Genomic DNA, 144,179 nt, shown 5'->3' with positions numbered 1-144,179 from the left:
TACTCACCCATTTTTTTCAGCCATTCACACTCGTCTGATTTAGTGACCTTCGGATGGAACAAGCATTTGATGAACCAGCAGAACTGCGGATGCGACTAATGCCTTGCCACTGACCACATCAAAACTCGCCGCTACTGATACTGGAAGCAGGTCAACAGAACACTTCTAATATGTTGTTATTTATGCAATTACATACCGCTCAATTTGCTATACGTTGGGAGTACTCGCGATAATTGTGCGCATTGCGTTTGCACTGACATTCAGCGAGTATAATGATGAGTAATATTAAACCAGTTGTTGCCCATGGGGGTTGAAAGTATCAGTAACGGAAATATTTTCATTAATCTTGCACAAATACGCTGTACGAAGTAGAAAAAAAATGTTTTAGGAAAGCACTAACTGTTGGTGTTTTACGTTAGAAAACACAACTACGTGTGATAAAGTGGTATGCTGAAATGACAGGCTCAGGAATTTTTAACCAACTGGTGTTCTTTAACATGCACCTAAATATAAACACAAGAATTTCCAGCGTATCACCATCATTAACACCCGGCCAAAATAGCCAGTATTTGACCCCGCGATATTCTGGCCATTATTGAGCACCATAACCAGTAAACCACCGTGTAGGTACGAAATAAACAATGAGCAAGCCGCCATTGTGAACCAATCTTGTCTCGATCTACTGGAATTGAGTGAGTGAGAAACAAGTTGAGGGAGTGAGTGAGTGAGTGAGTGAGTAGGAAGCAAGGTTGCAGTTGTGTGAACGAGCGAGCGCTTAACTAAGTATGTGTGTGCGATTCTCGGGTGTGCAAGTGATCACATTGAAATAAATTATATGACTTTTTTATGTGTCCTATGCTTTGACAAAAACATGAAATGTTGATAGTCAAATGAGTCCTACTGGAAGCATCACAACACTGAGCGTTCTCATTTCAAACAGCAATTGAGAAACAGACCCACTTGAGCCGAGACTAGTGAGTTTCTTTAAACGCTGCATTTATTACATTAAACGCAGCATGCTTATAAGCATAACGTCTATCCAGACGTACCCTGTGAAGTATGCAGACGTTTTAGCAAAGAGAAAAACAAACATTGAATTTGATGAATAGAACATGCCGCCACATGTCACATAATGATTGCCCGAGCTCCTTCGACAAGCGAAAGAGGAGCCGCAGCCGTCACATGTCTTCGCTACTTCTGTTTCAGAAACTCTAGACAAGCACTTGTTTCTTAAGACCTAAATTATATCGCGGGAACATCTTGTAGTCCGAGTTGAGTACAGCGTTAACTTTGCAGTCAGTTTGAAGACCCTACCACCCACCTCTTGCCTTCTCCTAAACACATCTACTTGAGCACGGAAGTAGACCTTATATTTGAATGTTTATTGTTTTAATGCTGTGATAATCCTTTTTCCTTAAACCATGTAGAAAGCCAAACACTTAGCGCTGAAACTTTGGCCTTGGACACTACTATACTACGCGCTACAGAGAACACAGCCATGCTCGTTTGATCCAGGTATTTCGAGGAAGTGCTCGAGAAGCTTCCTACTTTTGCGCTTATCTCTGGAAATTGTGAAAGCCTCTCAAGTACGGTTTAAACGAGCACTAAAAGGCTGTGACACGATGAAGCAGTGCCGAGATACTTCACTGTACCGCGAAAGGAAGCGTTTTTTTTTTTTTGAAGCAGTGCGCAAATTGCAGAGTCAGTTGTCGCTAAGTCGCAGGATTTTCAAGCCCGAGACACAATGTTTTAATATGAATCAGGTTTTTACAGTGCTCGAAGCTCTTCAAATCTTGTTTCTGGCTGACAAGAAGGTCAAGGCGGAACGTTGGTGGTACCTTATAGCATGTAAAGCGCTAGAAAAGACGAGGAAAAAAACATGCTTGTTTGTACTTGTGTTTGTTTGCGCTCTTATAACGCAGGCACTTTTAATTAAAAAAACATGACCGTCGGTTGTGGTCAAGCTTGTGAAGATACCCGTACTATGGACAGCGTATATGGGACATATCACTACAGCATTTGTATTATAGTTCAAATTGAATAATATGTGGGGTTTGATGTCCAAAAATTACCATATGATTATGAGAGACGCCGTAGCGGAGGGATCCAGAAGTTTCTACCACCTGGGGCTCTTTACCTTGCACCCAAATCTGAGCACACGCGCTCACGGCATTTTCGCCTCCGTCGAAAATGCAGCCACCTCAGTCGAGATTAGATTCCACGACCTGCGGGACAGCAGCCGAGGGCCTTAGTTACTAGGCCACCGTAGTGGGGCTATTCTATTCCTTAGGTGACTATTATGATGCATCAAAAGTACACTTTCCTGTAGTGCATCAGTAGCTCGGGTAGGCAAAAGATTACTAAGTCACAAAAAAGAGTAACTTCTTGAATATATTTAGGGCTCAAAGTGCTTGAAGAGATTAGAGTGAAGCTGGAGGTGACAATTCCGTTCGTCCATGAAACTAGTAAATATTTAGGAGTGTATGGAAATAGGAGCATTGGTTAAAAACACACACACACGAAAACAAATATTTTTCAGTATAAAAGGGTTGATTTTGATTCTTATTCGAGATAGGTGCCATAAAGTAAAAGCCATAGCCTACTCCCAACTATCAAATAAGGAAGTGAGAAGTGATAACTGCTGTTTTTTGAGAATGAGGTATACTTGTCGAGCATTGTTCTATTTATAGCAACAACAACACAAGATTACGCTGTTAAGTGGCCATACATTCATGAAGGTTGCTGTCATTACAATTTAACAGACTTCGCGCCTTACTGCTGTTTTTCCTCTGCGTAACCAGAAAGTTACTGAGAAGGCTTCAATTTAAATTTGTCATAACTTCCTTTGCGAATATCAGTAGCTTTTGAGCCACACCTTGTGGGGAATTGGATTGTTCTAGCCTTGTTCTATACTTGATTTAGAAAAAAATCTTGCGGGAGCATTTTTAAATTTTGAGCGAGTGAGCAAGCGAGCGAACAAATGAGTGACCTCCTTGTGCGTTTAAACTGATAGTTGTAGCTACATACCAGTATTTTACAAGTGAGGAATGTGCAAAATTTGCTTGATGGCCGCAAATACACGCAGCTTTCTTCGCGTAGCATACGCACGCCTGTAGTATGCGTGTACGAACGCCTGTGCTTGCTGGCCATGAAACGCACATACCAAGAACTTTTATTTGTAGCCGATGTCGTCAACTGCGTGGATAAGTTGGCGCGGGGACATTGGCTACTAATAAAAATTCAGTAGATCCCGCGTACCTTTAGAATCAACTTTTGCGCGAAGCACGTGGAAGGAAGACGACCGTGTTGTAATTTTTTATTTAGCGAGACTTTATAAAACGCTAAATATATGTACAAATGTTGCATGCTCAGACCTATGTTGAAGAGTGGCAGTTGTTTGTATGAGCAGCTATTTGCACTTCCTTGTTCAACAATGCCAACAGAAACATGAGTGTTAGAAACACCAGAAACGATAAGCTGATATGAAGCGCTAGTGACAGCGAGGATGGTATCCCTGGACACTGCTAAATACCAACTTCAGCGTATGTCAACTAACTACTATTGACGTTCACCCGATGTGACAGCTGTATCGCAGGAGTACATATGTAATGTTTATAAAGATGGATAGCAAGCTCCGCAATCAAAATTGACGTTGCACGACCATTAAGTTCATTTAGAAAATTAGTACCGAGACCTGGCGTGGCTTTTTAATAGAACGCTTGGCTGCCTCGCAAAATGCTTGACTCATATTTCTGCTGGGATCCTCACTATTCATCGCAATCGTCAGGACAACGCTCCCAATGTCCAGTTTTTCTTAACTCACGCGGTGAAATTGCCCTTGTGTGTTTTCGTCATTGCTGGGCACATGCCAAGTGTCAATCACCTGTGGAGCACACCTGCTAGCGTGTGCGTGCCACTGCCTGGTGGGAAGTGTTTGACGACATACGCCACGGGATGATGACATTATTCATGTCTTTACCAGCACGACGTATTTCTGAAATCATCTCACCTCTCATTCAAATTTTTGTTCACGCAAAGTGAAGGGAGTCATCACGAGTGAACCCAGATGTAAGCGGATAGATAGATAGATAGATAGATAGATAGATAGATAGATAGATAGATAGATAGATAGATAGATAGATAGATAGACAGAAGGACAGGCAGGCAGGCAGGCAGACAGAGAGACAGACAGACAGACAGACAGACAGACAGACAGACAGACAGACAGATAGATAGATAGATAGATAGATAGATAGATAGATAGATAGATAGATAGATAGATAGATAGATAGATAGATAGATAGATAGATAGATAGACAGACAGACAGACAGACAGACAGACAGACAGACAGATAGACAGATAGATAGATAGATAGATAGATAGATAGATAGATAGATAGATAGATAGATAGCAAAATTTTTTGCAGTTCGCAAACAAATGCTTCGCATTCAATCATTTCAGTGTGAAATGTCACTCGTTAAAGTGTGTATGAAGACCAATAAATCAGGTCTGCAGCAAGTAAAGATCCTTGGCAAACTTCACGAATGAATGAAAATTTGCCCTTTACATTTATTGAGTTTACTGGAAAAGCTACATATTCCCCATAACTGCAGGCTGAACCACTTTTGCTGTAAGCAGTAGTTGTGTTCAATTGTTTATTACATACAGAGAATATATCTACCGAGACAGCAGTGTTCCCACAAAGAATCTGAGAATGTGCAGGAACTCTTTGTTTGCCGAACTCCATGAACAATAGTGAGAGCTTACAACGCCTATTTTCATGTCTCCAGGGCTTTTCACATGACATTACTCATTCTCTTCTAAAGTAAATTGCTTTCATGCCTATTCAGCTTCATCACTGTGGGTATTTTACGTGGTGGTACTGTGTCTTCGAAGATTTCTATTGTATCATGAGCGAGAGCATATTTCCAATCGGAATCCTTATTCCAGCTTCGTTGCATTTTTCTACTGTGCGAAATAATACACAAGGAATCATCCACAAAAAAACATGTATGGTTGGTATAGGCAGACTGTCAAACTGCGTCACATGACCGCAGCCGAAACTGGCAGCCTGGCATAAGTGACGCAGCATTCACCCTCAAAACCAGCAGTGGCGTACAACCGCATGCCAAAGCTCACGGGCATCTGCGCTGGGCATCAGTGACAGCAGCGGGATGTCTAGCATTCACTTACATGTAGGGCGCCGAAAGGAATTCAATTATCGGCCAAGTCCGACTTGCACGGATTAGATTACCTGGGGAAGGAACGCGTGGCCCGACCACTGTCTGCCGGAGACACGCCACAGAATATATTGTGGACGACAGATCGGTTGTCTGCGGGAAACACCGAATCGCGCTCATTTAACAGCTTGGGGCAGAGTTTCGTGACAGAGGTAAACTGAGCAAGTATAAAACGACTCACAGTTGCTAGTAAAACAATAAATGTTTAGGATAGCAATACTCTGACAGGCAACCAGACAAAATGGGAACACGCGATATCGCTAACTGGAGGCTACCCTTCTAATATTTTTTTTTACATTGTGGATAGCGTGAGGGCTCGCCAATGCTTGATAAATGCGCATTTTTGTACCGGCATAACAATGATAAAACGCGTCTGATGATTCAGGCATGGCCTATCGATAATAGTGGTAGCACATGCGTGAGTCAACGGTCAATAAACTTGTATGAAAAAGTAATGCAATGCCCCAACAATTATCTTTCCCGAGGATCACCATAAGCGCCAGTTTGATAAGTTCGCGTATTGCATGGCCAGGCGCAGATAAGTTCTCGTGCCTCATTGCTTTTCTGCCAATTTGGGCTTCTTGAGTTAGTAGGCGTATGGGGTGTCACGACCTCCTTCTTTTTTTTCGTGTTTGAATGCTGTGTTCTGTTTAGTCTGAATTAGACTATTCGTTGAATAAAGGTGTTATTTCATAGGAGGCAGGGTGTTTTCCCTCTTCTCTATCTGCGAAATTGTGTGAATTGAGGACAACCTAATGAAGTTGCAACCTTAACCCAACAATTTTTCACCTATATAAAAAGACGTCGTCTGTGTTATCCAGCTTACGTTTCTAGTTTTCAAGTCACGGGGTTTATTGCCAGCAGTACCGGCCGCTTCGTGTCTGTTTAGACTTCTTTACTTTCTAAATATCTCCGAGTCACAGATATTTCTTAAGCTCTCCATTAATGTGTAGCTAACAGTCATATCGTGGTTTAGGGATGTAAAATACGCACAATTAGGATAAATATTCTTCATGCTTTCCTCGGTTTCTTCTAGTACACTGCAAATATTCTTTTATTATTTCAACAGCATATATAGCAAATAATTTGTAGTTACTCTACCAATGTTTACTATAGCTTTATAGCATAAAACGCATAAATATATATCAGAAAGAGGGGTGGAGCTGTTTCTTTATATTATAGAGATTATTTACGTGCACTCATTGTTCAGCAGATACGCTGCTGCGCCATGGAGCTCGAGGACACAGGTTTGTTTTTCAGTGTCAGTGGTCGTATTTTGATGTGTACGAATAAGAAATCACACTTGTTTAGAGACTGAGGAATGTTTAAGAGGTACATCTGTAAATCAATTAAGCAGATGTCACTAAAGAAATCAGGCTTTTCAACACAACTCGAGAAACATATTGTTAAATGGACAGTTTGTTCATCTGTAATAAATTTATTTTCATTATCACTTCACACTTCAGTATTGGTATTTTTAAGCTTTGTATGAAGCTGCTAAAGTATATATATATATATATATATATATATATATATATATATATATATATATATATATATATATATATATATATATATATATATATAGGCAGGCATGGTGGTTGAGTGGCCGAAGCGTTGCATATAGTCCAGTAGATCCTCCGTGAGTGGTCACAACGTGGTTTATTTCGACGTTTCGGCCTAGAGTCTCGCCTTCATCAGGATTAAAGATACAGTTTGTTGGTGCTCAGCTTTATACAATCTCAAATCAGAGGGCAAGGAAAGAGGAAAAAAAGACAGAAAAGAAAGAAAGGAAAAAAGAAAAAAAAGAAAAAGGAAAGAAAAAGAAGAAAGAAGAGAAGAAGAAGAGAAAATTAATATACCGTGGACTCCCCTCGGGCCCCCCCTTTCCACTCTTCCCTCCACTTCCCCCTTCATCTCTCTCCCCCTTCACCCCTTCACCTTTCTGATGTCAGCGGTCTGTGTATGTTTTCTTTCACTAACGCATTCCTCCCGATCAGATGGCGCCTCCTGCCACTGGCGGTTCGGTGTGGGGCAAAAAAGAGCTTTTTAGGAAGTCCTAAGCCTTTAACTACTCGGAGTCCCGTAAACGATTCGTCGTAGAAGGAGGGGTGCCGCGTATTGCGGCAGAGGCTGGTAAGCGGGCATTTTAGGAAGTTCTAAGCCTTTAACTACTCCGCGCCCTGTCAACATTTCGTCGTAAAAAGAGGGGTGCCCCGTATTGCGGTAGACTGTGCAAGCGGGTGCAATGCGAATTCCTTGCCCGCTTCTGGATTACGCGTGTAGTGGGGGCCTCCCGGCTGTGCACAGGGTGGCTGTTGGACATGTCATGCATGGCACACTTGATTGGGTAGTAAAATAAAACAGAAAACAGACGACAGCTGCCCTTAGGAAGAGTAGTTACACTTGGAATTGTTTGGAGTAGTTACACTTGGAATTACACTTGGAATCATTGTTTTGACCGTAGGAACAGAACCAACGGTAAAAACAATTCTAGATGGAAGTACGGAAACGGCACTTACTTGTAATTGATGCAGTTTTTCGTGTATTTGCATGTGCACCTTGGCAGTTACATTCGATGAAGTTTTTTGTGTATTTGCATGTGCACCTTTGCATTCAAAAGCTAACGAAGCAACCAAAAGATATTAGTGCCTAAAATTCCCGACGACCAAAATCAACACTTTGCGCAACACACACGTGATGTATGTGTCAGATGTACGAAAACACACACACACAAAAAAAGTGCTTTGTATTGCAGGGATACGAGAGATGGGTGCCAAACAGTATTTTTTCATTCGTTCTATTTGTGTAGGCCTAATTGTTTGTTGAGTTGTGTATTTGATTTTCAGTTTAACATTTGCATAACCTTTTAGTGAATGGTTCGCCTTCTGCGCGGTTGAATTTCACGCTACTGTCTCTTCTCTCGCCAACCATAATACGTACTCACGCTTTTCGTGCCCTTCACAGCCCAGCCAACGTGATCTAAAATCTATCCCGCGTTCTGAACTACAGCTTTAGTGATAAGCTACCAGTGCGGGTCATGCTGAAGTACTATTGCTTTAAATCCAGGTCTCATTTTACGAATAAAAATATATATAATGTCGTAGTACTTAAAAAAATATACGTTTTCAGCATATGTTACAGGGTCAGAATATTTGAAGGCAAAGACAGGATAAGCATATATTTCTAATGTAGGAACCAGCCCATTGGCCGCATACACTGTAATATTGATGGCTGCAGCCCTGAAATTTCATTATTATTGTTTTTTTTTATTTCATAAAGAGGATGGTGTATAAAATGACAGGCATGCAAATAACGGAGCGGTATCTCTTTCTTAACATTTTGAATCCAGCGCCTACATTAGAAAAATCAACAATGTGCGTGAAGAGAGCTAGCTGAAAATCAGATCGTACATCGAAGGTAACACCCACTGTTCAAATATTGGAGCACAGAACAGTGGAGTCCTCTTCGATGCCCTATGAAGCCTAGCTCCTCTTATTTTGCTTTATTTCTTTATTTGTGGGGCTCGCAGAGTTCTGATAACGTCCGGTGGGTCAATACAGAAAGCTGTACCACCACGTAACGTTGCCATAAATGGGCTCACAAGAGAATGGGCTGTAGAAAGCGCGGCGAAAGGACGGCAGCACCGAATGGGTGTGCCCTGTTTCTTCGATCGTGCTCATGTTTCTGTTTGCAGGTTCATTCTGCGCATTATGGTGGCACGCCGGAGAAAAATGATGCTAGAGCAACGGCAACCTTTCGTGTAATGTACAGAAACCAACATTTTCATGTCGCACAAGGCCGTACTTGGGTTTTAGGTCACGAGTTAGAGGTCTAGATTTCTATTGCGGGGAGAGTAGTTTGGAGTATAAATTAGATGGCCGTACAGCATCGATGTTGGTATATAGTCAATATGGACACTACCATCTTTGAGGCTAGCTGTAGTGCTTCCTATTATGATTTTAAAGCAATGGTCCTGACAGACAATTTTCGAGACTACTTACTTAAAGGTGGTTTACCCTTGAATTGTTTGTAGGAGAAAAAAAACAGGCACTACCGACGCTGGGCCTACAATTAATGAAGCCAGCTGAGCAAACGCATTGATCATTTGCAAAAGAAAACCATTGCCACCTTGCTCTCGGGTTACCGATATTTCTGTAAGATATACTTTTGTTCTCATATACATTTTTACTTCCGACAAGTACTTCTAGTATAGAACTTGTTGATAGCATACTTGTTGACTTTCTAGCAACACAACACCTGCGAAGGGCTGATATTCTTTGTACTCTTCGGTTTTCCTTCTTCTGACACGTCAATTAACGAAGCGTAGATGAATTGCTCCCTGAAATAGGTGTGACTGCGCCGGCTTGCTGTGTTCTAGCGCACACTGAAAAGCGTGTAGTGCATCCTCTAATGTCGAGAACGTGTGACAGAAATGCCCCTGGTATGGCAGGTTCTACAAAAAAAACAGCCCTGTTTGTCTGGTATGTTCCAGTCTTATACGTTGCAAAGTTGTCGCGAAAGCCAACAGGAACGTCTTCTTGAAGGGGAATTTGAAGGTAGTGTTTATAGATACTGTAGGAATCCGTGGGACGGACCCTGTTGCAAAGAGAATTTAACAACTAACAGGCATGGTTGTGAAATTGCACGGCTCACAGTAACATCTTTCTTGCCTGCCCATTCAGCATCAATTTTGAAGACTGTAGTATTTCGTGGAATAATTGAAATAGGGTATTTATTACACACTACTAAAAGCATTTCAGGTGAGTACAGCTGTACCGTATAACGAAATGACTTCTAAGGGACGTACAAACAACAGAGCACATAGCATGATGTAACTTGCAGCACTGTGATACTGCCACAGATCACAAGAGACCAGACTAATAGACACTGGAAATCGAGCCACAAACGCCAAAAATAAACAGGCAAACCACAGTTTTAGGCCTCCAACTTTTGATTTTAAGCAGAATAAAGTTTCCCTAAAATCGAAATTTTTCATGAAAGATGTACGTGACCTGCGGCTGGAAAGCAAAACAAAATGGTATAGTTTATGATGGCACAAACGCGCCATTGGTTTAGCAAAGCCATGTTCTTCTCCTTTTCGCCACACGGTGACATAACACGGTCTGCCCTTTGTTGTCCAACATGGTGGCTTACGTTTATACCATCTAAGAAACGCACTCCTGGGTCTCTTATTTACAGCATGGGTGAAAAAGGTGGCACAGGAGCAAATACCTCTAAGACCTCTAAAATGCCACAAGGGTCTTTTAGCTTCGTAGCCACTGGGTCTAAGCGTACAAGCCCAATTTCTTCTTGTCTGCGAACACCTCAAAAGGTCCCTCACCAGGTTTCAGCATTTCGAGCAGGTGAAAGAAAGGCATGTTTTGGGCACTCGAAATCTTGTATGCCAAGATTGGCAACGCTACGCGCCCCTGATGAAGGTGAATTGCCGTTCTGAAAGCCGCTTGCCTTTAACTTCACGAGTGCACGTCACTACGTGGTGGAGGTGCCGTAAACAACAAGAAATGGTACTACGTACGTCACAGTACATGACAGTGGGAGAATTATTCGGCGCGAAATGTGTATGTGGTGCAATTTGTTGCTTGAATAGAATGAAAATAATTAAAAATTTATAAATGCAAATAAAATGCGCGTGCGTTTTCTTTATTTTGACATCAAATCGAACGAAATGCAAGACTAAGCTGCCTCTATTTGATTTATGTTTATGTTATCACCGTTCTCGCGTCGTACTGGGCCATCTTTGACAACGCTTCGCGTGTTTTTGGTTCTTCGTTCTGTTAGAGCAGTTTCAGTGCTGCGACACTTTGTATCTTGATAAGGATAAATGACCTATTTCAGCCGCTCTATAAGTGCGCACATAGAGGGATCGATCCAACAGTAGACTACCAAGGACGGTGAAACGACACAACGCCGCCAGCGTACACAACTTGATTTGGACATCCCATGCGAATGTTGCCTTGCGTGCGCTGACATCTTTATGCGTCTGCGTTCAATGATCTTCTGGCTCTGAATTGCTCCCATACTGGAGAGGGCAAGGAAGGTATTGGACTTGCGAAGTTTACATGGGTCAAGGGGCCAAATTTTCAAGCTTACCTCATCGCACCATGCTTTCGGCCCTCATAGTCAACAAATAAAAAAGTGTTGTCGCCAGTGTACTTCGGCTAAACAGCCCCAACGACACATGATGGCACAAAATACGAGCTGCTCAACTGAACCCCTTCTACGCTGTACTCCCGAAGGAACTCAGACTCCAAATCAACGCCGCACGACGTGTCACACGCCTATACACACCATGCATTAAAACATTGCATGACGGATTGTTTATTTTTTTGCCGCAGTTGATGCAGTGATCATTGGCCACATCACTCCACTGTGGCAGTCTCTGACGAGTGGGCAACGCGTCCCACCGTAACAGCTAATCACATTCTTTAACGACTGTAGCATGTAGTTGTTCCACCAACTCTTCCACGTGTTGGGCTAACATGTCTGTTCCTTTTCGTCGATGATGGGCGACCGATGAGCACTTGGATAATTTGAGCGGGTGCTAACTTTGCAAAGGATTCTTCGGCAGCATCACCATCGACTGAACACTTCAGGCCCGCTGCTGCTTTGTGAAAGGATTGAGGGTGTTTCGCTTGTGGCATGCGGTACCCCTCTAACGTGAAAGCGGCTTCAACAGCTCCCGTCAAGTGCAACAATAAGCCACGATGAGAATAGTCATTGTTCTGAAGCTGTTTCTAAACTGTTTTAGCTGCAAGATCTTTTGTAAATGTCGGAAGAACTGGTAGATTAGGTGCTCCACAAAATTTTGAAATCTTCAGGAACTTTTCTTGCATTTTGAGTGCTTTGCTTCTCCAGAGGAAGGCCCTAAGCAAAGATGCAAGGCGACTGGCAAGAAGTTGTGGTGCGAGCGCAATGTGCTCAATATGAAAAGCTTTTGCGCACGCTTTGGTTTTGACCTTTGGTGTGGCACGCTTTGGTTTCGACGCAGCTTTTTGCCTAAGCAAGACATGCGTCGCTCTACTGCTGCATTCTGATATGTGGGGTTTAACGTCCCAAAAGCACTATATGATTATGAGAGACGCCGTAGTGGAGGGCTCCGGAAATTTAGACCACCTGGGGTTCTTTAACGTGCACCCAAATCTGAGCACACGGGCCTACAACATTTCCGCCTCCATCGGAAATGCAGCCGCCGCAGCCGGGATTCGAACCCGCGCCCTGCGGGTCAGCAGCCGAGTACCTTAGCCACTAGACCACCGCGGCGGGGCATACTACTGCTGCATTCGCCTAATTCTTTTTGCGCAAAACTGCACAGAGCCCACTTAATAACGCTGAGACTCTTACGAACGGATGTATACTCAATTTTGCCCTTTTTTCTCAAGCTTTACCTCGATACTAGCCCTACCAGCTTGTGTTCTCGTTGTGGGGAAGTAGCTAACCTAGAGCATATGCTGTGGCGATGCCCCTAGTGACTGGGTAGTGATCACGATATCTAGGCCTAGTGGTGGTCCACCTTCAGAAGCCCCTAATAGGGGATCAGCTTTGAGCTGTCTAGAGAGCCCACGATGCCGCTGTGAGGCTCAGCCTGCCGTCCCAGCGAGGGAGAAGAGCACTGCACGGAAGTCACGTTTCTCAGAACCACACAAAAAGTTCTTTCATTCATCCAACCTCCCTTTCCTGAAAGTACACCACCAAAAACTTTTACGGCGTTCACGTATAGAATACCATCTGGCAAAAGGTCACGAAAGCCACTGAAATTAAACGTTGCTTTTGTTCGCAATTAGGCAAGCACCCAATAAATTGGCTTACTCTGGACAGCTTCAAGAACGCGCCGTAACTGGCTTGGTTTCTCATTAATGAAGATTTGTCATCCACAATAGCAGTGATGCTGCCCTCAGACTGGTCATATGGCCTTGAACATTATGGTACTTCACAACATTCATAAGTAAGGGTTATATAGAAAAAATAAAGAGCACCGGTGTGATCAAACATACCTGGCAAACACCTCTGTCAACTCGAAAGCTTTTGTCTCCACGCCATTGATGACGAGCCTGCTGCTCATGTTGATGCAAAGAAGCTCTATGCAGCGGGCTTACACCTCTGGGAATCCGAGTGTTCTCTGAAAGCTGTATAGGTAGTCATTTCATGCCCTGTCAAAGGCCTTAGCTTGGTTCAACAACAGAAGGTGCCGGTGACTTTTTTATCGTTGATATAAAAGAACGAATCGGTGATAAAGATAAGTATTTAAAAAACTGACCTACCCGGCACTGCACACGTTTGCAATGGTGACATTACATTGTGCAAAAAAGCCTTTAGCCTTAAACCAATGATCGTAGCAACGAGTTTGTAGTTCATGTTGAGGGTGGTTATCATTCTCCAAGACAATGTATTGTCAAAATTCATGCCCTCTTTTCGCCGCAAGACGACAAGTTCCTCTATGAAGGCTTTTGTGCGTGAACAGTGAACCCGGTGGCCATGTCAGTAAGGGTGTGCGCAGAACGCTGAAAAAATAAAACATTTTCATTATTCCCACTGAACCTTGCACCAAGGTTATGTTTATTTTTGTTAGATCTTGCGAAATTTTTATTTTGTCGCCTCAGCCCACAAGACGCCTCAGGACAAAGTGTGGGCGAGCATTCACGAAAATCTCCGATTCCTTGATGCTGTTTACAGTCTTTGGGGCTATGATCTGCAGAGTAGAGCATTTGCAAACGCGCTCAAAATACTTCTTGATTTGATTTGACACCTGTGACGATGCTTCCGCTCTCCGTCCGCGCGGTGGTGACACTACTGGGCTTATGTTTTCTTACCTCTACTTGCGGCGCGTATGCCAAGTTAGCTAGTTGATCCGCAAAGAGGGGCAGTTCCTCTGTGGGCTTGAAGGTCCCAGACTTTCCCCTTAACAATAGGTCATATTTATCTTTTTTCACCCTGATTTACCCTTGAATTGTGCAGATTGAGTGCCTGCGCTCTCAGCCATTCGAATACACCTCAAAGATTTAGGAATTGGTGATAATAAATGCGACCAGCACACAAGCACTGCCTTATGCGCAACCACACGCCATCTCGCCTTCAATTAGTCCCGTGTTCACCACGTAATTTGTGGTGCATCTTCCAAAGACCCATAATTTTTCATGCGCAATTTGGTTGCCGCCATCATTAGGCATTGACAGATTTGTTCGCCACAACTTCGACCAATGCGTTCTCAGCTTGGCATTCAGAAGGAACAGCGCCAGCACGTGTTAGCTGAGTTTGCGTTGCCTAGCGCTAAGTAAATCACATCGCACGCATCTAAACCTGCAAAGAGTTCGTTAGGAATATATACTCTGTCGATCCGGCTCGAAGACGTACTCTCAATACGCGTAGATTCAGAGGTGTTCTCGTGAAAAGCTGTCCATGCATTGACGAGTTACAGCTCCACATAGTTTCCGCAGCTCCTTCTAATAGAAAGTGCTTTGTCCTTGACTACGGCGTCGGGTGTCCGGAATTAAATTGAAAACGCAGAGGAAATAACTTACCAAGACGCACGGTGCTGAGTCGAAATGGAAAGAACTGGCTCCCCTTTAAATCTGATTTTATAAGCCTGACTGGCAGCTCACCTCTTCACGGGTGCGTAAAACTGAATCGAATTCTTCGATCGCTTATCCAAATGTCAACCGCAGTAAGACGGCCTTCTGCATCGAAAAGGCATTATGCCCCGCCATCTGTACCTCGGATTGAGAGACACAAACCTGGTGTCACGTGACTTTGCATCCGTTAAGGAGAAGAATGCTTCAGCCAAAAACTTTGCATGGAACGTCACGACATCGGGTCGTATTCAAATATTCGTCTCTTATCGAAAAAGCACGTTTATCCTGGGCGAGGAAGGTTCATTATCTCCTGTTTTTTAACAAGTCCGCTAAAACCACGGTCATTAAAATTCCCCAAAGAAAGTCTATCTATTAAAGTAAATTTAGAAAGAAAAGAGAGTAAACTCGCACATGTACAAACAAGAACGCACGGATTTTCGACTGGGAAGAAGAAGAAGTTGTCACAGAGAACAGCCTCTGCTTCGAGCCCTGTGAGTTTCCTAATTTTTTTGCCAAGATTTTTCAATAATCGACACACCTCGGAGGGGCGTTCCTCCTTAGAATGAAGATCAAAACCCCATCCAGCAACCGGGACCAGGCCGACCACATCTTAGTGCGTCTGACGCAAGTTCTCACCCCGGCCCAAGCGTGGCCCACGTTGACAATTCTGATGACTCCTCCGTTGAAGATATGGCTTCGGACAGCGACTACGTGGTGGTACCAAGCCGACGCCTGAAGAGGAAAATCAGCCGAACATCGCCGACTGGCCGGCAAGCACAGACAAAGGCGAGTAGCATGCGGTCGTACACCATTTCGTATGTGCCGACATCGAAGACAGACATCTTGAACTCTCTAAATAGGCAGAGCCTGTCAGAGTACTTTGAGCTCATCGCTCCAGGGAAAGTCGTAGAAATACGCATAAATACCCGAAAGAACATACTGTCCGTGGAGGTCACTACGAAGGCCTCATTGGACACGCTGAAAGCGATTGTTTGATTAGAAAACATTCCGGTTCGCCCATTCTCCGCGTACGACGAAGAAACAACAACAGGAGTTATATACGATGTGGATGAGGAGATAGTAGACTCTAGTCTCGAGAAACTGCTGTCATCGTCGGCTCCCGTGCTTGGCTTCCACCGCTCTGGACGCACGCGATGTGTTAAAGTAGTGTTTCAGTCGAAAACGTTACCCACACATGTAAAAGTTGGGTACGTGAGGCGCTCGGTACGTCCTTACGTACCAAAACCTCTGCAATGTCATAAATGCATGAAATTTGGGCACGTTAGTGCAGTTTGCAAAGGTGCAGTAAATGCAAGCATTGCGGTGGCCTTCATGATGGTGATAACTTCAATGCTGTGGCCAAATGCCCAAACTGCTCATGCGCCCACGACGCAACATCAATGGAATGTCCCAAAATGAGGAATGAAATTAGTATCCTGAGGAAGATGGTTCGAGACCACTCCACTCACAGAGGAGCTGCAAGGGATGTACGGTGCCGTAAACATCGTTCGCGACACCGACGCAAACGAAGCCGCAGTGCTCATAGCTTATCGAATTCAACACACAAAACCGTGCCCTCACCACCTCCTAGCCTACTTTTGTCGGCCAGAAAGGAGGATACAGATGCTCAAATGCCAATACAGTCCACGCAAGTACAATGTAACCAGTCATTGGCTCTCCCCCCGTCGGAGACTCAGTGGCCTTCACTACCGTCAAGAGCTACGCTAGCGCCATCATCACATGGTGCCCCTACCCCTAATGAAGAAAACAAGAAGATGGACAACGCAGATGTCAAGGCTATGCTTAAAAATTTGATTGGTTTGATGCGTAAGATTCTCAGCAGCCTAAACACTCCCACTGCTAAGGCGGCTGTGCAGCTACTTGAGGTTTGGAGCCTCTTCTGCTGGTTTTTAGTAAGTGAACATGACACTGATGTTCGAAGAACGCATGCGCCAGTCGCTTGTTATGCTCGTGGCCTACTTGGCCGTCTGTCAGACTTCAGACAATGGGTTTTTAAATATCAACTTCCTGTTGTCGTTATATGTGAACCGAATATGGTTTCAACTTTTCGTATATCTGGATATATCCAGATTTGGTCCCACAGTGATCAACGTTTGAGCAAAGTTCTCGTTTGTATACGCCGTGATTTGACGTTTTTGAGACATGAAGTTGCGTCGCATACCAGCAATGATTACGTGAGCCTGACTATAACACATAAAAAGCGGACATTCTCACTAATAGGAGGATACATACACCCAAGCGCACAGATGGACTGCTTCCACCTGGGGACCATTCTTCAAGCAGCACAAAGGCTACACATTGTGATCGGCGATTTTAATGCACACCATGCTCTCTTGGGTAGCAGTACAACGATATCGCGGAAAGGATTTAGCTAATTTTATATGCAACTATGGACTAAGCGTACTCAACGACGGATCACGGACATTTGTTCGTGGCACGTCCTACAGCAGCTGCCTCGACCTTTGTTTCGTTTCCAGAAGCCTTCTGTCTTCCGCATGTTGGTGCAAAGCTTTGCACACTCGCGGCAGTGACCACGTTCTAACCTATGTTCAGTTCAGGTGGTTTCGCCGCTCGCACACACGCTACATCCGTCAAACTGACTGGACACTGTACAAGGCACCTGTCAAGTCTTGCTGTGAGCACACGACTGATCCATCCGAGGTAGAGAACATCATTGCTTCTTCACTGCGTGACACATCCAAACAGGTTAACCTACCGATGCAGAGATCAGCAGTTGACTCCCAATACGAGGCCCTTCGTGCAATCCGTCGCCGTGCCGAACGCCGATACCGACGAATTAAGTGGCCTTCAGACCTTTCCGCTTGTAGTCGAGCTCAACGACATGTTCTTTGGCATCTTGACAAGATTCAAAGGCAACGTTGGAGAATTTTCTGTGGATCTATGAACCCCAGGCAACCTGTATCTAAGATTTGGCTGGTGGTACGAAGTTCGCAGACAACTCCCCAACAACGTCAACCATTTCAAGCTGTTTCTCTACATCAGGGACGGACAGAATTTTGAGATAGCCAGTGACTACTGTAGCCTCATCGTGGACACCACTGATGGTCTTGCCACTAATGAGCCTCTTACTACTATTGCGCCTCCATCGTCTGACGAGCGCCTTGATGTACGTTTTACAATTTATGAGCTTGACGCTGCGATTTCTGCCTTCCGCCGATCATCGACACCAGGACCTGACGGAATCACGTATGCTGCACTCAACTATCTTGATACAGAAGCACGACGTATCCTGTTATATCAGTATAATACCTCATGGGAGTCAGGAGAAGTCCCAGCTAATTGTAAATGCAGTCGCATTATTGCATTGCTTAAGCCGGGGAAGTGTCCTTATGAACTTTCCTCCTACAGACCAATCGCGTTAGCCAGCTGCACCGAAAAAGTGATGGAAAGAATGGTAATGTCACGATTAGAGTGGCTTTTAGACAGTAACAACTTCTTTCCTGCATTTATGAACGGCTTCAGAACAGGCCGATCTGCCATTGATGGTGTGGTCGACTTGATCACCAGTGTTGAAGAGGAAAGAAGCCGACGCATACTAGTGGAGACGGTGTTCTTAGATATTAAGGGTGCCTACGATAATGTGCTGCAATATCCTATTCTTGACGCACTGGAAGATTTCGACATCGATGGACGACTGTACGCTTGGATTTTTAGCTACCTTAGGGACTGCACCAATTACTCGTTGACAAATAACAGAGACACCGATCGATATAAGGTTCATCGTGGTGTTCCCCGAAGTTACGTTCCGTTTGGTTCTTTCCGCTCGCCTCTCGCTTGTCGCGCGACATTTGCTGCTGCCGCCAAGGAAGCCAAAGACGAGAACTTTTCATCTGCTGGCACCTTGAGGAAACGACCGCTCCAACATCATCTGAATATAGAGACGTTTATTAGTTTTTTAACCCTGTCCCTGCACCCCTGGTTTTATTCCCTGTCTCCCCATTCAACTACTCTTACAGTCCAATTGTAACGCACCATTCTTAAAATCCAATCGGAACGCACGGATGTGTCTCTCCTCGACCCTCGGTTGGCTGCCGTTGGAAGTGCCAGGCCCGGATTTTTCCTCACCACAACCTCGAAGACCCACCGCCTCTTGCCCACTCATCGGTTCTCCGCCGTCGCTCAGGTTTCTTTCAACCCGGTTCCCGGAATGATCGACGACGGGCGTCGCCGGGTCGTGGGGAAAGCGCCTCCGAGTAAGTTCCCGCGATGCCGGGCTGACAGGCGATCAATAAAATTGGACCGTGCACAAATGCAGTCGCCTCCGCTGATTCTGGTTGTCCGGCGAATGCGCACGTGCACTTTCCATCCTTGCAGCCTGGCCCGGCCACCTGCAGCCTGGCTTGGTCTCCTGTAAGGCGCCATAGTTGAACCCCTTGGGGTACGGGAGTTGTCGCGTCCTTTGTGGCCAGCAGACAGTCATCGTCCCGCATTCCGGTGGCCCTGCTTCCTTGTTGGCGAGGGGTCGCCGGCCGCGGGGTGGGTAACAATAAGGTATTCGGGGAAGGCACGAAGTTCGAGCCCAACACCTCCCCTCCAACTGTGTTGCACTGTATCTATGACATGCGACACAAACACCACCGCATATGAACACATGTTCACTGGCTCGACACTTGAGGCACCAACTGTCCCTCGTACTTCGTTGACTCCGTCGTGCGCACGCGCTAACAAAGCATACACCCCCTCTTAACTCGCCGTCCTTTTTATGCGTCATCGTTAGGAGTCACTAACCGCGACATTGCGTCGGCATTAGCGTTTATAGACCCCTTTTTGTGTTCAATTTGCCGGTTATACTTCGGCAGTGCCAACGCCCAGCATGTCTGCCTTGCGCTCTGCGTAGTGGTTAGAGTCAGAAATTTGAGTGGGTTATGATCGGTAATCACCTTGATTTTAGCGCCAAACAGCCAAACATCCAACTTCCCCAGTGCCCAAATGATTGCATAAGCTTCCTTTCCTTATGTGGCCCATCGGGTCTGAGCCGGGCTAAGCCTCTTGCTCAGAAAAGCGATAGGGCGCTCCTTGCCCACCAGATCCTGCTGTGCCAGGCACGCACCAATGGCGTAATCGGATGCATCCGTGGCGAGGACAAATTCTTTCCTCGAATCTGGTGCCTGTAACGCCGACGCCTGCACTAGACAGTTTTTCACCTAGTCAAAAGATTCCTGCGCCTCTGTATTCCAAGGTAATTTCTGCGGAATACGTCGGCCAGTTAGGTTAATCGGAGGCATAACGACTTTGGAGTACTCGGGCACGTAGTCCCTATAATATTTGGCTACCCCTAAGAAACTACGAAGTTGTCCCTTTGTTTCGGGAGCCGGGATCTCCTTTACCCCCCTGACCTTCTCTGGGTCAACCGTGCTTGCCTGATCCCACAATATGCCCCAAGAATTTTACTTCTTGTTGTGCCAACCGACATTTGCTTACGTTGAGCGTCAACCCTGCCTTCGCTAGGGACACAAGCACCTTGTCTAAACGTTCCAGGTGCTCGTTCCAGTTCTCAGAGTATATCGCTACATCGTCAATGTAAGCACAAGGATAATGTCTATGCAGAGCCAGTACACTATTGATGACCCTCTGATAGGTACTGGCGGCATTCTTTAACCCAAAGGGCATCAATCTCCATGCGTACTGGTCTGAGGCAGTGGCAAAAGCAGTACAAACCTGCGCGTCCTCGGCGAGAGGTATTTGCCAGTAACCCCTGAACATGTCTAGCAGACTTATGTACTTAGCCTTCGCTACTTGGTATAACAGATCAGTCGCCACGCTCATGGGAAATGCATCTGTCTCTGTTATTTCGTTGAGTCTCCTGTAATCGCAACAGATGCGGATGCCGCCGTCCTTCTTTGATACGCAGACCAGTGGTTACGCGTGCGGACTTTCAACCGGGTATATCAATCCCCACTGCTGGAGCTCATTGACCTGCCTCTCTACTTCGTTCACCCACGCCACCGGCACTCTGTATGGGTATGCGCGCCTTGGTTGCTCTCCTGCTTTGATTCGTATTTTATGGATTCCCAATTTCCAGGTGCCGGGTTTGTTTTCGAATACCCTCGGGTCCCTCGCGATTAAGTCTCGCAGCTGTTCTCTCTGTGTGGGCTCCAGGTGTGCTACCTCATCAAGCTGCAGCGTCGCCTGCGCCTCTAGCCCGCATGGTGGGACCGGAACCTCTCCAAATTCCTGATCGCCTTCGAATATCACTCCTACTGCAGTTACTCAGGCGTGATATGCGTGAAGCTTGTTAGCGTAAATGGTTCTGCGTGAACCGTCCTCGAGCTCAACTAAATAACTGTACGGTCGCAGTTTTTCGATCACTGTGATTGATCCCTTCTACTTCACCACTAGCTTCCCCTCTGCTTCCTTCTCGAGCCATAGTACTTGGTCCCCTGTGACAAACTGTTTGTCTGTGGCCCTCAAGTTATAGCGTCCTATGTACTCCTTCTGAGTGACTTCACTCTGTCGGGCGGCTCCTTCGCTAGCTTCTTCCAAACTACTTCGGAGCTTCGCGAGATATTCCGCTGCTGGCATACCCAATGATACCGGCACTTAATTCCCAGTCTCCTGACCAAGTCCTTTTGAGAATGCATAGGGGCCCGTTCGACACCCGCCCCTACATGAGCTCGAACGGTGACCGCCCTGTAGTCACATGTGGGACCTCACAATATGCCCATAACAAAAACGGAGTCATCCTATCCCACTCGCGTCCATGCTCGCTGACTATGTGAGAAAGCATTCGTTTGAACGTGCCGTTCCAGCGCTCGACTAAGCCGTTGCTTTGCGGGTTATCGGGCGTGGAAAATCTCGGTGTTGCCCCCAGTCTTTGCAACATCTCCTGTGTCAACATTCACGTAAAGTTGGTGCCCTGATCTGAGCAAATTGTCTGTGGCACCCCGTGTTGAGAAAATATCTGCAGTAACGCGTCACATGTAGCCTTTGTCGTTAGTGAACGAAGGCATACGACATCTGACCACCTGGTATGTAAGTCTACGACACAAAGAGCATAACGGTGACCTCTAGCCGAAGGGGGTACCATAGGACCAATGCAGTCCATGTTTACTGTCTGAAACGGCGCGGTGGGCCTGGCAAGGGGCTTTATCGGAACCCTATCTATCTGCCTCGTCGGCGATTTCACCTGGCATACATGGCACGACCTACAGTACTCCTTTACATCTCGCGACATCTGCGGCCAGTAAAATGAGCTTTTCACTCGTTGTAGTGTTTTCCGCTCTCCTAAATTACCTGCCCATGGTGAATCGTGAGCCATTTTCAGCACTTCTTTGTGCCTGTGTGATGGTAGCTCTAGCTGTTTGCAGATGCGACCCGCAAGGTGTTCCTGATCATACAATAGCTCGTCTTCAACGAGCATACCATGCGTTCCGGCCTTTGCTTGCGCCTAAGCATCTCGCAAAGCCAGGTCTGCTTCCTGAGCCTCACGAAACTCCTGTCGTTTGCTTTTGACTGGCTCGGAATCTTTGCTGTTGCTCTCCGCGGTTATGACGCCTGCCATCGCCCGTTGCTCCTCGCATGCCTCATCTGATAGCTCTACTATAGCTTCGGTCTCCTCGACTGCTGAACACTCGTCTGACACTATGTCACGTTTAGCCCTTCCCTCGAGAAGCTGTGCGTAATTGTTGGGCGTGATCAGCGCGTCGGTGTCGTCTAGCAGCTTATCTGTGATTGCACAAAGCAGGGCCGACTGCACCGCCTCGGACGTCACGTAAGGACTTCCTTCAGTAGCTATGAGCGGCACGTAAGCCAACTCAGCGGTTACCTGTTGCTCGAACGCTCCCGTGAACCTTATATGCGAACCCATACCATCGTACTGAGGTACCACTGCCTTTCTGATGACGCTCACCACCGCTCCTGAGTCTACCACGGCGTTTAATGATCGATCTGAGCTCTTAAGCGTTACAGTTTCCAGTGAGGGTTGTTTCTGCTCTTTACGCTGCGACAACCTGTCCGTCATTGCTATTTCTGACCCGAATGCAGAAGCCGTCACCCTCGCGACTTCTGGACCGTTTTGTTGTCCTTCTGGCCTAGTGCCTTGCCTTGCACCTGAGCCCTATAGGGGCAATTCCTGGCAATGTGGTCGGCACCCTTACACTCAAAACATCACCTTTTCCGTTTTCCGTCCGTGGGTGTATCTACCGCTGTTTTAGCTTTCTTTTGCTACTTCTCTACCTTTGCCTTCTTTTGTGCTGCCTTGCACTTTTCGCTCTCCTCGAATCTCTCCGCGAGCCTAGCCACGCCACCGGACAGCAAAAAGGACTCCTGTTGCTTATAAATGACATGCGCTCTCGCTTCCGGGCTTAAACATTCTTTCAAGCGATCCGCGACGACTAGCTGCTTTAGTTCCTCGAACGTGCCTACCTTTGAACCCTGGACATAATAGTCGAAATAATTCTCAAGGCTTACGGTAAACTAATACCAGGACTCCCTTTCTCCCTTTTTCGATCCCACAAACAGCCTCTTGTACTCCGCCTCCGAAAGCCTGAGACCGTCCAAAATGCTTCACTTAAGCTTAACATAAGCTTTGCGCTCCTCTGCCGTAAGCCTGCACAGCAGCCCGCGTGCCCTTTCACTCAACTGTGGCAAAACCAGCCCGGCCCACCATTCGCTCGGAAATTCATACGCTTCGAGCGTTGCCTAGACTTCCTTGAACCACATTGGCGCAAGCGCCTCTTGGTTCGGCAATGGTGCCAGTACACCTTTTAACAAGCTTGCGAATTTCAGTCGCCTGTCTTCCTCTGACCTTCCGCCAAGCGCTACGCTCTCATCGCTCTCGTTGGACTCTGCCCCATTACGGGCTCGTAGCCGCTCGCTTTCCAGCATCAAGCGCTGCTTCTCCGTTTCCGCCTCAGCATTTTTTAATTGAAGCTGGAGCAGCGCTAGCTGCTGTTTCGACGCCGTATAAGACGGGCCACTACCTTGACCCCCCCGTGCCGCTGTAGGCGACCCCCAACGCCTGCAAGTTTTCTGCCCCGTCCCCGTTCATTTCCAAGTTATCTCTTTCTCTGTCTCACAAGTTGTAATGCTTTGTCATCGCCTGCGCCCAACAGAAAATCAAGAGGTACCCGCCTGAAGTAGCCTTGTGGTGCGCTCTTCCTCCTCGGAATCTGGTGGACTGGCCTTGCTTCGTTGATCCTGCAGCGTGGTAGTTTGAAGGTGCTTGTCGTCAGCCTCGGCCGATGTCGCTCCCCGCTGTCCTCCTCAGTTCAGCCACGCAGATCCCGCCGACTGCGTCAGTTACGTTCCGTTTGGTTCTTTCCACTCGCCTCTCGCTTGTCGCGCGACATTTGCTGCTGCCGACAAGGAAGCCGGAGACGAGAACTTTTCATCTGCTGGCACCTTGAGGAAACGACTGCTCCGGCATCATCTGGATATAGAGACGTTTATTCGTTTCTTTTTTTTCCCTGTCCCTGCACCCCTGGTTTTATCCCCTGTCTCCCCATTTAACCACTCTTACAGTCCAGTCGTAACGCACGGATGTGTCTCTCCTCGACTCTCGGTTGGCTGCCATTGAAAGTGCCAGGCCCGGATTTCTTCTCACCACAACCTCGAAGACCCACCGCTTCTTGCCCACTCATCGGTTCTCCGCCGTCGCTCAGGTTTCTTTCACCCCGGTTCCCGGAATGATCGACGACGGGCGTTGCCGGGTCGTGGGGAAAGCGCCTCCGAGTAAGTTCCCGCGATGCCGGGCTGACAGGCCATCAATACAATTGGCCCGTGCACAAATGCCGTCGCCTCCGCTGATTCAGGTTGTCCGGCGGACGCGCACGTGCACCTCCCATCCTTGCAGCCTGGCCCGGCCCCCTGCAGCCTGGCTTGGTCTCCTTTAAGGCGCCATAATTGAACCCCTTGGGGTACGAGATTTGTAGCGTCCTTTGTGGCCAGCAGACAGTCATCGTCCCGCATTTCGGTGGCCCTGCTTCCTTGTTGGCAAGGGGTCGCCGGCCGCGGGGTGGGTAACAATAAGGTATTCGGGGAACGCACGAAGTTCAAGCCCAACACCCAAGGAGGAGTTCTCAGCGAGATCTCATTCATGTCACAATGATCGGCCTAGCAGCAGAACTTCCGAGCACGGTGAAGATCACTGCATACGCTGATGACATATGCATATGGGCATCCGGAACTGCTCGTCTGCAATTGCGAGCTTGGCTACAGCGTGCAGTGACGATGACATACAAATATCTACGACGTCAGGGGCTCACTCTTTCAATCGACAAATGCGCAGTGCTTGCGTTCACGCGCAAGCATATGTCGCAATACCCGTAATTAATAATGGGACAGCGATACCTGCTGTGACGCACCACGAGTTCCTAGGGGTTGTCGTACACAGAGATCTATCGTGGACGAGGCATGTCGCAGTACTTAAATCTTAATTGAAGAGCTTTGCTCTCGTTCTTCGCCACGTAGTAGGAGCAAGATGGAGCCCATCAGAATCATCGCTACTTCAATTGTACAAAGCTCTATTTGTAGGATACATTCGATACAGCATGACGGTGCTCTCCAATATGAGACCTAGTTGTGTGAAGACGATAGAGAGCGTTCAAGCTCAATGATTACGAAGATGCCTGGGTCTACAGCGCTGTACTTCAACAAATGGGACAATCGCAGAGGCTCGGGCTTGTCCCATCAGTGTATACATGCTCTGCGAGCCACTTAGAGTTCACCTCCGATTACTGAGCAGACACAGACAGCACCCTCTGTCAGTACTACCCGCCACTCACCCAGATTGCAGTTTCTGAAGAGTAATATTGCGGCATGAAAATATTATACCATCAAGGTTTTCTCCACCAAATGCCCCTGCAGTGTCTCCATGGGTCCTGCCTAAACCACCTGTTTCTTTTACGATACCTGGAATTATGAAAAAGTCGCTCATTTCTTCTGTTGCCCTCAGACAACAGCCTCTATATCACGTCTATCCAACGTACAGTGATTCTCTGCACGTGTACACCGACGGATCCACCACACTAAACACCTCCGCCGCAGCCTTTGTCATCCCAGACATGGATATCGCTCAACGATTCAAGTGGACCATAAAACCACATCAACTGCCGCAGAGCTTGTCGCTATCCGGGAGGCAAAGAGATCTATTTTCGGAGAGCGACCTCGAGCCTGGACGATTTTCTGTGATGCCAAGCCCGCTTTGCAAACCATTAATTACATCATGAAGCAAGGTCCGTATCACAGCTTGGCAATAGAAATCACAGAACCTATTCAGGTTGCTCCAACAAATGGTCATCTTATAACTTTCCAGTGGATTCCCGCTCATTGCGGCGTGATGGGAAACGAAGAGGCAGACGCTGAAGCTAAAAATGCCTTAAGCAGTGTCCCTGAAGTACGCATTGCGTTTTCACGAGCTGACACGAACGCCCTGCTTCGCTGCGTGATGCGCAGCTACACACTTCAGCACTGGACCGAACCGGAACGGCAACACCAGCGACTTCACAAATGGGACCCGGAAATGAGGTTCCGCATGCCTCCTAAATTGAAACGGCAACTCACAAGTATGATCCACTCCATTCGTCTTGGTGTACCGTACGCCAGACGTTACGCACATATCATCAGTCGCAGTGACACCGGTCCTAATTGTGAACACTGTGATGTGCCAGAAACACTTGAGCACATGTTTTGTGTCTGCCCAGCATACGGACGTGAACGACAAACTCTGATTTCTTCTACTGAACTATATCGCAGTAGGTCATTAACTGATGATACCATGTTGGGCCTTTGGACAGACACCAACAGTGCAACTACGGTCACAAGAGCAGTTATAACCTTTTTGGAAACAACTGGACTATGTGCGCGGCTATAAAATGTGTCTCAGCTAGAAAGAACGCTACGTACTCACCTCTCTATCTCACCATCGTCATGCATTAATCTTTCTTTTCCCCTTTCTCTTCCCCCAATGTAGAGTAGCAGGCTAGAGCAAGCTATCGCTCAGGCCGACCTCTCTGCCTTTCTGTAAATAAACTTACCTCCTAGAAAGAAAAGAAGCAAGAGCTTTTGCCATCAAAACAATGACTCGGAGAACGCCATAGATTTTTCTCTGTTATGGTGCAGTAGATGAAGTCAGCGTGATGATACTCACCGCGAGAAACTCGCACTGCAATTTACATGCGTGCACAAACAGAACACAGTTACAGTAAGCAACAGCAATATTATCAGCAAAAGCTTTTACAACAGGCAACGTAACCCGCATGGTGAAAGTACTATAACCGAACACAGCAAACATAGCAGAAAACTGACAAGACGGCATGTCAGTGTTTCATCCAGACCTAAAGTATCACAAGAAATACTATAGTCATTCCGCGTGCTTCAGAAACAACAGGCGCATAGTGACCGTAAGGCAGAGAAGCAAGCATTTTCAAAAGTACGGGTGAGACGAAGTGAAAGGCGCATATGTGTAGCACAAATAAACAAAAACACCGAGTCGTCACCCACATAAGATGATGCATCTAGCCCTGATGAATACACTCGACGCTTTTTCAACGTTCCGGCGGTGTTGACATATCTTTTACTGCTACATCTACAAGACCTGATCGGACACTGTGAACTTGTGGTTCTTCAAATTTTGTCGGGAGAAAACATAATTTCCGAAGACTGAGATATCCGTCGTGCCTCTTGCGAAAAGCTATCGCTGTCTAGTTTTGTTGATGGTGATCAGCTGCAGCAACGTATAAATGTCATGCCAGATGCTTATTCGCACGTTTGCAAAAAATTTGCCCTTGACGTTTTAAATTAGCTAGACATCATGGTCTTCCCTTGGTTCATGGATGCAATCTTGGCGCTTCTTTAGGCTCTCAAGCCACCATTCATCAATTTCGTCAGGGGCACTTGTCGTTGTTGCAGGAGAAGGGATATTGGTGGCCAGCATTTCTTGTTCTCCAACGCCCGAGATATCTGGGATGCTTCCTCTGATGGTGTGGCGTTTGGTGATTGTTCGTTTTTTGTGTTCTTGAGGTCCTCTGCTGAAGTAGTAGCAGAGGCTGTTAGCGTCATCTAGGGCGTCTCTGAGCCCACCTGGTGACGTTGTAGCAGATGACAGCTATCCGGTGTCCCCAGCCAGCGCAGCAACGTCGCTGTCACTCGCTGCGAATGGCCACGCGGCATCCACGCCACTGGCCTCTTCTGCTTTGGCTTTATGAAATGCGTTGTGGGTGGCACTCTCGTCATACCAATAGCTAAGAATCATTTTTCGCCACGCACTGCTTCTGCGTTGCCAAACTTTCATGTTTCTGGAGGCTCTAAATTGGGTCGTCCTCATCGAAGGAGACTCTCAAAGTTATGGAAATTCTTTCATTGAATCCAAAGTGCTATTTTCTGCGATTGCGTACGACTTGGGCCAGAAGCAATCTTCCCTCGCGTGGTTTTCGCTACACCACCTACATTTGGGCACACAATCCCGGGTATAGCCCAAGGCGCCACATCGTTGAGAGAAAAGGGTTCTGAAAATAGCCGCAACGTGACCTCCTTTGCTGCAGCGCGTGCACACTATACGCATGCAGTGGTACTCAAGCATCACACGATCTTCTTTTATCGAGAGAAAGTTGGTGGCGGGCTTTGCTATCTGAATGCAGATGATGAAATAACTTCGTCACCCTGCCGTTGCAAAGCGACGAAGTTATTCCATTTGCTTTTTCTGGTAGGCACCGTTTAGTCGATGGTTCCAGTCTGACTTCAGCGCCAGCGTACATACCCTAGCAGATTAAAAAATTAGCAGATTCCACGTACTGTGAGAATTGATGATATTCGCGAACCCCGAATGAGGAAGGTTCATACGTAACTTTAATAGGGAGTTTTAGAATAGCGCACCGCGAGCCCTTGCGGTGTTGTCGCTGCCACTGCGCACGCGTCGTAACGCGAGTCACCGTCAGCGTTCGCGTCTCGCACGCAGATAATGCAAAATAGCGTGTGGCGATCGTGGCCCGCGAGGCCCACAAAGTGCTGAAAGTAGCTTCCGTTCACTTGAGTTTGCGGTCGGGGCGAAAGTTTCTAGACTTTTTTCTAGGGGCAGCAAACGCTATTCGAAAACTCATTTGACTCCTTCTATGCCCGCAACACCCGCATGCCCTGCAAATGTTATTCTAAAGCTTCCTAATATGAACACAATGTTACGAGGCGGACGTATACAAATTTTCGTGCAGGATAGTCAAGCCATGATTATCATGTTTGGATGTGCCATTTAGGTTCATCGTCTATTCCCGTCACAGAATACCAAACCTAGTATCATGTGACGGGATATATGGAGCGGGCAGAACGCCTGCGAGCGCACTGTTAGCCTAGATTGTAGTCATGTTTTACATGACACGCATGTCATGATTTTCATGTTGGGACGTGTCACTTACCTTCGTCGTTCATTCAGGTTACGTAATACCAAATTTCGTATGTGTGGAGCTAGTGAAATGGTCACGAGCACGCTCTAATTGTAGCATGTAGTCATGATTTATGTGACACGCATTTTATTATTATCATGCTTGCACGAGTAATTCACCTTCGTCGTATATTCGCGTCACCGGATACCAAACTTGGTATATGTGGAGCTAGCGAAACGGCCACGAGCGCTATGCCCGTAGCATGTAATTATGTTTCACATGATACGCATATCATTATAATCGTGTTTAGACGTGTCATATACTTTTCTCATCTATTGACGTCGCGTAACACCAAATTTAATACATGCCGAGCTAGCGAAACGGCCGTGAGTGCACTATTTGCGTGGCATGTAGCCATTACTAGTCATAACATGGAAATCATGACATGCAATTCACAATTTTCACAATATGGTCTGTGACTTATGTTCGCCATTCATACACCTCATACCATACCAGTTGGGCAAGGTGTCATGTGAATGAAACCACCGTAACAGCAGCAAGACCTTGAAATGTAAATCATGACATTCATCGGAAACATTTCACGATTTTTATGTTATGACTAGTCAGTTATGCTTTTCATACAATCACCTATATCAATTTTGGCATCAATATCATTATCAAGACGACCAGAAGAACCAGAAGTTGGAGGGGGCTAGATAGATAGATAGATAGATAGATAGATAGATAGATAGATAGATAGATAGATAGATAAATAGATAGATAGATAGATACATAGATAGATAGATAGATAGATAGATAGATAGATAGATAGATAGATAGATCTACTCAACGTACGGCGTCGGTGAAAATTAAACGTTACGCATACAACTGACGCCCTGCATCTGTCGGCGGATCGGGGCCGCAATTCGACTATTCTAGCAACCATAGGTGGTGCAGCGGAAGGTCGAAATGGTGTACGAGACAGTGATGTCGTGAGCGTTTATGTCAGCGTCGTAGAGCGTGAAGACACGTTCATTGGTTTATGACTACTGAGAGACTGAACTGCTTTGCTGTTTTATCACCGTGTGACCGCTTCGGAGCACGTCTACATGGCGCCGCCTGCGTCGCTGGAATGCCCGAATACACGGGGGACCCGTGTACGCGTCTAATTAAGACGATAGTCTTTTTGGGGGTACTATGACGTGAAAATTGTGGACTGTCAATTTTTCTTTTTTTTTCTGTTTGACGTTTGTCTGTTTGTCCGCCGTAACGATACCTCGAACAGTACAAAGCAATATTCTAAACAGCCAACCCCATCAGCAGCGCCCACCAATATTGCTCAAGTTTCAGCGTTTATTCTTGCGAGATTGTCAATTAAAAAGCAACTATTGCGCATATCTGAGGCACCATAGCAACATGTCAATATTCTGTATGTGTGTCATTACACTATTGAAGGCACACCTAAGTAATTCTAAAGACCGTAGCGTTAGTCTCGCTGCGATGACAGGGCAACGCGATTCTCAAAAAAGGCAAATGTTTCCAACGCTTTACTAAGACGACGCGGTGGTGTCACCTGTTTTCTGCGTGCCTATAACGGCGAATGTCAAAGCCTTGCGACGGGGCAGAGAGGCACGAACGGTGAGAGGCGAAACACGCTGACTTGCACGCTTGGCACCCCAACTGCTTCTACTTGTACCTTGCGACCTTGTAACTTGAACTCCTGCTTTAAAATCAACATGGTGGCTTTTGCTGTGCACCAAACAGCAACGATAAAACTCCAAGCTCCGAGGTGCTGCAGAAACAGCACACTTCACTCCCCATGTCGGCCTCGAGACAATTCATGATCTCTTTTATGGACGTCATCAAAATTGGAACGGTGCTTTTCACGCAGTTCTCCTTGAGGAGGAGCGCCACAGCCTTTAGGCTATCCGTGTTGGTCGCGGGAGGGGCCGAAGACGATAGAACCAAGCCTCAAAGCCACTGCCAGGCAGAGTCGTGTCTGGACACCCGAAGGCGACACCACCATGACCCTTGTATTGTTGCAGAAAGCTGAAAACAAGACGCTCCGAAGAAACTGAAACGTTGGACGGAGCAGAAAGTAGACATTTTGCTTTAGGTGTCGCACGATTCATCGACCTGGCCAATGTTTAAGAACTTGCTCAACGCCCAAGAATCTGAACTGGTGGCTGCGCTCATACTTGTGAACACTGTTGATGAAAAAGTAAATATTACGCATACCTGAGTCGAAGAGAATAGCGCAAAAAACGTAGATGGTCCAATAGGAAAGCATTTGATTTATGTCAGAATGAATTAGGCATTGTGTTCTTTCATTAGAAGATAAATAGATACCTTACTTCAAAGAACCTAGTGTTTCTTACACCACTCTGAAAATACAACGCTATACAGGAAAGAAGGCCGGCAGAAGCCTGTCGTATTTCTATCACATTTCCAGCAGTTTATATAAACAGGCGGCCAAACGTTTTATTGAAACAATATTTATGTAGAAATCATTAAAAACCAGGACAAATGTAGATCTAGCACGTGGTATCTGGGTTTACGACAGTTAAACTTGACCATTTTTTGCAGGTTTTGATTGACACAGATCACTCATAAGGGACGCTAGCGATCATATTGGGAAAACTCGCAGCAGCAAATTAAAAATGTATTTTTCTTCTTTCTGAAGTACAAGCTTACGAGTTTCGTACGATGGGCCATATTCTCTTTGTTTGCATAGTACTGTGCAGAATGTCTGTCAATGCTATAGTCCAATAAGAACATCTTCGACAATACGGGCCGTACTGATGACAATATATTTATTTAAACAACAAAGTACAATACTTACAGTCTGCATTTTTAGAAACACGCTCACAACCGACTTCGAAAACATTAAAAGAATATTCGAGAATTTGAGTTTTTTTTGTCTATCTATACCTGGTCCTTACAAGGATAATCGTTGGTAGTTTTTATTTGCTTGGGCACTTGTCAGAGAATTCAGGAGAATACGCTAACTCCACCACAATCAGTCCTGTTGAGAGCGCAGCCAACGCTTAGGTGGCCTTTTATTCAGGATACAGTCACACGGTTTTGTTACGTGATGAGAGTTTTAGCCCGTGCCAGTATACTCATGGCTGGTTCCGCGTGCTTGGCTTTGACGCTGGATTTAGGCAGCCTGTCACATCTGGCAACGTTTCTATTTTTCACATTTTATCACACTTTTTGAAGTGCGCCTATTTCGACGGCCTCTGCACCGATTGATAAACTGCGCACGGTATCTTGTAAAATGGAGACAGCTTGAGCGAATAGGTTGCTTTTGGTTCTATGGTAATTCTTTCTTTAGCTGGCTCCAATGAGCATGTTCTGAATAGCGAGTCATTAAAAGTATCTGTTTCTAAATCTCTACAATTAGGACAAATCACTGCATGTTTTAGTTCAACATGGCTGTTGACAAAGTGTTTTGGCAAGGTGTTGTAGAAAAAAGATTGAAGCACGATTGACAATCATTTCTGCCATTTTATTTGGGGAGAAATGGTCGTACATATAGCGAAAGTATTCGCATGCTAGAGACCTACAAGAATTATTGCGCTATCGAAGAAGACCTAATTACGGCTAACGAATTGCGGCTTCAAAAATGAAAACGCAATTGATGACATAGGGTGTCATCTTTTTTTGTACACACTTTTCATTCCGCAATTAGAACATGTACTACAATCAAAACAATCTAGTGGCTAAAGTACTCGGCTGCTGACCCGCACGTCACGGGATCGAATCCCGGCTGCGGTGATTGCATTTCCGATGGAGGCAGAAATGTTGTAGGCCCGTGTGCTCTGATTTGGGTGCACGTTAATGAACCCCAGGTGGTCGAAATTTCCGGAGCCCACCACCACGGTGTCTTTCATGCTCATATGATGGTTTTGGGACGTTAAACCCCACATACCAATGAATTACAATCAAGACATTTTGAATATTATCAAACAACCGGTACAGGTCATACTAAGATTAGTATTCCCATACCTAAAGAACAATTTGGCTTTCTTATGCATGCAATAAGTGTGAAAAATATGTGCGGCTGGTGGCGAATGAATATGCATATCTTTGTGCATAAATAAATGAGTATTCTGATTACCACGAAGCTTTTTGCTTTTTTTCTCAATAAATAAGGTATCGCTAAATAACGTGGATGGCAAAATAGGAAAAAACGATATATGTCGCCAAAAAACTGGTTTACTAAACTATGACAGCTGGGTCTGTAAGTAATGACTTCCTGTGCACATTATCTTGTGTCGCGTTGAAGTTAATCGTCGCTTCAGTGAAAGTAAGCGCAAGAAAAAACCAAGGCACTGCGCCCAAGGCTGTGGTGTGCGGCTGTCCCCGGCAGTTGGGGAAGCCAGCAAGGCTTCATTAGGCGCTGGTGAATACGTTGCTGCTCATCTGTAGTCATTAACCTTCGAGATTTGAGGTCGTCCCGCAGCCATCTCATAGCCCTCACATTTGGTGAGTACTGTCTCATCAGCAAATATGGCGCAGACACAGTAGTGTAGCACGCCCGTTAAAATGGCAGGGAATAGAATAATTCAATTGCTTTACATTGAATCAATGTTTTGATTTTGTCAGAAGCACTTCACGTTAGCGTTCTGAGGGGAGAGTGGTCGTGGGGTTGGATGAGTGTAATCCTGAAGCAATTAGGAAATGGAGCAGGCATACTTTAAATTGACACACTAGTTTAGAATATTTCATCATTACCTTACTGGCACGTACTGCATATAGTAGTTCTAAATTGGTGATGTTTATTGGTAATTGTTTAACATAAACATCTGCTCTGAACTGCTGCTAACTTCGTATGACACCCTCTTTTCGAAAATGGCGTAGCTTGCATGCAGCGACAGAAGGTGTGAACCTGTGAAACTGGAGTATTCTGAAAACTAATCCGATTGATTTGAGGTTGTTTCTAGGTCTTTGCTCTATGTGATGCTGGTTCTTTGTAGGATCCATCTAGGTCGTTGTGAGGATTCAGGAAGGTGATCTTATTTGGTGCGACGTTGATACCCCTTCGGAGAGGTTCGAGTTAAGTAACAAACGCACTAGGGTGGCCCAAACTTCAAAGAAAGAATCTTGCACTGAAACCGCATGTTCGCTCTCATCCTAGGTCTGCGGCCTTTCCTCGTTAATGTAGCCTTTCTATCGCTTCAGAGTCTCCTTTCAGTAGCTGGTTCCATTCCTAATTTCTAGTCTTGATTTTTTGAACGTACTCAATGTTTTCGGCTCACTGCCGTTGCTTCGCATACACTCTTTGAGCGGACTGTTCCATTTTTCATTTTTAGTGAACCAGTGTTGAGTAATGAGATCAGGCGAGTTTCTGTGGTGCACACCCATTTATGATGATGACAGTTATCACCGGTTGGCTTGAGCAGCTGTTAAAGAAACAGAAAAGGCCACCTTGCGCCAACTAGTATAAAGTTCATTTTTCAATGCTTCTTGATTTTGAGGTGATAGTGCAGGAAATACAATTACAGGCCTCTCATCTATGTTTCCACTCGCGGGCAAACAAAGAGCACGCACACTTGAGGGGCTACTTTAACTTACTACTTGTTTTGTGGTCTTCTGGTCTGTCGTAAGCTTGGCAGGGTTTCCTGACTTTTGCAAGTGTGACTGGTTACGTCACCGAAGTAATCAATTATTGCCAATAATAATTAAAGAGCCAGGTGGACAAATGGCTTTCAGATGAATGAGGACAACATGAAAGCAGGTGCAAGAAATTTGGGTATCATGGCGACGCGTCTTTTATTGGTACAATGTTTCTTCTGGAGCCTACTGTTGCTTTCATCAGTCAACTCATCCTGGTGTATTTAAAATGAAATAATTGCGGAATTTGGTGCATGAAACTTTTAGATGCGGAAGCATCTTATACTCGCGCCTCGTAGTGCGCCGTCCGCGCCGTCCGCACCGCTTTTCGAACATTCGACAGCTGACGCGCGCGCATGCGCCGTCGCGCCGTCGCCCACTCTTCCACCATCTGTGCATCCCTTCCTCCTCTACACACCGCGCGCGCTTCACTCCTCCACCATCTGTGCACCCTTCCTCCTCTACACACCGCGTTCGACATCTACAATTCTCCTGATTCTCCAGTGGACGCGCATGTGGCGTCGCGCTTCGAGAACATTCAACAGCTGACAGTGCATGCGCCGTCTTGCTGTATATATGCTCAAGGTCGGCGCTCGCTCGCTCAGTTGCCGCTCGTCGGTTGGTTTGTACGGCGCGTCGACGTCCAAGTTCGCGGTGAAATGAATTCCAACGAATCCACAAACACAATTATCGACGTCCCTTCGACCAGCGCCGCCCTTTCGCATACGTGTGTACGTGTTCACTCATTTAACACCCCCTCCTACAACCACGTTAACCAATTTAGCCATCGACCCAAGTAAGTCGCAATTTAACAGCCCATTTCACAACCACGTTAACCAATTTAGCCATCGACCCAAGTAAGTCGCACTTTAACACCCCGTTAACCAATTATATGCTCCGCATCCTCCTCAGTGTTCCCCCGAGGGAAGCTGCGGGCATTTTTTTACTTTATTGCCTTCCGAAGTACTGGCTTACTGTTTTGCATTCATTTCTCTAAACTGGGCCCTGTGTATGGGGATATGTGCTCTGATAAGGAAATGGCATACGAGTGTTTGTGCAACACGTAAGAAACGTGTGTTAATTCGATAAAGCGTTTTGAGTACCAAATGAGTCAGTGGTAGCCCTGTATACGTAAGCATCGATTAAGTCGTTGTACTACTATCAAATACAAGTCTTTGATATCTCCAATACAAAATACAAACATGCGTCCAACCTTGGGCTTGGCCCCGCGCTCACCGCAGAAAGAAACTCTTCCTGCGTTGACCGCAGGAGGTGAGTGCTATCGCCAGTCTGACTCGATTACTCTGAGCCGCGGAAACGAGATCAAATGAATAAAAAATTTATGAAATTCTTCTTGTAGTTGTTGTGCACCGGTGTGGATAACGCATATAACCATGTCAGATGGGAGCCGAGTGCGTGCGATAACGGGAATTTTGGACTCCGCAAATTGCTTCAAACGAGCCGAGGTTGAAATTGCGTGTGGTGCGTATTCATCTGGCTGGTATGGAGGAGAAACGGATGTCGTATGTACTTGAGTGTTATTCTCGAGATCGGGGCAGCAGGCTGGCTAGTTATAGCTATATTCAACAAGATATGTGGGGAACTGTAAAGCGATATTTTTTTGTTGCGGATTAGTCTGTGATGCGTTCAATCAGGCATAATAATAAGACACCTGAACCAATTTTTTGTAGCGCTGAAACAGTTACGTGTGATTGTCCTGATGTCGTAGTTGAGGTGCATATATATCAATATTTAGTGCAACGCTACTCAAATAAAATACTAAATTAGGGAACGATTTCTAACACTGATCTGCAAGAGCAGTGCGCCTTCATGTACAAGTAACCAAATTATTGCCGTGCCGCTTCCCAATGCATGACCTAAATTTTACCATTTATTCCAATTGTGCTGGCTAATGGTTAGTGTTGATAGGGGTGTGCGCGTTTTTGTTAATCAAGCACTAGCACGCCCCTGTTGATTTGATGCAACAACAGATGGTATATTAAATTGCCATTTCGAAAATAATGATGAAATAAGTTGGGAAAATCACGACAATTATTTCACAGCGATGCACTGATACTGCACCCTCCGCTTATCAATAAAGTAGTGGCAAGATGATATGAGTCCTCTAAACTTATCACCAGATCACGCTCGTACCCTGTGTTTAACAAAACTTTCACGCATGCTTGCCCTGATAGCCGCCTCGATGGACCTTGATGAATTCACGGGAACAAAAATAATCCCGCCTTGCACTGAGCAAACCTTAAGCGGCACCTGATATTCTGTCGCTTACATTGATTAATCGATTACAAGCGGTTTCAGACCTCAAATGTATGAACGAAAATGTGGGGGGTGCCCTAGATGTGAAAGCTAGCGGTGGTATTACTCAATGCTAAACAAACTGGACCATGTTGCGTTCCGTATTCTCATTCTGTCTACGGTTCTAATGTCTGCTGCATGAATCAATACTCGACCTACCAGACCATGTGACCATAAAAGAACACCTACAATTGTAAAATAAAGCAAAGCGTCTACTCTTTTGTTGCTTACTCGTGTTTTCATATTCCAGTGGCATGATAACATATACGTACATGGAAGCAAAACCATACACAAACGTGCGTAGGGAACTTCACATCGACTGCAAGCGTGATAACAACGGCAGCCAAGACCTGGCACATAAAATCCACAAGTCGATACAACGAAGCCAGTGTTTGGCCATTCGTCTTGCATAATGAAACAATATCTACTTTTTGTTGCAGTAGAAGCGGTGACGCATAGGCACCCAAACACGATGATAACTCCAAATAAATCAATGTGCCCAGAGTTGGCGGGAGTAATTGTAATCCGAACTACTACCGGTAAAAAGGCATGAGAGCCTGTCTTGCTGGTTGGACTGGTTCATCGGCCAGGACGTAGTTCGGCAGCCACATGGTAATCTTGGGCCACAGCTTTTTACCGATAGGGCGCGCCTGATGGCTTATACGGACCAGCCTTTTGTCATAGAAGAGAGCTTTCTGGTGGCCACGAGAGTCACTCGATCCAGGATGTAAAAGAAAATGTCATAGATTTCTTGCTAATAATTCGGTTCAATACTCGAAAACACATATGTTATATGTGAGGCACACCATAAATCGGAAAGGCGTGAACTCCTTAGATGCGCATAAAAGCAAGAATGTGCACGTTTCTGCTATTTCGGGTTCATTTTCTGGCATTTCGTGGTTCAATACAACACCTTCTGTAGTGCAATGTTAAACGGCACTTTAATGGAGAGAGGCCAACCATTCAGATCCTCTGAACTACAAGCGCAGGAAAGACTACTAAAGGAATCGTGCTCTTCACGCCACATATATGTTGCACAAAGGCCACTGAGTGAACAAATTGAAGAAAAAACTTCCTTCAGGAAGGAATTCCGTCTTTCGTCTAACAAGTGACTTGGTAAAGCCAGACGTGACAATCTCTGGCCCCTGCAGTGCATGTCGTAGGGTACATGTTGTGTGCGTAATTTCTGTCCCTACAACAGACTGCATGACGCACGAAATGTGGTGACGAGGCGGTATTGGGTATGCTGAGCTCATGAAGGCATATCATAGTATTGCCTTGCATTCTACTTCCACAGACAGAATTTAACACGATGCAGTTCTTCGTGTGCAATTTTTCGTAACTAAATCGCAAGCTCATGCTGTAATTTTGAAATAATCGAGGTGCAGGCTTGGGAGAAAGTTAAAACAAACAGGAGACATCTCTCATGTTTCGAGGTTTCAAAATCTGCGACAGCAAAGCTTCTGTGTCATTACACATATCAGAGATCGAACGTGCGAAACAAATGCAACCTAAACGTGCGGGCACACACATACGCATATATAAAAAATAAATTCCTCCGATTCCCGCCAGCATATGTAGTAGTAGATATATATAGGCTGGCATTTCAGCGTTGTAGGACGTGCTTTTCGGTGGCTCAGTGGTTAACGCCTCGCATTCCCGACGCAAAGGTTCCACATTCAATTCCGCGCGCCAGACTCTTTCTCAGGACTTTTTCTTTCTTGCATATATATCAATTGTACAGAAGCCGCCGAACACTGAAGTGGGTCGAACTCTTATGTGCTTTCTAGTGGGTCTGCCCAAGGAGAACGCCGCTCGCGCGGAGACCCCGTGTTTTGGCCGTTACTGTCGCCATTGTGTAGACTCGCTGTGTGCCGGCTAATAAACGCCATAACAAATTGGTGGAGAGTGCTACGATCCCCTTCGATGCCCTTGGAACTACGCTCACGTACGCTGCAATCTACCATGTCCCACGACGCCTCTCAGCAAACGCCTCCTCCCATGCCACCCCCATGTACCGGTGTCCCCAGGATCCGCGATCCACCCATCTTCACGGGCGCCGATGGCACTGACGTGGAGGACTGGCTCGCCATTTACGAGCGCGTGAGCGTCCCCAACAAATGGGACGAGGATGGCAAGTTGACAAACTTGGTGTTCTACCTTGCGGGCGTTGCAAGTTTGTGGTACACCAACCACGCGTCCGAATTTGCAACCTGGTCCGGTTTCAAGACTGCTATCACCAACGTTTTTGGCCGCCCTGCCGTTCGCAAGCTGCAAGCCGAGCAGCGCTTACGCGAACGCGCTCAGCAGGCCGGTGAGTCATTCACCAGTTACATTGAAGATGTCCTGGACTTGTGCAAGAAGTCGAACGACAGCATGTCCGAATTAGACAAGATCCGGAACGTCATGAAGGGCATTGACGATGATGCCTTCACGATGCTGCTTGCCAAAAACCCAGGCACAGTAGCTGAGGTCATCACGCTGTGCCAGAGCTACGAGGAGCTCCGCCGGCAGCGTTCGATGACCCGTCGCTCCACATCACGAGATGCAGGGCTTGCAGGCTTGGAAGCGAGCTGTGATCAGGTGGCATTGCTGGCAGATCTCAAGTCCTTCATACGTGAGGAAATCGCGCGGCAGTTCTCTCTCCTGCCCTTTGCCCACCCACCGGCTGCTCAACAATCGGCCCCTACCATTCTTCCACCCATCCGCCGAGCGACTGAGCAGGAAATAGCGGAGGTCATGCCTGCGTACCACCCACAACAACTTCCGGCCCCTGCACCCCCAAGTTACGCCCAAGTGGTCGCAAGGCCGTTTCCAGTCGTTCAAGCGCCTGCACCAGTGACTTACGCCGAAGCTGCCGCACGACCTCCGTCCTTTGCAGCGGGTATGCCGGCTGCATTTGTTGGCGCAACCCCTCAGCCTCATTTTCAGCCCACCATGCAGCCTTTCCAGACACCGTTCCGGGCGAGACCCACCCCGGCAAATCGATGGCGCACACCCGACAACCGGCCCAACTGCTTTGCTTGCGGTTACGCCGGTCACGTAGCCCGTTATTGCTCTCGACTACAGCCGGCTCCCACTTCTCCTGTTGCTGGCCACCTTAGCCGTTCGTATAACGAGGAACTGCCGTCTGTGCCACTGTCGTCTCGCCCAGGTCCGTCCGCTCGAAGGTCGCCGTCTCCACGACGTCTGTCTCTGTCCCCCATGCGGCCAAGTTCTTCTGCTCATGAGCGGGAAAACTAGTCGTCGCAGTCCCAGAGGCAAGGAATGCGACGCTATTGCATTGTGAAAGCCCTCAGAGCCGCCCATCTAATGTCATTGACGTGCTTGTGGACGGTGTTCATGCATCTGCTCTTATTGACACTGGAGCTGCGGTATCAGTTATGAGCGAAAACCTTTGCCGCTTGCTTCGAAAAGTGACGACGCCGATTTCTGGACTGTCCCTTCGTACCGCTAGCTCACATCGTATTAATCCTACAGCAGGCTGCACAGCTCGCGTTGTCGTTCAGGACGTTCTGTATGTCGCCCAATTCATCATCATTCCTGCATGCTCTCATGACGTCATCTTGGGATGGGATTTTCTCTCCCGCAACGACGCCGTCATTCATTGTGCCGCCGCCGAAATTGAACTCTCGCCCTTCTCGCATTTGACGCCAGAAGACGGTCCCTCGACACTGAACAAGATTCTTGTGAAAGACGATACTATAGTGCCTCCAAGCTCGACGATGGGCGTATCGGTCTACTGCACCGGTCTCTCCGACACAATTGCACTTGTTTCGCCATCCTACCGTGCTTCCAGGAGGAAAGAGTTGCTAGTACCTTTCGCGACCGTGCAAATCACCCAAGGCAACGCCGCTATTTTTGTGACCAACTCATCCCCGTACACTGTTACTTTGGTTCAAGGGGAATGTCTCGGCAGAGTGGAAGCAGTCGACGACGCACAAGTCCTGGACGTACCCGAAGACTCGCGTTGTCCCGATTCACGTACCATCAGTGCTGTTTCTACTTCTGACCCATCATCTCCTGATGTATTTGGCCCATTCATTGATGACAACCTTACGTCAGTGCAGCGTTCCCAGCTTCTAGACCTGTTGCAAGAATACCGTTCTTCTTTCGATGTCGGGCGAAGTTCTCTCGGTCGCGCGTCCACTGTTACGCATCGTATTGACACTGGTGCCCATCCACCATTACGGCAACGTCCATACCGCGTGTCGCCTGCTGAACGCCGGCAAATTAACGAGCAGGTTGACGATATGCTCCGACGCGACGTCATTCGGCCCTCGGACAGTCCATGGGCGTCTCCTTTTGTTCTTGTTGCGAAGAAAGATGGTTCTGTGCGGTTCTGTGTGGACTACAGACGGCTCAATAAGATCACTCGCAAGGATGTCTACCCACTGCCGCGCATCCACGACGCAATTGACAGCCTTCACGGAGCCCAATTTTTTTCTTCTCTCGATCTGCGCTCGGGGTACTGGCAAGTACCCCTGGCTGATGACGCTCGACCGAAGACTGCCTTCATCACACCCGACGGCTTGTACGAATTCAACGTCATGCCGTTTGGTCTGTGTAATGCACCTGCGACATTTGAGCGCATGATGGACACCGTACTGCGCAACTTGAAATGGCACACGTGCTTGTGTTACCTCGATGACGTTGTTGTCTTCGCTCCAGATTTCTCCACCCATCTCCAACGTCTAAAAGAAGTTTTCGCACGTGTGAGCAATGCCGGCTTGCAACTAAATCTGAAGAAGTGCCGCTTTGCAGCACGCCAACTCACCATCCTAGGGTACGTCGTGTCCAAGGATGGCATTCTTCCTGACCCAGCCAAGCTTCGGGCCGTGGCCGAATTCCCAAAACCTGCGTCCGTCAAAGAACTGCGTAGTTTCGTGGGCCTGTGCTCATACTTCCGACGCTTTATACGAAACTTCGCCACGATTATATCACCGCTGACGAAGCTCCTCGGAAGTAACGGGCCCCTCAATTCGTGGTCGTCAGAGTGCGACAACGCGTTCTTGAAGCTCCGCCACTTGTTGACGCCTCCTCCCATTCTCCGCCACTTTGACCCGACGGCCCCAACAGAAGTGCACACGGACGCCAGTGGTGTAGGCCTCGGCGCTGTCCTGGCGCAGCGCAAACCCGGGTTCCCTGATTATGTTGTGGCATATGCAAGCCGTACGCTCACAAGAGCCGAGACAAACTACACCGTCACGGAAAAAGAGTGCCTGGCAATCGTCTGGGCTCTTACAAAGTTTAGACCTTATTTGTATGGTCGCCCATTCGATGTCGTCACTGACCATCATGCACTATGCTGGCTGTCATCATTGAAGGATCCCTCAGGCCGCCTCGCCCGTTGGGCTCTTCGCTTACAAGACTACGACATCCGCGTCCTCTACCGCAACGGACGCCAGCATGCTGACGCCGACGCCCTCTCGCGCTCCCCTCTGCCTGAAGCTAACGTGCTCTGCTCAGTATCCTCGGTTGTTGTTTCTGCCATTGATGTTGACATCATCGCTACCGAACAGCGAAAGGATAATTGGATCGCCCAACTGATCGACTTGCTCTCTGATCCGTCCGCAACGCCATCCACGCGTGCCTTGCGTCGTCGAGCTCACCATTTCGCCATTCGTGACGGCCTCCTACACCGACGCAATTTCGACGCCGATGGCCGGCAGTGGCTACTCGTGATACCCCGCAGTCTGCGGTCGGAGATATGTGAATCCTTCCATTCTGATCCACAGTGCGCGCACTCTGGGGTATTCAAAACCTACCATCGCATTAGACAACGCTACTTCTGGCGCGGGATGTACCGCTACGTCCAGCAGTTCGTTCGCTCCTGTCTCGCTTGCCAACGCCGCAAACCGTCCGCACACATGTCACCAGCCGGTCTGCAACCGCTACCTTGCCCTGACCGTCCGTTTGGGCGCATAGGTATCGATTTGTACGGACCACTTCCTCTGACGTCCACTGGCAACCGCTGGGCCATCGTCGCCGTAGATCATTTAACGCGATACGCCGAAGCCGCCGCTCTCCCTGCGGCTACTGCGCGTGATGTTGCGTCCTTCCTACTACATCGATTTATATTGCGCCACGGTCCACCCCAGGAGCTTCTCAGTGATCGAGGCCGTGTCTTCTTGTCAGAAGTCGTCGATGCCATTCTCACTGAGTGCCATTCTGTCCATCGCAAAACTACTGCTTACCACCCGCAGACGAATGGTCTGACCGAACGCTTTAACCGCACCCTCGGCGACATGCTGTCGATGTACGTCGCCGCCAACCACACGAATTGGGATACCATACTGCCCTTCGTCACTTACGCCTACAACACCGCCCCTCAGAGCACGACTGGTTTTTCACCTTTCTTTTTGCTGTACGGAAGGCACCCGTCACACACCATCGACACGATACTCCCGTACACGCCGGATCCATCTGAGTGTACACCTAATTCCGAGACCACCAGGCTTGCTGAAGAGTGTCGCGAGCTTGCCAAGACTATTACGACGCATGAGCAAGAGCGGCAGAAGAGTATTCGTGATGGCTCCGCCACTTCTGAGCCCACGTTCCTTCCTGGTTCCCTTGTATGGCTCTCAATCCCGACCTCTGTAGCTGGCCTTTCTTCCAAACTACTCCCGAAATATGAAGGTCCCTACCGTGTGATCGAGCGCACATCTCCGGTCAACTATCTTATCGAGCCAATTGAACAATCTTCGGACATGCGCCGCCGCGGGCGCGACATAGTCAACGTGGAGCGTCTGAAGGCTTACTATGACCCGCTCGTAGTGACAAGCTGTTAGGTCGCCAGGCGACTCCCTTTTCGACCCCGGGGTAATTGTACAGAAGCCGCCGAACACTGAAGTGGGTCGAACTCTTATGTGCTTTCTAGTGGGTCTGCCCAAGGAGAACGCCGCTCGCGCGGAGACCCCGTGTTTTGGCCGTTACTGTCGCCATTGTGTAGACTCGCTGTGTGCCGGCTAATAAACGCCATAACACTATATATATATATATATATATATATATATACAGTGCGTGACGGTGATGCCGATGTCGACGCTGGTGGCTGAAGGTCAGCTGAGATTGTCTGTGTATTTCCTATCGCAATAAAATGTGTCGAATGAAAGTTATTACCGACGCAGAATGAAGGCATTCTGAAGCTTTTCTTTCAGCCTGCAGCGAGAGGCGATGCATATAAGTTTTAGGATATTCTACAACACTGCACGTTAATATTCGTGCATTGCCACAAAAACCTTCGAAGAATAAACAATCAAATCTGCATTTACGCGGGGTTGTGGTTTGTAATAAAGTATTACCATCGTGAGATTATTCCTTGCGCTTTGGTAGACAAGTGTAATCAATACGTGATTTTGTACCAAAAGCACCAATCACGTTTATACTGGTAATTAACGAAGCTTGGGTCCACAATGAGCTAATTGCTGCTACACTTCTAATAGTCGTGTTTATTGAGGCTAGATATTGACATTTGTCCGTGTTGTGTCACTTGGGTCTCGTCTTCCAGTTTGGAGCTATCTGTAGTTGTAATAAATTACAGTAAAGCCAAGTTTCGCCTTATTTTACGCAATAATTTATATACAGTAACTCCATTGAATTGAAACAAAAGTAGCGTATTTTCACAAAAGAAAACAAAAACAAAAAGCCTCGCAAGTTTAGTGAAAAACCAAATTTCTCTAAATTTGGCATAATTTTCTTCTTTTCCTGGTAGTGGAAGGGTGCTAGTTAAAGAAAATGTGCTATATACACTTATTTTGTCAGCGTATTTGCCCTCGAGGGAAAATTCCAATATATAGCTATACCACAATCGAAGATTCCTTTGGAACATACCTTTACACAACAGCCGCATTTTTCCATCTGTGGTAAATCTGAAAGACATCTGCATTTTTTCCTGGTGTTCATCTCTACAATTTCACTCTCTGTTCAATCGGGAAGGGGTGGGATGGTAAGAAGGCATTGTTTCTCATGCGGAGATGAAACACGCTACTTCTTCGGGTTCCGAAATGAAGCGAACGTGTCGGTTTTCCCGTGGTGCGATCGATGTCGAGGAGCCAAAGTTACGGCCAGACATAACGAAACCAGCAGTCGTTGAAGCGTTTCTGCTCGGACTCCTCGTAGTCCCTTTCAGCACGATTGAGTTTCGTGAAGCTTGCTTTCACCACGAGCCCCTGAGACTACATGGTAATATGGAATGCCGTCCTGAGAAGTATTTACGGGCATGAGGGTGACGATGACGTTCTTTCAACTTTTAAATAACAGCACTGCGCAAGCGGCTGTTTTCTATTAGCGATAATAAATAGTGGAAAACACTAACCAACTCTGACATTACTCTTTACCTACTACACTCTTCCTGGTACACCTTAAAATTAACACTATTCATCATTTTACACACTTCAGGGCGCGATAGCGGCTCTACAGAACAGGTTACCATCCCTGGCTTTACAATATTAGCTGTTCGCTTGCTAACTTACGCATAACTAATTAAACAGCCGAAGACGCTCAACTCACGCCATTCGGTGAAGGTGGATCACCAGCGCGTATTATAGGTGCTCTCTTGCCTCCACGATTTTCAGCGTTGTTCATAAGCACTGATCCTTGTGATTTCCGGGAATGAGCGGCGAATCCATACTTACCACGCACAACCACGCCAATGCCTAGCCTCTTCGGTGGTGGTGTGTAGAATTGCACACGTCAAATTCGGAGGGACGTAGGGCACCATTTTTTTACCCAAATTGCTTCAAATTTTATGTGCATAGTTTTGACGCCATAGTCTGGCGCCAGACACGACCAGCGTCCGTCGGCGCGGCCCGGCGGCAACCGGCGCGAAATGCTACATGCTGCATTTTGCGCAGATGCGTTACCCAGACAACACTGCGCCCCACTCTTTTCGTGACGAAGGGATGCCAGACGCGCTGAAACACGCATGCGTCAAAGCAACGCAGCGCGGCGCGCGTCTGCGAGTATATGGCAGGACCGGCTCCTGGCGTGGCAGCGCCGGCGTGACGCGACGAAATTAACGCCAGCGAGCACGCGCACCGCATCACGTCGAAATTTATTGGCGCCTCGACTGTGGCATGTAGTCATGTTCTCATATGACACACACCTCATTAGTACTATGTTTGCACCAGTCACATAGCTTCATCATAATACCAAATTTAGCTTCGTCATAATTACAGCTGATGTTTTCTCATAACCTCACACAAATCGTAAAAGAATAGTCACGAGTTACCCCTACGTCACAGTCATTGTTAGACTTGGTTTTCTTATCGAGTAGAGTGACTGATTATGCCGTATCAGCTGAAGACGGCATGTCAGACCACAGAATGGTTGCGGTTGACGTATTTTTTGATACCGGCTTTCGAGCAAAGCGTCTTGTGTATGCACATATCAAAAATTACGATCGTGCTGATGATACAGCAATCCTGGACTTTTTAGAAATGTCGCTTGGCGAATTTCAAGAGGCATCAAAACTTGAGTCCGTGGAATACATCTGGAAACGTTTTGAGAAAATTGTAGGTTACTGATCAGACAACTTCATACCCACTCGCGTTAAAAAGACAAAACGAAGAAATCCATGGATAAGTAAGAAAAAAAATGGCCGCATATCCACGGAGTGAATGATGGAGAGTGGGGCGAAGCATTCGTCCGTCCATGCGTCCGTCTGTGTGACCGCCCATGCGTCTGTTCGTGCGCCCGTCCCTGCATTCGTTCATGCATCCGCCCCTGCGTCCGTTCATGCGTCCATCCATGCACCTGTCTGTGTGTCGGTTCGTACATCTATTCAACACTCCAAGTCCCACCATCTCGCATCTTTTTATCATATTGTCACGTTAAAGAGACAGGAGACGTTTTTAAGGCGTCCTCACAAAAGTCCGAAGAGCGGTCGGCTCAGCGCAGCCAAAAACAGAACAATGGCACGAGGGGAACTGCCACTTCGTCTGCCTCTTTTGCGCTGGCAGATCAAGCGCGCGGCAATGCCCCTCCTCCCTGAAGAGCATCGCCTCGATGCTAAACGAAGCGTGTATCGTAAAAAAAAAAAACATTGTCACAGTGTGTGGTACGGTTTTAACCGCACCACGTGCACAATCTCGGGTTTTAGCAGCGCGAAAAATGCACAAAAGACAAGAAAGGGACGAGTGCTTGTCTCGTCCCTTTCTTGTCTTTTGTGCATTTTTCGCGCTGCTAAAACCCAAGTATGCCATACCAACTAGCCCAGTCAACCGCTCTATCACAATCTCGGGTCGTAGCTGTCGGCGTCGGGGTGGTTGGCTTCCGTCCGGAAGGACTTCGTAATTGACGTCGCTCACTTGTCGTAGCACTTTGTACGGGCCAAAATACCGACTGAGAAGCTTCTCAGAGAGACCTTTGCAGCGCACAGGGGTCCAAACCAACACCTGGTCACCTGGTTTATAATCGACTTGTCTGTGGCAGCGGTTGTAGCGCTGTGCATCGACGCCTTGTTGTTTCTTGATGTTTACGCGGGCTAGTTGACGTGCTTCCTCGGCTCGTTGCACGAAACACTCAGCATCTTCGTCGAGATTCTCGATGTTGTCAATGTCGCATGGGAGCATTGCGTCCAACATCGTCTGAACGTCCCGACCGTATAGAAGACGAAACGGAGTGAATCGTGTGGTCTCTTGCGTAGCGGTATTATACGCGAATGTTACGTAAGGCAGTATTTCATCCCACGTCTTGTGCTGTACGTCTATGTACATAGACAGCATATCAGTCATCGTTTTGTTAAGCCGCTCGGTCAGTCCATTTGTCTGAGGGTGATACGCTGTTGTCTTGCGATGCGTGGAGTAACTTAACTGAAAAACTTGTTCAAGGAGCCTTGCTGTAAACGCTGTTCCTCGGTCTGTGATGACACAGGATGGAGCACCGTGGCGTAATACAATTCTCTCGATGAAAAACTGAGCAACTTCACAAGCCGTGCTTTTAGGAAGCGCCTTAGTTTCAGCATAGCGGGTTAGATAATCTGTAGCGACGATTATCCACTTGTTGCCGGAAGATGACAAGGGAAACGGACCCAGGAGGTCCATGCCGACTTGATCGAAGGGTGTTCTGGGTGGCTCGATAGGGTGAAGTAATCCCGCAGGCTTAACAGATGGGGATTTTCGGCGCTGGCATTCGCGGCAGGCTTGAACGTACTGTTTAACACAAGCGGCAAGTTTCGGCCAGTAGTAAGACTTTCGTACCCTAGCGATGGTTCGGGTGATGCCCAGATGGCCCGATGGAGGCTCGTTGTGGCAGGCAAATAGAATTTCCTCACGCAGCTCTGCGGGGACGACCAACAGGTAAGTTTTGTTGCTGGCGGCTGCGTTCTTCTTGTACAACACGCCCTGTCGTAAGCAGAAGGATGACAATCCGCGAGTTATATGCTGGGGCAGTGATACGTTGCGGCCCTCTAGATGTTCAATGATAGGTCGCAATTGAGCATCTGCTCGCTGCCGTAAAGCCAAGTCTGTTACGCTTACGGAGCCAAGGAAAGGGCAGTCCTCTTCGAAGCTCTGAGCGGCAGGCTCAACTGGCGCGCGTGACAACGTGTCCGCATCTTCGTGTGCACGACCGGACTTGTACACGATAGTGACGTCGTACTCCTGCAGACGTAGGCTCCACCTTGCCAGTCGTCCGGAGGGGTCTCTGAGGTTCGCAAGCCAGCACAGCGAGTGATGATCCGTCACTACTCTGAATGGACGGCCGTAAAGGTAAGGTCGAAACTTAGCAATTGCCCACACGACAGCAAGGCACTCCTTCTCCGTGGTACTGTAGTTTGACTCCGGGCGTGTTAGGGTTCGGCTTGCGTAGGCGATAACCTTTTCAATTCCCTCCTGCCGTTGGACGAGTACCGCGCCCAGACCGACGTTACTGGCGTCGGTATGAATTTCTGTTTCGGCTTCCTCGTCGAAATGTCCAAGAACAGGTGGTGATGCCAGGCGAAGCCGAAGCTCTGTGAATGCTGATTCTTGTTCAGCACTCCAAACGAACGGCGTATCGTCTCTAGTGAGTCTAGTTAATGGTTCGGCAATTTTCGAAAAATTGCCTATAAAGCGCCGGTAGTACGCGCATAGACCAAGAAACCGCCGCACACTTTTCTTATCGGCAGGAGTCGGGAAGGCTGCGACAGCGGCGGTTTTCTCAGGGTCAGGACGGACGCCTTCTGCGCTTACGACATGTCCAAGGAACTTTAGTTCTTCGTAACCGAAATGGCATTTTTGCGGCTTTAACGTAAGGTTAGCCGTCCGAATCGCCTCAAGTACTTGTCGTAGTCGCTTCAGATGTTCGGAGAAGCTGGTTGAAAACACGACCACATCATCCAAGTACACAAGGCAGCTTTGCCATTTTAAGTCAGTCAACACAGTGTCCATCATGCGTTGGAAGGTAGCTGGCGCAGAGCAGAGTCCGAACGGTAGCACCCGAAATTCGTAGAGGCCATCCGGCGTGACAAAGGCGGTTTTTTCGCGGTCGCGCTCATCAACCTCAATTTGCCAGTAGCCACTCTTTAAATCCAGGGAAGAAAAATACTTCGCTCGTCGTAGTCGGTCAAGCGAGTCATCAATACGCGGCAGCGGATAAACATCTTTTTTTGTGACGTTGTTGAGCTTTCTGTAATCTACACAGAAGCGAAGCGTACCGTCCTTCTTCTTAACCAGAACGACCGGTGAGGACCAGGGACTGTTCGAAGGCTGGATAACGCCGTCGTCGATCATTTCTTTCACTTGCTGCTTGATAGCTGCGCGTTCTGTCGGCGAGACGCGGTATGGCTGTTGGTGAATAGGTCTTGCGTCGTCGTAAGTGTTTATCCTGTGCTGTGTAATTGGCGTCTGACTCACTTTAGACGACTGAGCAAAGCACGCCCTGAATTCAAACAATAGCTCTCGCAAGGCCCTCTGGTTCTCTTCTGGCAGTGCACTGTTCATGTCAACATCTATTACGGTTTGTCCATTGCGGCTACTGTCTTCACAGGCAAAACACTCAATGACGTCCTCCAAGGCTTCAGCGTAGGCGACCGCAGTGCCCCGGAAAAGGTGACGATGCTCATTGGTGAAATTTGTAATCATGACCTCGGCTGTACCGTTCCGAATGTCAATGATGCCTCGTGCCACAGAAATTCCAAGCGCCAGCAGCAGGGAGACGTTGCACTCTGCCACTGTTTCACCGTCACTGGTTCCTTCGGAAGTCACCTGAATTAGGATACTTGCACGAGGTGGTATTGTGACACTGTCGTCGGAAACACGGAGGGCGGTTGTACGGCGGTTGGAGTCCCTTGACGTAGCGTTGACTGTCGAAAAGGAAATGCAGCGTCGCCGTAGGTCGATTACGGCGCCATATTCCCGAAGAAAATCGAGGCCGAGAATTAATTCGCGGGAGCAGTCACGTAGCACGATGGAGCTGACCAAAAACGTGCAGCCTCGTATTTGTAGCCTGGACGTGCACAAACCAACCGGCGTTACAACATGTCCGCCAGCTGTACGTACATGCGATCCTGTCCAAGGCATTATCACTTTCTTCAAGGTACGTGCCAATTGTCCGCTAATAATCGAGTAGTCAGCACCAGTGTCTATTAAGGCAGTTAAATTGCGACCGTCGAGCAGCACAGGTATGTCCATTGAAAAGTCGCTCAGCTGGGATACAGGCGCCGGCGTAGTCGAATTTCCGTTGGTCCGATGTCGCGTCGATTGGAGGGCGAGGTCTTCATCACGTCGAGAATCAGCGGCCTCGCCTCGAAAGGTCGCTGGCGTTAGTTTTCCAGGCGAGGGCTCGGAGACCGTCCTTGCGGCCTTCGATTTCCGTTGCCTGAATAAGATGACGACCGCGGTGACGGTGAGCGCGACTGACGCCTGAGTGGGACGTTCTGCCGAGCGATAAAATCTTCAATTTCTGGTGGTCTCTGTCCAAACCGGGGGCGGGGTGAATTGGCAGGAAAACCCTGCAGCCCAAGTCGGCGGTACTGGCAGTCTCGGTAGAGGTGACCCGCTTCACCGCAGTGGTAGCAAAGCGGTCGTCGGTCGGGCATGCGCCATATGTCGGATTTACGCATGACGGGTCGAGTGTCTGCAAAATAAGGGACCACCTGTGCGGACTGCAGTGTGGCGTACGGGGTTGCGGCTGGTAGTGGGACTGGTGCAGGTGCGTTGTGTTCGAACGTGTCGGTATAAGTGGTGCGCTGGAAACCACTCACTGGGGATGGTGTCGTGGACGACGGAACGGTGCGTCTCAATACGTCTGCGTAGGTCACCCCTAGAGGTTCACTTGAAGTTGCGAACGCCTGAAGTGGTGCAGCAACCTGCGTTGGTGTCTCGCGGCGAGGTGTGCCGAGCGCATGCTGAACTTCGTCACGTATGATGGTGGCGATGCAATTCGTGGAAGGCTGCTGCTGCGCCTGGTTCAGCTGTTGCAGCTGTTGTAGCTCGTCGCGAACAACCGAACGTATCAGCTCGCGAAGCGCTCCCACGTCGGTCGGGAACGAGCCTAGCCCGGTGGTATAGGTAGCATTCACTTGCCGATCGTACTGGTTCCGCTGCTGCAGCGCCTTTTCCATGGCGACGGCTTCAGTGAGGAACTCCGCGACCGTTCTAGGCGGACTACGAATGAGTCCAGCGAAGAGCTGCTCTTTCACACCTCGCATCAAGTGTCGCAGCTTCTTGTCTTCCGGCATGGTTGGATCGGCGCGAGTGAACAGATGAACCATATCCTCCACGTATGTAGCCACACCTTCATTAGGCATCTGCATGCGGGACTGGAGGGCCCTTTCAGCGCGCTCTCGACGATCGAGACTCGAGTACGTTTCGCGGAGCCTGTGACAGAACTCATGCCACGACGTTAGGAGGCCCTTGCGGTTCTGGAACCATGTGCGAGCACCATCCAGAAGACTAAAGTACACATTCTTGAGCTTCGCTACTTCGTCCCACCCGTTGAAATCCGCTACGTACTCGTACTCAGCCAGCCAATCTTCCACATCTTCATAGAGGCCACCACGAAAGGGACTCGGAACACGTGGTTTTTGTAGCGTGTAATGAGTGGGTGCAGCTGCGGGTGCAGCGGTTGGAGCAGCGGCGGCTCCAGCGGTAGGGGAAGCGGTGACAGCAACAGTATTCTCCATACCAGTCGACGTACTTGTACTGTGAGGCACAAACTCGGGGGACAGTCCTCGAATCCTCCGACTGAAACGGTGTACCGGCGTAAGCTCTGGGTTTTGGGTCACGTTCCGGCTGCTAGAAGGAGTCTGTTGCATAGGTGAGGTTACCCCGCACCTCCACCATTAAAATGTCACGTTAAAGAGACAGGAGACGTTTTTAAGGCGTCCTCACAAAAGTCCGAAGAGCGGTCGGCTCAGCGCAGCCAAAAACAGAACAATGGCACGAGGGGAACTGCCACTTCGTCTGCCTCTTTTGCGCTGGCAGATCAAGCGCGCGGCAATATATTCCCCATATAGAAGCACCGCCATTCAGTGGACATTCAAAGGACTAAACGAGAGGTGGCACACGCACACTTTCTTACGGCTTGCGCTTCGGGTCTACTTCCCACCTTCAACCACCTTGAGTTCATGGTATATACTAGTTCACTGTATTCATGGCACTGCGGCCCAATGCTCGCTAAACCTTTCTAAAACCAAGGAGGTTACGCCCAGCGAGTATAACGTAGCAACCTTTTTCTGTCAGATAGTGCTCAATGTACGTGCCAGTGGCTGCTAATGTGAAATGAGAGACAGGATGATTCAGCTTTTAATTTCATACGGCTTGCGCTTAGTATCTGCTTCCCCCCTTTAACCACCTCGAGTTCATTCATGGTATATACAAGTTCATTGTATTTGTGACCCTGCGGCTAAATGCTCGCTAAACCTTTCTAAAATTAAGGAGGTTACACCCAGCGAGTATAATGTAGCAACCCTTCCTTGTCCAATAGTGCTCAATGTACATGCCAATGGCTGCTAATGGGGATCGCAGCATGCGCGTTGACTAAAAGCCGAATGCTCCTGTCTCTCATTCCCCATTAGCAGCCATTCGCATTTACATTTAGCACAATTTTTTATTGTTCAAAAACGCACAGAAGAAATCTCTCACCGGCACCACCTTAGAGGTCAAATGTTATACCTAATTCGGGTATGTGCCACTGGTGGTTACGTTCTACGAGGGACGCACAAGCCACGCCATAAGGAGCGTCTTAGCGTCTCACGTCGTCGTTAGCGTCTCACGGCGTCTCTGGGCTGGCGGACGCCCGTCATGGCAAGCCAGCCCCCGAAGAAGGCGCTAGCCTTCGACGTAGTCGTCCCCGAGGGGACTAGTCCCGAAGACGTCGTTGACGCGACGTCTTCAATAGTAGGAATCGAGGAAGTATACTGCGTTCAGCACTTTGGAGGCCGGAACTGCCAAGTTACCGTCAACAGTGAGGCCGCACTGGCCCAAATCGTAGACGCGTCGCACCTCATCATCCGAGGAGAGCGCATCGCCATCGTACCCCTGGGACCCCAAGTGACCAAAGTGACCGTCCTGTTCCTGCCGTGCAGCGTACCCAGCGAAGTCCTCGCACAAGCACTCTCTCCCTACGGGAAGGTGCTGCACATCACCAGAGGACTCATGGGATCGCGCCCAACCGTGACCACTGGGACGCGATACGTCCGCATGGAAATGAAGGCTTCGTCAACGGTGCCCAACTACCTCTAGGTCGCGGGCCATCGAGTAACCTGTGACTATAAAGGCATCCAGCGAGTGTGTCGTCGATGTGGAGACAGTGGGCACTTTCGCATGAACTGCCCAGCTCCGTTTTGTGGAAGGTGCGGCGTTTATGGCCACGACGGGAAAGGCTGCTCGCTGCCGTGTCGCCGTTGTGGGGACCCGCATGCCACCGTGGCCTGCACCATCAGGCCATCGTATTCCGAGGCGGCATCCAAGGATTCCCCCCCCCCCCCTTTAAACAGGAACGCCATCTAAGAACAAGTGCGACGATTCGTCAACGCGAGCCGTGGTAACCGACCACGACCAAGGTGTGCCAATCGCGACGCTGCACCAGACGCCCACTGCGTTTCTAACAATTCCGGGCCTGGTAATCCCTCCAGGTACTGAAAACTTAAGTTCGCCGCGTCCCGTGGCCATTTCTGAGGAATCGCAGGCCAAGCCCTCGTCAGACGAAGCGCCTCGTGAGGACGGCGTCTCGGATGGGAATATTGCATCTGAGGCTCCTCGCGTTGCTGCTCTGTCGACAACAAGTTCAGGTGTCATCGAGGAGTCTACATCTCAAGACGACGACGCCTGCATCTACGAGGACTCCAACAGCACCGCGAGTGAGGCGCCCCTACAAATTGACGAAGACACCAGCCCCAGTGACATAAGCCAGGACAGTGGAGACGTTTTTGTACCATCCTCGCTCAAAAACCCGGACACCAAACGCCACCGGATAACTACTCGTGACTTAGAAGCCCCCACCAGAGACAGAAGTCCCCTGCGGACTTCGACGCGATCCCGGAAGCCCCGAGCCTCCGATGGATCGCCTGGCCGGAAAAAATGACTCAGCCACTTGCGGGGCATTGGTTCCCGCACCTGATAAAGGTACCCCTGCATTTACGCGATCTTATACTATGTTTTCATTTTCCCCATGGCTCTTACTCTAAAAGTTAATACTTTTAACGTTCAAGGTTTCCGAATTCCACAAAAACAGGCTGAGGTATTGGCTTTTGCACGTTCAGTGCACTGTGATTTGTTGTTCGTGCAAGAAACAAACTTTTTCAAGCTTTCTGATGTACTCGCTTTCAAGCGCGCGTTCAATTTTGATTGTTTCTTTTCGTAGGCCAGCACGCATTCGACTGGCGTCTGAGTCCTTATTTTTAACCGAGGTCTTTTACGTGACCATCATGTTTCCTTCGATGCCTTCGGACACGTGCTGGCGTTCGACTCCACCTTTTTCTCGTTAAGAATAAGATTTGTTGCCGTGTATGCCCCAGCGGCACGCGAGAACTCAAACGCATTCTTCCAATCTCTTGATGCGTTTCTTTTAAATTCCCGACATGTGGTACTTTTAGGGGATTTCAATTGTGTCTTAGACTCACACGCAGACGTTCGAGGTACGGGTCGCGGCCGGTCAAACTGGAATGCCAGGGAACTCGAACGTCTAGTGCAGCAATTGGCATTGAGTGACATTCATCAAAGTGTGCATGGCAGTAATTATGCATATACTTGGCGTCGAGGAGCGTCGAGCAGCGTCGAGCAGCCGAATTGATCGCGTGTATGCATTCCCGAGTCTCATTACCTACGTTCACGACACCGGGGTAATATCATTGCCACCAACACCAGTATACATTAGCGACCATTGGCCGGTTATGTTCTCTCTCCGCCTGCCAGCGGGGACGCCAACGGTTCACAGACCATGGCGTCTCAATTGCCGCGTCCTCCAAGACTCTCAGGCTACGGAGAAATTTTCCCGAGCGTTACGCGCATCGCTCATTGGGGCCGATGTAGCTGATTGGGATCGCCTCAAAGAACAGTGGCGGCATCATTGCAGTGCGTCGGGCAGAGGACTTTGCACCCGTATGTCGAAAGATGCGTCATTGTTAATCCAGAAGATACGCATTGCTAATCGAGATCCCAGTCCTTCCACTGTAATGCGGGCATGGCAAGAGGAGCTCGTTGAACGGTACCAGCGTATTATGCGCGCTTCTTCACTCTCGGCTGCAGCTTGGCGCTGTAGACGTGCACCCTGTGCGCACCCTGAGGTGCTAAGGTATGCACGCAGAGCTCTGCTTTGTCCACCAGGCTCGCCTGCCCACTCGCTGAACTCTATCAACCCAGCTGCTGCGGGTACGCGCGACTTTCAGGAATTCACTCAACACTTTGAGTCAATGGCTAAATCTGGTGCTAATGTCTGTTACCAAGGATCCGTTTCTTCGCATCCTCTGCTAACAGATTTACCTCATGATTCCAACATGTCAAATGACGTCCTCCTATCACCGCCATCCGATGACGAAATCAAAGGCGCATTAGACGCAATGAAAAAGGGATCGGCCCCAGGGCCTGACGGACTCCCTGCAGAGTTTTATGTACAGTTCTGGCCTATCATTGGTCCAACTATGTCACGCGTCATTCGCAAGTGTTTCCAAGATATTACACTTCCAACTTCTTTCTACAAAGGCCGTATAACACTAGTTCCCAAGAAAGACCCAATGTCCACGCGACCAGAAGATTGGCGCCCTATTACCCTGCTCAATGTAGATTACAAGCTCTTGGCTAACATTTTGGTGCGCCGAATCAGTCCATTTCTTGCAACATTAATCGCTCCCCACCAGGTCTGTTCTGTTCCGGGCCGAGAAATACACACCCATACGTGGTTAACGCGTAATATCATTCAATACACCAATAGCCGATGTGCGCAAGGAATGTTGGTTTCATTAGATCGAGAGAAAGCTTTTGATTTCATAGAACATGGCTACATACTAAATATTTTACATGCATACGGATTCCCGGATAAGTTCATTGACCTTATCAACGCGGTGTACACTAATTTAGAAAGTACTCTTTACTTAGATTCCCGTGAGAGTCACGCATTTAGAGTCACGCGTGGGGTCAGTCAAGGGTGTCCCCTCTCCCCAGTGTTATTTATCCTTGCATTAGAGCCCTTCTTAAGGGCCGTTGAACATCACCCGCAGATTCGTGGCTTACCTCTACCCGGTAACACTCAAGTAAAGGTCGCTGCATATGCAGATGATATCACTCTATATGTACATAATGAACAGTCGCTGCAGCATGCTCTTGATACATTCCATGATTTCGGTATCATCTCCGGTGCAAAGTTAAACTTTTCTAAAAGCCAGTATTTTTTCATTGGCAACCCCAGTGGTCGTATCAACATCACGTCGCCTTTACAGTGGTCTCCTGAGATTTCAATTCTCGGAGTTACTTTCACTGTATTTGGTATACAGGATAGCATCTGGTCATCCATTGTATAATTTTTTTCCAAGTGATAATAAAGCAGCCAGGTGTTTCGAATTCCCCCTCTTGTAACGCCGATACTTAACTCAAACGGTGTACCTAGGAAAATTTCGGTACCTTTGCCATTCTGTTAAACCACCGCTCCACGTCTGCAGGAAAGTGCAAAGCTGCATCTGTTCATTTTTTTTTTGGTCTGGTGGCACAGAATTGTTATCGCGTCCAGCGTTAGCTCAACCGTGAGATCAAGGCGGTTTTGCATTCCCCGACGTTTCCGTCACGGCTTCTACATTGTGCCTCCGCACTCTATTGTGAATACTAAGCAATGATGGCATGCCCGCTCAGACACTGGCTCGCTACCATCTGGGGCCATCACAACGTGTCTTCTTGCCGGATAGCCAAATTAACAAAGGTCCCCAATCAACTGAATTACCATCTTTGTATCGAGCCCTTCTGGCATTTCACTGACGTTTGGAAGCTACGTGCCCAGAAATAGAGGTAGCCGATTCTAAAGTGGTGGACACAATGGCCGCCCTTCTACGGCCCTTGGTGCCCCAGCATCGTCAATCTGTATTGAACCGCGCTTGGAAACCAATAACTGCCGCAGTGTTGCCAGGGCATCTCAGTGACTTTGTCTGGAGGTTGGGCTGGGGCTTGCTCCCCACGCGAGATCGGTTGCAGCGATGGCAGGTAGTTCGCACTTCCACTTGCCCCAACTGCGTCATGGTAGAGACCAATCGACATGCGACGTTTGAATGTGTGGTTTCCCGCCTTTTTCTGGCGTGCGGTTAATGCTGGTTTTCGGGGACAGGGTGTGCGAACTTTCATGTCCAACGGCCGGTTTCCGCATAGCCGCTTCTCCGCTCTCTTAATAGTTGCGGGGCTGTTCAGCCTTTGGAGAAACCGATGTGAGGCCGTAGCTGCCAATTGCCGCCGGCGTGCCTTGTGGCCGATACTGGGGAGAATGAGACGAGAGATCCTCGCGTTCCTCTCCGAAGAGCTTTTTTTCCTCGGGGAGCAAGAGTTTCTGCGGCATTGGTCGTGCCCTTTCGTCAAGGTGGAACACGAAAGGATACAACTCATTTTTCGACCGACTTGGTGCTAAGCAGCGCCCGTTGAGTTGTTATATATGATTTCATTTGTTACAAATTGTGTTTCATTTGGATCTATTGTATCGTTATATCCTTGTATAGTGATATCACATTGAATTTTTGTGTACATGTATGCCAACATAATCATGTATATTAGAGCAAATGTCGTCACTGTAACGTAGTGATGTTAGTCGTGAAATATAGATGTGCCGAAGTGTATGTGCCCTGTTACTGGAATGGTATGAAGCCTTTGTGTTCTGTACATGCTGTAAATAAACTTTTTCTAAACAAGGAGCTTCGCCCCTAAAAATTTAAATGAAGCGTAAACTAAAAAGACTGCGCAGGACTCATAGGGCATCGACCGAAATAGTATGTGCTAAAAAAACTTGAAATCAGAGATAGCGCAATTCAAGAAACATTTTTTCAATAACACACTCACTAACTTTCTAACGAACTCACCACGTAAGTTTTGGATGTTTTTTTAAGGAAGCGAATGAGGGAATTGATCTTATTGTAGATAAAAAAGAAGTAATCACAGAAAAGTCAGATGTAGCTGAAAGACTCAATCAATTTTTTCAATCGGTTTTATGTAAGGATCAGGGTGACAACGAGGAAATTGAACAGGGTTCTATAGTTAAACTTCAGGAAGATGATATAAATACTAACCAAGAAGGTATATTCAATCAACTACTTCTTTTAAATACCAAAACGTCATGTGGACCTGACGGTATATCGAATCAATTTTTGCGACGATTTGCAGAGCGGCTGTCGTACTACCTAGTGAGCATTTTCGAGAAATCTTTAAAATGCAACTCGTTACCTCAAGATTGGCGTAGAGCATTTGTTGTCCCAATTTTCAAAGGTGTTGACAGAACGACATTGAACAATTATAGGCCTGTCTCACTCACGTCGGTATGTTGCAAAATATTTCAACATATAGTGGCAAAAAATATTCGGCCATTTTTTGAACAAAATGAAAAATTATGCCCCTTTTAGCATGGATTTCACGGTGATTTTGCAACAGTCACACAACTGGCTGAAACCATACATGACTTTAGTATAGCTGTCGATGCCTGTATGCAAATAAATGTTATATGTATCGATTTTTCAAAGGCGTTCGACAGAGTTTCCCACCGCACGCTGCTATTCAAGCTTTGCAATGTCGGTATTAGTGAGAATGTTCTCAGATGGATCAGAGCTTATCTCAGCATTCGACAACAAGCAGTTCGAGTGGGAGATGCTATGCCGAGAAATCGAGAGGTGTATTCGGAAGTGTCTCAAGGATTTGTATTTGGACCCCAACTCTTTCTTTTATACATAGATTATATATCATCAGTTGTCCAACCACCAGTAAAAATTAAGCTATTTGCAGATGACTGCCTAATCTATTGTCCGTAATCATGCAGCGAAGATCAAGTGAATATCAATCAGTGCTTACAAACCTTAAGCTAATGGTGTTCTAAATGGGGTATGGAAATCAACATAAAAAATCCACTTACACACACATTACAAAAAAGAAGGAAGTGCTTTCGTTTGCATATAACATTGGTGATAATATGCTGGTGAAAGTCTGTAACTTTAAATACTTGAAGTAACTATAACAGATAAGTTGAGCGGGCGTCCTCGTGTCGATAACATATGTCAATCAGCATGTCAAAAATTGTGCTTCTTACGAAGGAAGTTAGGCCGAGCCTCAAAAGATGTCAAGCTGCTTGCCTAAAACACGTATGCGCATCCGAGATTAGAATACGCTAGCGCTGTATGGAGCCCACACCAAAAGGTCTTAAAAAATAAATTGGAACGCATTCAGAGAATGTCAGCACGCTTCATCTGCCCCAAATATCGAGGAAAGGATTCCGTTACTGATATGTTAAAATAATGTAAATCAGAATCGCTAGAATTAGGAAGGCGGAAACAGAGGTTGAAACTTCTTTTTCAGATCCTGCATGCTGAGGTGAAAATAAACAGGGATGATTATTTGAAGCATTCTTACAAAAAGTTTCCAAGAACAACATGCACTACATTCGTACAACCAATACATGCTCGAAGAGATATCTTCCGATTTTCCTTCTTTCCCGATGCTAATAATATGTGGAATGAATTACCGAACGATATGGTGCAAATAAAAACTTTGAGTGATTTTGAAGTTGCTCTTGATAGGCATTTTGTTGAGAATGTATAGTTTGCAGAGTTAATGTATGTGTTTACTTAGAAATATTTCATTGGTCATGGAGATCATGTTGTAAATATATTGTGTGAAAAAGCATGTGATTGTGTTTCTCATATAATTATGCTATATGTTACAGAGTTCATCTTACGATTTTTCAAATATTCATTTTGTGCAACTCAGTTCTTCACCCTTCCTGTAACGACCCTCAAGCGAGGGTTAACAGCCCCGCCGTGGTGGTCTAGTGGCTAAGGTACTCGGCTGCTGACCCGCAGGTCGCGGGTTCAAATCCCGGCTGCGGCGGCTGCATTTCCGATGGAGGCGGAAATGTTGTAGGCCCGTGTGCTCAGATTTGGGTGCACGTTAAAGAACCCCAGGTGGTCAAAATTTCCGGAGTCCTCCACTACGGCGTCTCTCATAATCATATGGTGGTTTTGGGACGTTAAACCCCACATATCTATCAATCAAGTGAAGGCTAACAGTATGACAAATAAATAAATGAAAAAATACATAATACCAAATTTGGCATATGTGAAGCTAGCGAAATGGCCGCGAGCGCATCATTAGTGTGGCATGTATTCATGGTGTATGACCACATGTCGGGATTATTATGTTTGGATGTGTCTTTACCTATGTCGTCCATTCGCGCCGCGTAATACCGTGTTTGCTACATGTGGAACTAGCTTAATAGCAGCGAGCGCATCATGAGCGTAGCATGTAGTCATGTTGTTACATGACATTAATCTCATGTTTGGAATGTTTGCACCAGTATCATACCTTCGTCATCCATTCACGGCCCGTAATACCAAAGTTGGTATAAGTGAAGTTGGCGAAACGGCCGCCAGCGCATCATGAGCGTGGCATGTAGTCATGTTAATACATGACACGCATTTCATATTTATCATGTTTGCACCAGTCACATACCATCGTCATCCTTTCACGTACTGTAATACAAAATTTAGTATATGTGACTCTAGCGAAACGACCGCAAGTGCATTATGAGCGTGGCATATAGTCATGTTGTTGCATGACACGCATGTCATGATTTTCATGTTAGGATCTGTCACTTGTGTTCGCCATGCAATCATTCCATACCATACCAGTTTTGCAACATGCCATGTGAACTAAACCACCACAAGAGCTGCAGGAACAATAAATGTAAACTATGACATTCATGACATACGCGGCCTGATTTTCTTGTTATGACTAAACAAATATGTTCTCCATACAGTCATGTTATACCATACCAAGTTTGGTATTGATACCAATATCGAAGCGGCCAGGAGAGCTAAACGTCGTAGGTGGCCAGATAGATAGATAGATAGATAGATAGATAAATAGATAGATAGATAGATAGATAGATAGATAGATAGATAGATAGATAGATAGATAGATAGATAGATAGATAGATAAGCTCAAAGTCGCCGAAGTTCGCTGAGAAATGCTTCGCATTTAAAAGCGATGGGTACTGGTGTCCCAAGAGCATGTTAATAAAGTTTGTGGGCATCTTGTTTTTACCTCTTCTGATACAATTATTACATTACATAGTGAGTACAAGCCATCCACAGATGATGTCAATACCTGATTACGAATTAAAAAAATTCACCGCAAGTGAAGGGCAAGAGTGTTCCCACAGGCACTTAATTTATATTTCCCCGCGGTAAGGAAGTAGTCACTCTTCTTTTTGGATCTCCTTTCTTATTAGCTTTTCTTTTTTCATTTTACCACTGGCAGAAGGGCTGTATCAAATCGACTGATTATTTATTATTACCCTTGTGTGACTTGACCATTTTACACAGGTTTTTCCCCCTACTTTTCTAACAATGTGCAGGCACTTCAAAGCGCCTGATCGTGCGCGAAGGTCACCAAACGGAGTTGCCGTGCGACCTACGTGATGCTTTGTCCAACGACTCGCTGGCCTTCGTGCACTGGTACCACTAGCCCGAGCGGGATCTTCACAGCAGTTCCTCCGGAGTGGCATCACCACTGGGATACGGCTTCTGTGCAGCCGTGGCCAGCCGCGAGTCCATCTACACTGTGGACTTCGGACCTGATCCGACACTCAGCGCAGAGACGACGGCCGGAGCCACGGGTGGAAACGGAGCTGCAGGAGGACGAGGGAACAACTTGCTACAAGTGAGTGACTCGCGCCATGAGCTCTTACTATTCGTTATACCTCTGCGGTTTTAATGTTAACACTGCACTTCATGATTTCCCTGTGACTTGTCCATGGCAGAAACCTTTGTCGATAGTCAGGGTCGATGGAGCAGTGGCTACGGATCTTGGCTGCTGTCCAGCTGGTCTCGCGGGCTAAGTAGTAGAGCCCGCTTAGTGTCCACAAGTCGGAATGTCCGGAGCCATACGCTACAGCGTTCCTTATATTCATAAAGTGATCTTCGAACGTAAAAGCAGATATTATTATTATTATTATTATTATTATTATTATTACCTTTACTGACAAGCGTGTAACATGTTTAATGTAAGCGTTGAAAATAATAGCAGGTGCTTTTATTGACCGTATAAGCAGAGAAAATACTAGGCCATTTTCTCGCTAGATTCTTTTTCCTATCAATCAGCCATCTCGAAAATAACTTTCATAAAGTACATAGAAGGTCAATTTGAACCCTAATTCAAATGAACACAATCTGTGCCATTCGCTCACGCAGGTGAGCCGCTCAGCAGGACACGGCTGCATCGGGCGGGCCTACTTTTCGATCATTGGCCACCCGGCCAGCCTCAAGGTGAACAGCGTTCGCTTCGAGGATGCCGGTCTGTACACGTGCACAGCCGTGTACCGGGATGGTGCTCGTAGAAACTCGACGGTGCGGCTACACGTCGTCGGTGAGTACCACAACAGAAGCGTCTGGAAGAACGCTAGTCTTCTTTGCCTTCTCCATTGCTCATAGTCGAAAATATGGTTCGAGAAGTGTAAATTGACCCCCTCCCCTCCTCCTCCTAACACCCTCAGACACATCCGTTGGTGCGTTTTTATGTGCTGAATGTTCATTCTTTGAAACCACACTTGCTACACCCATCAGCATGAAGTTACCATTGTAGAACCTCGTAAGTATTTAACACACATAATCATTTACTTCACGTAACTTCAGTTTTTCACCTTAAGAAGTCTTTGGTAGGGGCACTACATAAGGGCTGGGGAACCTATTAGTTCATAATTTGCATGAGCATAACCAAAAATACAAAAGGAGAAAAAGAAAAAAAATGCCAGATTCCACGTACAGTGGGGATCCATGAAATGCGAAGCATGAATGAAAAATGTTGATATGTCACTTTAAAATCAGCAAAACGTTACGAGGTGAAGGTAAATGATGCCGTACATGAATTTCGCATCATGATTATCATGTTTGGATGTGTCGTTTACCTTTGTCATCGATTCACGTCACGTCACACCAAATTTAGTATATGTGGAGCTAGCAAAACTGTCACGAGCATGCTATGAGCGTGGTAAGTTGTCATACCTTGTTGGGCTTTTATTTTGATTGATGCAGTGACTGCAATAGACGCATATGTGGCAATTGTACACACAGAGACAACTTTGTAAATGCGAAGGGCGGAGATTCTGAAACTGGATACGTAAGCGTTCTGGCTAGTTTGAAGTCGGGTGTATGACAACGTTTTGCCTGCATTATCGTTAAGAGATGACTGCGGGGTAGTTGATAGCCGTTGTTATACTCTAATGCATTTCCAGCTCATATTTGATGTTGATTATATATTACCCTGAACAATTATGAAAGTGCCAGCCAAAGATTGGTACAGGATTATAATAAGAACAGCTATGTATGGTAAAAGATCTGAACAGAAGAAAACGTGGATGAAGACTGAATTTGTAAAACATTAAAACTGATTCATTAAGGAAACACGTGAAAAATTACTACGAGTAGCCGACGCGTGTTTTCATTTCTGTATGTGTGTGTTTTGCTATTTGCCATGATGAAATGGATGCAAGTTTCAGCAATATGAGTATTCCGCCTTAGCGCTTTTACCGCTATGAAGAACTAGCAAATGCATTGGTGTTAGGCGTTCACAATGAGAATCTGAGGGCCCGGAAATGGTTCATTTCTTTTTCGCAGGCCACACTCCTCAAGGTGAGCACAATGCGGGCATCTTACGCATGCTTGGTTGTTCGCATAATGCGCCATTCAGCAGGTTCGTGGCTTTCACAAAGGCGCCGCAAGTACTTGAATCATGCGTACTTTTAAACCAACATTTCTGCCTTGTGCTGGTAGTTTGTAAGTTGTGTGGACAATCCTTCGCTACTTCATGTACTAAGTTACTTATTATGTTCGTAATTACCTTCACAGGATGTTTCTTGATAACTTTTTGTTCTTGTAATAAAGAAAATTGCTACGAAAAAGTATTAGGAAGGAATGGTTGCATTGCAAAGCCGAGAGTGCCGATAAAAAGCTGAACGGGAATCATTCCGGGCTCGTCATTGCCTTGTTAAGTGAAGAGGCGTACAAGCGCACAGGTTTAGTGCCACATTGCTTTCTTGTTTTGATTGCTTTAGTATGCCATTGAAATGTTCTAATTATTATCCCTGAAAAAAAATAATACCAGATCATTGCAAAATGTTCTGCGTCTTATTTTGTGGCGTTAATAAGAACCCGAAAAACCCTGATTTTTTTTCAGCTGCCCCTAACGTATACATTAATAGCATTTAGCAGCTGGCGATAGACTGCTTGTGTCAGCCCCGACTGTTATATGGCAAAACATGCCGTTTCTGTGCTATCGCAATAGAAGCCACTACTGCGAGCATTACTGGGCAAAGGTTTTTTGCTTCACCTACAAGAATGACGTAAGTTACTCTAGTGTTTCTTTTTAATCTAGTAGTCTAAGCATCACGCGAACACAAAGTTTTTAGAAATTTCAACGCATCTCAGCATTGTATGCACCAGGCTTCATAATTAGAATAAAAGTTTACCATTGCTGTGTATTATGGTTTTAAAGTTCGACAAAAAATTTACAGAATGATGTTTTAGGACACCTAAGATCAGAAGCGCATTATTCCGTTTTGAAAACGGTAATATTGTAGCAGGGGGAATCAATCGGCTGTTTGAATTCGATGCAAGAGAAAATGAAAAAGAATTGTAACCTACCAAAGCCCGAAGAAGTTTTTGTAGTAATGTAACAATAATTGCTCACAGCAAGTCTTATGCAGTGTCAAACAGCCGAATAGACTACAGACCTATTCACTGTTTGCAAACACAGGCAATTGTTGACATCTGGTTTTTTACAGCGCTCTGCCTTATTAGCATGGGTGGGTAAGAAACGCGTTAGTAGATAACCCGCTGGTTTTCTTCACTTTTGTTCTTGTTATTTGGCAAAATATATTCAAATAGCTGTTCTATTGAGCTAATAAAAGCTGCCTTGAACATTATGCATGTTCTTTTTATCCAAAGCACTAAGAGGAGACTCTCCTTACTCTTGAAAAAACGTGAAGACGTTTGTTCTGTTTTGACTTCGGAAGCTAAAAAGTGAGGTCACCGTAAGTTTTGTTGGGCCACAACGCTTGCAATCTTCAAATTGTCTATATTTATAAGCCTACACGTGAACTAATATAAAGAATTTCACTATATGTAACTCTGTATATGAACGGCCCCGCCGTGGTGGTCTAGTGGCTAAGGTACTCGGCTGCTGACCCGCAGGGTGCGGGTTCAAATCCCGGCTGCGGCGGCTGCATTTCCGATGGAGGCGGAAATGTTGTAGGCCCGTGTGCTCAGATTTGGGTGCACGTTAAAGAACCCCAGGTGGTCGAAATTTCCGGAGCCCTCCACTACGGCGTCTCTCATAATCATATGGTGGTTTTGGGACGTTAAACCCCACATATCAATCAAATCTCTATATGAACTGTTTAGCACCAACTCTACCTCAACACCCCACCCCCCCCCCCCGACATTTGTGTATTCGATAACTGCAATGTAATGGTCTTATCATTTCGGAATCGTGGACGAGAATTTTTGCAAAAAACATGAACAACAAGGAAGAGAGCACTGACAGGCGCAGACTAACAGATGAAGTTTATTTCCAGAAAAACACGCTCGTCAAAAAAAAAGCACGGACACCTGGTTACGATAACAGGGTAGCGGTTAGATACCATATCTTGAGTTTACGCAGGTTCCCCGATGGCCTCGCAACATGTATTTCAACCGACCTGATGTGAAAAAGGCCTTAAACAATCTCTTTCACGGTCCTATCTGTAAGCTGCAACAACTTTTTGTTTGTGCTTTTTGGGCTCATTCTCACCCAGAATGCGATACCATTTCGCCCAACGCTGCGTTCTTCATTTCACAAGCAGGCCGAGATCGATTGTGCTTGAAACGCATTCATGGTTGCCGGTAAATTTGGATGCGCTTTATTTTTCAACGGCATCTATGCACATACGCAGCGCTTCTTGTCGTGTTATGGAAATTTTAGAATTTAAGACCTGAATATGCTGGTCACGTTTTATACGTAACATTCGGCTTATCTCAGATCCACCGCTCTGTATTACATGATATGTGATGTTGTGCTGCAAATGCGTAAGACGCCAGTTTACTTCCTGACCACGGCGGCTGCATTTCTATGCCAGTGAAATGAAAAAAACTCCGGAGCCCTTTCATTCAGCGCAGATTGCGGGAACCCAATTGCTCATAAATATTCCGGAGTTCACCACTATATGGTGCGGCAGAAAATCATAACTTGCACGTGCCCTGAATTCCATTTATTTGAAATGTAGCCATGTTTCAACTAGCATTCTCGTCCCTTTGATGGCGTGGGAAAAAGAGATTATAGCGCTGGCTCACTTTTAAACACATAGCTTACCATAGGAAGGATGGCTTAGCGTGTAAAATCCGCAAGTGATGTGAACTGAAGTACTCTTCAACGTGATAGCATTAAAGAAGAGAGTTTAGCAGATCTCGAGGTGTCCATGTCATCGACTTTTTTCATTGGGAGCTAAATATCATCTTGATTGCGACCGACAAAAGTCGAACAAAAGAGGCAAAGAGTAACTCACAAAACGTCACAGCTTTGCCGCAAAGGCGAAGCAATGAACGCGATAGCCACAAACCGGAAGGCCACGCGAAAAATGACAAACAGACCAAACGTGTTCACGTTTCTCACTCACAAATTACCCACACAACGTACGCACATATATATACAAACGAGCACGAATAAGCGTCACAGTTATTGCTTGGCTGTCTGAAAACCCGTCTTTTTCGCAAACGCAGACTGTGCAAAGAGTGAGGTGACCTTTGTGCGCCCGCTAACTACAACAGAATTGTTCCGTTGAAAGCCCAAGGCGCGTGACTCTCTACACCACGAGATAAGGGCACGCGCGTGAATGTCCTCCTTCCACCTGTCCGCGGGGTAACGTACGTGTGAGACATGACAGTGCGCCGTCGCGTCACGACAATCTGGTGACGCTCAAGCCCCTACTATGCGAAGCGCGCTTATTGCACCATCTTGCTGGTAATGCTGAAAACACTACAGTTCCCCAGAGATGGCCATATTGGCAGCGGTAAGTACACAAATAGCTTGCCGTTCGAACGTTGAAAGAGGTGCTCCTTCGAGGCTCAGTTGCTAACGCCTCGTACTCACAATTCAGAAGCCGGCATTTGATTCCGTGCACCAGAGTCTCTGGTTTATTCTTTTTCTTACGTTTTCAAATAAATATAGATACATATACATATACCGTGAATGGTGACGGTGCCGCCGCTGGCGACAAAATCCAGCCGTGAGTGTCCATGTAATTGCTATCGCAATAAAAATTATTTTAAGCGCTAATCAATCTTATAAGCCGGATGTGTACCAATCATGTGTTCTACCACAGATCAACGCAACAGCTTAAGGCTGTTTCGAGAAAAAATACTGTATTTATTTTGATATGTTGTAGAACAAAAATGAAATGTGAAAAAACCTTAAGTTCAATTGAGAATTGAAGCTAGACCATCTACGTGACAAGAACGTGTCGTATCGCAAAGCAACGCTATTGCTAGAGGCTACTTCGATTAGAAGAAGACACTCAAGGAATGTCATGTAGTAGAAGAAGTCTGCTTAACACATGTAAGATTTCATGGCAGATGCATTGAATAGCACCGTTGTCAAACAAGTCAATTGCAGCGAGTGGGTGCTTTTAAGGCCCAGGTACTACAATGCGTTCCGACTTGTTCAATCTTCACCAGTGGCAAAAATATCAAGCGAGTACACAACTGCGTAAGTTCGCCTGTCGTTTTGCGGGCGCGAAGTAGGCATTTCTTTAAGTCGTAAAAGGAAGAAATATGACCTAGTGGACACTTATAATAACTGCAATTGCAATAGGCATTTTATGATAGCTTGAAACGAACAATGTTACGCGCAGAAGGACTTGAAATAGTTGGTGCTTGTTGGGATAGTTGGTGCATGATATGGCGTGAATGTGCTATGAATTTTTTTAATAAAGGTATTGTAGCGCCTGTGTTAACTGGTTCTGTGTGTCTGTTTTGTTTTTCCGCCCTAAATTATGAATATTGTCACACACGGAGTTCTTTGTTTTAATAATACATGGTTCAGGCATTCCATGACGACCGGAGCAATGTTAGCAATCAAAAAGCCAATGCGCACGGTGTCCCATTAAGCTACCACGTGTACTCATGATCGCGAAGCTCGAGCGTCCTACAAGGTTTCGATCACGGACCAAGGCACACGAGAAGAACAAAAAAATTCAACTTCAGTGCATTACAGCTAATCCCATTTGACGTTAACCCGACGTGACGGCTGTATCAAAGCAATACATATGTAATGATTATAAAATTGGGTAGGCAGCACTGCAACCAATATTCACGTTTGACGAAGATTAGCGCCTATTTGAAAAGTAGTTCTGAGACCTGGCGTAGCTCTGTGGTAGAATGCTTGACTTACACGCAGAATGGTTGAGTTCGATTACAGCGTAGACCCTGACATTTTATTCTGTGAATTCGCGGCGTCGACGCTACCAATGGCTGGTATTTCTTAACGTAACCGCGATAAAATTGCCATTTGTGTTCTCGCGTCGTTTCTTGGTAGATACTAACTGTCAATCAACTGTGGCACATATCTGCATACCAGCGGCACAATACCCGCCCAAGGGTATGTGCCATTGTCTGGCGGGAAGTATTTGACTACGTACGCGACGGGATTGTGATATTACTCAATTCTTGACCAGCGCGTCATATTCCTCAAACCATCCTACCTTCTCAGGCTAATTTTGCTTCACGTCAAGTTAAGGGGCTGACCACGACAGCACCCAAACGAAAGCGGCTAGATAGATAGATAGATAGATAGATAGATAGATAGATAGATAGATAGATAGATAGATACGCTCAAAGTCACCGAAGATCGCGGAGAAATTCTTCTCATTTAAAAGACTACGGTATCACGATTTCACAACTTCACAATACAGCAACTTTAGGTACACAGTGCAGAAGTATTCCCGACCGTACAAACAAGTGTCTTCGTGCCGTATGTGTGATATCAAGCAAACGACTGCTCGACGCGTTTGTGAGGCCCTTATACTTGCAGTATCTGACAAAATTGGGCAGACCACTAAGAAATACCTTGACTCACGCTCATTTATGGATATATTTATCGCCAAGTTGTCATCTTTAGCCTTGGAAGTGTGTGATGGAAGACTGCAGATCACAAAGCCGAAAGGCTCTGCATAGCCCACGTCTTCCGATATACCCGCCCTTTAATTTCCCAGCTGAATGTTTGTATCTGCTGCTGTTAGATCAATAAATCAAAAATACTGTCTTACAATAGACGCCGAGTGTGTGTCGTGCTGAAAACGTGCTACGTGCAACGAAAAATCTAATCAGTAACAAACATGTAATCTAATGAAAAACTATATATATATATATATATATATATATATATATATATATATATATATATATATATATATATATATATATATGCAAGAAAGAGACGACGAAGCTTTCACGGAAGCATCTTTATCTAACGTTTTCAGCTGAGGGACCAGCATTCGTCGTCTGATCCACCAGCTGAAAACGTCAAGTAAAGACGCTTCTGTGAAAGTTTCGTCGTCTCTTTCTTGCATACAATACGTCGGCTCCAGCGTGAATGACGTTCAAAGAATCCGGTACACACACACACACACACACATATATATATATATATATATATATATATATATATATATATATATATATATATATATATTCGTGGGTTTTAGCAACAAACATTTCTCGTTGCTCAAATGAGAACGGTCGTTACGCCGTGGTTTAAGGTGACGCAAGTCTAGAAAGAAAGAAAGTATATTCAGAGACATTGTTAGGGAAGATAATGGACAAAGGAAATGAGGGGAGCGAAACTGCCCCACCAAACCCAAATAACAGTGGCCTGTAAGAAGGAGCACAATCGACGGGATATTAATGTGCATCTCATCCTGGCATTTTTTTCTTTGACATGAGCCGCTTTATCGTCTTATTTTTGACCTGGCTTAGTCTGCAGTCACTGCTTTCAGATCTATCTTACCATCATTTTTTTGTACACGCGCTATTGATTTCCCTTGGACCTATTCAATACTAAAGATACATTTCAGAGAATGAGAGCTCAGGTCGTGGCCCCTTCTCGCGACGTTATGGAGTGTACGTGAAGAATACGAGGAGCCAGATAATTGAGAGGGTCATGAGGGCTTATTGCACTATTCGAAAGAAAAATTTCTCCGACATCGGCCTGCTCAAAGGCTGAAATAAAGAAGGCTTGCCGGGTTCGCAGTACTTGAACGCAGGCTATAACTTCGTACGTTGGAACCCTTATCACCGTTATTGGAAACTTCCTCCGGTGCGAAATTCAGGTCGGAGCTAAGAAAACATCTTTATTTCAGAATGTAGCTTAGGAGGATGGCTTCTGTCCCTGCCACATCTTCGACCCTTGCGATCAGCTTCAGCTCATCCTCGATATGGAGCTAATCAAATCTGTCTTTCAGGGATCGTTAGCGTGGTATGGGCTTGGGATATTTCATTTGAGATTCTTTGAAATTTTCTTCCGCATATTACAAGGACCCATGTTCTTCGTAGAAGTAGGAATGCGAAGACTATAGAGTAGGAGGTGGGACATGAATTCTTATTGGTGGACCGAGTGGTCCATCCTTTAAATAGTGACATGTGTGCTTGGGAGAAGGGGCGTTGTCTCACGGGTTGGTTTATGAAGTTGGATGATTTTATGGTATTTGACAATCATGACACGTAGTTCATGATTATCATGTTTGGACGCGTCATTCCCCTCCGTCATTCGTTCGCGTCCTGCAATACCAATTTTGGTATAAGTAGAGCTAGCGAAATGGCCGCAAGCGCATCATGAGCGTGATGTTGTTACATGACACGCATATAAGGATTATCGTGTTTGCACCAACCACATACCTTTTTCGTTCATTTATGTCCCGTAATACCAAATTTGGTATATGTGAAGCTAGCGAAACGGTGGCGAGCAAATTATGAAGCGTCCTACATACTCCGACGTAACTGTACGCGCGCACGCTGTGAGCAGAAACGCTACGCTTTCAAAGTGCGAGTACTGTCTGACGCCAGGTCCGACCGGCGCGACATGCGGCATTTCGCGCCAACGGCGTTATTAAGCCACCACTGCGTCTGCCTCTCTTCGTGACGGAGGGACACGAGGCGCGCTCAAACGCACATGCGTCAAAGCAACGCAGCACGGCGCGCTCCTGTAAGCATATGACAGGCAGATAAGCCTCTTGAGTGGCTTCGCCAGCATGACGCGACGAAACCAACGCCCACTCACACGCGTGCCGGGTCACGTCGAAGTGTATTGGGGCCAGAGTGTGACATGTAGTATTGTTTTTACATGGCACGCATCTCATGATTATCATGTTTGCACCCGTCACATACCTGCGTCATCCATTCATGTCTAGTAATGCCAAGTTCGGTATATGCGAAGCTAGTGAAACGGCTGCGTCCACATCATGAGTGTGGCATTTAGCCATGTTCTTATATGACACGCGTTATGATTTCCACGTAAGGATCTGTCGCTAGTTTTTGCTATGCAGTCATGTCATACCATACCAGTTTTGAAAAATGTCATGTGAACGAAATTATCCCAAGAGCAGCAAGACAATCAATGTAAATGAGGACACTCATGACATACATGTCATGATTTTCATAATATAATTCATTATTTATGATCGTCATACAGTTGTGTTATGCCATACTCATTTTGGTATCGGTGCCGTCATCGAAACGGCCCGGAGAGCTTAAAGTTGTAGGCGGCTAGCCAGATAGATAGATAGATAGATAGATAGATAGATAGATAGATAGATAGATAGATAGATAGATAGATAGATAGATAGATAGATAGATAGATAGATAGATAGATAGATACGCTCAAAGTTGCCGAAATTTGCTAAGAAATGCTTCACATTTAAAATACAACTTAGAAAAAAAAGGAAGTCACTCTTTAAATCTCAGGACTTTCCCCTCACAATACATAAACTGTGTCTAGTATGAAATAACAAAACGTAACAGGTGAAGTTTAACGCACTGTAGTTGTAAAAGCGTGCAAAATGCATAACTAAAAATTGATTGTTGAAAGAAAACTAAGAATGTGGCGGCATCAGGACGACAGGCAGTTCGCAGAGCTTTCAAGCAAAGTCACTAATGACGAGGAGCATAAATAACAGCTCCATGCTGTTTAGCGGGAGACACTGTCATTCACGTACACATCAAGCAAGTTTGAAGTTCTGGCCAATGTTATTGTGATACGCATATTATCTGCGTATTTGTTTTGCTAATCTTCAGTAAGTGGGTTTCAGTGCTCAGCACAAGGGCAACCTTTGAATGTACGGAGGCAATGCCAAAGCTCATATGTGCTTAGCTCCATCTTAAGAATATAAATCACTGGATGGCTGAAATCATTCTGGAGTCAGGAAAAAACGGCTCCCCTCTTGATCTATACAGCTGAACCCTTCAATGATGTAACCAAGGGATATCTGCAGTAGAAATAAATCTGGCGTTTCAGAAAACGTTCATAGCATTCAGCGCATTAGTACTTTCTCGACTACAACGATATTTTAGGAACAATCCAGCAAATATAAAAGCTCCAAATAATGATCCGCAACATTTTCGTTTTTTCAACCCATGAGCTAGTTGCGAACCGAGAAGTTCAAAAACTATTGCACAGGCGCGCGCACGCTGTGAGCAGAATCAATAGTTGTTATCCAACATAGGTCCTTAGACCCTAAGGTCTATTTTGGATAATGATGGCGTTGGCAGAACAGCTGTAAACGCCATTGGTCTTCCTGACGAGGAGGTCCAATCACTAGCAACTTGTATATTAGTTGGCAGAACAGCTGTAAACACCATTGGTCTTCCTGACGAGGAGGTCCAATCACTAGCAACTTGTATATTAATAATTATTGTTTTATTCTCTCTTTCAGCAATGGTTGTAATAAACCAATTATAACAATTTCAGAACGTTAAACCCTATCAGTCCGCATAATCTGCTGCGTCTACGAAGAGCGCATTCTGGTCTCTACCGAAAGCTCGTAGTTGGAGACTAATGACCTTTCTCTACTCTTTTTTCGACACTAATTAGGTTCGGCAAGCATGTTCTCGGGTATGTTAGCTACGCAGAGCTATTCTCTGACTGGGATGGGCAGGGATTGTTGTTCTCGTGGTGGCTGTGATAGACTACTCCAAGTTTGTCCAGATTGCGCCTGCCTGTTCGGGTCCTAATTAACCTCTCGAGTTACAAAATTTGTTGTTCCTCTATTAGCTCAAATTGCTCGCAATACGAGCGCATAACGTAGACAATGCCATCTAAAATACCGACAAACGCTTACTACCTATTGAAAGGTCAATAGAAAAGCCGTCACAGTTGGTAGTAACCAGTTATCCGTCTCTTAGCTGTCTTTGTCTCCATTACGCACTCGTATTTCAAGCAATCATGAATCACCAAGTTTCCCGACCAGTCATTTTGACAAGTTAATTTTTATTCGCTCTTCATGCATATTCTGCATGCCAAACTGTAGTAGAAGATCTGTGCTTGTGCTGCCCGCAAGGCCCAGTGTAATCTTGTACTGCGTTCTTATTAGGGTGTTACGCTTGATCTATTCAGCAGTGTACGAATCGTGGTAGGTGGCCATTAAGGTGTGTGGCTAATCACGAAGGAATAAACGAGCTTTAAGATACTGGCGTCCTACATGCCCTGGTGTGCGTTGGCGATTCTTCTGGGGAGCCTCATCATGTTCGTGGCCTTAATCTGCGGACTCGTGGTTCTTGCTCCGTAGGCACCTTTTGATTCGGAGTCCGGGCACCTTAACCTGCTTGACCCTAGATATTTCTCCCGCTGCTTTGGTGGGTGCGCAAATTTTTTTGTACTCTGCATGTCGGCTAGAGCACTAGGGGGGGGGGTTGTCAATTAAGCGTCAAGTGATATAGGAGAAGTTGAAATTTTTCCTAAGAGCAAGATTGACCAGCTCCTACGAGGTACTGTTTCATCACCTCAACCACAGTCTGTAGCCACTGCTCCGTTTCTTCGTTAATTCAATCGCATACCCAAATCGCAAAGTCGTTTGCGTATACGGCGTGATGCATTCGATCTATGCAATTAAGGCACTTGGCGAGGCTGATCATAACGAGATTTAAAAAAAAGGCATCAGCTACATCACGAAGCTTTGTTAATGCTGACGCTGCCAATGCTCTTGTCTTTGGTCGCAAGTTTTCCGAGTGTCAAGAAGACACTCCTGCTTGTGAGAAAATCCTTTGCGTAGTTGTACGCTCCCTCAATTGCCTATGTTTGCCCCGCCGCGGTGGTCTAGTGGCTAAGGTACTCGGCTGCTGACCCGCAGAGCGCGGGTTCGAATCCCGGCTGCGGCGGCTGCATTTCCGATGGAGGCGGAAATGTTGTAGGCCCGTGTGCTCAGATTTGGGTGCACGTTAAAGAACCCCAGGTGGTCAAAATTTCCGGAGCCCTCCACTACGGCGTCTCTCATAATCATATGGTGGTTTTGGGAGGTTAAACGCCACAAATCAATCAATCAATCAATTGCCTATGTTTAGCACAGCTATCCTGCACTCATTTCCCAAAAAGAGTAGTGGCAACTCTCTTTGCGGGAGCAGAGACTTGTTCCAGATTTCACTCTCGTTTCAGGAGTGCTAATAACTCTCTTTTGTACAAAGTAAGCACACAATCTCGACAGAGTGCTGGTACTCAGGCTGAACAATAGTGAACAAGCTCCCTCGTCAGAGTGCATTCATGCCTCTGAAAGAAAGTTCATACACCCTATGCGGGAGTTGCGATACTTTCTCACAGAGTTTTGCAATCTGGTAGGGCTAGAGAGCATCACATCTTTCCTAGAGTAGAATCACCCGTGCTGCACTAGAGCTAATGTTTATAAAACAAAAACTCATGTCGAGCATTTTTGTAAGCAGTGAACTGCATAAATTGCTCTAACCTTACGTCGCATATGCAGGTCAGACATCAGCATACAGTTTATGAAAGTACGCAACACCGCGTAAACAACGACACCTTACATACGCCTCTATTTTTAAATGCGAAGCATGTCTTAGCGAACTTCTGTGACTTTGCGCGTATCTATCTATCTATCTATCTATCTATCTATCTATCTATCTATCTATCTATCTATCTATCTATCTATCTATCTATCCATCTGTCTGCCTGTCTGTCTGTCTGTCTATCTATCTATCTATCTATCTATCTATCTATCTATCTATCTATCTATCTATCTATCTATCTATCTATCTATCTATCTATCTATCTATCTATCTAGCCGCCGAAGACATTTAGCTCTGCAGGCCGTTTCGATAGTGATATCGATACCAAACTTAGTATGGCACAACATGACTGCTTGAAAAACATGTTTGAGTGGTCATAGCATGAAAATGATGATATGGGTGTCATGAATGTCATGATGTACATTTCATGGTCCTGCAACTCTTGCGGTGGTTTTGTTCCCATGGCATGTTGCAAAACTGGCATGGTAGGACATGATTGCATGGCGAACACTAGCGACAGACCCTAACATACAAATTATGAAATGCGTGTTATGTAACAACATAGCTACATGCCAAGCTCATGATGCGCTCTGGGGCGTTTTGCTAGCGTCACATATACGAAATTTGGTATTACGGTATGCAAATGGGTGACGAATGTATGTGACTGGTGCAAACATGATAATCATGACATGCATGTTATGTAACAGCATGACTCTATGCCACGCTCTTGATGCACTGGCGGCCGTTTCGCTAGCTTCATATATACCAAATTTGGTATTACGGGACGTAAATGGATGACGAAGGTATGATACTGGTGCAAACATGCTAAACAAGAGATGCGTGATATGTAACAACATGATTACATGCTAACGTCATGATGCGCTCGCGGCCGTTTCGCTAGCTTCACATGTACCAAACTCGGTATTACGTTACGCGAACAAAAGACATAGGTAACTGACACATACGAACATGATAATTATGACATGCGTGTCATGTAACAACATGACTACATGCCACGCTCATGATGCGCTCGCGGCCGTTTCGCTAGCTTCACATGTACCAAACTCGGTATTACGTTACGCGAACAGAAGACATAGGTAACTGACACATACGAACATGATAATTATGACATGCGTGTCATGTAACAACATGACTACATGCCACGCTCATGATGGGCTCGTGGCCGTTTAGCTAGCTTTATATACGCCAAACTTTGTGTTATGTGACGTCAATGAATGACGAAGGTATGTGACTGGTGCAAACATGATAATCATGAGATGCGCGTCATGTGAGATAATGACTACATGCCACAGTCAAGGCGCCAATACATTTCGACGTGACGCGGTGCGCGTGCTCACCTGCGTTCATTTCGTCGGGTCACGCAGGCATTGCCACGCCACGCACTGGTCCGGCCATATACTCGCAGGCGCCCGCCGCACTGCGTTGCTTTGACGCATGCGCGTTTCACCGCATCCGGCGTCCCTCCATTACTAAAAGAGGGAGATGCAGTGTTGCATGGGTAACGCATCGGCGCAAATTGCAGCATGTCGCATTTCACGTCGGTTGCCATCGGGCCACACCGACGGACGCTGGTCACACCTGGCTCCAGAATATATAGAGTGCTCGTGTTTCGCTAGCGTAGCGTCGCTGTGTCCAGCGTTGGCGCGCGTCAACGCTACAATGGAGTATATTCGGCCGTTCATGATGCGCTCTCGGCTGTTTTGCTAGCTCCATATACCCGATTTCGTGCTACGTGACGTCAATGGATGAGGAAATATATGACCGGTGCAAACACGATAATCCTGACACGCGTGTCATGTAGGAACGTTACAACATACCACGCTCATAGCGTGCTCCCGGCCATTTTGCTAGCTCCACATATACTGAATTTGATATAACGTGACGTGAATAGATGACTACAATGAACGACACGTCCAAACACAATAATCATGACATGGAAGCCATGTACGGCATCATTTACCTCCACCTGGAAACGTTGTACTGAATTTAAAGTGAAATATCAACATTTCTCATTCGCGCTGCGCATATCATCGATTCCCACTGTACGAGGGATCTGCCATTTTTTTTCTTTCTTTATTGCCTATGTACATACAACATTCACAAACAAATACACATCAAAGAAAGCTCTACAGATAGCCATTCACACAGCAACTGGTATGTACACTCATGATTTCTAGCCTCCTTCTAGTGCAGGTGGCGGTACTTTGCTAATACGCGTTTCGAAAGCAAATATACATTAGCATGTGTAACTATGAGGTAACTGTTAAGTACTCTGTAGACACGTCGAACTTTCATTATAAAATAACATAACATACAACGCCGTTTTTAATACTAAATTCCAATCATACGCTGGTATTCTGTTATATCGGCCCAATGTGGTGAAGCTACTTGTGCACAAGCCTGAGAGTTTTATTTAGGTGCTTACAAACACAGTTGAGATGTCCTCTCAGCAGGGCTGGCCGAAAAATATTCTACGAACGCTACGATCCAGCGTCCGATTCGACTTGCGATGCCGCGGTGTGAACTAGTAGACAAAAAAAATGCTGGTCGGCAGAACTTCAACTCAAACCCATCTGTCTAGATCCTTATGGTTTTGCTTACCTCTTCCACACTTTAATACAACAATGACAGGCTTGCGGATTGCTCAAACGTCAACCTTCACGAGCCACCACCGCCGAGATCAGTTCAAGCAAATGAGACCCGTACAACTCGTAGCGATTGTTGGCCTAGCTTACCAGCCGATTTCGTCATAGATGACATCGGCACTTCTGGGTTCAATATTGTGCTATGCCGAAGGGTAACAATGACTGTACGGTAGACTCTTGTCATCGGTTAACTTGAATGAGCAATTATTTTTTGCGTATGGTGTGCCGAAAGAAGCGATCAGCATCGATGCGACGCGCTTTGAGCCTGCGGAGCAGCGCAAACGGGCCACCACCGACAGCCACCGGGCGCAGTCGTGCACACTTCGCTGACACATACGTGAAAAAACATGGTTGTGGTTCGGTGCACGTTCAAATAACACAATGAGACACTTTCGTGCACATTCAGTTTGGTTTTTACCTGTCGGCTATGTAGTTCCAACTATAAGGTTTACAGATGCAAATCAGTATGCTCTAACACGACCGCTGTACACGGTCGCTTGCGCACGAAAATACACTTATAATTCAATCAACTACGCGCATACTTATCGAGCATTACAGCCGATATAAAACTTCAGCGCACGTCAACCAGCAAAAAAAAAGCGAGTAACGGCTGTAGTTGCACTCGGCAGGTAATCATCTCGCCCCTGGTTCTCGGTAATATTTTGCATATTTTCTTTATTGTGAATTCTGAAAGAAACTTGGCGTGTTGGCATTAGTGGCATGTAATGCGTGCACACCAGTAGTTCCCATATTATGAAGAAGCACGGTTTAGTTGGATACGAAAAATGCGTATCTGTTCATACTACGAACTGGAAGCGGGATGATGTGTTTTCTTTCAATCAGTATTTTTTTTACCACCCAGTCAGCGTGGAAAACGTGGCGTAGTGGTAGAGTACCCGCCTCGTCATTCGTAGGAAGCGAGTTCGAACTTCTCAGGGAGAGTTTTTTTACCTTTTTTTGTGCAATTTCTGCGGAGATTTACCTTACTCTAGAAGCAATTTGTTTTTGCTATAAGCTAACGTTCGTCACGCTTTAGATTTTGCGGCTGTTTCTTGTTTTAAAGGTGTTGTGTTGGTGCTTCGGGAACTAAACAATCATGACCATAGACGCATGCTCTTTTTATCACTGAAAGTTATCCTATTACTTGACGCTTTTAACTTACATCTGGGGCATCTGCGCTCCGAGACGTATGGTTACGAGACAGCTATATTGCTTTGCGGTGTCGATGGTAACATGCAAGTGCTCGATTGTACTGTGTTTGCAAGGACATGATCCAGATCCCATTCACGCCTCATGGGCACAAGAGTTGCATAGATTCGGAACACCAGTTGAGTAGCAGAGAGTTCGCAGTCTCTTCTACTCTGCATTACACAAAAGAGTGCGTTCCGCGGCCAACTCTGCCCTACTATATTTAGAGCGCGAGAACAGAACGGCGACAAAGACAAGAAGGACGTGCAGGACACGTCTTGTCTCTTGTCTTCTTGTCTTCTTGTCTCTGTGTCGTCGTTCTGTTCTAACGCTATAACTATCGTCATGCCACACCAAGTAGCCCAAGCTGCCACATTTCTGCCCTACTCCCCCACGGAGTTAAGAAACTCTGGGCAGAGTAACACAGCCATTCTGCTCTTGCAGTGCCCGCTCAAAGTCTGTGAGTGTGTGTAGTACGGCTGCGTGAGCGGTAGCGTTGAAGGCTTTCTTGAAGTTAAATCCTAGAAATGCCCTGTATAGTACCTATCGTCTTGCTGTCAAGTATGTGGCGTCTGGTTTGCAACATTGCGTCCTGCGTGGGGATATGAGCTCGAAACTCGAGCGTGGGGTCCGGGTATGCTTGGATGTTGTGAAACTGTGCGTTGATACGACTCAGAATGGAGTTTTACATCAACTTTCCAACGCAGACGTAAGAGATTTCGGGTGAAGTTTGACAGCATTTGTGGTTATTCTAGACTTCTGAATGAGCCCCATACCTGCTGTTTTCCTTTGATCAGGCATGTACGATCACGTCCAGCATTCGTTGTTGTACTTCGTCCGTTCAAAGATGGTCTTGTTCTCCAAGTTAGGAAGAGCGTTATTGATTACGCTGTCGGGTCCCGCAGCTGAATTAGTGTTGAAGTATTGCACAGTAGCCTAAATTTCCGGCTCGTCAGAGCCTCTGCCCAGAGCACGGTGGTCCAGAGGGAGGTTTGGTATTCGGTTGTACTACATGTTTGGACAGGAGAGCCTTCAGAGCACGGTCTTTTTGATATATGTATGGCAGTTTGGATCAACGTTGGAACAACAAAACAAGCAAATGAGCCTCTTTTGTTCCAAGTGTCATGGTTCAATATATAAATGAGAATATTGAATATATGATGTTTTAGATGGGTATTTCTTCTTTTACATGTTGACAAAGTGTTCAATAATGAATTGTCAGCTACGGCTGCATGAGTTGCTTTAACATGCTCCTTGACCAACTAGCGGAATCTTTTTTCTGCGTCAGATGACATCACCCACAATGATCTTATTCAGTTTTTACAATTTGTTTATAGAAAAATTCTTTAGAACCCTGTATACGTGGTTTTACAAGAAACTCGGAAAAGATATAAAAGTTGGGGAACCATTACTAAATATGACTCCTCGGATTTTTCAAAATGAGCATGTTTGATGTGAAGCACGATGTCTGAAGTAATATTGTTCGAGTCAGTGGCAGTCTTCACGAAAAAAATATTGCAGCTAGGTGCGTGGTGGTGCGAACACCAGAAAAATGTACTGCTTTCTTCACGTCCAATGAGTTTTGAGATGCGTTGGGCTGAATTGAGGACACAGCAGTGGCGCAATGCATGCAAAAGAAAAAAAAATAACAGAGTTAAAACCTCTCCATTTCTCCACGAATGTGAAGACTAGGCAGACCTCGTATCTAATTAAAAGTTGTATTTGACTTGTATAAACGAAACACTGTCCGGCAGGGACGTAACATACGCTCTCTTTTGGCTGTGTTGTCAGTTATGTCGTTCGCAACGTCGTATCCTAGCATACGCACCATTTGCTGCGTAGTGAGTGACGTCAATCATGCCGTTGCAGCCACGGCCTTAAACACGTGCGCATGCGTTTCTCCTGAAACCTTCCTCATGTGCATGCCATGGACAACTCTAGAAAAACGCTGACAGTAGACATGTGAGAGCTCGCACTCACCGGGCTAATGGCGCAGTCCTGGCACAAAAACCAGCCCAAGCGGCCGAGTGCCGGCAGCATCAACGTACCGGTATCCAGTTGCCTTCCAGGCCGCACTAAATTGGGAACAGGATTGCAAACGCCGGTAGTGGGCGGATCTTGCAAACCACGTCACCGAGTTAGCTCACGATGTCGAACACTTGAAGCAACGCAGTGTTGCGGCCTCAATGCGCTACTTTTGGGAGGACGTTCGCCGCAAGGAATACCCACTTTCGGCGGTAGTTTTGTAGCGTGAGCTACACTGGCCTCGCTGAGCCAATTTCGCGTGGCACTGGTCTGCGCATGCGCAATGATACTCCGCCGCCGCCGAGCGCGGCTCGCCACCGGTGTGCGCGCAATTCGATGCGCTGCGCAGACGATCAGTGGTGTCACGCACCGGAGCCGGCACCTCCCTCACACTCGGCCGCAGCCGCGCGCGACTCGCCACCGCCGGTGTTCGCTCTCCAGTGGAGTGCCGTCATAGCCTTGGAAGACATATGGACGCCGACGCGCACGCCTTCACTGTGCAGTCGCCATCTGACACTGCGCTGGAGCCGCTTGATAGCGCCTCTGACTGGTGTTTGACACTTTGGTATAGCCACGGAGAAGGAGAGTGCAATTGCTGCTCAACGGTGCAGTAGAGCGGAGAAGCTTAACTCATCGGATCCCGAAGTAGTTGCCCGGTAAAATAAATATACATGTGCCACATAGTACGTATACCGTGTGGGTGTCATGGAACAGCTGTAAGCCTGATATCTGGAAACCTAAGAATAATCAGATGAACCTTTGCTAACGCTACGTATATCCTGGCATAGCTGAGCTAAGCCACTGCCATTTTTCCCCATGGCACATTGACTTCAGCGGCGACGTCTCTGATCGCATGTTATTCATACAACCAGTAGAATTAAGGCATTGCGAACGCGTTTGTTCACTCATTACGCTCCTCCATGATCATAATCATGCGAGGCACAAAGCGTGGCGTGTGAATTAAAAACTGTGGTAAATCCAAGCCAAACGTGTGTCTAACCTCATTAAGAGGCACGAACGTGGGTGAATGATTTCAGTGCCCCATCAGGATGAACTCCCTTCGAAACACCGGGGCAGCAGGTTTTCGCTTTCGTTTGATATTTGTTTGTACGCAGTGCTTTGGTGGGGATTTGTTCTTTAGCATAGTTCCGCAAGTAATGCGTGAATACTTGGAATAGATCAGTCTAACGTCTTGGTGTTGTATCAATTTCATTGGATCAGTCACAACACGTTCAGTGGGATCCACGACCAAACAGACGCACTTATAAGCAGACGCAGTTATAAGCCGACACTTATAAGTTAGTGGTTTGGCCGGACGAGAAGCGTGTGTTAGATTTCATTAAAGATAGCTTGAAGTATGGTTAGGGGCATTAGTAATATTGGTTATGCAAGTAGTCCAAGTGATGTCATTGCAGATAGCAATACCTGCGTAATTTACAATACGCTCTGAGAAGGTATTGCGGCCAATAAAGAAATATTTGAGAGCCGAGCAGTCATGGCGTCTCGATTTTATACGGATACTTCAAATAAATATACGCACGCTGAGAAATAGATTACGTTTCTTGCTTCGGTATGGCTGGAAGCATTTTTTTAGATGACATAATATTTGTTGTATCAAACTGCAGCGCCGCCGGAGCCACCCGTAATACGGGACGGTGAGGGCAATGAACTTCGAGGAACGATTGGCCCCTTCAACGAAGGAAGCACGCTGGCATTGGTTTGCGTCGTGTATGGAGGTGAGTTCAATGCTTTCTTCATGCGTTTTTCTAAGCAAGTGTGTTACACTTGACAAATGAACAGTGCTTTCAACGAAGAAAAATAAAAGCTAACGCAAGCAACTTGCCATGTATGTGGTGGATGGTAAAATAAGCTTTATTGTCAATTAAAAAAGCTCAATGGTGTTCAGCCTACAGACAAAATTAAGTCAATGAATGATCGAACAGAAAACAATAATGAAAGTTTTATGTGAGACAATTAAAGTAGAAAGAAACTACACGTAGCTACCAGCTTTCCCTGAAACGCATTTATTAATATATATATATATATATATATATATATATATATATATATATATATATATAATGGCACAGCGCCAGCACTATTCACGGACTACTCACAGTATAATGGTTCGAGGTCCTACATGAAAAATTGTTGCGATGGAAATATCTGACGCACGCGCACACCTTAACAAGTACCAGGACATGGCCGAACAAGTTGCTGTGGACTTCGTCTTGACAGCCGCTATTGAATTCACAAAAAAAGATCATTTTTTTAACTTGAAAACAAGCCTATCTGTTCAAATGAGTGACCAAAGCAATACATTTTTTGATGGTGACTTTTGCTTATTACACTTGTGCAGCCGGGATTTCTTCTTGCTCGAAGTCTCAAGTGAAAGGATACCTATAGTGTATAAGGAGGTAATCTTTCACGCCTCGTATTGTTATGTTTCTCATTCTTGACCCCGTAGAGGGCAGTCATATTACCTGCCCAATATGACCTCCAGATGTGAGCGGCAGCGCAACGTAAAACTTGCGCAGCATCTTGACAAGATTTAAGTTTGAGGCCAACGTGTACGGGAGTGACTTCAATTCCAGTACTCGTGAACATTTCGCCATATTAGCTAGTGAATAACTTGGGTAGTAACTAATAAAACGTTGAGGCATTTTGTGAATATTACCCTTAGACTGAAAGGCCGTATATGACTGACAACTCCTTCGCTTTCAGGCAAGCCTAAGCCAACGTTGGTGTGGAGCGGCATGCCCGACGGCATGATGGCCAAAGTGTGCCCTTCTTCGGAAGCTCAGCTCACCACCTCCACTCTGCTCATCCACTGTCTCAGAAGGGAGGACCTGCGTTCGACACTCTATTGTAGAGCGTCCAACAACATATTCTCGCCAGCGGACACGTCCGTCACGCTGGACCTCAACCGTGAGTAACTTCGGTTCGTCCTGTCCGAAAATAAAGTGGATACGCACGTTGTAAGACACAAATCAAGCGCATTGCCTAAATATGTGCGCACGATGACGCGTATTCGCGAGGGCTCATTTTACGGGGTAAAAGCAGCAGAATAAAAGTGTAGGTTACGCGCGCCACATTTTCAACGCGAATACACAAAGACGCTCATCTTTTCAGCCCTTCTGTAGATGGAACTCTCCTAACGGGAAAAGTATGCGAATGCTTATTTGAGGTTGTGACATCACGACGCAGACTTTAACGATGTGTTCGTCAGTGCGGAGCCACGAGTCATAGCTATGTTAACGACATTGTCGTCATCAGTCTGTTGTACTGAACAATGTGGTCAGCTTAACTTTAAGAGCGAGTTCATCTGACCTCGAGGGGAGTCCCTTTCAATCTAGGTAAACCTCACTGTTGCTGCAATCGATTCGCGCAGCTGACCACCACCATGACGTAAGCTTTCACTCCCGCAACGCACCACGTGCATCATTGTTCCTTTACGTAACTAGGTCGGCGCTGCGCGCCCTGTCATTTTGAGGTGCGCTACTCGGCCGACATCAGTATTCCACGCACAACTCGGCTCCGTCACACTGGGCGTGCGAACTACCTTGGCTGCAAGAACGGCTACGTTGTTTCAGGCGGGCAATGGGAAGCAACTACATCACGAAATGTCTGAGTGGAGGTCATCATGAGGATGCCGTGGGGGGAGTTTTCCCGCGCCCTTAACACAAAAAAGGACCTAGTTGGCTAAGCGGCAATTAGTATACAAGCAAACGAATAGTTGAAAGCGACAGTAGTAAAAGAAGTGTAAAAAAAAGCTCATGAAGGTGAGTGAGGTGCGTCGTACAGGGAGCATTCTCTTTTTTTGAAGTCATCCGTTTGTCTTCAAAATTTGTGGTCCCCGAAGAATGATTTCAGAATTCAGCCAAGAAATGAAGTTCCCTTATATTTTTGAGGAGTCGCCTTGAATACTATGGAGGAAAAAGGTAAAATTTCTATTTTCCAATAAGATTTAGGCAGTTCCTGAATGTGTGTGAAACAGCTAGTCCGCGTTAGATGGCTTGAGTGGAACGGTGTTGGTTGATGCACTACCTTAACATAGCTGTCTTTTTCTTTCAATGACAACATTTCGGCGAATAGTTTGCCTTTTAATGGTTTTTGGAAAATATTCCAGAAGCAAGCTCTCGTGATCATTTCCAGGCAGTTAGCCGGAGAGCTGGGTGCGTCGGACTCGATGCACACTAGGAAAAGCATGCAGCGTGAACACGACGGGGATACCTGACGAGAAGGGAAAATTTTTATAGTGAAGCAGAAATATTAAAGGCCTCGCGAACCAACGGATGCGTTCATCAAAAAGGTAGGTGACGACCGCATATGTGAACCTCCTGTCTGTTTACTACATGTGGTCTTCAACACACGGGCCGCATACGACCTGCAGACGTTTTGCAAGCGGCCCATTGTTTTCCACGGAGTGAATTGTTTGTGACGTAGCTAAAGGTTGCCGTAATACTGCGACTATTAACGCTTTCACCGGGTAAGGCACAGAGATGGGTCTGTTCTCCAGCCTTTCTTTATTTTCATCTGTCCTCATGAGTTGAACCGTAAACGTGGAACAAATTATGTAACATATCGTAATGGCCCAGATTAAACTCATTCAAGACATCTCTATCTGTATGGTCTTCGACGCCTGACGCTGAATAGTCTACAGAAATTATTCATATATTATACATCAGATATCCGTTCTTTAAAAGTGCAGCTTTATGTCCTCTTCTTCCACTTCCTTCAAACTTTGCTATCCCGGAATCTGCGGGACAAAATTTTGCAACTGTGGCTCGCTAGTTGAGGTGAGCTTGAGACCCCTTTGGCATGCCACCATAAAGCCACCATTCTTTACACAGGAACGACAGAATTTATCTGCACTCCTGCATGGGTGTACAATATCGCTAGTGCTGATGCTACGTTATGCAATGAATGTAATAAAGTGAGGGATGTAGAGCACTAACTTTTGTTTATCACAAGCCTTCACATTAAAAAAAGAAGCTTGTGGTCAGTATGAGAGGATTATATTTAGCCCAGAAGTGCGTCAGCGAAAAAATATCTTAAGAAGTATTGTTTATTTACTGAGAACAGCGCAACAAGAGAAAAAGGAGAGCAATAAACACAGATGAGCGCTGAACTTGGAACAGAACTTTACTTCCGAGACGAAGCAATGTGTAAAGAAAAACGCCGCATGACAAAACATTGCACATTAACACTTGCAAAAAACCAAAACTGGAATCAGCCTACGTCACTTTCAGGGGTCATGTGTGCGGGATAAACAGTGCACTTGTTTTTCCTTCAAGGCTAAGGGCGGGATGCTGACGCAGATAGTCTCCCAATTTCTGCTGCCTCAATTTTCTTATGCGTTATTTGGGAACCACATCACCCCACCGCTCGGCACCGGGAAAATAGGGGTTTGCATTAAAGAGCGCCAGACGCTCTGAAATGAATGAATAAGTGCCGGCTGTCTATTTAACGGCCATTATTAGTTTTTTATATTCTGCTTTGTTTCGGAAATAAACTTCAGTTGTCAGTCCAGCGCTTGTCTGTGTTTCTTCCTATCCTTTGTTCCTCGTTGCGCCGTTTTCAGTATGCTGGATGACCAACTCGCCCAAATATTTGCTCATTGAAGTAGTGCTCATTGTGCACAACGAAACCTCATGAATTCTGCTCACTTTACGCCGAGCGATTATATGACAGGGTTCACTAAGTATGAGAGCTGGGTTATTTGGTGACATTGTTATGTCGTTTGGCGGAGTAGCGCACTTCTGACATGGACAAAGGAAACATGACGGACGTGACACTCGCTACCCTTATAACTAAATTTCTGCGCTAATTCATCATATGGTTTAAGAATGAAAAGATACCTCAACTGCCTTAAGCACTCTGCATTGAAAAATAACAGAGAGGATTTTATTCATGTTTTGACGACTCACGATACAAGCCTAATCGTGAGTATTGTCTTTTCGATGCTTCTTTTGTTATGTACAAAGTACGTGGGTAGTATAAGCATCAAGCGCTAAGTTACCGGAATATCGCACGTTTCGTGCACACGATGTTGTATTCATTTGCGAAGTGTAACCAGCAGTAAACGAAGTAAAATCTGTTCATCTCGCTTGCCAAGCGAAGCTAGGCAAAACGGGCACGCTACAAGCTGACAAATTGTAGTCAGGAAAACATCGCGAACGATGTCTTTGGTAAATGGACTGATCAAGAGCTAATGCCATTTTCTGAACTACAATTCTTAGGCAACGTTGTTACGGCATCCTAAAGAAGCAAGCAGACAAAAAAGAGAAGGCAGGCAGGTTAACCAGAAGGACGTCCAGTCGGCTACCCTACTTTGGGGAATGGAGACAAGAAAGATGAGAAAGAGGGAGAAGGCAATGACTGACAGTGGGGCATGCGATATTTGCGGCACCGATGGAAATATCGATCGCCTGCTATGCCGCATTCCTCAATTCGCCTCAGAAAGACAAGTACTTACTAAAGCAATGCGATTGGATGATCAGCCACTTTCTCTGCAGGTGCTATTGCAGCACAGTTCATATCTGTTGAAATCCCACAAGGCAGTATGAACCCTCGTGCTTTTTTTAAGGATGAGGGGTTTATGTGACCGCCTCTCACTTGTGGTGAAGTATACGCGCTGCGGTGACTGCACTGTGTATCTATCTCCCTTTTTCTTTTCGTTATAGATTTTTAAAACATCCTATTGTCTAACTCGTCTTTCCAGCCTAATTTTACTTCAATGGTAATTTTCCCGAAGCGGGCGCTGGGATTTTCGACAACGGTTGCTTGTTTCTGGAGAAAATCTTTGGTGACTGCATGCAACTTTCTGCTCCATAATTACACTTCCGGGCCAAAAAAGATTCAGAGTAAACCTGGGCCTTTAGTTTAGCGTTCTTCCTTTAAACGCGTACATTTCTAATTTGAAATGTCCAGAAATAAGTCTTTGTTATTATATTTTTATCTTACAGCCTCTATCAGGAATGCGAAGAAATTTCGCTTTCAAGTGGTGGAAAAGCTTTACACAAAAAACTGATAAAAAATTACACCGCTTCAGCTTAACTCACAAGAAATAAGTATTCCGCACGTTTCTGCTAGTACACATGTTTGTAATTTGTTAATACAGAATAGCAAGATATATACACGTTAAAGCTCGGACGATTGCGCCTCTTACAGTAGTGCATAGCATGGCACCATCTACGCTCAGTGTAACGTTAACGCACATCTGTTAATAAACTCTTAGACCAACAAATAATTCACGGCTCCAAACTTCTCATTGTGATATTTTTTCCGTCTTTCACTGAAAGTAGCGTTATTGATTCGTTAATGTCTCTCTTTTTCTCGAAGTGCAGAGCGCCGCGCGCACAGTTTGTTCGAACGCAATCGTGTAAATAATAAAATGGCTGTGGAACGAAGAGGATGTACTAACAGCCCATTTTGAGACTATGATTCATGGCACAGCGGGTTATGTATGCAGCAAGACTCTACAAATAATGAACTTCTGCAACAGAATTACTTCTTTCCTTGGATAATTTCTGTTACAGAAGGACTCGGTGACGCTCATTGTAGCAACAGAGCCTTTTAGTAGATTGCACGCAAGGTGTGCTAAAAAGAGTTGTGCTTATTCTTTACGCATAACAAGGAAATAAAAAGCTTGACAATCTACAGAGTCATCTGCTGTGTACAGTTGGCGCCACAAGTAACGTCCTCATGTTGTGTGCTTTCCTCAAAACGAGGTCATGATTGTCGGAAACAGATAGTGGAAACGCAAGGTTTCGAGTTGACCGACTTGTGACGTGTCATGTGAAGTCGAGTTTTGTTGTCTTGTCAAAAGCAGTCACTTATTTTCGTCAATAGCACCTCTGCAGGATATTGCAGTTGTATTCCGTCTGCCTATGAAGTCTGTCCTGGCAAGAGGTCATTTTCCGATTGAGTAAATACGGCATACTCAGTACAGAAAAGTCTGAACTCTTTTAATTTTTGTCGACAATCTTCGTTCAATAGGACGTTTAGTCGTTGGTTCCATCATTAACGTCATTTGTTTCAGCGAATGTGCGCTTGAGGTTCGAATAATAGAAATCGAATGAAATGAAAAAAAAATTATCTTTTGTCTTGCAAGACGCATTTAGGGTGTAGCGGGCGTGTTTTACATAGGGGCAGGCATATAACTATTCATCTGTACTTGTTATTTTACAAACACAGGAAGCCTTTCATGATAGGTCGAAGCTTTCAGTTTCGTGGTGCCTGCGCTTGCAAATCACCAGATCTAACGAAAACAATGAGAGCACTTAAACGCACAAAACCGATATTGCACAGAGCGGTCCACTGTTACAAGGAACGTGCAAGTGCGTGGGTGGTCGTTCGGAGAGCGCTAACAGCTGGTGAGATTTCAAAATGCGGCGAATGCGCGTTGGTTCATTGATGTGGTGCGTGCTCCGTGTCATCTGTACGTCTCTGCCGATGCACTTGGCTTGCGCTAGCGAGCCATGAGCCTTCGTGCTTTTTCGTTTTGACGCTCTATAATAGGTGAAAGAATTTATGTTTTATATTAGTGACATGATTAGTGACAAAAGCCGCACATTCAAAGAAAAAATAATGTGCTCAAGGTCACAAGGCACGTTAGTTTCTTTGCCACCCCTCCCTGCTTAGTTTCCAGCCCTTTCGTTGGGAAGAGAGAAGAGATAATGCAATTGTAGCATGTGACAAGCCTTTCTAACTCTACTCGCACTGTATGGATTCTTAAAATTTTTGCGGCGTGGTATTCGTGAGGTAATAAGCTCTTCTAATGTATTCATTTCACGGTTACTTGAAAAAGCGTTTTAGGGCCACTTTAACGCATTTTGTTTGTCAGGTGTCTCGACAAAACCAGTCTATTCGGCGATCAATTGCTCGTGCTGTTACAATCTACTGCGTGCACGCACGCGCGCGCGCGCGCGAGCCCTTGTGTGTGTGTGTGTGTGTGTGTGTGTGTGTGTGTTTGTGTGTGTATGTGTGTGTGTTTGTGTGTGTTTGCTTCTGTGTGTGTGTGTTTGTGTGTGTGTGTTTGTGTTTGTGTGTGTGTGTGTGTGTTTGTGTGTGTAACGAAACATATCAATAAATATCCACTTATCCGTTCGAGGGCGCACTAGGCGCTGGATTTCGCAATCACAATCAACTCTTAAAGGCGAAGCCTAATGGTCCCCCAATTTTATTTGTTTTCATGTTATTCCAAATTTCTCAATGTGCAGTGCGCCCCACATTAGTGAAGATAAGGCGCACCGATATCCCCATCTCGGCGGCGTACCTGCTGAGATCGGCTGCGAAGTGTGGGGATCCAGGCCATCACCCATGGTCACGTGGTGGAAAGGACTGCGCGAGCTCAATCACACGTTCGTCTACTTGTCCACGGATGGCAATATGACCACGAGTGTGGTGGCGTTTACGCCTTCGAGAGACGACCATGGTTCCAGTCTCGCTTGCCGCGCCAAGAACCCGAATATGGCCGAAAGCGTCGAGGAGGACACCTGGACCATGAACATCCAGTGTGAGTGAACTGGTCGTACCTCAACCCAAACGTTGTAAAATAGGAAAGACAAGCAACATATCACATGTTGAGCACGGTTTAACATTATTAGATAGCAACCACTGAGTGGCTCAGCAGGCCAGCGTGTCCAGCGAACGAGTGGTGACGCTATCTTCCCATGTGCGGCCCGCTCGCACAACCAGCGTTTTTTTTTTCGAAGCAAGCCACTTTGCCGCTCATTTCGTCTCCTCAGCGAAGCATGTGCAGCGAACGAGTGGTGCGAGCGTTTTCCAAACAGAAACTCTGCTCGATTGACACTCATTTCTACTTCGGTGTTGTTCAACAGGTGAGGCAGCAATGCACACCGGTATAAGGTTACACCCCCGAAACAAGCGTGCCAACACTCAGCCTTATAACTGTTCCTTTCGTGTAGCGCTCCTCTCCTCCGCTGGGTCCGCTGACCCGCTGAGTCGCTCAGCTATTAAAAACTTGTGTTGTGACCGTGAAAGAAAAAGAGCACGTAGCAAGAAGCAGTTCATACTGTCCTAAGGTGAAGTAACTTCTACTGTGTAAATCGCAGGTCACAGAGCTGATTCAATGCCTACGTGACGTCATAGCATCTCTCAGCCTTGTAGGAAGACTTAAGTTCTATTATTACAACATAGTCTGCGCGGCTCAATTACCGGTGGTTATTATGCCGTCAAGGCTTACTATTTGTAAATTTCTGTAGTTATTCTGATGACTCTAGTCAGTTATTACCACCAAAACGTTAATTGGCTTTGAGGAAATGAATAATGAATGCGTATTGTTGTCATTATTGATAAGTATTTGTTAATGTATTGTGATGACTAAATGTAATTGTGCCGACCATTTCGTTAAAAAATGTTATATTATCTTAAAAATGACTTTTTGTAAAGTTGCACAGAGGCTCCGAGATTGTTCCGACAATTACAAAGCGCGAAAAAAAAAGCAGTAAGTCTAAATGAGTTTTTCTCAATATTTCAAATACCCTTTACTGTGAGCTGCAACGAGGATAAAAACTGTAATAAACATAACAAAGCACTCGGCGTTTGAAGTATCTTGTTTTAATTCGTTTTTTCACACAGTGACAAAAAGACTGCAAACAAATACTGTTTAGAATGGCTCTACAAATAAGCAGATGCATTAGAAAATCAACACTCTAGGAACAATCCAACGACAACTGTTTGTGACGCGTATGCCATACGATGTTAAACCTAATATTACCCGTAGCAGGGAACAACTTGACTGAGCGAGGAGCAGCGTGAATTGAACAGATTATGAACGACTTTAGTTTTAGCATAGATAGGTGACGCCGTTACATTTTCGACACAGTGAAGTTGAAAAAAGGATGAAGGATCAGCCAAGAGAAACACGTGATATTCAGGATGCCTTCTATATTTCGCGTCAGTTTTTTCTGTCTGGTAATCGCTAACATTATTGATATAGTGTTACGTAACATAAACAGGGCCCTATTCATTAGCGTAATCGTAATAATGTGTCACGTTTCTTCTCAACCACTGTTCCAGACAAACCAAAGATCTCGCTACAGTTGGGCACCAAGCTGAACCTTTAGAACATCCAGGAGAACAACGATGTCTATCTCCAGTGCCGCACGGACGCCAACCCTCTGGTTGACGAAGTTTCCTGGCAGTTCAACGGCAACGAGCTGCAGGCCTCTGAAAACGCCCTCGTCTCCAAAAACTTCCTCGTCATCAAAAGAGTACTGACGCAACAATCGGGCTTGTACTCCTGCAGCCCCGAGAATTCCGAAGGGCGGACACAGGGCGAGACGCTTGAGCTGCGCGTTCAACGTGAGTGTCTAACCTATCAAAGAGATTTTCCTTCAATGTAGCTCTCGTGCAGCAGGCAGCAAGGATAAAAATGAATGCTTTTATTTACGAAGTGCAGGACTACACACAGCTTTCATCCACCTCGATGGTGCTGTAGTTGTGACACTCGACAAAAGACGTGAAGATCGTGGAATCAACACGGCAGTGGCGGTTCTATTTCAATGGCTTTACTGGTATGATTTAATGGTATGAAATATAAAAGGGGTACTGACACAAACTTTTGCGGCCGAAGTATCCGGCGGCGTAGATTCCCGTGAACATGTCTATCATCTGCAAAATACCACTTCGAACTTGGAAGGTAATTTATATTATATGTAAAGTTTGTGTGAGTGCTTTACTCTATCATGCCATTAACACCCTCAAAGGGGATCCTTTGGAGACCCCAAACTTCCCTCACGTCACCACGCTGCAGTCAATAAAACAAGTTATGATGGCGTCATAGCCGCTATTTATTTTTTCCCAGGTTTGTTCATGCAGCCTATTTTTCGGCGGCTGGTCGCGAATGCGTGGCGGGGCACAGGCTTTGAAAGTTTTGTGTGTGGCGATACCGCAGTCCCGTTTATTATTCGAAAGTCATTCTTAACGCGGACCATGCGGAAGTGTAACAGTTTTGTGAGCTGAAGTAGTGGAGACCTGCACACGCTAGGGGGCGAGAGTTGCACCCGGCGACTTCTCGTTCTTTGAGCTCTCTCAAGCAAAAACTGAAGCTGGTTGATAATGAGGGGCCTGTGATTATTTATCTGTCGCGTGCGGCAGCAAACAGTGTGTCGTGTTAGGACTAATATCACATTGCAGAAGAAAAATGGGAGGCCACAGTTTTTAGATCAATACCTCTTTAAAAGCACGGGATCATTAGCGTAGGGGACGCTCTCCGAAATTTGTGACAGTAGTGTCAGTGATGGCCACAAATTAATTCACCTTTAACGTGTACACGTAGGGCGCATAATCTCATCACGCACACCAGCTCTATACGCGAAACAATAAAAATACCGCAAGTTGACTACACCTAAATTATGTCATTATATATTTTTAGTACATATACAATAATTATCTGGACCTAAACAGAACGCCATAATACTGCGTTGCATGTCATTGACTGCATTAAATTTATACCCATTGGAACCAAGAAGCGATTGAATAACCAACCCTTTCATGGTCCAAGGGCGAAAATGCCTTTCGTAAACGGAGCACTATTGCCCCTTTTTTGCCTTCTGTACAACGGCGTTGCTGAAAAAAAGTGACAAAGAGAAAAAGTGACAATAACGTGTAGTATCTGCAACCGAATAGCCCTAGCTGAATCCTCACGCTGACGTGCTTTGCAGTGAAGGCAAAGCAAAGGCAAGCTTTGAACTAGCCTATTGTAGAAACAGATAGAAAAATTGCTCTATGGAATGAAAAAAAAAACTTTATTTCATAGCTCTACCTCGAAAAAAAAAGTATCTCATAGCGCTGACGCTTGCGTCCACAAGGGCCAGCGTCGTAATCAGTGATTCTAAAACCGCGATTCATAACTTCGCTAACGGAAGGGTCTCGAAAGAGGCGTTAAGAATCTTAAATAACTTTCGCGGAGAGCGCGACGTTTATGTTATATGGACGCCCGCCCACTCCTCCCTCCCGGGCAATGAAACCGCACACACCCTAGCTCGAGAGTTAGCGAGCCGAGCAGGGGCAGGAATGACGCGGAGCCCGCGTGCGGAGAGAGACCGCATGTTCAGTTACAACGAAATTACCAAGCACTACAGATTAGGGAGGCAGCATTACCCGCCACCACACTCCTCATTAAATAAGCAGCAGGCGACAGCGTGGCGCCTATTACAAACAAACACGTTCCCAAACGCAATCGCTTATAATCATTGTTACCCGGACCTCTACTCAGACAGATGTAAACACTGCAATCAGCGGGCGGACCTCAAACACATTATCTGGGCTTGCCCCAACATCGTGAAGGGGCCAAACACATACATGAATACGGAGCAGTGGGAGACCGCGCTGCTAAGCTCAAGCATCGAGGACCAACTACAGGTCATCAGGCAAGCCGAAGATGCCGCTAGGGCCCAAGGACTCCTAGCTGCCATCTAAGGGAGGGGAGTCAACTCCTCTAACACTTGCCGTTTCAATAAAAGTTGTTTCTCTCTCTCTCTCTCAAAAGAAAAACTGCGTATCATTTACCTTCGTGGTCTATTCACGTCACCTGATGCCAAAATTGGTACATGTGGAGCTAGCGAAATGGCTGTTAGCATACTATGAGTGTAGCATGTAGTCATGTTTTAGATGACACGAATGTTATTATTATCATGTCTGGCTGTGTGATTTACTTTCGTCATCCATTCACGTCCGTAATATAATTTGGTAAATCTGAAGCAAGAGAAACGACCGCGAGCACATCATGAGGGTGGCGTGTAGTTATGACTAGTCATAAAATTAAAATCGTCACATGTATATCATGATTTACCATACCAGTTTTGCAAAATATTATGTGAACGAAACCACCACAACAGAAGTAAGATCATGAAATGTAAATCATGACATTCATGACATTCATGTAATGATTTTCACGTTCGATGGAACAATTATGTAATTATGTTTGCAATAGAGTCTTGATATGCCATACCAGTTTTGGTATCGATACCATTATTGGGAAGGTCAGGAGAGCCAAAAGACGTAGGTGCCTAGATAGATAAATAGATAGATCGATAGATAGATAGATAGAGATAGATAGATAGATAGATAGATAGATAGACAGATAGATAGATAGATAGATAGATAGATAGATAGATAGATAGATAGATAGATAGATAGATAGATATGCTCAAAGTCGGCGACGTTCGGCAAGAAGTGCTTCACATTTAACATGTAGAAAAGCTGTTGATGCAACATTTAATCAACATAGATCTCAATTTCGAGGTGTTTTATGCCGACTGTTTTACCAACAATGCTGATGGGCTGGTAATGAGTTTTGTACTGTAAAATGCGGATGTCTCTTTTTGTTCAGATGCATACTAACAGTGTATAGACGCCTGGAGCAGACTGTCTGTGTATTTTAAAGGATAGAGCATGGAATCATACCAGTTAAGAATTTTCAAAAAACACGTGCTTATGCTGGACAGGGCATTACAAAACATGGCTTCTAGGCCAGTGCTTATTCTAGCTTATCTTGTTGGTATGTGAGCATGGAGCAAGCGGCCAAGTGCTGGCAATACCACAAAAGACCCCAAGATTCTCGGTATTGTCATCTAAGAGAAATAAAAAAGCAAAGAAAAACAGAATCCGAGACCACCAGATGTTTTGTCCGGCCAAGTGAGCGCGATAAGAGCACTGCTTTATTGCAAGTTTCTCGACAGGGAGTTTGACAACTTTACTGTCGCTGTGTATTACTATATATTGCTTAACGTTCCGTGACGACCCTTTCAGGGTTATTTCTTGCCCGAAGGCTGTCTCCCCTCGTATTCACTCGAGAAAGCTGTTAAGTGTCCGTTTTGTTTCCACTCTAATACACTTTGGTTTACTACGATGTCTATCTTCAAGTCTCCATGTACAATCGCTTTTCTGAGCCTTTTATATTCTTCTTCGTGGAGGCAGCCAATGAGCTAAAGACGTTGTGTACCATTTTTAGGAGCTTCCTTCTTGTGCTCGCTGCTTGTCCTATATAAGCACTGTTTGAACCAATGTTGCCTGTAAACTTCTGCTGTCGTGCTCAAGGTCACCTCTCCAGTGGTTCCAAGAATGCTCACTGGATGGCACGCCGCCACCCGACGTGTCGAATTTCTACATTCTAAGGTAAAAGGGTGTTAATAGGGTATGTGGTTCGTCCTTTTGGGGACTAATGGGGTTGCCACAACCATTTTTACCTTTAAGGACTAACGTCACCGGGTCTAACAGTTATTCCTCACACACGAGCTCATGGGACTAACATTTAGTCCTCACATTTAGCCTCTTGTGAGTAACCAATAGTCCCCCAATTCACCTCAAAGGACTAATATTTAGTTCTCACATTTGCACCTTATAGAGAGACTGTTAATTCCTACATTTAGACCTTACCGGGCAACAGTTAGTCCTCAGAGTCGCACTTTGCCGGACGAACGGTTGATACACTCAAATACTCCAATCGGATGAACTTTTTATCCCCAGTTCAAACATTGTTTTTTGTTTATCTTCCGCCAGGCCTAACACTTTTTTTCGCCAGTTTTTCTGTGCAGTGAGCAACAAATTGCGCAGAAAAAAACGCGCGAAAAAGTAGTTAGCCACCTATGTGTAACTGCTTTCGCAGTAACGGCAACAACAAAAAACAAAGTGAGACATTAAAATCTTTATATTTCTACATACACACGAAGTTTCTCCATTCTTTTAAGTGAATTCATGGTGAAGTATACAAGTCTAGTCTCGTTGTCAAATCTTGTTCACTCTTTGGGGAGCTCCTCCGACGGAAGCGATAGATGACAGGCATTGCAGACGCCAGCGCACGCAGCCTTCTGCCTGTTGTGTTCCCATGGCTGCAAGTACAATAATAAAGTAAAAACAGTTAGACACACATGACAGAAGATGAAGATACACGCATGTGACAAGTACGTCCACGTTAATATAAAAAGAAGCGTTAAATTATGACACAAAAATAACTCTACCTTCAAATCTCGCACAGTCCTTCTGAAGCTGCTCTGACGAAAGAGATGGATGACAGGCATCGCAGACCTCAGCGCACACAGTCTGCAGCACGGTGTGTGCCCTTGGCTGCACAATAAGTATGTAAAATAGTGAGTCACACGTGACAGAGGATGAATACAACTGCATATGCAGTTGTATTCATCCTCCTTGTATTCATATGAGCAGCACTCCGAGCGCGACGCAACGCGAACCATCGCCGCCAAATACGGGGAACGACTGAGCCAGAAGAGGAGGAGAAGGAGGATTGGTCACCTTGGCAACGCTTTTTGTGCTGCCTGCAATCCCCAGGCGGCTCATTTCTTTGGAGCGTGTTTAAGGAATAAGTGTTTTCGCGCTGCAGGCTTCCCTCTGTGGTTGCTCCTCAACAGTCTATCCGTTGATCGCATGCCCCTATTGGGCTCCGTTGCTCTTTTTTCGGGTGGTTTTGCCTTAGAGTGAAGGCCCGCGCACTCGCCTCCTCGATGTAAGCCTGACAGAAAGGGAAGTGAGGACAAAAGTGTGTAGTCGTTACTGTCTCCCTTTGGGAAGGTCACCTCAATAACGTCTCATGGGGGATGGGCAGGAGGAGAAAAAAAAGGAACGTGAAAGAGATAGAAGATGAGGGTGTCAGTGGTGTTTGTGCTGTCTGCACGCGCGCGAAACCACGCCGCCTTCCAAAACGTCAGTTTTCCGCTGGTTATAAGAATGCTCATTAGACGGTGCGTGCAACCCAGCCGTTAATATCTATTTCTACAAGGTATTAATTTTGAAAAAATGGTGTTATTACACTGAAATTACGCACGCTACATTCGAAAATTAAAAACAAGCATACACAGTTCCAAGAATGAACCGTCCTTCTTGTGTTTACGCATGCGTGTCTTTATTTGTAAAACCTGAAAATTGCTTTAAACCCCCTTCTGCCCCCCCATTTTCTCAAGATGTTTTAAAATGTTAATAATAATAAATTTATCCGTCAGGAGACTACTAACATTGACCTGTCATCATTCTGACTGAAAGATAAATGCTATCATAACACTTTGCTTCTTTGTAACACGGTTTATGTTTTTTTATTAGTGCTACAAACGAGTATGTAAGAGATGCTGCGACACATGATGAACCTCGACACTTTATTCTTGATTGAGTTGATTTATATGTGGGATTTAACGTCCCAAAATCACCATATGATTATGAGAGACGCCGCAGTGAACGGCTCCGGAAGTTTCGACCGTCACTATTCTTCACGATCAAAGCATAACAATGACGGCCACCTGCGTCTTAGCCACCCGGCGAGAAGACTTGTGCTCTTCTAGCGCGCACCTCTAGCTCCGAGAACAAGCAGCGTGAGAGGCGCAAAGCTGTGACTAAATATAATGATGATAATTGATAAAAATGAAGGCACCACAGGGCTCTCCACCCCCTGCCTCTTTCCGCGATTTGAAAGGTATGTGCAAAAAAGCAAGAGGGACTGACACTATGTGCGTGAGCGACAGTCTGGATTTAGTCCATGGGGAAGTCCGAGTTGTTACTGTGAATAACGTTGAGTACCCGAGAGATCCGGCCGGCGACAGTCGGAGCCGCAGAGCGGATGAGGTGCGCGCCGAACAGTTTTTGTAGGCATTGATGATGCAACCTTGCGAAGTCCTTTTGAAAACTCGCATCAGCGACACCAGTGGTCGCCACGCACAAACCGACTCAGTGCGGATGGTGCGGAGTGCGGTGATGGTTTGTGTGGGCAGGAGTCGAACGTGGTGCGTATTCGGCATAGACGTGAGTTTTAGTGAGAACTCGACGCTTCCTTTGCGCGGTGTGAGCAGGAGTACACAGGACAATGGTGACCGGTGCACCCTGCTAGAAAAGAAATGGCAGCATATCCACGGAGTGAATGATGGACAGTGGGCGAAGCATCCGTCCGTTCATTTGTTCTTGCTTCCGTCCGTCCGTGGGTGCGTCTGTGTGGCCGCCTGTGCGGCCATCCACCCGTCCATGCGTGCGTCTGTTCGTGTGTCCGCACGTTCATCTGTGCGTGCGTCCCTGTGTTCGTCAATGCATCCGCTCCTGCATCCGTCCACGCATCCATCCGTCCGTGCAGCCGTCCGCGCGTCCGTCCATGCATCTGTCTGTGTGTCTGTTCGTCGGCCTGTTCAACACTCCCAGTACCACCATCTCGCATGTTTTAATGATATATTCCTCATATAGAAACACCGCCATCCAGTGGAGATTCCAAGGACTGAACGAGAGGAGGCACACGCACATTTTCTTACGGCTTGCACGTCGTGTCTACTTCCCACCTTTAACCACATCAAGTTCATGGTATATACTAGTTCACTGTATTAATGGCACTGCGGCCCAACGCTCGCTAAACCTTCCTAAAATCAAGGAGGTTACGCCCAGCGAGTATAATGTAGCAACCCTTTCTTGTCAGATAGTGCTGAATGTACATGCCAATGGCTGCTAAGGGGGAATGAGAGACAGGAGAATTAGGCTTTTCGTTAACGCGCACGCTGCGAATTTTTCATTGTTCAACAACGCAAAGAAGAAATCTCCCACCTGCACCACCTTGGTGGTCAAAATGTAAGACTGATTACACACTACGACTACTGCTACGACTTCGAGGGACGAACGGGTTGCGCTATAAGGAGCTTCGCCCCTAAAAATGCATTGCCGTGCACACTGTCATTTTCGAATCGGCTGTAGAGGCGGCAGGAAGGTGCGCTGAACGAACATGAGCAGGTGGCACGAGAACAAGGTGTACATGGGTCGATCGCACCGACGCGAGCGAATCTCTGTCTCATGCTGAAGGAAAAGGCCCCGGGCTCAATCAGCACTGGCCAGGACTGCTGCGTCGTCGAATGTTGTATAGGATGTGCAGAGTTCAAGCTCTTCAACGCTTTCCACAGAGATGTTCGGCGGCAAGCCGACATCCGCAGGTGACCTGGGCTCTGCCAGATCCGAAAAATGCGTGAATTTTGCACGTCACTGCCTTGGGCGGCCAGCATAGCAAATCTTTGGACTGGCGCGGCGTGATAGTCACATGCATGCGTGTGCAGTGAGTCATAACTGGGTCGCTCCACGGTGGGCATAACTGCAGCGTCGTCCACAATCGCCGCCATGTTGCGGTAGTTTCGCCTCGGGCGTGGTGAATGGCAGCTGGCTCGGTTAGGGTGTCGCCTGTGGTGTCAGCTTAGAAGTCTCGATGTCGCCAAATTGAATGCCCCACACAGAGTCAGTAGGCACTGAAGTCATGCTCAGAGATGTGTCCGCAGCCATCGACCACTCAACCAAAGGTCGATCTTCGGATTGTGCGTATGCTACTATACATCAGTAGAGTGCTTTGTCGTTGGAAGGTCTTCTACCTCATTGTTGTGACATATTGCTGGACGGGATGCCGTCAAGGCAAACTGCGAAGGTGGCTTGACTTGCTTACGTTAGGCAAAGAACAAATTTCCACGTTGGGTCAGTCTCTAGTTGGAGGCCATGATCAGCGACGCAAAACTGTAGGACAGCGTCGCACAGCCCGTCATATGGGCGGGGTCTCCAGAAAAAATAGGTGAGGAGTTGTTTGAAGTCAGATGGAAGGATATCTTCCAGGACCTCTAACATAAACTCATAAATTTAAATGTTGTTTGTCGCAAAGGCAGGCTCGAATGCCACGAACAATGTGTCGACAAAGGCACAGTAGGATGCTGGCAGCAGTGGTGGAATTTCGTCTACCAGGCTTGGTCAATGGAGGTCTGTGGGCCGAGTGGTACCACTCGCTGTGGCGCAGAAAAAACTTGGAAGCCAAGGGCCTCCGGAAGCGGGTGGTGGGTGAGGTCGTAGCAGGCCAGCGCCACAGTGTAGAGGTCATCGTAGGGCTGCGTGTTGGAGCTTAATGTGGCAGCGAGGTGATGGAACTCGACTAGCAGCGCTCCGAGCAAGATGGCGGGCACAAGCGGCTAGTCCGTGATGCCATTCACCGTGAAAATGGCGTCGAACTGCATAAACCAGTTTCTGGTCAGTCGTACGGAATGCTGGCACTGGCGGGCAGAGTCATGGAAACATGGCTGCTGGTGGCTCGTTGAAGGGCCCGTTCTCCGGGTCACCACTTGTAGCGGGAGGCACAGAGACGTGTTGAATCTCGCTACGTTATTCTTCAGTGCCTACGCAAAGGGGCAGCGGCTGCGTCGTCCGCACTGCCAGGCGCGAGGACTCGTTCTCTTCCAGCGCGTGCCTCCAGTTCCAAACACGAGCAGCATGAGAGGAACAGCGTTGTCACTAAGAATCGGTGATGAATGAGGAAGATGAAGGCACTACAAATACTTTCTGAACCCTTCCTGTAGAGCACGCTTTATATATAAAGAGTTTTTGCTACTACGAGTCCTGGAAAAACTACAATAAAGGAAGCCTACGCGTAGTGAGTTTGTCAACAACTACTCTATTTTCCTCTCTGGTAAATAAATGCAGACAATTACACCAGCACTGATCCCTACATAAGGACCCTTGCAGTCTCAGATAATCAACAATACAAAAAAATGTTGCTTAACATAAGAAACTGCTGTACAGGGGTGTTCAGTCAGGACAACTTGTACGTTCTTCCACTTTGCTTGGTCGTCCCAGCTCATAAGCGCCAACCCATCGATCTCACACGCAAGCATACAGCAGTGGGAAGTCTCGATTTCTTCGTGACAACGCGTTGGGTAGCTGCGGTACTCCGCCTTCTCTTGACACCCGTAGGTAACCCAGTGAATGCTTTCAGATGCGAAGCAGCTCTTTGACTAGCACGTGTAAAGCTGTCCATCCATGTCTCCGTGCCAACGTGCCGCACCTTGTTTTTCCCTCCGCAGTTGTTTAAACGGTGCCAAGTAGGTCAAGTCTCAACAGCGCGTCGACGTCACTCTCTCCTTCACCATCAGCAGCCGCTTGGTCCTAGGTGTTGTCCCTCCGCCTCTTCGCGGCACACTTCTCTCTCGCTTCACCTTATTCGCCAACTGCAACGCTCGACCGCACGTCGATTGCAAACACTCTTTCGGCTCGTTTATCTGCGATGAAACTTGCACGAAGCCAAACCCAAACCTTCCTGAAATATCTTTGCGTTTCAAAAAAACGTTTATTCGAGTAAAGGCCGCACCATGTTTTACTTTAAACCATTGTTCCAGCACCCGGGCCGACGCCCCTATCAGCCTGGTCAGTGGCGTGCGCACAGCTGCTGCTTCGCATCCCATTATGATTGCCTTCGGGTAGATGGCACTCAATTCTTTTATTTTAGTGAATGCTTTAGCTCACTTCCTTTAGGGCTGAATAAGCGGTTGGTACATTTTCCCCTTCGTCTGCAGTTGTAATAGTCGCTTCACGCAGACTAGTGTACGTATATATACGTATAAAGTCGACACTTCTCGACATTTACAAATGAGCCATATATTTATTAGATGTCGAATGTACATGGAAACGTTCTCACATTCCGAATGATGCTCAATAGACGTGCGGATCACCCACTTTTTCGTGGCATTTTATTTCATAGAGATATATTTTACAATACACTTGTTCTAAATCCTTATGTTTTTTGGCTCTTAGTTGTACGATGATGACAGTTTACTATATATATATGTTGCCAAGTCACAGCCTGGACGGTACCAGCAGCGGCGAGGCAGTCAATTCTACCCGCCAGAAACATTTTCACCAAGTATTCCGAACACGTCCAACCTCGAACGGGAGTGACCGCAGCGACAGAACTCATACCACTCTTAGGAAAACGCACTGAAAGCGTCGCAACGTGGCCGAGGTTATAGACCACGCAACACAAGTTCGTTACCCAGTCACTATCAGCCAAGGTTTACTCCAAACTTCCGCAAACTTCAGCGTCTCCACCGACATTTCGAATGACAACGGCGAAACATCCAGTGTCGGCTACCGTATTTAGATCCGAAATATTTTCGGACGAAGTTCAAGCGTGGAAGAGTCCAACCACCATGATGCAGCCAACCCCGCCCACCTGAAGCACTGTCGGCAGCTCCACGCGCTCGCAGTCATGACCGAGTGTGCTCGGGGTTCAGGGCGCGAAGAGCTAGCTGGAAGAAGCACAGGAAGATGAAGTTCAAAACAGCTGGCCCAGGAACGGGTGCTGTCTGTGTCGTTTATTCTTTTACATTATATATAAATGTATTGATCTTCACAAATTGGGACTGCGCAGCAGATATGACCCACACGATCACGTCGCCTAGTTGAACCGATTAGGTGACGGCACTGCAAGAAGAACTGAACAAAGCAGATCGTGAACGTCGTCTTTCCTACTTAAAGGAGAAATTTCAAGCACTCAGTACAATGGGCGATTGAGTGTACGACCGAATTGGCTTCCTTGAAGGGTTTATATTTCATAAATCAGTGAAAGCCATTCAAGTACAAAAAAATCGTAAACTGTTCGAAACAGCTTTTTATTGATGCGAGTGGCTTTTACGAGCTGACGTAAAAAAGAACGAAAAAGTACATGTTTTAGTGACTTCACCCGGTGCATCTGAAAAAAAAAGACCGCGAAGGCGGCAGATCTTACTTTTTTAATTCGGTTTTGTGATGTCTTCCAACAAAACGCGGTAATGAATGAATAAAAAAAGAGATACAAGAGACTTGATAACGAGCTTGCCATAGTGCAACAAATGTCCAATGCTTTAGGCCATCTTTGGCAACCCAATATTTGGCATTTTCTTATTTTCATAACAAATAAATGAACGCTCCGCGCACATACAGGCCATCACCGTCATGGTGAGGCTCTGTATAAAGCTGAAGGGCGATGACATTGCTGTGCACGTTTTGTGCTCAATGTTACCTTACAATGGCAGCCGAAGGTCATGGACGAGCGGAGAGGCTAACGCGCTAAACGTCCTCAGGTGTTTGGGATTTGGGCTGCGTGCCTGAAGCAGGATGAGCCTAGCGATAACTATGCGCAGGTGTTCACAGATGTTTCATACATATATGCTTGGTGCGTTTTTACTACTGAGTTCTATGCAGTCTGCCGATATGGGCGTCAGGTTGCCATTTTTTGTTTGCACGACGGACAAAGCCTGTCGTGTTCCACAGGGTACATGCGATGGTTCCCGTAAGGAAGGAACCACACCGTCTGATGCCTGCGTATACCAACACTGTAGTTTGGCTCAATTAGGGTTGGTTCATCATCATTATCACTGGGTTATCGATGACATACACCACGATAGTGCCTTCGCTAAGTGAAGCAGCCGCTTTTTCCTACGCCAGCGTTAGTTGGGGTTGCGCCAGGTCAGATTATAAAAAGTTGAGCTCATAAACCAACTTCTTATAGCAAAGCAACTTCTTGTGATCCAACTGATCCATCCGCCTTAAGAACCGAATTGTGACGCTTTTCTTGTCAATCCAACTTCTCTTCCAAAACCGAAATACGTGGAGAGAAAGAGCCCTCGCTGAGTTCTTGGGTGATTCTGGGTACAGCTGCTACAATGTACCCGGCTCACAATTCACCAAATTGCCATGTTAGAAAGTGGTATTGCGATACCCGATAAGGCAATTGTATTTTAGTTTGTTTCACTATTGCTTAAAATGTGCGATTGTGTGCAATTAATGCAAGTTGAGTATCAAATACCAGAATGTGCTTAGTGTGGTACGTTGAAGGAAGCAACAAAAGGGAGAAGGCAGGGAGGTTAACCAGAAAGACATCTGGTTAGCTACCCTACACTGGTGGATTAGTGAAGGAGACAAGAAAGTTGAGAAATAGGGAAGAGAGGAAAAGAAAAAAAAGGAGAGACTGACAGTGATTTCACAGTACCTTGGAAGTGTTGAAAAACATATTGAACAAAGTGGACGGGTAGAATTGGGCAGCTCTCAGCCGCATATGATTCGTAAAGAATAAAGATGCTGGTAAAATTACATCTGAAGTTGTTGGCGCAGCCAAGGGATAACACACTGAACCCGTGCCCTCACCCCCCACAATTTCTTTTTTTTTTCGCCATGACGTACATTGCACGAAAAGACAGTCGACTACATCTGCCAGATTGGTCCTCATTTCAGACGAAGAGAGTGCCTCCCCCCCCCCCCCAAAAAAAATGCTGCCTACGCTTTTGTTTCAAATACGATATATTTATTCCGATAGTAAATTCCAGTAGAAACAAACGCAAGCAAATATCTGTGCAGTGTTGCATTACCTCGCTTCTCCTCATGATACACCTTTGAGAAAGGTTATACTAGCTCAGAACATAGCTGATCTGTTTTATTATGCAGCTGTGAGAAAAATTGATATCTAGTAAAGGGTTGCTGCTTCATTAGCAAAGCTGCGCCAAAATCTTGTATTAAAGTTAAAAAATGCACTTTGTACAACAATTTCAGCCTATCCCAATCTGTGTTTAGAGTGATTACGGTAGTAGCACAACCTAATAAGCCTCAACTTCAAATTTGAGAAAGAAGCCTGAATATTACCAGATGTCAAGAACTGATGCAAACACTAATTGAGAAAGATTCGCGGTGTATGAGTTTCTTGACGTTGTCCGGCAACCTTGCCAAACGAAAAGCAATATTCTGGATTACATGGACACACTTGCAATACTGATTGGGTCTTACGACACGTTCTATTTAGACGGCACAGGACAAATTACAGAGTGCTGCTACAAACTAGCAGATCTTGGTTTTTGAAGCCTGAGTCAAAGCTGAATTACTTGCACTGCAAAACAGGTGCCATTAAAAAAGGGCTCCGAAGTTTGTAAAGGCGATTGCATAGGCTAAATGTGACATCTCTCGTGGAGACACGTTCAGGGATACAAGTGGTTTTAATCGTGAAAAGTGATGCAAGCGTACAAAAAAAAGGTATATGTTGCTCCTGTGTTTAAGTTACGTGCATTGTAAGAACAACAATACTTGATTGGAATAAAACTGACATTGATTTCAAGCGTTTCATGGAAAACTTCACCACAAAGAATAATATACAACTCTAAATAAGAAATTTTGCTACTCGATTCCGACAAGACCAAGTGCTTATATACCAGTGACAGTGTATTGTATGATAGGAATTTGTGAATGAATTTGAATGCAAACAGTAAGATGATTACAAACAGGACACCCTCTATTTTTTCAATTTACTTGAAAAAATATTATCATTTCCAAAAAACAATAAAATATAATTCTGTGTTCCATAGCAATATAGTTACCAATCTCGCAGAATGATTGTAATAGGAATTGCTTCTGAAATCATGCTTTCTGAAGCTCATAAGCGTCACATATTTGTAGAAGAAAAAGATCAGTTAATGCTTAATATTGACACGTGCGGTTCTTTTGGTTTACGAAGAAAGCCGCTGTCACTTTCTGTTAAGCGCAATGCAGGCCGCGTTTATCTTGTATGCCACTCTGGAACGCGTTATAAAAGACTGACACGTGCGGTTCTTTTGGTTTACGAAGGAAGCCGCTATCACTTTCTGCTAAGCGCAACGCAGGCCACGTTTATCTTGTATGCCACTCTGGAACGCGTTACGACGCGTGTATAAAAGCCGCTATCACTTTCTGTTAAGCGCAACGCAGGCCGCGTTTATCTTGTATGCCACTCTGGAACGCGTTACGACGCGTGTATAAAAGCCGGCGCAGTGCGCCACTGGGGAGTCCTTTTTTTTTTTCGTCGGTCGACGACTGTTCACGCCGCTGTTGCTGTGAGTTGTGTTTGGCCCTGTTTTGCTGGGCACAAGTTCGCCCAATAAACAGTTCGCCTGACACCGCCCTGACTCCTGCGTGCTTCCTCTCAAGTGCTGCGTGTATCACAACCTCGTGACATCTGGTGGAGGTGCTTCTCGGTCCATGTACCGTACACCCCCGTCCAACCGTGAGCCAAGCCCAAGCCGCCAAGAGGACGACGCCGACCCGGTCGTTCGAGTGAGCCGAAGACAACAAGGACTACCGCCCGAATACCTGCCGCTCCCCGACAAGGACAAGAAAACAAAGGCTGCTACGAAGCCGGCATCCACGATGACGGAAGCAAGGTCTTCGGCAACCGTGGTCGTCAACCAGCCCAAAGAGCCGCCTACCTTCCGCTGATCGACCTACGAAGACCCGGAAAGCTGGCTTGACATTTACGACCGCGTCGCAGCCCTCAATAAGTGGGACCCGGACGACAAGCTGCGTCATGTGTATTTTTACCTGGAAGACGCCGCAAGGACTTGGTTCGAGAACCGCGAGTCAACGCTTCGAACCTGGGACGACTTCCGCGTTGCTTTCCTGCGCACCTTTGCAAGCGTCGTGCGGGAGGAAAGAGCCGCATCACTGCTTGAAACTCGGGTGCAGCTCCCCAACGAAAACGTAACGATCTTCACGGAGGAGATGACGCGACTTTTCCGCCACGCCGACGCCGACATGTCTGAGGACAAGAAGGTTCGCCTGCTTATGCCAGGAGTGAAGCAGGAGCTCTTCGCCGGACTGATCAGAAACCCGCCAAAGACGGTACAAGAGTTCCTCTCCGAGGCTACCACCATCGAGAAGACTCTTGAAATGCGGACCCGCCAATACGATCGGCGCATGTCGCCAGACGTCGCAGAAGTCCGAGGACTCTGCCCCGACGACCTGCGCGAGACCATACGCGCTATTGTTCGTGAAGAACTGCGCCGCATGTTGCCATCGTCTCAGCCCCAAGTCGCCTCTCTCGAACACGTAGTCCGCGAGGAACTACAGCGCTCACTGAGCGTTCCTGAACGGCCACAGCCCCAACCGGAGGCGATGACCTACGCCGCTACTGCACGACGACCTGTCGCCGCTCCTCGCCAACACCAGGACCCAACGTCTCCGCAGTTTCGTCGCCAGCCACCGCCGCCACCCCCGACGCCTTCCCGCTCGCCAGTAATCCAGCGCTCGCCGAGGAAAACTGACGTTTGGCGCACCCCGAACCACCGCCCACTATACTACCACTGCGGCAAAGCCGGGCACACCTACCGCTACTGCCAGTACCGTGAGATGGGACTGCGTGGCTTCGACGTGAACGCGCCGCGTCCGCGCCCAGGTGAGCGACCTCGCGACATCGCCGACTACATCGCCGGATCGCAGTGGCAACAACGACGACCATCCCGTTCACCTTCGCCTGGCCGCTACGTCTCCCCGGATCGCCGCCAGTACACCGGCCCTAACCGGGGCCGATCCCCAAGCCCCTACCCGGGAAACTAAAGGCAGCAACCGATGGAGGTGCGGTTGCTGCACGACGCAATGCCGAAGATCCTCCTCCGCCGCCGCCGCCGCTGCCGATGACGACGACCACGACGCACGAACTTTCCCGACGTAGTCGCAGTACGCCGCCTGAGCAGAGTCTTTACGACAAAGCCTCGCCGCCGACGCGACATAGCAGCACCGGACCAAGCCGACGCAGCCGTGATCCGACGCCCCGACCTAACCGGAACGCCAGACGACGAACCACCGACCTCGACGTGATCATCGACGGCCACAGCGTCACCGCCCTAGTCGATACCGGCGCCGACTACTCTATCATCAGTGGTCTCTTCGCCGCTAAGCTCAAGAAGGTAAAGACTGCATGGGAAGGACCGGATATCCGAACAGCAGGGGGCCACCTTATAACACCGACTGGAACCTGCACGGCAAGAGTCACGATTCACAGCCAGACGTATTCTGTGAATTTTGTGGTCCTGCAGCAATGCTCGCGAGACGTCATTTTAGGCATGGATTTCCTGGACCAGCAAGGCGCAGTCATCGACCTAAGATCCAGGTCAATCACGCTGTCCACGGATAATGCAACGGCGTCAGACTGCAACGTCGCTCACAATGCCTTGAATGTGACAGAAGAGCAGGTAACCATCCCGCCACTGTCGAGCGTCATCATTTCTGTCGGCACCAAAGCGTCTACCAACTTACAAGGTGTCATCGAAGGCGACCAGCACCTGCTTCTAAACCGTCAGATGTGCGTCGCAAGAGGCATAGCCAAGCTTCATAACGGCGAAGCCAAGGTAATGGTGACGAACTTCAGCAACGAATATAGGCACTTGAATAGGGGCACGACGGTAGCACATCTAAGCGAATTTGTGGAAGCGAGCAATGCCTTCGTCCTCACCGATTCTCAGGGAGCCGCAACGTCGACAGCAGTGTCCGCGCCCGCCTTCGACGTCAATCAAAGCCTTTCCAGGCAGCAACAAAAGGAGCTCAAAGCCTTACTCCACCAATACAAGGACTGCTTCTCGTCGTCATCGAGGCTTCGTCAGACCCCTCTCGCGAAACATCGCATCATAACCGACGAATATGCCCGTCCGCTCCGTCAGAGCCCCTACCGAGTTTCTGCACGGGAACGCGAGGCCATCAAGCAACAAGTCGACGAAATGCTGCGTGATGACATAATTCAGCCGTCTACGAGTCCGTGGGCATCACCCGTGGTGTTGGTGAAGAAGAAGGACGGAACCCTACGTTTTTGCGTCGATTATCGTCGCCTGAACAAGATCACGAAGAAAGACGTGTATCCCCTCCCACGGATAGACGATGCTCTGGACAGACTCTACAACGCCAAGTATTTTTCGTCGATGGATCTCAAAACCGGCTACTGGCAAATCGAAGTAGACAAGAGAGACCGAGAGAAGACTGCCTTCATAACACCAGACGGCCTATTCGAGTTTAAGGTCATGCCCTTTGGTCTTTGCTCGGCGCCTGCGACGTTCCAACGGGTTATGGACACAGTACTCGCAGGCTTGAAGTGGCAGACTTGCCTCGTGTACTTGGACGACGTAGTCGTATTTCCTTCCAACTTCGACGAGCACCTCCGGCGCCTTGAAGCTGTTCTTCGGCTAATCAAAGCCTCGGGACTTACCCTGAAGCCAGAAAAGTGCCGCTTCGCCTACGAGGAACTATTGTTCCTTGGCCACGTTATCAGCAAGTCGGGAGTGCTCCCTGATCCACAGAAAACAGCTGCAATCGCCGACTTTCCTGCACCCACCGACAAGAAAGCAGTACGCCGATTTCTTGGCCTCTGCGCTTAATACAGTCGCTTCGTGAAGAACTTTTCGCGGATCGCCGAGCCACTGACGTACTTCACGAAGGCCGACGTCGACTTCAAATGGAAAACGCCGCAAGTCGAGGCATTTCAAGAATTAAAGCGACGCCTGCAAACGCCGCTAATACTGGCGCACTTCGACGAAGAAGCTGACACCGAAATTCACACGGACGCAAGCAGCACAGGGCTCGGCGCCGTGATCGTGCAGAGGACTGACGGACTTGAAAGGGTCATCAGTTACGCTAGCCGGTCACTTTCGAAGGCAGAAGCCAATTATTCCACGACAGAAAAGGAATGCCTTGCCATCATCTGGGCTACATCAAAGTTCCGCCCCTACCTGTACGGCAGGCCTTTCAAAGTCGTGAGTGACCACCACGCCTTGTGTTGGCTAGCTAACTTGAATGATCCATCAGGGCGCCTCGCACGGTGGAGTCTCAGACTACAAGAATTTGACATCACCGTCGTCTACAAGAGCGGACGAAAGCACTCCGACGCCGACTGCTTGTCTCGCGCCCCTGTCGATCCGCCGCCCCAGGATGACCAGGACGACGACTCTTTCCTGGGACCCATAAGTACCGACGACTTCGCGGAACGCCAACGAGCTGACCCAGAGCTCAAGATCCTCATGGACTACCTGCAAGGCAAGACCGCCGACGTGCCGAAAGTATTCCGCCGAGGACTGGCTTCGTTTTTCCTGCGAAACAACGTCCTCCTGAAGAAGAACTTCTCGCCGCTCCGCGCCGACCACCTCCTCGTGGTGCCTTCAGCGTTACGTTCAGAGGTTCTGGAAGCATTACACGACGACCCGACAGCCGGACATCTTGGTGTTTCCCGCACACTGTCACGAATACAAGAGAAGTACTATTGGCCTCGCCTCACTGCCGACGTCGCCCACTACGTAAAAACATGCAGAGACTGTCAGCGACGCAAGACGCCGACAACTAGGCCAGCCGGACTTCTGCAACCCGTCGAACCACCTCAACGGCCATTCCAACAAATCGACATGGACTTACTGGGGCCGTTCCCGACGTCAACTTCTGGCAACAAATGGATTGTCGTAGCGACTGACTACCTCACCCGCTATGCCGAAACAAGGGCCTTGCCCAAGGGCACTGCCGCCGAGGTCACCAAGTTCTTCATTGAGAACATCGTCCTCCGCCACGGAGCCCCCGAGGTCCTCATCACCGACAGAGGTACGGCCTTTACGGCTGACCTAACGCAAGCGATCTTGAGGTACAGTCAGACAAGCCACCGCCGAACCACCGCGTACCACCCACAAACGAATGGCCTCACCGAGCGTCTAAGTAAGACCATCGCCGACATGCTGGCCATGTACGTGGACGTCGAGCACAAGACGTGGGACGCCATACTCCCGTATGTAACCTTCGCGTACAACACGGCCGTGCAGGAAACGACGCAGTTTGCTCCATACAAGCTCGTCTACGGACGAAGCCCAACAACGACGCTTGACGCCATGCTACCGGTCGGCACCGACGAAGAAGACCTCGACGTCGCCAGCTACCTGGATCGCGCTGAAGAAGCTCGACAGCTAGCCCGCCTGCGTATCAAGAGCCAACAGACGGTCGACAGGCGCCACTACAACCTTCGACGACACCACACCGAATACCAACCCGGCGACCTTGTCTGGGTCTGGACGCCGATACGACGACGGGGATTGTCTGAGAAGCTCCTGCGACGCTACCTTGGACCCTACAAGGTAGTCCGACGTCGTGGTGAACTGGACTATGAGGTCGTGCCCGATGGCTTAACGTCATCCCAACGACGCCGTGCACGACCCGAAGTCGTACACGTGGTGCGACTTAAACCTTATTACGCGCGCTGATTAGCTGTGACGCATTGTTAATGTAATTTATTGCATGTACTCTCTCTTATGTTCTGTCTTTAGCATCGGGACGATGCCTTTTCAGAGGGGGGTAGTGACACGTGCGGTTCTTTTGGTTTACGAAGAAAGCCGCTATCACTTTCTGTTAAGCGCAACGCAGGCCGCGTTTATCTTGTATGCCACTCTGGAACGCGTTATAAAAGACTGACACGTGCGGTTCTTTTGGTTTACGAAGGAAGCCGCTATCACTTTCTGTTAAGCGCAACGCAGGCCGCGTTTATCTTGTATGCCACTCTGGAACGCGTTACGACGCGTGTATAAAAGCCGCTATCACTTTCTGTTAAGCGCAACGCAGGCCGCGTTTATCTTGTATGCCACTCTGGAACGCGTTACGACGCGTGTATAAAAGCCGGCGCAGTGCGCCACTGGGGAGTCCTTTTTTTTTTCGTCGGCCGACGACTGTTCACGCCGCTGTTGCTGTGTTGTGTTTGGCCCTGTTTTGCTGGGCACAAGTTCGCCCAATAAACAGTTCGCCTGACACCGCCCTGACTCCTGCGTGCTTCCTCTCAAGTGCTGCGTGTATCACAACCTCGTGACAATATTGCGTGCTCTGCACAAAGGCCATGGGAAATCACTGACAAACGTCTGCTGAATATGTTTTCTATTCTTTGAAGGGTTTATATTTCATAAATACAGTGGAAGCCATAGAAGTACAGCCCACTCCTGCGATAGCCCAATTCAGGCTGCAGTATGTGAAAATAAGTAAATAAATAAATAAATGAATAAATACGTGTAACTATAATAAAACTTCGAGCGTCCACCTCAAAACTCGTAATTCCAACTAAAATTTCTGCTAGATTTTATATCTTAATGCATGGGTCCACAAATTATGACTGAATGACAGAAGGGGATTATGGAAACGAAGCCATACAAGCTGCTGCTGGCAAACGCTCTCAAAACGCGGTGTCCATGCATATTTTCTATTGGTTATTTCTGCACTAATTGGTCGTTCAAAAATTTGTCCTACTTCAAATAAGATTTCACCCACATTTTCTATTTTATTTCAACTGCATATGCACTAATATACCACCTCTTTCAGTAGCGAATCTTGTTAGATCTTTTTAGAATATGCGCATGATGGCTGTCACTTCTTTATTTTTCTTTTCTCACAACGTAGAACATAACATTTTCAATGATCATGAATATTTATGACTGGTTTCGGTTGCCCGAGCACAGACGGTAAGTGTGAGTAATAGAACGCGAGAGACTGTCTCGCTCGTCAAGAAGCGCTTTCGTGGCAGCCTTTCGCTCCCTTTCAAATGTCTGAAACGTTCGTTTTGAAACTTCCTTACGTAGTGCCGACCATCATTCAAAGCCGCGCTGCGGCAGACTCGCATATGTTTGTTGCTGCTGCGTTCATGCTGCTTGCAGTACAACGAAATATGGGAGTCTGGCTCGCATCACATAAAGGAGCCCCAGAGAGTGAAACGTCAAAAATACATCTCAGCATCAAAAAAAAAGCATAAGTGCTGTGATCTTTTTTTACCAGAACTCGGGTGTATTGTGTTATTCGGAGTACAGCGAGAACTCTGCCTACTCCATTTTCAGGTCTCACTTTCTTCGTGCGCCTTCAGTACCATGACGTTGAAGTTTCTGTTGAAGATAAAAAAGGCAAAAACTACGCTAAACGAAACGCAGTCGACCGTAAAAGGTGGTGTTGATGGAAAGCTCAAACGGCAAGGGTTTTCTGCGAATAGGTGGGGTACAATGTAACTTTATTTCATTCTTCACTTCACTGCACTTCTAGGCATGGAAGTTTATGGCAGTGAGCTAAAGCTCTCTTATGGTCGCCTGAACTTTGGTTTGCAACATGGTACGTTGGGCACCGAAAGTTGCTTTATAGCTGAAGCTTTCAGCTTAGCGGGACAAGTTTATTCTGATATTGTTATTTCAACATTATCATAGTCAGCCTAAGTACTCCTCTTGCAGGGCAAACGCCTGTTCTATGATCCGCGAGTCAGCCCAGAATGGTGCTTTCTGTTGCCGCATTACACCTGCGAACTTTTTAATCTCATCAGCCCGCCTAACTTTCGGTCTACCCTTTGTGTGTTTGCCTTCTTTGGGATATCTAGTGAGTTACCCTTGATAGCCAGTGGTTATCGCGCCTATGTGCAACGTGTGCGACTCATGTCAATTTCTTCATTTTAATTTGAACTATCATTTATCCTGGCTTTAAAGACGATAGTCTTTCTTGAGCACCTTCGATGTCAAAACTATGGTCTGTCTGTCTTTCTGTACGCTTTTTTGCGTGTCTGCCGTAACGATACCTCTAACGGCACCAAGAGTTACCTCAAACGGCCAACGCCATCCGCTGAGCCAACCAGTATTGCTCAAGTTTTAACGTTCATACTGGCGTGATTGTCAATTAAAAAGCAGTTATTGCATTTATCTGACGCACCATAACAACACGCTGATATATTCTGTGTGTGCCTTTATACTAGAGAAATCTCACTTGAGTAGTTCTAAGGACCGTAGCATTTATCACTCTGCGCTGAGAATGCCACAGGATGCTCAAAAAAGCAAGTGTTTCCAACTCTTTGCTCAGACGACACAGTGGTGGCACCGGCCCGTCACTTTGCGTTCTACTCCTTATCGCCTCCGAGACAAACGCGCATCTTTCTCCGTGGGCGCGCACGCCTTTTTTTGTTTTCGAAGATAACTGCCAGATGTCGCTCGTGTCTAACGTGCCTTAGAGAGCCTTCATGTGCGCGCGTCTCGCTCGTTCTCTGCACGGATCGAGACTCTTTAACACAGTGGTTCTAGATCAATATTCACCAATTTTCTCACGAAGAACATCTAAATAAACGCTTTGCTCACTCTCTGCACACGCATGACTATCGTCTTTTGACGATACTTGCAGTGAAACATGCAGAGACGAGGCCAATTTTTTTTCTTTGACCCACTCTGCCCTCTTCTTGTCGTTTAATGTTACACGAATTATTTTGTCATTTATTCCTATCACATTGTTATTAGATATATCTATCACTTTCCTTGTTGTTACATTTATCACCAAGAAGTTACACATATCACATTGTTGATTCAGACTGAAACTTTTACGTGAAAGTTTGCACAGTTCTCGAAACACCTTTGGTACCTCTCCACTAACCATAGAAATCGTAATCTTATCGCGTAAAATTTTGTCATGGTGTAAACTGCAGTAACCCATAAAGGTATGAATGGATAATGCGGAATTACTGTTTGATAGGCAACACAAGCTGGGCTTCCGTTGCCTATCAAGTGTCACTTAGGTGCAAAAAAATAAAACGAATTCGTCAGCCGTGGGCCTGCGTACAGAAATGCACCAACAAAAATGCGCCATTCAAATGCGCTTTGATAACCCCATTCTTGTACAATTTAAATAAGCTGCCCGCATCTTCCCACAGGAGCAACTCGAGCAGATACGTCGCAGAGTGGTAGTGACATATGGTTTCATAATATATTACCTAAAGAGGAATCTTGCGCTAGTGTCTATACGCGGGCTCCTTCAGCGGTGCTAGTGCCCCCATGAGATGTACGCGACTTGCTTCGGATCTGCTTCCGATGGATAGCATTTTTGAGATTCGCAACAGTTTTGAGCCCAGTGTAAAACAAAATGATAATAAGTCATGTTTAAATTATACTTGCTTTTTTCTTTTGCACACAAAGTTTATTGCAAACGTTTTTGTGGCTATGCGGTACAATTGAAAACTGGACACATGTACCCAGCAGGGTATGTATTGCTCTGTCACTGCGTTCCTGATTCGGGATCAAGAATAAAGAAATATTAACACGATAGCATTAGAGAGCTCGTGTCGCAGAAATTCCGACATCGGCGTCGGCTCCATTGTTAATGAGCGAAAAATGTCCGTCAGCGAAAAACCGAGTAACGAGCAAATATAGTAATAATAGTGGTCCCATTGAGCATTGAACCTGGGCCGTTCGCGTGGAAAGCAGGTGTCCGAAAACAAAGCCACAGTGTTATTTGCAGCTGCTTTGGATAAAAACACTACATGAATGCCATATAGTGGAAAGAGCCTCGTTAACGTATTTTGTTCGCAGATGCCAAGGCGAAAACTAGACCATTCCGCGATTTATAAGCGCATTTGGGAGGCCTCAAAATACGTCGGAAAAGGCCGAGATAGTGCCGCCATCGCCGCCGAACACAAACGGAAACTTTCAAACAGATCTGAAAATGAACAACTAAGTGCACCTAGCAAAACAAATCATGCCTTTCCAGAGGCGTCGATCAAGAAAACAGCAAACGCTAGATAATGTGCTGCCATTTGTGAGACATTTTGCGACTCTTTATGTCAAGCACGCGGCGTTTCTCTTGGAGGCCATGCGACTTTTGCTTTAGATCGAAAACCTGCATGTACCATTCGCAGGTGTGCGCTGGCACAATCTAGTGTGTGCGTGTGTGCGCGCGTGCGTGCGTGTGTGTGTGTGTGTGTGCGTGTGCGTGCGTGCGTGCGTGCGCGTGTGCGTGTGTGTATGTGTGTGTGTATCTGTGTGTGCGTGTGTGTGTATTTGTGCGTGTGTGTGTGCGTGTGCATGTGTGTGTATGTGTGTGTGTGCGTGTGGGTGTATGTGTATGTGTGTGTATGTGTGCGTGTGCGTGTGTGTGTGCGTGTTTATGTGCGTGTATGTGTGTGTGCATGTTCGTGTGCGTGTGTGCGTGCGTGTGCGTGTGTGTGTATGTGTGTGTGTATATCTGTGTGTGCGTGTGTGTGTGTGCGTGTGTGTGTGTGCGTGCGTATGTGTGTGCGCGCGTGTGTGTGTGTTCGCGTGTAAGTGTGCGTGTGCGTGTGTGTTTGCGTGTAAGTAAGCGTGAGCGTGTGTGCGCGTTTGCGTGTGTATGTGTGTGTGTGTGTGCGTGTGCGTGTGTGTGTGTGCTTGTGCGCGTGTGTGTGTGTATCTGTGTGTGCGTGTGTGTATGTGTGTTTGTATGTGCGTGTGCGTGTGCGTGTGGGTGTGTGCGTGCATGTGCGTGTGTGTGTGCGTGCGTGTACGTGTGTGTGTACGTGTGTGCGTGTGTGTGTGTGTGTGTGCGTGCGTGCGTGTGGGTGTGTGCGTGCGTGTGGGTGTGTGCGTGCAGGTGCGTGTGTGTGTGCGTGCGTGTACGTGTGCGTGTACGTGTGTGCGTGTGTGTGTGTGCGCGTGCGTGCGTGTGCGTGTATGTGTGTGTGTATCTGTGTGTGCGTGTGTGTGTGTATGTGTGTGCATTTGTGTGTGTGTGTGCGTGTGTGTGTATGTGTGTGTGCGTGTGCTTGTGCATGCGTGTGTGCCAGTCTTGCAGCAGTTCGTCAGCTCACAGGAGAATAAGCCAGCCGTAATACTCCTCCAGGAGACCATTAAAGGAGAGGTGGCCCTCCGGGGTTATCGCTCCGTGGCCTGCTGGGGGGAAGGAAAACGCGGGGTCGCCACCCTCATATCCAAAGAGTTCTCCTTTGAGGTTCGCGATGTACGTCCAGACCTAAAGGTGGAACACATACTCATTGAGTTAATCCCAAACTCTCGGCTTAAGGAGCACCTATTCATTCTCAACGTTTATAGCTCACCATCTGATACTCGGGAGACTTTTAATGCGCTTCTCTGCAAAGCCTCCAAAATCGCGGGCTCGGCTCCGTTGCCAGTTGCTGGCGACTTCAATGCGCAACATCAGACATGGGGCTATATCAATAATACGGCTTCTGCAGCATACTACCAATCTTAATATGTTACTAGTTACTGATCACAACTTTCCCACACGTCTCGGCAACTCTGTAGCAAGGGACACCACGCCGGATCTGGCTTTTGTCAGGAACGTCGAGTGCCCTTTCTGGCAGAACTTGCATGAGAACTTGGGGAGCGACCATTTCATCGCGTCTATCTCCCTCGATGTTGAAGCATCGGCGCCGCGGGTCTTCAAAATTGTTGATTGGGATGCCTTTCGGGAACTCAGACAAAACGATGAAAAAGAGTACGATGACCTTGGCCAGCTACTTGAGCGTCTTAAGGCAGATGTTAAAGCTGCCACTAAGGTGGTGGAGACGGATCTTAAAACGGAACGCATGGACAGCCGCCTAGCGAGGCTCCTTGAAGCCAAAAACTCCTTACTTAACAGATGGCGTACGCAGCGACTCAACAGGCGGCTCAGAAAGAAAATTGCTCTGCTCAAACAGGAGATTGAATCGTACAGCCAAACCCTGGCCAGACAACAATGGGATGAGGTCTGTAACGATGTCGATGGGCAGATGCGGTCAGGGGCGAAATGGAACATTCTCAAGCACCTCCTGGGAGATAAGCAAACTAAAGCTAATCAGAAACACACTGTTGATCGGCTCATTCACAAGGAGAGGTCTGCTGGGCTCTCCAATGATCAAATCTTACAACAGCTGGCGGATAGGTACCTCCCCCTGGGGGCTACCACGGATGCAGACTACCCGGATTTCTCTGGTCTGGAGGATGCGGAGCTGGACTCCCCCTTCAACACGGCAGAGATCAGGGCGGTCCTTTTTGATCTCAATGGAAAATCGGCTCCCGGGCCGGATGGTATCACTAACAGGCTACTTAAAAATCTGGACGATAGATCCATTGAGCTACTAACTGACGAGGTCAACCGGGTTTGGGAGTCGGGGCAGGTGCCGAAGGAGTGGCGAACGGCCTCTGTCGTCCTCATTCCCAAGCCTGGTAAACCTCTCGAACTCGGCACGCTCCGACCGATCTCGCTCACGTCTTGCGTGGGTAAGGTCGCGGAGCATGCAATCCTTAACCGAATCTCCCATCACATTGAACAAAACGAGCTCTTCCCTTTCAATCTCATTGGCTTTCGTCCCGCGCTCTCAACGCAGGACGTTATGAAAATGATTAAACATCAAATTCTCGACATAGACACCAGAGATGTCCGAGGGATTCTTGCACTCGATCTGGAGAAAGCTTTCGATAATATCTCACATCCTCACATACTGGATTCGATCTCTGAGTTGGGATTGGGGGCCCGCTTTTACGGGTTCGTCCGCTCTTTTCTCAGGGATCGCGTTGCCACCATTCGGCTCGGGGACCTCTGCTCCAAGGAATTTCACCTTGGACCTAGGGGAACCCCTCAAGGATCGGTCATTTCGCCGCTAATCTTTAATATCGCGATGAGGAAACTCTCGCTCGAACTCTCTCGTATCGACCGCATCGGACATGCGCTGTATGCGGACGATATTACTATATGGTGCACTGGGGGTAGGGACGGAGACGTTGAGGAGTCCCTCCAGCAGGGCCTCAGGTGCACGGAGGAGTTTTTGGATAGCACGGGGCTGCACTTGTCGACCGCCAAGTCGGAGCTCCTCCTGTACACACAGCCGGAGAAACGCAAGTTCACCACTATTCCATTTCCGCCGGAAGAGATCAGGATCGAAATTCACACACGGTCAGGGCAGGCCATCCCCCGTGTCGATAAAATTCGGATATTAGGCATGTTCCTGGAGGAGCACGGAAGTAACTCTCATACTCTGACTCGTATTGCGGCAAAGGCGGAGAGCATGGTCAAGCTTATACTTCGTGTGTCTAACAGGCGTGGAGGGCTTTGTGAGGCCAACCTCATGAGGCTTTTCCATGCCTTTCTTATGAGTCACATTAATTACATTGCCGCAGCGCATAGGTGGGAAAGGAAAGAACAAGGGAAACTGGATGCGATTATTCGAAAGTGCATTAAGAGGGTCTTGGGCCTTCCAAACAACACAAATGAGAAAAGCTCAAGGCTCTTGGTATGCATAATACATTTAGTGAGATTGCAGAAGCGCAACAAACAGCACAAGCTGCACGACTGTCCTCTTCCAAAGCTGGGAGACGCATCCTGGAGTTTCTGGGCTGCGAACCAACTATGGTAGCAGACAAAAAGATACAGCTTCCACCCAAATTGAGGGAGCAGATTACGGTCTCACAAATTCCTAGAAATGTTCACCCTCTCTACAATGTCGGCCGCCGGGCCGCTAGGGCTAGGTCACTCCTCAGTTCCGCCGCTGCCACCCCTGAACTTGTGGCGTTCGTTGACGCAGCACAGTATCCTGGCACATCCCATTTCGTGGCTGTGGTCACTGACCTTCACGGTAAAATCCTCACAGCAGCATCTCTTCGAGATACCACGCCGGCTAGGGCAGAGCAGGCTGCTATAGCAATGGCCGTGGCGATTCCCATGCGCACGCGCATTTTCACTGATTCTCGAGCTGCTGCACGAGCGTTCATGACCGGATCAGTCTGTGAGCAGGCGGCCCATCTTCTTACCAAAAGACCACATTGCACGGAAATCGACGGCCACATCACCTGGTTTCCTGCCCACATGGGCAAGGATGTCCACCCTGTTATCCCCAATGCCAATGAGCTTGCCCACGCCCGAGCACGCGAACTGTCCCACCGTGACGGGCAATCGGCATCTAATTTTGGGGATGGCATCCGGCAGCTTGATTCGCTCCTCACCTTTAACTAAATTTGCAAAAATTATCAATTGGCCAGGCGTAGCTTTCCGCTCCCGCACCCGCAACTCTCTAGGGCCCAGTCAGTCACTTTAAGAATGCTGCAAACGGGTACTTACCCGTCGCCTTTAGTGTACAGCAAGTTATAAAGCCGCAATGCCCTCATTGCGAAGAGAGACGTTGCACGTTACCCCACATGCTCTGGCAATGCGCGGCGCTGCGCGATGGCGAGCCTCTCAGCACAGAAGCTGCCTGGAGGACGGCAATTACCAGCTCGGACCGAGAGGTCCAAATCCGGGCTGTCCAGAGGGCCCGCAATTTGGCGGAGGGGCTCGCTCTTCCTGTCCCCACGTGGGTGCGGCCCGCAGCCGACCCTCCCTCTTGAGGGGAATCGGCTCCTCAGGACAATTTGTAAATAAAGTTCATTGACTGACTGACTGTGTGTGTGCGCGCGCATGTGTGTGTGTGTGCGTGCGAGTGCGTGTGTGTGTATGTGTGCGTGTGTGTATGTGTCTGTGTGCGTGTGTTTGCGTGGGCGTGTGTGTGTATGTGTGTGTGTGCCTGTGCGTGTGTGTGTGCGCGTGTGCGTGTGTGTTTGCGTGTAAGTGTGCGGGTGCGTGTGTGCGCATTTGCGTGTGTGTATGTGTGTGCGTGCGTGTGCGTGTGTGTGTGTGTGCGTGCGTGTGTGTGTGGTATGTGTGTGCGCGTGCGTGTGCGTGTGTATGTGTGTGCGTGCATGTGCGTGTGTGTGTGCGTGCGTGTACGTGTGTGTGTACGTGTGTGCGCGTGTGTGTGTGCGTGCGTGCGCGTGGGTGTGTGCGTGCGTGCGTGTGGGTGTGTGCGTGCATGTGCGTGTGTGTGTGTGTGTGTGCGTGCGTGCATGTTCCTGTGTGTGTGTGTGTGTGTGTGTGTGTGTGTGTGCGTGTGCATGCGTGTGTGTGTATGTGTGTGTGTGTGTGTGTGCGTGTGTGTGTGTGTCAAAACATAATGTCATGGCTACAGGCCGGGCAAGAAGACGTGGGACGGCGATGTGATGAGCCTGGACAGCACCAACGGGGTTTCCGAGGAAGACGACATCGAAGCGGCTGCTCTTTTGTTATGTTAATACAGGCCTAGTTTCTCCTGGTCGCATTGTCGTCCTGCATCCTGTTATTTTCACGTCGTGACATTGGTGAAGGTGCTAGACTTCTCCATCTTATACTTAGAACACCTCCACTCCCTGGCACTTCGAGTCCGTTACCGCAACCCGTTCTTGCAGTGGATAATCCTGTCCACCGCTACAGTCGCCGACAGCAGGGCCTTAGTCCCGAGGCGATCCCCCTCGAACTTCTCCAGCAACGCACCGTGCCTGGAGAACCACGAGTCAAAGCTGACTTCATGGGATGAATTTTGGCAGCGAATTCTCGGGACACTCGCAAACACCGACCACCATGATTCTGCTCTGCAGCTCATCAAAGCACGCATACGAAAACTGAATGAGAGCGCCGCCATGTTTGCGGAGGACATGGCCTGCCTTTTCCGGCGGGCTGACCCCGAGATGCCTGAAGGTAAAAAACTACAAAATTTGATGACGGGCGTCAAAAAAGAGCTGTTTGCCGGTCTTCTACGCAACCCGCCAACAAGCGTAGCGCAATATATGAATGGGTGGTTCCTCAACACCTTGGCGCAACCCACCTAGGGGGATAGGCCATGAATTGGATGGTGTCTTGCTTTTTAAATAATTCAATTTTTGATAGGGAGGGTTGGATTAATTAGGTAAAATAGGTAATAATTTAAAGTTGTTAGATTTCAAAACAATCTAAAAGAACCTTAAAAAGAAAACGTAATAAACACACACATAAAAAATCTATACATAAGACAACTGAAGTTATTTATTTTTAGCATTTCATTCTTTTAGATTCTCGTAAGAAATTTGTAACACTGGTAAAAACGCTCCTGTGGCTGAAACAAAATGCGACTGCGCCATATGAAAGAATCACCGGAAGTGTCAAGTTTAAAGTCTAACTTGCGTAGGGGTTCCTCTAGTAGATTTTTTCTTTGACTTCCGAATTTTCGGCATGACAAAAAAAGTGCTTCAAATATTCACTCTCATTATATTAAAGGCACAAAGGCGACTGTACCAGACCCAACCTGTGAAGGTAAATGTTAAATGAAGGGACTCGACAACGCAGCCTTGCAATTACTATTTCTTCCTTTCTTGATGAACACCACTTGTTCTTCCAAGGGAACCTCAGGTCTGAATAGTCTGATGAAAACAAAGGAGATTTTTTGAAGTTATTGGCCGTTGTGGATTTTTCAAAGCGTGGTGCTGTGATATATTACGAAGTAGGCAAAATAGGTAAAACAGGACCATCAAGGGAAGATACAACTAGTGCATCTGCATCCTCATTGAGAGCTAAACCTCTATGGCCTGGTACCCGAACAAGTCTAACGAGTCAAACATGTATAAGAATGAGTAAGTAGAAAGTTTCTAAGATACGCGAAAAAGTTTGAGAGCTTAAGGCTGTACAGACCGAGAGACAGTTTGTTAGAACAATCACCGCTGAAAAATCTTGGGGCACTTTACGTAATCCTAGGACTATTGCCAGTAGCTCAGCTTGGTAAATAGGGGCAAAGTCGAGTAATCTAAATGAGAAAACCCAATCTAGAGAGGATATTATTTGTACGCCAGCCTTTTATTCATAAACAGAAGCATCAGTCACTATCACAATGGATGTTTCTAGATTGGCCAGATGATCTTCCAAAATGCCATCTATATACTGATATGGTAAATTTTTTGGATTCTTCAGATATATAACATCAAATTCCATCCTAATTGCATCTACAGTGTTGAGTACAAATATTTCTCCAAGGTAAACTCTTAAGGGGTCCAAACGTTTCTGTGTAAATATTACTTGAGGGCCCCGTAATTTAGAACATTCGTGGTTGAAAAATGAGGTCTGCTGGTTCATGAACACATACTGAGACCTCCGCTGAGGTGATGCATAGATTTTAAGGAATGTTCGTACTGTTTGCATAAGAAACCTTTTGATAAGAGAAGGAAGGCGGGATAAGAGAAGGCAGGCAGAATATAGGCCTACAGTATCTCAGTTACCTGCACTTGCCTATTATAAAAATATTTGAAGTACTTTTGAAGCAGAGCGTGCTTTCAGTCGATGCAAGACCAATGAAGACGCAATTTTATTCAATTATGTTGAACGGTGGATTAATAACAGTGTTCTGTTGTTTAACCTCTACCCGAACAACTTCTGTTTTCTCATCACGTCTTTCGTATGGCTTGAGGGTGCAATCACGTCGAGATACGATATCCACAAATCTGTCATTTAAATCAGTCAGACGATAGAAAAAAAAATGCCAGGCCTGCGCGGAAGGCGCAGCACAGTAACAGCGAAAGCTAGCAGAGTGCCCTTTCAGAGCCTTACAAAGCACAAATTGGGTAGCTACTGTAAGAATACTTGCTTGATACCCTCTAGGGAATCAATAATGGATTTTTGGGTAGTCGGTTGGCATTCACTATGCTGTTTATCGTCATTATTCTAAGAAGTGTGGTATTTGCTGAACACTTGTAAAGAACTTCGTGCCCAATTTTCATGCAATGGCGGATGATAATGAAGAATTTTGGCTGAAGTGGGTAAGCGCCACAGTTCATAGGTGAACAAGAGCAAGCTTTTGTAATGAGTTTGATTACTGGACGACCCACTCACCGGCTGCGCTATTCGCATTGTGCGAAGACTGTTTGTTTTCGCTGTTTTAAAATGCTTCAAAAGTCGTATTCACGTGATCCCGGCATCAAGCTTGCCTTAGGCAAGTTTGTTAAGAAGTCCCAAGCCCCGGCGTGGCTCAGTGGTAGAGTACTCAGCTGGCACCCAGTGGAACCGGCTACGAGCCCCACTGGCTCCATGGTACTACGTTTTGTTTTCTAATTTTGTGCGATGTGGTTACGGACACCGGCGGCGGTGGCGGACAACTACGGTGCCGCACGCCGTAGTTGTCCGCTGTAAAATAATCAAAATAGGGAAGACCACAGCCCTCAAAAGAAGTTGCTTAAAACACATGCTAAGCACAATTGATGTAATTAGTCAAACCATAAGAAATCACAAAACAAGTAATATAACATCGCACTCAGAGTACAACCTAAAGTACTGTCCAGTTGCATAACTTTATAGTTGGCATTTATTGTAGTCAAAGACAACGGATATGCCGAAAATAAAACAACATCAACTAAGACAACACCTAATAGAGCAAAGTACAGTCACAGGGACACAAAATATATGTATATATTTGCAGACTCAGATAACGCTCCAGGTTACGGTCTATGGATAAGCGCATACTCAGCATGAAAGGAGTTCCCAATTATTTACAAGAGCACCACTCACTGCTGGATATTTGTTTATTGTCAATTTTGCACAATTTTTCAGGACACGTGCGTGTTTTACATAGACCAATAATGCTCCTGAGGCTAAAGGGGGGGGGGGGGGGCGAGTGGTTATGTTGTAAGAAGGGAAAGAAAAGTGAGCCCCGTAACTGTCTGCTTCAGGGAGCGACACCTCAGCAGCAGCTCACAAGGAATGGGGGTGAGGAGGGATTAAAAGGATAGGAATAAAGGTGTAGAGAAAGAGAGAAAGAGAGATGAGGTAAGCGTGAAAGCGTGAGAGCGAAGACATATCGAGAGGATAGGAGAGATAGAAAAGATGTAAACACGTTCACAGGAGGCTGAGGACGGGGCACCACTTGCGAGAGCTCTTGTCGGCGTCAGGAGATGGCGTAGAGCAAGTCCAGTCGGTGAGAGCTACACTGTCGTCAGAGGTCGGCGTCAGCAGATGACGTAAAGCGAGCCCAGTCATCTAGAGCTACGCCGACGTCGGAGATTACGAGAACACAACTGGTCGGCACGGAATCTAGTGAGCGAGTGGCTAAAGGGCGTAAGGTCCAGTGTCAAAAAAGCTCGTAGTTATACAAGAATATCCTTATCACGGTTACCTTGGAACAGATGGTTTTGATGAACCAACGTTTTTCAAAATATCCCTAGGGCAAAAAAATCGTTGGTGGGCTTCAGTTGCGTAGAAGAACCTTTGTTATATAAGCCGCTGACCCGCCAAGCATTAGGAAATAATAAAAGTGAACATATACTGAATTTTACCGTGATCTATTTTCTGTAATACACCACACAATGTACATAATGTCATATTTTTCAAGATAGTTTATATGGTGCTCATGTGAAAAGGCTAAATACGCGGAGTATCAGCAAGTCCTCAAAATAGTGAATAACAATTTTTCTTACCTTGGCGTGGGACCCGCCCCATCGAGGATGCCGGATTCTTTCCATAAAGTTTTTTGCTCCTCCTCCTATAATCACCCGCTCTGCGGGTGTCTCGACTTGGGCGTGAGAGCCTGCGCGCTCACGCGTGCGTGTGTGCACCTTTGCGTTGCTTTTCTCTTATCCCTCTATCCTCTTTACAGCACCTACCCCCCCATGCAGGGTAGTGAACCGATTCGTTGTACCAAGTTAACCATTCTGAGTTATCCTTCTCATCCAATTCTCTTCTTCTTCCGTTGTCATCCCTGCAGACGCTCCGCTATTCAAGGCGAACCAGCACGTAGTGTACGCCGCATTGCGGCACCAGGAGGTCGAAGTGCATTGCGAGGTCGAAGCAGACCCGATCAACGTCACCTTCGAGTGGCGTTTCAACAGCACTCTCCAGCAGCGGCCCCTCAAGAGCTTCTGGGTAGAAGGCACACGCAGCGTTGCCCGTTACATCCCTCACAGCCACACCGAGTACGCAACCTTGCTCTGCACTGCATCAAAGCGCATAGGAAAGCAGCGACAGCCGTGCCTCTTTCACGCCGTCCAGGCAGGTGGGTAACATAGCCGATAACACGGTCCTTCATTGTAAGCGATATCTAGCCGTGCCTTCGCAAATCAGTGTACTGCTCGGAACATCGTCAAATTCTGCTTTATATGGAAAAGCTTTATTATTAATAATATTAATATTATTATTATATTATTATTATTATTATTTTGTCCTAATGGTATTAGTGGTGGTAGTAGTAGTAGTAGTCCAAAAATATTAATGTTATGTCGTCATCGCGAAAAGTGGCCCAGAATTTATTTACAACTACTGGCAGCTTAAGACAAGCGTTGACCACAGAAATATTTTATTGGTGACGAAATCAAGAGAAGCCTGTGCCAGAACGTGGAGGCTCTTGATATGCTACTAACTACATGAAGTGTTCAATTGAACAAACTTCGCCTCTACCGGAAACGGCATTTTTTGCATCGGCTTAATAGAGCTAAGTGACTGCGTTATGAACACAGGGACTTCTAGATCTGCATTTTTGTGCCTTGTTAACTTTTCAGAAAAAAAAGAACGTTATTTTTCGTCGACGTCATCCATAAGTTTATGCTACGGGTAGACAGACACTATCGACGTATTACTCGCGGCAGCCCTCATCTGCTGTCATTCGCACGTGGTGCACGTAAATCGTCGTTAGCGACTCCAAGATTGATTTCTGCAATTTAGGCTGCATGCAGAACGCAGGGTCCCCAAACACAGTGAACTGCGTTTGCACGTCATAGTAATGTGCATTGTAGTGGCGCTTGCTTGCACATGCTGGGTGACAGACTTTAAAATCAAAATGTGTTAACAGCGTTAACATTGCATACCGAGGAAGTGGAAAATTTGCCTTCTGTGAATTCCCAAACCGTGTGAGTACTCATTTTTTGAGTACTCACATGGTTTGGGCAGTTTTTGAGTTTCAGTAATGAATTATTCAAACTGATTTTTATTACTTGAAAAAAAAAGAGATTATCGCGTTCTTGATTTCCTTCACATCTCTTACGTCATATAATGTATATCGTTCGGTGCTCCAATTTAAACCTTTAAATTTTTGTTGTGGCGATTGTGTCGGCGCATCTGTAAGCAGGTCCACCGGGGCCCGTGGAGAACTGCTCCATCACAAACCAGACCGAGGGATCTCTGCACCTGGAGTGCCAGGCTGGCTCGGACGGTCACATGCCAGCCCACTTCGTCCTCTCCGTGCACGATGTGCTCACAGCCACTGTCGTCGCTAACTTCACTGCCGATAAACCAGACTTTTGGGTGAGCGCAGTCTTTCACTTAGATAATTATAGTTGCAAGAATTTTTTCGTGCTTTCAGCATCACAGATAACTCTTCAACGTGAGAAATATTAAAAAGAACCTCTATGCTTAAATTATCATGTGCTCAGCCCACCGTCAGACACAGTCCACGCAGCTGTCGCGCCGAGTGTGCCTGCATGTCACGCAAGCCGAGTGCCAGCTACGAAAGTGGGGCTGGTCGAAGCAAGTAGAGAACTGCATTTCAGCTCTAGTAACTTGAAACCTGGGGAGAGCGAAGGATGCAGACCGCTTTCAATTATAGCGCGAATGGAGATTCGCACAATGCGAATCTCCATTCAAGTACGCGCAACAGTATTTGAGCACCGCACTTTTTTTCAGTTCAATGTGCAGCGTCTATATATAAGGGGTGGCGGTGAAGGGTCGCGCTGGGTGTTGTCTTTAGCGAGCAAAAGGGTCTTTGCATAGTCAACGCGCGCCCATCGTTCTGTCTCGCAACGCGGTGAGCGATGAGGTGGTGGCGAGAGGTAGCGAGCTTTTTCTGGGCGAGTGAAGGTGATCCCTTTCTTGCGCTCAGGCTAATCAACCGTCACGACAACAGCAGTTGACGAAGCACACCGTCACGCTGATACGGTAGGGTGATTCGCCCCCCCCAAATAACAACACAGAGAAAAAGAACGCTTCTTTCTTTTAATGGCATGGGCGCTGAATGACACGCTTGATGTTCTTACAATCATTTTGTTCAAACACTTACTTCTAACTTTTTTAGCATACTGAAAATAGCGTTCTAAAAATATAGCCGGTTTGAAAATGATGGTTCAGGCTCATGTGGGAAGTTACACTGAATATTCATTAAGCCGCTGCATTGGTTTACTGATCTATATGTGGAGTTTAAGGTCACAAAACGACCGTATGATTATGCGAGACACCGTCGATTATGCGAGACACCGCAAATTTTGACCCCCTGGGATTAATTAACATGCACCTAAATCTGGGCACACGGGCCTACAGAATCTTCACCTCCATCGATATTGCAACCGCCACTTCTGGGATGTGATCCCGCGACCTGTGGGTCAGCAGCCCAGTACCGTAGCCACTAGAACACTGCGGCGGAGCTGCATTGGTTTACATAAAAGAAGAATAAATTTCCAGTAACAGAAATTTCCGAAAATCAATTCAATAAGTTCACTGAATGTGGACTGTTTTCTTGTGAGCTGCTGGGATCCTTGCGGCACCTGGCGGAGCGGATGGAAAGCACGGTTTTTCCTCTGCATGGGCTCAGTGATTTGTTACGGCAGCTTGACGAAGTCAAGCTGTACAGCATGGCACAAGAATGCCGACGTTTCTATGCCACTGCCAGAGATCTAAACTACTAATAATGGTTGCCTACAATTTTTTTTCTTACGCTATCTCCCTCCACCAAGGACATTGGTAGCTCCTTAAAACAAAAAGAATCACCTAATGCTGTACTACGCGTCTAATCAAAAAGGCCCCATTATTTCGAGCAAAGTGGTTGACAAAAATTGCCCCGTATCTGCTTGTTACACTACAAAAGTCGTCGAAAGACGATAGAGTTGCGTCTGGAGGAAGTGAACAAAATGTTTATTTGATGTTCTGCGGAAGAAAATCCGCGAATAGTATCCCGGAGGCACAGCTTCAGAGTGCCTCGAGCGTGCAGCGGAGGCGAACGAGCGCATCAAATCACGTCAGACCTGAGCCATGAATGCTATCTGGTAGTTAACTTGGAAAAACGAAGCGAGCGGTGTGTGCGCCCGTCTCAGAGATGATGAGGTGTAGGACGCAAGGCGGTGGGTAGGTGCCACCACCATGTCGTCTAAGCAAAGCATTGAAACACTTGCATTTTCTTACAAGGGTTGCATGGTCAGCGCATAAACGATATGGTCCTTAGAATAACTTATGTATGCCTTTTGTAGTAAGTGACGCACATGCAGACTATATACATGTTGTTGTGCTGCCTCAGGTATGCGAAAAAATTGATTTTTTATTGACAAAATCGCGCGAGTACGAACGCTGAATTCGGAGCAATTTTGGTGGATTCTGCAGATGGGGTAGGCCGTTTTGGGTATCGTATGGTGCCTTTTTTTTCAGGGTACCGTTAGGGCAGAAAAATAGACAGCTGAACAGACAGACAAACAGACCGAAATTTTTGCGTCGAAGGTCCCCGAGAAAGACTGTCGTCTTTAAAACTTGCATTATCAATGCACACCTTCGGAGATATTTTGATTAGATGTTTCAATAATAAGCTTCTTAGATCCAGATTGGTTCGGTACCCTGCTGTAGAGGCCGCGTTTCAAATGGGCGAAATGAAAAACAAGGCGGGCTGGCTGAAATTTAGGAGTGCCTAGAGTGCCTAAGATATGTGCTGCAGTCAAAATGAATCTGCAGCCACCAACTGTAACGCCTCTCAAGATTCGCATGACGTAATATAAATGTCCTAATATAGAATTTATTTTATTTTTGCCTTTTATCTGTGCTATATATACCGTATTGCACGGTAGAATGAATAAGTGTTCCTTCAGCGCGAACAAAACGGAGCATTAGTGCTGTAGATCTGTCTGTACTATGAAGTCTTTCACTGGCACAAGTTCCGCATAGGAGCCGTATGTAGGAGCCGAAGCCTTCTACAAAGCAGAGCCTTCGAAAAGAAATGTTCGAAGGTGCCTTTAGATAGACAGAAGAGAATGAAGTTACCAGCATCTTTGCTGACTGATCGTGTTTCATAGACCATGCCCACTCCCGTGGAAAAAGAAACAAAAAAACAAACGCAACGTTATCGTACTGACTGATAAGCAACCAGCGCTGACAGGTGTTCCGACAATGCTGAATTAGCGCACGTGTATGAATCTGTAATTCGTGATCCATTTTATTTAAAAGTGTTTTTGTCAATAGACTCAGCCTTCCGTGAAGGATCCCTAATATAATTGTCAAATCTAGCTGAAAAAATTGTGGGATAATACCGTTCAAAGCTACGGGCCTTTCATTCATAGTAAAATTAAAATGACGAGCTCTCATGGGTGGTTTGGAAAAGGCAAACCATGAGCTTTTAACCCAAACAGGTACTTAGGAGTGATGCTGCATTTTGCATATTATAAAAAGTAAATGAGACTAAGACACAGGCCACCTAACTAAATCAAGCCACTACATCCTGTAATCAGTCATACATTGTTCGCTTTACTTTACAAATAATGGTCGAGCACGTTGCGAAACAGAATTTTTTTGTTAGACCGAAAGTTTAAAGAAAACTACGGGGTACAGATGGCAAACATATAAAACGTGTGGCTTTAAAACACCCACGAAGTTGAGGATTTTGCGTTTTGCACGTTTGCTCGAGTGCCGGCAACGACCACATTGAATAAGTCCCACTTGTGGAATACAATTTGGCAATCATTTTGAAGAATCTTTCTTCAAGGTGAAGTGCCCAGCGTGCTGACGTGTTTTTCATATTTCCTTGTTTGGAGGCTGATAAGGTGGATGAGTAAGGAAAGAATGCGCTTAGCGGGTGTCGCATCTTACTCCTTCCTCCTTTGCTTTACGTTTCTGGAGCGAAATAAAAGCTTAGTCAAGTGCTTGTATTCGTGTTTCCTGCGCTTAGTTTCATAATTTCAGCAAGTAAAAAAAGTCGCACGCCACTGGCAGTTTGCTGAAAACAGCGCTGTTACGCATTCCTTACAGTCGCCTGTAACTTTAAGCAGCATCATACTATCTCAAGCCGAATTTGTCGCTTGTTATTTTTAATAAACTACCTTCCCCGCCTGGTTTACACTCTGGTCTATAGACTCGGTAGATTTGAAGTCCTGTAATTTATAAATTGTGTTTTATGTCATGAGCTGGTGACGAAGAAAATTTTACTGGAACCCACTCCACTGCCATAAGAAACATATTTACATAGTGCTCAAGTAAGGTTCAAAGTTTCAAAGTTTTGGCTACTGATACCAGTAATGCATAGTATAAAGCTGATTTCCAATTACTGGAAGAAGAAATGGTCTTGCTAACGTAACTGTTGAACTATTCTACCAGTGTTACTTTCGGTAGTGGTAAACACAGCGAGACCTTCATCTGGGAATGAAATTAGTGACGCAGCGAGTTTCATCAAGCAGTCATTCACTATTTGTAAAGCCTACTCATGCTGCGAGTGTTCCCATGCTTTATATTTCGGTGTGAGTGTGGTTTAACATGGCATAATAATGGAGGTGGACACCTCAACAAGCCATCTTGAGTGGCGGTATACACGAAAGAGTGTGGCCCCGCCGCGGTGGTCTAGTGGCTAAGGTACTCGGCTGCTGACCCGCAGGTTGCGGGTTCGAATCCCGGCTGCGGCGGCTGCATTTCCGATGGAGGCGGAAATGTTGTAGGCCCGTGTGCTCAAATTTGGGTGCACGTTAAAGAACCCCAGGTGGTCAAAATTTCCGGAGCCCTCCACTACGGCGTCTCTCATAATCAAATGGTGGTTTTGGGACGTTAAACCCCACAAATCAATCAATCAACGAATGAGTGTGCTCACGATTCACCGCTTCGAAACGCGTGATGCTGTGCCTGTATTTTTAAGTTGTGACTGCGAAGTATGAGAGTTCTAATGACACAATAAATACTTGTGGTTGTATTTGTCTTAACAGGTTCACGACCTTCTTCCGGGTGTAGAGTACTTCCTAGTGATATCGTCTGTGAATGAGCGGGGCCGGAGTCCTGCGCTAACCATTCTGCCTCCAATTAAGCCTCTAGTGGGCAAACTCATGAAGTCAGGTAAGATTAAAATTTAATTGTGCGATTGATAAGTGAATGAAAGTGAGCTGGTTCGTATGTATTCATCTAAAAAAACAGTGCTAATTCAAAAACGGACAAGACAACATCGCTCGAGGAGAGGGCCACACTTTATGTGATGTATTTTTCGTTTCTATTTAAATCAGTGCTGTTTTTTCAGGGGCTAAGCTCCTTAGGGTGTGGGTCTGTCCTTCCTCCATTGTTGTCGTACGTAGCCACCAGTGGCACATACCTACTCTAGATCGGCTACGCGCCACATGCGATGAGAGATGGGAGATGGCGATACTTTCAGTGTTTACTAGATGGATGCACGGACGGACGCTTGGACGGACGGACAGATCGACTAGCTTGGGGACGGAGGGATGGAAGGACGTGCAGAGCGGGTATGTGCCCCAGGCGATGCGAGATGCGAGATTGCGGTACTACAGTGTTTACTAGATAGGCGCACGGACGGATGGATAGACAGACAGCCTCGAAGATCGAGAAATAGATGGAAAGATGCGCGGACGTACGGACGGATGGACGCATGAACGGACGGACAGACGTATGGATGGACTCACGAACGGACGCGTGGACAGATGGACGGACGCATGGATGGACGCACAAATGGTCGTGCGGATGGACGAATGCAAGAACGAACGGAAGGTTGGAAGCACGGATGGGCTAAAAGACGTTTCACCGCCCTAATCATCACTCACTCCATTGATAAGCTGCGATGTTTTTTTTCAGATGAAGCCTTTAGATTATACGTTCGTTTGTCGATTCACATCGAGTAAGCTGTATGCCGCTTTTGATCTTTATACCCGTCACATTTGCGTAGTGGTTAAGGTGTTTGAGTGCAGACGAGAAGGCCGCGGGATGGAATCTCGGCCGCGCAGACTGCATTTTCATTAGAGGCCGAAATGGTTGAGCCCCACGTAGTTAGATATAGGTGCCCGGTAAAGAATACCACGCGGTAGAAAGAATATTCGGAGCCCCCCACTAGGACATATTCGATCATCAGATTGTGTTTTTGAGGCGTTAAACTCCAAATATTGTTATTGTTTACTTTTGAGGGTTAAAATTATCTACGACGTGTTGCAAGTTCGTCGACGCAAATATGGGTTATCTCATAGTACATGGAATCACATAATTTGAATAATATTACGAAGCTAACTTGCTATGCCACTATCACGGCAGCTGTGTGCACACAAGAAGATTATGTATGATTGCCAACCCAAGAAACTGCACCAAGCTTAGTGTGTGTCCGTTACTTGCATGTCCGCAGCTGAACAATAGCATTCATAATAAACCAATGCAGCTTGTTGTGTGCAACTACGCATTTTACGTTCCAAATCTGCGCAAGCCACTGCGAAGTAAAATATATAGGGTTACGTTTCCGACGGAACATAAGTTTGAAGTTCTTCAGGTGTTTTTCAACGTTAAAGATTTAGTTTATTGTGCCATATTCAGTCTCAAATACGCTGATATGTTTGCCGCAGGTGTGATAGTTCTGGGAGCGTATCAATCGTTGCAAAGCAGCATCGTTCTTGGGCATAGTTTTCTGACCAATAATACTCTTCATGCTACTGCAAAGCTGACTCTCAGAGAAAGTTACCTTCAATTCATTGTGTTAACTTTTGCAAATCTAGGCCGAGGGAAACCTTTATTGCCTGATTATTTACCAGATTACACCTAAGCATGGGAAGTTACGTTTGCATTATGAATAACGTTCACACAGGCTAGCGTTAGCAGGCAGTATAAATAAATTGTTCAACAATATTGGAGCAGACGTACTGTCAGTGTAAATATTTGGTTCCGAAAGCTCAGGCGCTATTGCAACATAAACATTTGCGCACGTGATCATTGAAATAGGGTACATCGATGTTAGCATAATTATGCATGTATTATTCGTCCGTTTTATTATCGCGATTTAGCGTAAGGCTTAAAATACACACCAGCTGCTCTAGTGAATTATATATTGTTGATACCTTAGAAATACAAGGGACCTGTCACCCCGCAATAGCTGTCATCATGGCCCAGCAAACATCGTTTTTTAAAGAAAAATTGGCTATGCGGAAGCAGCACATCCATTGAGTGAATGATGATGAGTGGGGCGAAGCGTCCATCAGCCCGTCCATGCTTCCATCCTTCCGTTCGTTCTTGCTTCCGTCCATCTGTGTGACCATCCGTGCGTTCATGCATGCGCCCGTCCATCTGTACATGCATCCGTCTGTGAGTCCATCCACCCATCAATCTGTCTGTCTCTTCGTATGGCCATCCGTCCGTACGTCCACGCATCTATCCATCCATCTGTCCGTCTGTCTGTCTGTCTGTCTGTCTGTCTGTCTGTCTGTCTGTCTGTCTGTCTGTCTGTCTGTCTCTGTCTGTCTGTCTGTCTGTCTGTCTGTGCGTCCATCTAGTGAACACTCGAAGTACCACCATATCCCGTCTTGCATCACCTGCGTCACATACCTGCTCTAGAGCAGGTATGTGCGCCCGTTGGCTACGTTTTACTACATACATACATACATACATACATACATACATACATACATACATACAAGGGATGGACAGACCCACGTCTTAAGGAGCTCTGCCCCTAAAATGTTCTCAATTAATGCACGTTTATCCTTGTTATGGTCATCACTTATCGTTAACTCGTTGTTAATACAGGCAGTGCCGCCAAAATCTACTCCTACGTCTTGCTCATCGTGGTGGTCGTGTCCGTGTCGCTGCTCTGCCTGTTGCCACTCATTGTGTTTGCAGCGGTGAACCTGAGGGGAAGTGACTTCTTCAACAAAAGTGAGTATACGTTGTTTATAACAAATCACGTACTTTTACTGGCAAACTCCGCAAATATGGCGTGGTTTTTCTAATGCAACTTGTTGCCATCTCTGTGAAGCACTCTCACTTTCCACCGTGATTAAAATAATCATTAGTGAATTGTTTTCTTGCTTAGAGATTTTCATAATGAAATTCAATCGCTAGTACACATATTGCTGACCAACCGGAGCGTCTCGAGCAAATACGGCTATGTCACGACAAGATTTTCAGGGCGTTTGAATATTTTGCAACAATCCCTATGAAACTTCCAACCTTAACATACCAATCTGTTCGAATGTTTTGGCAGCATGAATTGCTTGTATGCTTATTGTCTACTCTAAGCACATATTCTTACCCCACCAGTGTCTCTACAACAAAATGATTGCACCCGCTGCACGGGGGCACTATAGCATGCTTGAGCTGTGCCATGAAGCTTAGTTTCTGTGAATTGTTTTCGCTGATACAAACATATCGACTGTAGTGCAATGAAAGTAAGAAGGCAGACACAAACGTACTCGATCTTTCTAAAGTACACATCTCACACAACACTGACCACGCGGGACGATTCAGTGCGCACAAGTACGTAGCTAACAGAAGGAGCATTTGCAGCTCAGGCCAAGTTTAGTTATCTCAAATGGAAGGGATCAAATAACAAGTGTTTGAGCATATGAGCCAGTTGGTAACATTCATAACCTTTAAGGTTGCGAGGTAAACGACATGGAAGAGGGTGAAAATATTTAGCAGAATCGAAGAAAATTGCCGCATATAAACATCTAGATCACCTGATCACACTCAGGGTTTCCGCTGGTCAATATGCACGTGGTGTCGCTGAGAGGTGGTTTGGATGTTATATGACCCTTGAAAAAAAATCTTGTGGTGAGTATACGAAGGTGTTTTTTTTTCTGCTCCAGCCATTTAGCACTGCTCTCAATATATTTCACAAAGGTGAAGTCTCAGGGCACTATGAAACGACAGACACTGTGAACATTTTCAACATTTTGTCAATTACGAGCTCTAATATGTTAACTAATTCTGCGGACATTGTAACATTACCATTATTTGATTGTTTGTTCGTTTTGAACAATACTTAAAAGTTTATCAATTTTATTACTCCGCAGCTTTATTTATTTCGTTAAGCTCCTTTCTTTCTGATTATGCTCCTTCTCCACGAAGAAGATAAACCACCTTTTTGTCAACGTAGAGCCACACAGATGGGCGAACCACAGAGAGGAAAATTTAGCTTTGTTTACAACAAATAAAGTTTTAAGTTTGGTATACATTTGTATACCACAAACCTATTCAGGGAAATATGAAATTACTAGGTATTTATCAAGTGATTAGAAATACATTTAGGTGCTTATATAGAAAACAGAAAAAAATGGCAGCATATCCACGGAGTGAATGATGGAGAGTGGGGCGAAGCATTTGTCCGTCCATGCGTCCGTCTGTGTGACCGTCCATGCGTCTGTTTGTGCGCCCGTCCCTGCGTTCTTTCATGCATCCGCCCCTGCGTCCGTTCATGCGTCCATCCATGCATCTGTTTGTGTGTCCGTTCGTTCATCTATTCAACACTCCAAGTCCCACCATCTCGCATCTTTTTATCATATATTCCCCATATAGAAGCACCGCCATCCAGCGGACATTCCAAGGACTAAACGAGAGGTGGCACACGCACACTTTCTTACGGCTTGCGCTTTGGGTCCACTTCCCACCTTTAACCACCTCGAGTTCATGGTATATTCTAGTTCACTGTATTCATGGCACAGCGACCAAACGCTCGCTAAACCTTTCGAAAACCAAGGAGGTTACGCCCAGCGAGTATAACGTAGCAACCTTTCCCTGTCAGATAGGGCTCAATTTACATGCCAATGGCTGCTAATGAGAAATGAGAGACAGGAGAATTCGGCTTTTACTTTCTTACGGCTTGCGCTTCGTATCTACTTCTCATTTTTAACCACCTTGAGTTCATTCATGGTATATACAAGTTCATTGTATTCATGGCACTGCGGCTCAACGCTCGCTAAACCTTTCTAAAGCTAAGGAGGTTACACCCAGCGAGTATAATGTAGCATCCCTTTCTTGTCCGATAGTGCTCAATGTACATGCCAATGGCTGCTAATGGGGATCGCAGCGTGCGTGTTGACTAAAAGCCGAATGCTCATGTCTCTCATTCCCCATTAGCAGCCATTGGCATGTACATTGAGCACTATTTTTTATTGTTAAACAACGCACAGAAGAAATCTCTCACTGGCACCACCTTGGAGGTCAAGTGTTATACCTATTTCGGGTATGTGCCACTGGTGGTTACATACGAGGGACGCCCAAGTCACGCCATAAGGAGCTTCGCCCCTAAAAACAAGCAAGCGGGCCAAGAAAGAAGACCGTATTTCTACTTTCATTTAACTGCTTCAAAAGAAAGCAACAGCTTCCGCCCTTACCAAATGTACCAAATGCAAGAATAAAAATACCAACAGCCACACAAAAATATCAAACATGAAGTGTTTGTTAAGCTTAATTGAGGTTAAAGGCAAGTCGCTCTCTTCCTATATTAAAGCTAGGAAACGGAGGGACTCGCACTTTCAAAGCGGGCTTGATTGTTTCCTTTTCATTTGTAAAATCCACGCGCCAGTTTTTTTTTTCTCTTTAACTGCACTGCCTGAGCGAAACGCTTTCAGATGCTTCATGACTCGCCTTGTGCGAGGCGGGGTGCATTGATTAGGAACTCGCCAGCAGGAAACAATATGGAACCAAAAATAATAAAGTGCAGTAGCTTTACAGTAAATACTTCACAGAAATGTTTTGCGAAGCTTTGAAATTAGGGCCCCAATATTTCCTACCCTGTTGCAATCTGAAAGGATTTCTTGTTTTTCTGACTCTTTGTTATTTTAAAAAAAACCGTCGTGTTGTATTTTTTTGTTTATACGTGGGGCTTAACGTCCCAAAATCGCCATATGATTATGAGAGACGCCGTAGTGGAGGGCTCCGAGAATTTCAACCACCTGGTGTTCTTCAATGAGAACCAAAATTTGAACACACGGGCATTTGCGCCTCCATCGAATATGCAGCCGCCGCAGCTGGGACTCAATCCTGCGACCTGCGGGTCAGCAGATGAGTACTTTATCCACGAGACCATCGCGGCAATTGTGTTGTCTTTGTTCTCGCTGTTATGAAAGCGGGGCAATATAACCTGGCGTGGACCGGAATACCGGTTTCCTAATGCTGCATTAAGTGTAAAAATACATATGAATAAAGAAACTGATGTTTCGTGAGAACGTATTTTCAATGTTGCAAAAAAGAGGTTTATTTATGGTTAATTGTAATCGCAACTCCTGAGAAATAAAGCATAGTGAGAATAAAGAATGCGTATTCAATATCGGGAAATGCTGCCAAGGTATGCGATGTTTAAAGCAATGCTGTTTCTTTCAGCATTATTTCGATTTGCATCTTATACAAGACAAATTTTTAACCAATATCGATGCATGCCCGTGTAGTCAAAAACGCTCTAATGTATTACTTTATATGCTTTGCAAGGCCTTCATCATGCTGTTTGTAGTATTTTTCTTCGGCTCAACCTTCCGGAATATGATTTTCTTCTGGACTTCAGAAGACAAAGTAAGGCTACTAGCTTGTCTTCTTTTTTTTTACATTGTGCCCTTGTTACGTAGGTCGTGTGGCCAAGAAAGGCAGCACAGAGAGTGACGCTTGCCCATTTACGACGACCGCCAGTCCTCAAGAGGCGATGCAGCTGCAGATATCATCGGTGTACCCGAAGGAAAACAACCAAGTTTGGATTGTTAAAAAGAGCACCGGCCTATGAGCAAGGTGTGGCGACACTGTTCCCAGCGTGGCACTTCGAGGCTACGTGACGGGAGGATTGTACAGGCGGACCAGTCTGTTGTGCGTTGGAGTGTAGTTTAGCCTTCGGTTGACACTGGAGCCTATGTAATACTGGTCATCAGTGACTGTGATGAATGTGTGTTTGAGAAGAGAAGTGCAGAAACCCAAATCTTCAAGCGGGTTCATCGAGTGGTTTGCGTCTGGGAGACAATTTTCCTATTTTTATTTCTTGAGATGGGGCACGAAAAGGACGTCTGAACAGCGGCATCGACGTGTGGTAATGTGGACCCGTTTGGTAATGTGGACCCTCCTTGCAGTGCGCCCGTTGCTGCTGTGAACTGAGCCGAGAATTGGCAACAGTGCCCCACGTGTGACGTGCCGAACCTGCTCAAGCTCTTGGTCGTTGAAGGATTGTGAACAATTTTGGACTTTTTTCTGAACCACGTCCATTGACATAGGTGCTGCAGACCCTGCACCCTTTGCGTTTCCTGGTTACTGCGGAGACAGCTGTTCGTGTTCAAGCAACTCAGCGGCTGTGTCACATTGTGCTCAGATACTTTAAATCCAGTTCCTTGAGCATGTTGCATTACAGTCAACATTTAACTTGCAGATTCTTGTGTCATGAACCACTAGAAACAGCAAAAAAGCGATACTCACACATCATTGTCGTTTGTTGTATATGCCCGCCTTTTCATATTGCAATGTTGAGAATAATGAAAAAAGTATTGTGTGCTGCTCATTGAGACACACATGCCTACACTGTAATTTGTCATCGGAGCTGTTTGTGTTTTTTTTTGACCTACTTCATGAATGTTAATTTCAAGTTAGGCGTTGCTGATATTCGACTACTAAACTACTACTAAAGTTTCCAGATGGGTTGAATTGCTTGATGGAATTGTGAAGGTTTGTCACTATACTACTTTTTGAAACAACGTTTGTAGGTCAATATTTTATTAGGTACGCTTAGGAAAGATTCGAATAGGGTGATTTTTATGTGTTTGGTACCGATAATAAACACGAATATACGTAAAATAACAGTCTCATCTATAAAACAATAAAAAATACATGACAGAATTGAGCTAGTTCTCTTCAAGCAACCATTAGTACATATCCTACCAAATAATCAATAACAAGTAAATATGCTTTGCATAGAACATTTGGTGTCATTACACTTGTTTATTCTAGTCATGTGTGCTTTGTGATCTTAAGATATTAAAAGCAATATGAATCTTTTTTTTCGTGTTGCTCAAGGGCGTTCGTAAGGCACTGCACATAGGGCAAATTTTACTTTGTCGAGGTGGACATCGCATGTGCAGAACTGAAACACGTATCTAACAGGTGCGAATTTTCGATAATTTTCCTGAGTTTCATTCATAGTCTCAAGACTTTATATTCTTTGTATATTCACAGTCAGCTCTCAAATACTAAATGAACGATTTCAAATTTACCGAACAGTTCACCGATACAATTACAAGTCAAACGCCACTAAAGCTTTTTCATGACGCCGCATTTTCATGAAGTCAAAAGCATACCTGCTACCATTTTGTGGTAGGCTGGCTATTAACATGTGTATATACCTTATCAGAGGCATGCAACTGTTTGTACGGATTTGAGACGCATTTCAATTATATATCATGCTTCACCTGCTCTCCTTCCAGGTCTAGGAGAAAAAGATGAAGGAAAGAGGTAACAGCGAGACGGCAGAAAGTACATGTTGGTCAGAAGATGTAGAATTTAAAAACTAAAAATTTTTGAAACCTTGAGTGGTATGGTCGCTGAATGGAGGCGAAGTTTTTGCCGCGAACAAGAAAAGTTTTGCCGTTACTTGTGCTGTACGACTTATTATCGACACCTAAAAATCGTTGAGCAGATGTTATGTTTATATTACCTGTGATGAGTATTCTCTCAAACTACTCGTATACTTGAATCATGTGAGTATTCATTGCCTGAATAGTGCAGACAACCACTGCTTTGTTCACGATTCGGTGCGACTGGTTTGTTGATGTTTTCATTGAAGCATGAACAAAACCGTTCATGTAATTATGACGCAGTAGTTATCGTTACACGAGTGTGCTTATTGTTATACCGTTTCAGTGACGTGCTACACTTGCAGGAATGGGTCTCTGCGTCAGTGTCATGGGTTGCCCAGCTGGAGAAGAGAGTGCAAAAGAATAGGAGGATGCGTCAACATTAGGTGTGCGTCATGCTATTCAATGTGCTGAATTCACGCGTATGTATAATATATTACATTTGTGCAAGATATGTGTCCCACCTGTTTGTTGTGATCACCATTTCTTTATTTTGATTTGTTTTTCGTCAAAATTGTTGAAAATGCACCAATATTGTTTTCTTTTAAAAATAAAGCGCAAGTTGACTTTGATGTTTCTGTGTACCACTTGTTTAATTCGTCGCGAACGCTGAGAAAATGCATTGCAGTTTCAGAATGAACAAATAAACAGCGCTTAGCAGTAGGACACGTATAAGATAAACTTTTCTTTGTTTTTGCTGCATAAAACAACAAAAGTTCCTAATATTGAAGATTTGGCAATAGAGTGCAGGATATATGACAGCCCTACACAGCAAAGTAAGGCAAAGCGCTGTGGAATACACAGAATACAGAGAAGTGGATCTGTTCAGTCGCTGTTTCTGTGCACTGTTCGATTTCTGTTCTTTCCTTGGACTATTACGCTGACATCCATTTCTTTGCGGTGTGCAAACAAGACGCCGGGTGAAGACTTCGAGGGCTCGGCGCCCTACAGGTACGAGGTTCCGTTATCAAAGACTTGGCTAGTACGCGACCACTACGGTGGTTGGTAGCCATCGCCACGAGCCTTATGCTCGTCCAAGTGCTTAAACCACATGAGTGATACTGCAGGACACAATGAAAAGCCTGGGTGCTTACAGGTGCGTCCAAGCATCATAAAGCCGGCACGTTTGCAAATTCACATCCGCGAAATGGCTCCAGTGAGCACAACAGCATTGGAGGACGATGAAGCTGAGAGCAAGAAGCCTCGCTTAGAAGAGAATCCTCTCGACGATAAAACGTCAACTTATTACCTAAGTGATGAAGAAGACATGGGCGAAGATGAACCATTTACGTTGGTTACTTATAAAAAGAAATGAGCAGAGGGTATCCCAGTCGTCTTTCGTCCAACAGCTGAAGGTGCTAGCTTCTGGAAAGTGAACCCCAATCGAGTATCAGCTGAAGTAGTTTCCGCTGCTAAAGAAAAAGTGCAGTCATTCAGAACGACCAGAGATGGAAGCTTCAGTGTCAGCGTTGCTTCCTTAAGTTCAGCCAAGCGTCTTCTGATGCTTTCAAATGTAGGTGGCTTGGAAGTTAAGCCTTTCATCCCAGAGTCATACACTCGGAACGTTGGGAAAGTAAAACATGTTCCTCTGCAGTATTCAGATGAACAACTTCTAGAGTACTTGAGAGATGCAGGGGTTATATCGGCGCGACGGCAAATAAAATACTACCGCCAGGAAGATGGAGGAGTAACGACGCGTCCACTTCACTCAGTGATCCTGACTTTTCCAGATGACCGCCCGATTCCAGGAAGAATCTACTTAGGATTCACCAGTCACCCAGTGGAAGAATATCTTGGTCCAGCACTTCGGTGCTATAACTGCCAGCGATTCGGACACATGGCGAAAAGTTGCCGTAACACACGCCGGTGTAAGATCTGCTCAGAAGAACACCATTATAAGGAGTGCAAGTCTGTTCTTCAGCCTAAGTGTGCAAACTGTGCAGGTAATCACGCTGCCTCATATTCAGGCTACCGGCAAAGTAAAGCTGCTGCAAAAATGCGTCGGCATGAGCTCATTCATGGAAGAAAACCGCGCCCCAATGAACCATCTCCAAACCTTGAGATTGTTCATCCTGTACGTGATCCACCTCAGCAGCCACCACAACAACAGTCGACAAGCACCCCAAGAGAACCGCCGAGAGCACGCTCGAGAGACCACTCACGAGAAGTACCTTCAAGTAACCCAACATACGCGTCAAAGCTGCGAACGCCCACGGGACCTCTGGCGGAAAGTAGCAAAACCGACAGTGCCAGTGTTCGCCCCAACTACAACATCAAAACGTCACGTCATTCCCAACAGGCCTCAGAAAATCAACCATTCAATGGAGACCGTGCCTCTGCACCAGTCATGCAGTTGATTCTGCCAATGCTTTTCGCAGCACTTAAGGCAATCCTGTCTGCTCTACCGGAAGCAAACAACCTGCCAGAAGTAAAAGCCCTGCTGCCTCTGGAAGCACTATTGTGTCAACAGTCCGGGTCAAACCTGCGACAAGTAACATATGAATAAGCGCTACAAAGATGTCTCCATATACCAGTGGAATGCCAATAGTCTTCGAAGGAAGTGTGCTGACTTCCGTAAACTCCTTCTGCAGTATAATTTTCCAATACTTTGCATCCAAGAGGCAGGAATGAATGATGATGTCCGCCTCTCCAACTACGTGATATATAAGTCATCTCGTCGAAGTGGTCCTAGTAGAGCACATTTGTGCGTCAGAAAGGACCTACCTTCTCATCAAGTTCACTCAAGTGATTCGGACTTCCCGGGAATTCGTCGTTTGCAAAGTATCCTTTGGTGAGCAGTGCGTTACAGTGATCAATTTTTACCTACAACCTTCAAGCCGCATTTCGGTAGAAGAGCTAACAAATATCTTCAACATTTCTAATTCATATAC

General features: G+C 46.4%; 1 pseudogene; it reads left to right on the top strand.

The window, feature by feature from the left end:
* Positions 1-36,198: 36,198 nt before the first annotated feature.
* LOC142765664 (nephrin-like) lies at positions 36,199-139,594 on the top strand (annotated as a pseudogene).
* The last annotated feature ends 4,585 nt before the right edge of the window (positions 139,595-144,179 follow it).

The sequence above is a fragment of the Rhipicephalus microplus genome, chromosome 1, assembly GCF_043290135.1.
Source record: "Rhipicephalus microplus isolate Deutch F79 chromosome 1, USDA_Rmic, whole genome shotgun sequence".
NCBI lineage: Eukaryota > Metazoa > Arthropoda > Arachnida > Ixodida > Ixodidae > Rhipicephalus > Rhipicephalus microplus.
The sequence above is the reverse complement of the archived record's forward strand: the minus strand, read 5'-3'. Positions and strand labels throughout refer to the sequence as shown.